The following is a 134,397-nucleotide window of genomic DNA, read 5'->3' as shown; positions in this document are numbered from 1 at the left end:
GGCATCTGGATTTAATAAATATATATGGCAAAGTATGAGGCCATCCTGAGAAGGACTGACTAGTGCTCAGTACTCATGTCAGGGGGAGAGGGGCTCTCTCCAGGCCCTCACAGCAGCCTAAGAATTATTAAAAACAAAACAAAACAAGAAAAGGCTTTTATCAGGGACTGGAGAGATGGCTCAGTAGTTAAGGGCTTGTACTGCTCTTCCAGAGGACCCTGACTTCATGCCAGGTCAAGAGGCTCACATGTAACTCCAGCTCCATGAGGAGCCAAGGCCTATACTTCCACAGGCCCCTGTACTCATCTGTGTCTATTCACAAACATACACATAAATTAAAAATAAATAATAAAAACTTTAAATCTTGGGGAAAAATTAAGTGAAGCCATGATTCTTCTCTCTTTTTAAAAAGTACTTCAGTTTACTTTGTTGAATGGAAGCTCTTCAGAATCTTAGAATTTATTTTTTAAATTTATTTTTTGTATTAGTGTGTGTGTGTGTGTGTGTGTGTGTGTGTGTGTGTCTCACAAGTTCTACTGTGCATGTGTGGAGGTCGGGGAATAAGTGTGAAGCTGGCTTGTTCCTTCCACTGTATGTGGACTTTGAGTTCGGGCATCAAGCTTGGCTTGTTAGGATGGTGCAGCATGTACTTTTAAACATGCTGAACCATCTCACTAGCCCAAGGCTGTGGTTCTTGGTGATGTTACAGAAAAGAATTTCAAACAAAGTCAGCAAGAAGCAAAGATGGTTTATTAAGAAAGGATCTCATTTACAGTGAGTGGGTCTTCCCACCTCAATTAATGAAATCAAGGCAATCCCCTAGTGGTATGTCAACAGGCCCATCTCCAGGCGATTCTGGAGCCTATCAAGTTGACAACACAGACCATCACAATACCCAGGTGTTACTATAGATTTAAAAACGACATTAAGAGAGAGGAAGACAGACACATACAAGGACAGTCATGCATGCCCTAGAATTGCAAGGGCCTCCCAAGGGAAAAAACGCTACCCTTTCTGTCATTGTGACTCTTTTGTATTTTGTAGCCAGACTAGCCTCAAGATGACGTTTCATTTTTTTTTTAATTTTTATTCTTTACATGTTATACTCCGACTGCAGTTTCTCCTCCCTCCACTCATCCCAGGCCCACCATCACCTCCCCTCTCCCTCAGGTCTACTCCTCCTCTATTTCTCTTCCAAAAAAAAAAAAAAAAAAAGAGCAGGCCTCCCAGGGACATAAGCCAAACACGGAATAAAAATTACAATAAGACTAGGCACAAACACTCATATCAAGGCTAGATGAGGCAATCCAATAGGAGGATAAGGGTCATAGGCACAGGCAAAAGCATCAGAGATAGCCCCTCCCCACTCCTGCTCTTAAGAGTTCCCACAAGAACACCAAGCTATATAACCACAACATACATGTAGAGGATCTAGCACAGACCCTTAAAGGCTGTGATTGTCACTTCAGTCTCTGTGAGCCTCTATGAGCTCTGTTTAGTTGATTCTGTGGACCGTGTTTTCATGGTGTTCTCAACTCCTCTGTCTCCTACAATCCTTCCCCTTCCTCTTCTGTGGGGTTCCCCTGGCTTTGCCTAGTGTTTTGGCTGTGGATCTCTGCATCTACTCCAGTCTTGCTGCTCGGAGCCTTTCCTAGTTATAGAAGATGGCAGGTTCCAACTCTGTATCTCTCCCTCCCATTACTAGGAGACTTTACTTGGGGTCACTCTCCTAGATTCCAAGGTGTTTCCACTGGATGTTTCAGTTCTTTTCTTTTCTTTTTTTTTTCTTTTTTTGTTTTTGTTTTTGTTTTTGTTTTTCGAGACAGGGTTTCTCTGTGTAGCTTTGCACCTTTCCTGGAACTCACTTGGTATCCCAGGCTGGCCTCGAACTCACAGAGATCCGCCTGGCTCTGCCTCCCGAGTGCTGGGATTAAAGGCGTGCGCCACCACCGCCCGGGATGTTTCAGTTCTTAACATCTATGCCCCAAACACAAGAGCACCCACATTTGTAAAGGAAACATTACTAAAGCTTAAATCACACAAGGAACCCCCACAATAATAGTGGGGAGACTTCAACACCCCACTCTCATCAATGAACAGGTCATCCAGACAAGGACTAAACAGAGAAACACTGGAGCTAACAGCAATTATAAAGCAAATGAACCTAACAGTTATCTGTAGAACATCTCATCCAAACACAAAAGAATAAACCTTCTTCTCAGCACCTCACAGAACTTTCTCCGAAATTGATCATATACTGGGTCACAAAGCAAGTCTCAGCAGATACAAGAAGATTAAAATACCCGCTGCATCCTATCAGACCACCACAGATTAAAGCTGCATATCAACAACAACAAAAATACCAGGAAGACTACAAACTCATGTAAACTGAACAACTCACCACTGAATGACTGCTGGGTCAAGGAAGAAATACAGAAAGAAATTAAAGACTTCCTAGGATTCGATGAAAATGAATGCACAACACCCCCAAACTTATGGGACACAATGAAAGTGGTGCTAAGAGGAAATTTCAGAGCACTAAGTGCCTTCATAAAGAAATTGCAGAGATCTCATACTAGCAACTTAACAGCACACCTAAAATCTCTAGAACAAAAAGAAGCAAGTGTACCCAAGAGGAGCAGACAGCAGTAAATAATCAAACTGAGGGCTGAAATCAATAAAACAGAAACAAAGAGAACACTACAAAGAATCAATGAAACAAAGAATTGGTTCTTTGAGAAAATCAACAAGATAGACAAACTCTTATCCAAACTAACTAAAAGTTAGAGAGAGACTATACAACTTAACAAAAATCAGAAATGAGAAGGGGGACATAACAGACACCAAGGAAATCCAAAGAATCATTAGGTCATACTTGAAAAACTAGTACTCCACAAAATTGGAAAAACCTACAAGAAATGGACAATAGTCTCAATAAATGCCACTTAAAAAGTTAAATTAAGATGATATAATATATATAGACCTATAACCCCTAAGAAAATAGAAGCAGTCATTAAAAGTCTCCCCCCTCCAAAAAAAAAAAAAGCTCAGAACCAGGTGGGTTTAACACAGAATTCTACCACTCTCGAAGAAGAGCTAACACCAACACTCTTCAAATTATTCCACAAAATAGAAACAGAAGGAACATTGTCAAATACATTTTGTGAGACCACAGTCACTCTGATACCCAAACCACACAAAGATTCAACAAAGAAAGATAATTACAGACCAATTTCCCTTATGAACATGGATGCAAAAAATACTCAGTAAAATACTTGAAAACCAAATCCAAGAACACATCAAAAAGACCATTCACTATGATCAAGTAGGCTTCATGTCAGAGATACAGAGAGGGTTCAACATATGAAAATCAGATGATCATCTCATTAGATGCTGAAAAAAAGGTGACAAAAATCCAATAACCCTTCATGATAAAAAATCTTGAAGGGACATACCTAAATCCAATAAAGGCAATTTACAGCAATTGAATTACCAACATCAAATGGAGAGAAACAAAAAAAAATTCCACTAAAATCAGGAACAAGACAAGGCTGTCCACCCTCTCCCTGTCTATTTAATATAGCACTTGAAGTTCTAGTTGGAACAATAAGACAACTGAAGGAGATCAAGGGGATACAAATTGGAAGGAAGAAGTCAAATTACTATTATTTGCAGATGATAAGATAGTATACATAAGCACCCCCCCCAAATTTCTAACAGGGAACTCCTATACCTGATAAACACTTTCAGCAAAATACCTGGATTAACTAAAAAAAAAAAAATCATTAACTCTCCTATATACAAATGAAATCAGGGAAACAATACTCTTCACAATAGCTACAAATAATATAAAATATTTTGGGGTAACTCTAACCAAGCAAGTGAAAGACTTGTATGACAAAAACTTCAAGTCTGTGAAGAAATAAACTGAAGAAGATATCAGAAGATGGAAAGATCTCCCATGCTCACGGATCAGTAGGATTAATACAGTGAAAATGACCATCCTGCCAAAAACAATCTACAGATTCAATGCAATCCCCATCAAAATCCCAACACAGTTCTTTAAGACCTTGAAAGAACAATACTCAACTTTATATGGACAAAATATCCCAGGATAGCTGAAATAATCCTGAACAATAATAGATGTTCCAGAGGTATCACCTTCCCTGATTTCAAGCTGTACTGAAGAGCTATAATAATAAAAACGGTGATATTGGCATTAAAAACAGACACATTGATCAATGGAATTGAATTGAAGACCCAGACGTAAATCCATACACCTATGGACACCTGATTTTTGATAAAGAAGCCAAAAAAAATAAATAAATAAGGGAAAAAAGAAAGCATCCTCCACAAATGGCGCTGATCTAACTGGACATCTATATGTAGAAGAATGCAAATAGATCCATATTTATCACTCTGCACAAAACTCAAGTCTAAGCAGATCAAAGACCTCAACATAAAGCCAGATACACTGGACTTGATAGAAGAGAAAATGGGAAATAGCCTTGAACTCATTGGCACAGGAGAAGACTTTCTGAACAAAACACCGTTAGCATAGACACTAAGATCAAAAATTAATAAATGGGACTTCATGGAACTGATAAGCTTCTGTAAGGCAAAGGACACCGTCATTTGAACAAAGTGGCAGCCTATAAAATGGGGAAAGATTTTGACCAACTCTACATCCAATTGAAGATTAATATCCAAAATAAATGAAGAACTCAAGAAACTAGATATCAGAAAATCAAATATTTCATTTAAAAATGGGGTACATATCAACAGGGGAATCTCAAATGGCTGAGAAACACTTAAATGTTCAACATCCTTATCCATCAGGGAAATGCATGGTGTATATCTGGTGTGGATGTAGGTTCACAGGGTCCATGGAAGGAAGTACAGAAGAGGATGAATCTAGCTTTTCCCAGCTGCAGTGAGGATTCCTCTCTACGGGCCCTTTTATTGTTATACAATTCACACCCTTAGCAAGTCAATTCCTATACCAAAGCTTCCTATCTAAGCCCCCCAGAGGGATAATGCCAAATGCAAATTCTCAGTAAAGAATACCACAGTGTCCTGGGTGGTTCTTAAACTAAGTTTGCCTAGGCTTTAATCCCCTAGAAAAACTCTCAGATAAGACTGCAAACAGAAGACACAGGAGGCAGCAACCACAAAAGGCAGAACAAAGCTAGGTGCTAACACCTCAGAGTCCAACCGATTGTAGCTCTGTGGGAATTCTCCCATCAAATGCAAATCTAAACTACTTTGAGATTCCATCCTCGCTCCTGTCTGAATGGCCAAGATCAAAAACACAAGTGACAGCTCATGCTGGAGAGGATGTGGAGCAAAGGGAACACTCCTCCATTGCTGGTGGGAGTGCAAATTTGTATAGTCACTCTGGAAATCAATATGGCCGCTCCTCAGAAAATTGGGAATTGATCTACTTGAAGATATATATCCAAGAGTTTCTCCATCCTCCCACAAGAGCACTTGCTCATTTATGTTCATAGCAGCTTTATCCATAATAGCCAGAAACTGGAAACAACCTAGATGTCCCTTAACTGAAGAATGGATAAAGAAAATGTGGTACATTTACACAACGGAGTATTACTCAGCTGTGAAAAAAATCATAAAATTTGCAGGTAAATGGATGAAATTAGAAAAAAATCACTCTGAGTGAGGTAACTCCGACCCAGAAAGACAAATATGGTATGCACTCACTTATAAGTGAATATTAGCTGTTAAGTAAATGATAATCATGCTACAATCCACAGACCCAGCGAAGCTAAGTAACAAGGACAGCTCACAAGGGGATGCATGGATCTCCCTGGGAAGGGAACATAGAATAGATTTTTTGGGTGGACTGGGGGTGGGTGGGGATGGGAACAGGAGGGATTAGGTGTGGGGGGGCGTGGAGGGAGACAGAACTGCAAGAGACAACTGGCATTGGAGGGGGAGTGCTTCAGGGGTGATGTGGAAACCTAGTGCAGTGAAAACTCCCTGGAATCTACAGATGTGACCCTAGTGAAGACTCCTAGTAATGGGGGGGGGGGCGGGAGATACAGAGCCTGAACCGGCCACCTTCTGTGACCAGGCAAGGCTTCCTGTGGTGCAACTGGGACATCCAGCCTGCCACAGAACCTTTAACCTATAATTTGTACTGCCTGCAAGATGTGCTGGGGCAATGGTGGCCAACGGAGCCGTCTAACTTGAGACCCATGCCACGAGAGGGAGCCCACTCCTGACACTGCCTAGATGGCCAGGAACCCGAAGCTGGATAGTTCAGAGATCTAGGCTAGAACCTGACACGACTGGCCAAAAGAAAAAAAAAGTCAAAGAAATGAATCCTAATGATATCCTGCTGTACCATAGATCAGAGCCTAGTCCCATCATCATCAGAGAGGTTTCATCCAGCAACTGATGGGAGCAGATGCAGAGACCTACAGCCAAACATTAGGTGGAGACAGAGAGGAAGGATTGCAGGAACCAGAGGGGTCGAGGACACCAGGGAAACATGATCCACAGAATCAATTAAGCAGGGCTCATAGGGACTCACAGAGACTGAAACAGCAATCATGGAGCCTGTATGGGTCTGAGCTAGGTCCTTTATATGTATGTTACGGTTGTGTAGCTTGGTGTTCTTGTGGGACTCCTAACAGTGGGAGCAGGAGTTTCAGACTCTTTTGTCTGCTCTTGGAATCCTTTTCCTCTATTAAATTGCCTCATCCATCCTTGAGATGAGTCTACCTTTTGGGCCACCAACCAGCTCCCAAATCATGACACAGAGACTTATTAGTTATGAATACTCAGCCTAGCTTAGACTCGTTTCTAGCTAGCTCTTTTAACTTAACCTATTTCTCTTTATCTGCATTTTGCCTCGAGGCTTTTTACCTTTTCTTTCTGTGTATCTTACTTTGCTGCTGTCTCTATGTCTGGCTGGTGGCTCTCTGGCTTCTGGTCCTGGGTGTCTCCCTCATTCTCTCCTCTCTTCTTCTTCCTCTCATTCTAGTCTAGCCTAGATTTCTCCTATTTATTCTCTCTGCCTGCCAGCCTCGCCTATCCTTTCTCTGCCTAGCTATTGGCCATTCAGCCTTTTATTACATCAATCAGGTGCCTTAGGCAGGCAAGGTGAAACAGTAATACATCTTTTCATAATTAAACAAATGCAGCAGAAACAAATGTAACACACCTTTACACAGTTAAAATAATAGTCCACAACATAAACAAACACAACACAGCTTTACATAATTAAATACTCTACAAGATATGAGGGTCTGTGCCTAGTCTTACTGTAACTTGTTATGCTGTGATTGGTTGATATCCCTGGGAGGCCTGCTCTTTTCTGGAGGGAAATGGAGGAGTGAATATTGGGGAGAAGGGAGGCGAGGAGGGGAATTGGGAGGAATAGAAGGTGGAGAAACTGCTGTCAGGATGTAATACATGAAAGAAGAATAAATTAACCCCTATCCTAAAAAAATAAGTTTGAGGTTGCAAAGAAAGAGACCACTATTCCAACAGAAGTGTCTGGACAAGGCAAACTTCACTCTGGATGAACAAACACACTGTGACAGGAAGTGCACTTGTTTTTTTATTCTAACTCAGGCACTCGGGTGGTGACTATGCTTTTCTCCATCGGCTGGGGTCTGACATCACTGTCTTAATTCAATTAGCCAGTCTGAAAAGAATTGGTGCACAGAAAATGAAGAAGGGGGAGGGATCACTGCTCTAGGCCATCAAATTCCTGGACTACAGCAGTGGACCTTTGTGTGAGGAAAGGTTTTACAGGGTATGGGGAGACTGAAATATTTGCATAAAAGTCTTAACAAGGTTGTGGGGGGGGGTGTTAAAAAGATTTGGATTCCTTACCCTGTACACAAGTTTTATAGTATTTGATGGAAAAGACGTGTGTTTGATATTCCATACACTGATTTCTGGGGTCTGACTAGCCCTTGCACATGAGCTAATGGCTTTCTCCATTTTTCACTTAACCTACTTTGAAGGAATATGTAAGTAGATTGTATAAGAATCAATTCTAAGACAGAGAAATTAAATAAACAACTATAAGACAAACTAGAAAGTAAAAATCATGTTAGACAAGTGAACCATGTGTAGAACACTCAAGCATATGTAACCAAAAAGAAAGTGTGAGTGTGAGCATGATTCAATGCTAGGTAGGCAGGTTAGAGGTTACCATGGTAAAAGTGATTGCTTTGAGTAACAGTCACCTGATAGTAACTACTGGTATCTATTTAGTACTGAGCACTTTATATACACATTTCAATCTATCCCAACAACTTACGTTGGAAAAAAACATCACTACTTGCAATACAAATAAAGAATTAGAAAATGGGACCAAATGGTTTAATCAATCCCCAACACTTAATTAACTCCCTGCCTGAGAGATTCAGCTCTACTTGACTGTAGTGCCTTAAAAAATGAGGTCATGGGCTGGGGAGATGAATCATCAGTTAAGAGTGTTTTCCTGTTCTTGCAGAGGACCTGAGTTCAGTTTCTAATACCCATGTCATGTACCTCACCACTACCACCTGAAACTCCATCTGCAGAGAATCCTGTGACTTTTGGCCTCCTCGGGCAGCACCTATGTACGTACACACACACACACACACACACACACACACACACACACACACACACTAAAATAAAGATATTATTTATTATAGGCTACACAGTAAGCTCCAGTCAGCCTGGCCTACGGTGTGAGACTCTGTGTTAGAGATAGCTCAGCAGTCAAGGGCATTTGCTGCCCATGCAGAGGAATGAAGTTCCTGTACCACAAACTGAGCAGCTACCTTGTCTTTTAAAACGCTTCTGCTTGTGGCTTTTGTTTGTTTGGTTTTCAGTCACTGGGATCCAGCCTAGGCTGTGTTCTTAGGCTACAGCCCTAGCACCACATTTTTTAAAAATCATTTTAGATCATTTTATGAATAAAATGTAGTCCCCTGAATATTTTAAAGACATCTGTAGAAAGATCCAGAAGTTTAAAGGGAATGTTCTTTCTACAGAATCTAACTTTTTTATAATTAAGAGGACAAGTATGACAGACTACATCAATACATACTGGATTAAATTTACTTCTGAGAATATATATTGACTACTAAGTACATTGTCATTGCCAAATGATACAGAAAGCAGACTAGACATAAAACACAGTTTCTACTATTAAAGGGCTTACAGTTTGTGAATGAGGCTCAACTATAGTTGAGTAACTAACTATAAAAGGTAACTGATTGGCTCAAGTAAAAGCACAATTTGTCGTTCATCAAAGCTCCCCAGCTTTGCAGAGTTGTTATTCAAAGGAGGAGGAAGCAGAATAAGTAAGTCAACTTTACTCTGATTGCAGATAACTGAACCCACATTTCCCCCACCACAGCAGCCGTGGTTATAACAGGGGCCCAATAGGGGGAGAACTGGAGAAGTATGGAGAGTAAGAGGACATTTTGGAAAGATGAGCCACGCTTATGATCCCGACACTCGAGAAGCAGGGTCAGGAGGATCACTGCAAGTTTGAAGGCAGCGTGTTGTACATGGAAAAGTTTCAGGCCAACCAGCACTACACAGTAAGATTCTACATCAAGAAGCAAAATGAAACAACAACAAGAAGTATGAGGCCTGGAGAGATGGCTCAGCAGCCAAGAGAGTAGGCTGCTCTTCCTGGGTTCGATTCCCAGCACCCACATTGCATTCACAGTTTCTTGTAACTCCAGTTCCAATGGTTCTGATGCCCTCTTCTGGCCACTGTAGGACACACAGACACACACAGAGACATACACAGACACACACACACACACAAACACACACACACGGCACACAGATATTTATGTAGGCAAAAATCCATAATGCAGAATAATAAAAGTAAAACAATAAAAGAAGTATGATAGAGGGTGCTTATTGGGGACGATCCTTGTTCAATATGCAGTAATGCCTCAAATGTCACCAATTAAAATATTATTGCAACTATATTGAAGAAAGTGTCTGTAGATTCATGAAAATCAACAAAATTCCATAAATTGATGTTCTAAAATAGGATGAGAGACCTGTGCATTTCTAAGTTTATTTCACCTCAAAACATTACTATTTTTTAAAACCCAGATGCTGCAACAGTACTACTTTATATTCCTGATGAGGTAAATGATGCACAGTGATTAGAATTTAGAACTGTAAGTCTTCAAGTGTCACTCCTAATAATAGAGCACGTGCACTAGGCAGGGGGTGTGGAGAAGAGAAGCGTGGGCAGAAAGGAAAAAAAATATTTCCTATATTTCTCTTTGCTTCTTTGGAGAAATGGTGCGCACCAATTCGAAGATACTCTATAGAGCTTGGTTTTGTTTTTTGTTTTTTGTTTTGTTTTATGATTACTTTCATTTTGGTTAAGAAGTTAGAACAATTAGTCTATGGCTTAGTTGATAGAGAGCTCGCCAAGTGTGCACAAAGCACTGGGTCTGATCATCATTCTGCACAAAGCAAGTGTAATGATGAAGAACTGTAAGGGGAGGAAAAAGAATAATTTTTCTGCCAGTGAGTTCGAGTCAAGCATTGGCTACAAAGTGAGACTATCTGAAAACACTACTTTTTTTCCTTTAAAATATCGTTACTCCTCATTTTCCATTTGGTTTTTCTTCATAAGGAAAAAGAAAAAATCCAGATAGATATTAATAAAGCATCTTCCCTCTGTTTCTCCCCAATGAAAAGAACCCGAGGACTGAAATTGATCCTTTTATATGTGAGCTTTGTGTTTCTGGCCCTTTGGCATTATCTCTGTAAGCGGACCGGTGCCTGGCTTAGGCTTTCAGCACTTTCATGTGATTCGGTTGCTTTGCCTCTCAGGGAAAATGTCTTCCCTGGAAGAGTGCGATGTGTTTTTAGCAGATGGGCCAGTGGTCTCGGCAATAGATCTCCAGACTGTCTTGGATCCACTCCAGACAGACGCCAATCCTCGCGTCCACAAGGCCGCCTGTCGGTCCGTCTGGGAATGCATCCCAGCTCTTCCGAGAAAGCAGTCCAAGTCCTCCACTGCACGCCGCCCGGTGTCCTCTGCGCACAGCCCGGAGCTGCCACTCCCGGTTCTGGAGGACGCGCCCCGCGGCCATCGTGCGTTTCCACCCGGAGCGCGGCGTGGAAAGCTGCACCAGCTCGAGTCGCCGAGCGCCAGCCCAGGCGCTGCGGGCTGCCAGGTGCAGACGGGGATGGCAGCGGCGTGGCTGCAGCCGGAGCCGGGTGACCTGCACCGCCTGCGTGTGACCGGCCCCAGACATTCCCCCTCCACTCCAAGAATTCCTGAAGAGTGTGCGTAAGATCTGGGGTGCAGACCGCAGAAGCCGGGGAGCTGGCGCGACCCGGAAGCACGACTGCTCCGCCCAAGGGCCGGAAGTGTAACTGGTGGCTGCGGTACTGCGCTAGGGGGTGAAGGCCCTTGTGATACCACGCCCGTAACAGCCTCGCTGTGGCAAAGGACTGCAGTACTTTCCCCGGAAACCTAGGGGCTGGTGGTCCAAGGGGCTTGTCGCTTGATGGGATGGGTCTCCAATTTCTCCTAGGACCCTGGACTGTGTGTGTGTGTGTGTGTGTGTGTGTGTGTGTGTGTGTGTGTGTGTGTGTGTGTGTGTGTGTGTGATGGTTCCTGTGAAATGACAGCAGTTTGGTACTTAGGGGCACAGTAAGTTGTGTGTGTTAGGTCTCAAAGAAACCCAAGACCAATGACTAACTGAGACGCCTATTTAACATGTCAAAGCGGTCGCAGGCCACCCGGTTCTCTAGGCATTGCCAGTACCTGTTGCAGAGTCTTGGCTCCTCTCAGCACTTCTCACACACCCTCCCCGCCTCTTACCCTAAGCATCTCCAGCCCTAGAGCTTTACTTTGCTTCCCCCAGCTTCTGATTTCTCCGTAGCTCAGCTATTTTGACTGCGTGCTCTCCTGGCTCCACGCTTGGCGCTCTTGGTTTCGGGTCTCCCTTGGTCCCCTCTCTTGGCCCCACCTCACCCCATGGCCGGATCTATTCTGTACTCTCTTCAAAGTGTCTCTGGCTGTTCCACCATACCCAGGAGCCGTCGTCGTGTCCTCATTTTTCATTCAGTGTGCTTGTTGATTCATCTTCTCCGTGGGTAACATTATTTCCTGCGCTCTCCAAGTTGTCAAGGGATACTTTGTGTCTTCTTGAGACAGAATTTTAGGAAGCAGAGGCTGGCCATGAATTACTGCTCCACCTGCCTCCAAGTGTTGTGATTACATTCTTGAGCCACCATGGATGGTTATTTCTCATTTAATTAAAAAAGAAAGCCTGCAATTGTGTAGTGATTTGTTGGACGTTGAGCCCAAGCACTTTCGTCAGACTAATTTGATGTTCTTAGTTGACTCAATATGCCTTCTCTTTTTCTTTTTAACATAATAATCTCCTATAACCCAGGCTGGCCTTGAACCTGCCATGTAACTGAGAGTGACTTTGCCCTCCAAATCTTTTTGCCTCAATCTCCTGAGGGGCAAGACTATTGATCTCTGCTACTGCACCCAGATTCTAGATGCATTTCATGAGAGCACTTGTTAGAGCACTGTTACGTTGTAGGTTTTGCAGTTATCAGTCACTCTTCCATGGAACTGTTCCTTCAAGACAGAGATTATTTTATCCTATTCTAATTTTCTCACACCAGCTACTGCCTGCTAAATATTGAATTCTATTGATATTACTCACCCCCAGACCTTATCCTTTCTGGAAATGACATATTTTTGCAGACATCTAATGAGGAAGGGATGTAGAAATATGGAGATAGAATTCACAGACACTAGATAAAAGTGAAAGGTACAGCTGCATTTATATGGCAGTACTAGTGCTCGGAATCAATTTAGTATTCCAGTTTCCTTAAAAAATTATTTTATATTTAATAATGTCCATGCACCAGCCAGAAGAGGGTGTCAGATACGGTAGAACTGAAGCTACAGGCAGTTGTGAGCAGCCATGTTGATGCTGAGAATCCAACTCTAGTCCTCTGGAAAAGCAGGCAATGCCCTTGACCCCTGAGCCCATCTCTCCAGTCCCTAATCCAGTTTCTTTAGCTGTAAGGGCATCATGGCCTGATGGTAGGAATGACATTTTTAGGTAACTCCTCTTCCCCTATTATCAGGGCCTCATGCATGTTCTCTACCATCAAGCTAAACCCATGGCCCTATGTAATCACTTAAAAACCATCATTCAAGCATATTCACTTTGGATGTTACTCTCTACACTCCCCCCCCCCACACACACTTTTTCCTTCCTGTAGATGAACTTCATTACAATTGAAGAAAAAAATTGAAGAAAAAATGAACTCTCATAATCTTTGATATCTTACCTTCCTTGGATTTACCAGTGTGTTGGCTAATCACTGGTAATTGGTTAATCTTTTTATATTTTTCACTGGAATCCAAAAATAGCATAAGTTAATGAAACTTCACTTCAATATCTGAATAATGTATGACTTGGAAAAGCAAACTGCAAAATTAAAAATCATTAGCAAGGAGGGTACAAGATGTAGCTCAGTGGTCGAGTTTCTACAGGCGCTGGGCGGAGACAAAAGAGCTGGCTTCATTGGCATCTTCTCAGTTGTTTCGAACTGTTAAATCCAGTAGGGGAAGTCCTTAGCCTTTCCAAGTGCTCTTCTGGTCTCTTGCATGAGCAAACATTAGAAGATTCTGTTCTGTTACTATGTGATACTGATGCTGTTTTTCATAAAAGGTTTGGTTGTGCTTGTTCATCTTATGTCATGATATTGAAACATGTATTACAAAAAAATTCACCGAGGCAACATAGTATTTAGAGAACATTTTCCATTTAATGTCCTCCTGCTTCCACCTCCCAAGCACTAAGAATTACAGGCTCGTGCCACATCTGATTTTATTGTATAACTTTCCGGACAAGACAACTGTCCACGACAGAAATTATTTTTTGAGACAGAGTATTACAATGTAGCCCATGTTGGAATGGACCAGGAGACCCAGGGCTTCAGCTTGCTGCATGCTGCTGTTCGGCTTGAGCCAAAAGCCAGGAAGAATTTTCACTTTAGGTAACTACAATTAGAAAAATATAGTTCAGTCAGAACATAACAGAAAATAGACTAGATATCTTATCTCTGTTATTATTATTATTATTATTTTTTTTGTGAAGGATTCAGTTGTAAGAAAGACATCTTGCCGGGCGGTGGTGGCGCAAGCCTTTAATCCCAGCACTCGGGAGGCAGAGCCAGGCGGATCTCTGTGAGTTCAAGGTCAGCCTGGGCTACCAAGTGAGTTCCAGGAAAGGTGCAAAGCTACACAGAGAAACCCTGTCTTGAAAAAACCAAAAAAAAAAAAAAAAAAAAAAAAAAAAAAGAAAAAAAAAAAAAGAAAAAAAAAGAAAAAAGAAAGACATCTTGCCTCACATTAGCATTAGGTTGTGGGGTTTTTTTTGTTCGTTTGTTTTTTTTACTGGCCTGAAACTGGCTATGTAGCTGAACTTCAGCTACTTCTGCTTCCATCTGGGGAGTGGTTAGATTAAACATGTAGCTGTGTGCCTTTGGCCTGGTTTATGTAGCGCGGTGGATTGAACCCGGTCCCTCCATGCTAGCCAAGTACCCTACCAACTGAGCCACGCCCCCAGCCCCCAAAGATCGGTTTTGCTCTTAGCTTGATTATGAAATTTATGGTTAAGCACTTTGATTTTTCAAGCACCTCTTATCCCCTTCACTTTTAAAATATTTTTTGTTTTAGGGTCTCATATAGTATGGCCTGGGATGAACTTCTGAACCTCCTGCCTCCATCAAGTGCTGTAATTACAAAGGTGCACACAACACACAGCCCTCTTCGGCAATTCTAATGCCAAGTGTTCATTGCTTTCGGCTTGCAAATAAAAAATATGCTTTAGAAGGTCGCCTGTTTGCAGCACCTAGGGGAAAAATGCTGGTGGTATTTATTTATTGACATCCTTGTTCTCTTACTTTAGCATCCTTAATAGTGCTCTTTTTCCTTGACCTACTTTCAAGAGCCTGCATTAGGTGTGGATTCTTGTAGCGTGTAAGCAGTCTTCCACAGTGGCGAAACAGATTTATTTTAGAAAAGCTCTTGTGCCTTAAAAACCGCCTGGTTACAACGTTAATCATTTCGGCCTGTTTGAATTCTCTCCAAACTATACTTTTCTTGTGCTCGCTGCTAGGTTTTCCAGAATGAGAATTAAACCTCATTCTGTTCCGATCTGATTGTTTTCTTTGTGGCCTCCAACACCTAGAGAGCGTGTTCCCAGGAGGCGTTCTTGGGTGGGCACAGACACCAGGGCAAGCGCCGGCTCCGCACTCCGCCCTGGCCTCCTCCAGCTCCTCTGCAGACCGTGCACTCGCCGGGGAACCGGGGCCGCAGAAGCCTCGGCTCGCTGCAGCCCCGCACCGGGCAGCCCGCCCCGCACCCCGGCCTTTGTACGTGCGCCCAGGCGTGCCAGCGCACCCGTGCACGTGACCCCGCCGAACGTGGCATTGTGTTATCACGTGACCCAGGTGCGTACGCGACGGAGCGGGCTGCGAAGATGGCGGACGACGAGGCCGAGCAGGAGCGCCTGAGCGGCGGCGGCTGCGCGGCGGAGCTGCGGCGCCTGGGCGAGCGGCTGCAGGAGCTGGAGCGGCGGCTGTGCGAGAGCCGGGAGCCCGCCGTGGAGGCAGCCGCCGCGTACTGCCGGCAGCTGTGCCAGGTGAGCCCCTCCCCCTCCGCGGGCCTTAGCGGCCGGAGCGCGGGCGGTCCGCGCCTTTGTGTTCGGCGGCCGGGCTGGGCCCGGGGGGCCTCCGGCTCCGTGCACGCTGCCGGGCTGGCGCCGCGGGCTCCCGGCTGGCCCTCGCGCGGCAGTCCCCGGCCCCCGGCCGGTGCGCGCAGTCGCCCGGCCTTTGTTGTGAGGTTAGGCTCCGACCGTAAGGTCTTTGTTGATGTTCTCGAGCCAATCCCGCCGGACCTGCAAGCTGGGAGTGGCGGCGGCGGCGGCGGCGGCGGGCGTCTGCGCTGCGGCCGTTGCCGCTGGCTGCTCTCCGCGGTGCAAAGGAGCTGTCACCGTTCCGTAGACGGTTGTCCCTTGGGGGCGGCTTTTCCAGTGTCGGTTTCTCCTTTACGTTCCGGAAGAGTAGGATTTCCGGCCCCCTGCATCCCCACCCCCACCCCACATTTCTTGGGTTCTTTCCTGTTGAGTGTCTTTAGTTGACAAGGGATTTGTGCTGGGGACAGTTTCAGACCTTGCCATTCTTTTCTTGCCCAAGGACATTGCTTTCCAGCAACGGGTGCTAACTGGGATTTAGAATGTTAGTAACAATTTGCTTATGACAGAAATCAGAGTTTGGGTCTGCATTTGGACTTAATCACGAGATAACGCATGAAATTCCAAGGAGCTGCTGCCTGCTGTGAAGAACATTGATTAAATTGCAGAGGAAATAGACCGTTTTCACATTACAAGTGAACCTAATGGATGTGTCATTGTTGAGATTTTGTTTTGGAAACACCGAGGTTTGAACAGTGGTGGAGCATCATAGGATGTCAGAGTTACGCTTTCACTTGCCAGCCTCCAGGTTCTGAAATCTTTCTTTGTAGGCTCAGGGTACCTGATCACATTTAGAAGAATCTCCATTGCTGTATGCACTTGATGCTCATACGTTATTTGATGGCTTTTAATTATTTTAAAAAGAACTTCATAGGCTTGAGGGTGACTTGTTTACAAATATATGCAGTCAGAAAGTTGGAGGCAGCATTAGAGAGTCATTGTTTTAATCTTAGTATTAAAGAATTTTTGAAATTTGCTGTTTTCTCTGCCCTCTAAGTGCCCACTTACTCTTACTTGGCCTTTATATGCGAAACTTACTTTAATATACTATGTATGTAATATTTATAATACAATATTATTTAATATTTTAGTATAATTTATGAATAAGAAGGCTTTCATTCATAACTGGAGTCCACTTTTTGGGGTTTTGCTTGTTCAGTGTACTCCACCTTTTGGGGGTTTGGTTGGTTTGTTTTGAGAAGGAATCTTATTGTGTAGTCCTGGCTGGTGTTGAATTTTGGGTAGTCGTCCCACTTCCCCATCCCAAAAGCTGGAATTGAAGATTTGTGCCACCAAAACCAGTCTGGAGTCAGTTTTTTAACCTGTGGGGAAAATATTAAAGTCTATTTTAGTTTGGCGTATTAATTCCTTTGTAGTGTCCACCAATGATGGTCTTAAGGATTAATAACACTGAGAAAATGAAGTCTCATGCAATAAAGACTATAGGGCTCTTTCTTCTTGGTGACTGATATAAAATATCACTGTGTGTGTGTGTGTGTGTGTGTGTGTGTGTGTGTGTGTGTGTGTGTAAAATAGTACTAGGGATTGAGCTGAGGGCCTCCAGCATGCTAGGTACACAGCAGCAGCTCTTAAATGTTACTTTTAATGAATGAAACAGTTTTTAAAAATAAAAGTAATTTTCTATATTGGGTTTATTAAGTGATAAGTCTTAATGTACTTAAATCATTTTTTATCTTGCCAACAAAAATCAAACAGTAATGAAATAATCAGTGGTGGTTTTCAAGAATTATGAATTATAATTCATATTGAGGGCAGAGTATTACACAGCACAGTCTGGCCTCAAACTCAGTTAGTGGAGGATGACCTTAAATCTTTGATTTTCCTGCTTCTATCTCCCCAGTGCTGGGATTGCAGGTGTGTTCCCCGATGCTGGGTTTTATTCCACGCTGAGGGTCAAACCCAGCGTCTCTCGGGTGCTAGGCATGCACTGTAAAGGCTGATTTATGCCCAAATTATGAATTATAAAGGTGATCTCTAGAGCTGGTGTACAACTCTAATCCTGCATCTGAGAGGCTGAGGCAGGCAGGTGGGATTTTGAGGCCACCTTGGGCTACATAGAGAGAGAATGGGGCGGGGCTCCAACTCGGACCTTTGTAAGAATGGTGTCAGGACACCAACCTCAGTTAACCTGGGATTTAATGTTAGAAGTAGGAGGAGCTAGAAATTAAGTCTTGTTTTCCACCCTTGGAATTATAATTCAACCTTTTCTGCATCTTTCTCCTGTAGAACTGGGCTGTTCACATGCTTCAGAAAAGCCAGAATGAATAAACTTTTGCCAGTCGCTGGGCTTCAGAGATAGTATTCTGTGAGCATTGAGCAGTGCTCAGTTTTTAAAACTCCTCACTTTTGTGTTTGTTTAAAGCTTGTTCTGGTGTGTGTGTGTGTGTGAGTGTGCATGTGCCACAGCATGGAGAGATGAGAGGAAGGTTTGCAGGAGTCAGTTCTTTTCTTCTATTTTGTGGGTCTCAGGGATCAAACTCAGAACTTGACTGGCTGAGTCATTTTGGTAGCCCTATTTTTATATATTATTAAAAATATTTTTTAAGATTTATTTTATCTAATATGTATGGGTATTTTGTCCGCATTTGTTTGTACATCTTGAATCAGAAGCCTGAAAAGGATGTCAGATTCTCTTGAACTGTTGGGGGTCTCTGCAACCACCATGGCCAGCAGGGCATGACGACGGACGGACGGACACGATCTGAGGGTGAATCAGGTTGGCTGCCACCGCACTTTATTGAGAAAAGATTACACCTTCCATTACTGTATAGTTGGACATAGGATTAAATGGGTGAAAAGGGGCATGTGAGGTGGGGTGTGGCTTGAGGTCAGGGCTTGAGGAATCCAGCATTGACCTTGACAATAGGCACTAGCCCTGTGTTACTGGAAGGGCCACAAGTTCCTCCTGCCAGAGATGAGAAGAATGCAGGAACTTTCCTCAAGCCCCTAAGGGAATAGAGACCCTTACCCAAATGCCTAATCTTGGGAAAAGGATTTCTGGGGAGCAGACACTATACTACCAATTTCTTGGTCTTACTCTGTGGGCCTGTTCCCCTCATAACGCTCCCAAAAGGGAAGGTCCTGGTGTCTTACTCTTTTTCCATTATATTGCACTATTCTGATTTCTCTACATTTATTAACTGAACTCTTGCCCTTATGGCTTGACAGGCTTTCATCATTTTATGGCTGAATAGTATTCCGTTGTATATGTGTCTCATGTTTTCTTTATCCATTTTTGATAAAGTTGATGGGCACTTAGTTAATTTCCTATCTTGGTTGTTGTGAATTGTCTCCACTGGACATAACATACTGATTTTATTTCCTTTGGATGTGGACCTAAGAGTGGGATGAACTTGTTGGTTTTTGCTCTTTTTGGGAGGCCCGCCACCCAGCTCCCAAATAAATCACACAGGGAGGCTTAGTCTTACTTTTGAGTGCCTGGCCTTAGCTTGGCTTAGTTTCTAGCCAGCTTTCCTTAACTTAAATTACCCCCACCCACTACCTTTGCCTCTGGGTTTTCCCATTTTCTTACTTCCTTAAATCTTACTCTTACTTCGTGGCTAGCTGGGTGGCTGACCCCAGACGTCCTCCTTCTCTGGCTGCCAGCGCTCTCTTCCCTGATTTCTCCCTCCATATAGTCTGTCTGCCAGCCCCGCCTATCCTTTCTCCTGCCTGGCTATTGGTCAGTTCTTTATTAGACCATCAGGTGTTTCAGACAGGCACAGTAACACAGCTTCACAGAGTTAAACAAATGCAACATAAGCAAAAGTAACACACCTTAAAATAATATTCTACAGCAGTGGGATTTTTGGCTTTCATGGGACTTTTGTGGGTTTCTGTTTGTTTTGTTTTTGTTTTTTGAGACAGGGTCCCTCTGTATAGTGATGGCCATCCTGGAATTCAATTTGTAGACCATACTGTCCTCCAACTCACAGAGATCCACCTGCCTCTGCTTCCCAAGTGCTGAGATTAAAGGCGTGCACCACCACTGCATGATGTTTGTTTTAATTTTGTCTTTGATAATAACCATTGACTGGGTGAGGTTGATTCTGTGGTGGTGTTTTTCTTCCTTGCAAATGCTAAGCTCATGCATTATCATCTAGCTGTATCCCTAGCCACCTTATTGTGGTTTCAAGTGGTATCTTCCTGATAATTAGTGAAGCTCAGGATTTTTTTTTTCATAATACATCCTTCTGAGAAGAGTCTATCAAAGTGTTTTTTGACCATTTATAAGTTAGTTTTTTTGTTTTTTGCCATTGAGTTGTTTGAATTGCTTATACATTCTGGATTTTTAACCTCTTGTTAGAGAAATAGTTTGTAAAAATGATGTTTTTCTTTTATTCAAAAGGTTCTCTTCATCTTGTTTCTTTTCCTGGACAGAAGTTCTGCAGGGACTTTTAGCTGGGTGTAATACCTGTCACCTAATTTTGTTTTAGGGCTATATCCAAAAAGTCCCTGCCCACTGTTTTTTCTTCTAGTAGTTTTATAGTTTATGAAGTCTTTAATCTGTTTTTTTTTTTTTTTTTTTTTTGGTTTTGTTTTGTTTTTTTTTCCGAGACAGAGTTTCTCTGTGTAGCTTTGGAGCCTGTCCTAGAACTCGCTCTGTAGACCAGGCTGGCCTTGAACTCACAGAGATCCGCCTGGCTCTGCCTCCTGAGTGCTGCACCACTGCTCAGCTCTTTAATCGGTGTTGAGTTGTTTTGTATATAGTGAGAGAAAGGAGTTCAGCTTAATTTTTCTCCTTATGGATGTTGGATTTTCCCAGTTCCACTTACTGACTACAGTATTCTTCCCCAGTGTATGTTCCTGGCACCTTGTGGAACACCAGTTAGCTGTTGATGGTGAGCTAAAAATGAATTTGTTTAAATTTCGAATTTGACTTCAGCAGGAATTGGGCTGGCGAAAACAGTGAACACACAAAAATAGAAATCACTTATGACCACTAGTTGACACAAAAGACCCTGGCCTCCATGTCATCCCTCTCCCCTGCTGTGCAAGTGAAGAGAAAAAGAAAAGCCTAATGTTCTACTCATTGGGAAGAGTGCAGAGCAGTAGAACATGGATGTATGAGAGAACTTGTTGTAGCTCTTTAATTTTCCTGTTTTTTGAAAGTTAGCTTAAAATTATTTTTATGTAACTGAATATTTTAATTATACTACATATTTGCTTAATATTGGCTCACAGTGAGATCGTAAGATCCCCAGGGATAATCTCTGACATTGTTTCAGAATATTTTCTCTAGTTCCTAATGTAAATCTGGCTGTCTAGCGGGAACCCTTTGAATGGTTACGTTGCTGAGCTAGTGCTGACAGTATTTTCATTGAGTATTTACTGCTATGGGTCAGGAACCACCGCCATGATTCCTGGTGTCAAGTAGCTTACAGTCTCCAGAAGAGAATAGTAATTTTTAATGTAATTTGTCTTTTTTGTTTCTAAGATGAATACAGTATAATGGAAAGTTATTTGCTTAGGAATTTAAATAGAAACATTCCAGCAGAGTTCTTAAAGGCACTTTAAGATAATTATTCCTTAAAAAAGAAGCCAGTTTAGTGGTTGATCAGTAGTTTGTTTGGGTATAATGTTTGTTTACAACATTGTATACTGGGATGCTTGTTGATTGTGACTGTTTCAAGTCTTTGTTTTATGGTGCCTGGCTCCTGTTTTTAAACATTTTACTTGTTTTGACTGCTGGGGATTGAACCCCAGGAGTTGGTGCTAGGCAAGTGGTTTACCACTGAGCATAGCTTAGCATCTGTTTTAAAGTTTGATATGGAGTTTTAGAATTGGCTCTCTCACTCTCTCTCAGCGTGCGCGTGCAGACACACATTCTAACGACTTGGTTTGTGATGGTGGCATTTAGTCCAGTAAACTTGCGTTCTGAATTACTGAAGTAGGATTGGGAGACCTGCTCGTGGATGTTCGTCCTCCTCCCTGATAGCCACTGTGGTGTTGAGAAGCAGTGAACAGGAGGGTTTCACATTTAGATAAGTGAGTTCCAGCAGTACAACCAGTTTAGAAATAGGGTCAGGTAAAAGAGCTTAGAATTTAAATTAATTATGCTGAACATAGGAGTTAACAAACCTTTACCTCCTTAGCACAGTTGCAAGCAATTACTTAAAACAGCTGTCTAAAGCAAGCTGCCACTGACTCCCAGCCTTTTGGCTAAACTAAGGGTCGAGGTCCAGCAGGGCTCAAATGTAAATGAAAGAGAATGAAGTGGAGCCTGGTATGATGGTTCCCACTGTGAGCCCTGCAGTGAGGAGCTCCGCTGTGGGAGGTTTGCTGTGGATTTGAGGCCAGCCTGGGCTACATGATGAGACACCCCCCACCTCCCCCATGTAACTGAAATTCTGAACTTTTCCTTTTTTTCCCCTTCTTTTTGAAAGAGTCTCACTCTGTAGCCCTGACTGGCCTGGAACTTGCTATGTAAACCAGATTTGCCTCAGGCTCACAAAGATCTACCTGCCTCTGCCTCCCAAGTACTAGGATTAAAGAAATTCTGAATTTTTAAGGAAGCATTTAAACCAGGCCTTGTGGCATTGTGGTTTTTGTACATAATCCCAGCATTCTAGAGACAGAAGCAGGAGGAATGAGCGTTCAAGGCCAGCCAGGTGGCTGGAGAGATGGCTCGGCCATTGAATACTTGCTGCTTTTCCAGAAGACGCTGCCGATTTACACTTCGTTAGGACTGGAGATGTCAGAAGGCCGTGTATCATTAAATAAAATCGTTTTGCTTTTGCATACTGAGAATTGAAACTGGGGCTTGGTGCCTACTAAGCAAGCATTCTACCACTGATCTATCTTCCTAGCCATTTCCTTTTGTCTTTTGTGAGAAGGTCTTGCTGAATTGGCCTAACAAGCCTTGAACTCAGTGTGTAGCCAGACAGGCCTTGAACTTTGCTTTCTTTGTTTTTAAACTTGCTTATTTAGGGTATGGGAGTGGGTGGAGAGTAAGCCGAGTGTGGAGCTCTGAGGATAACTTGTTTCTCCTGTCACCCTGTGCTTTCCAGTATTGAACTAAAGTCAGTCTCCTTGGGCTAGGCCTGAACTTTTTCAATCCTTCTGCTTCATCTCCCTCCCACCCCCAGTAACTGGAGTTACAAAGTGCCACCAGGCCTACCTAAGATGTGCTTTATTGTTAACGTTCTGCTTTTGATTGAAAATGTCTAGTATGTCATATGTCACAAAGGACTACATGTATGGTGTATATACCATATAGTCTAACATGTATGTAATAAGTTGTACTACCTAGACTTGTGTAATGTGAGCATACTCTTTAATATTAGAACAGTAACAAAATTGCCTAGTGATGCATTTGTCAGAATGTTCTCTGTATGTGTGTGTGTTAGATTTATTTATTTATTTTAATGTGCATTGGAGTTTTGCCTGCATGATGTCTTAGGATGCCAGGTCCCTTGGAACTGGAACTACAGACAGTTGTGAACTGCCATGTGGTTGCTAGGAATTGAACACAGGTCCTTTGGAAGAGCAGCCAGTGCTTTAACAGCTAAGCCATCGCTAGCCCCTGTATTCCTGTTATTAAGCAACACATGTGTATTGAAATGGGTAGTAAATATTCAGATCCAAAGAGGTACAGTGAAAACTTGACCTTTCCATTTTGAAACTTTGTCTCCTTTCTAGGTAGGTGTGTGTGTGTGTGTGTGTGTGTGTGTGTGTGTGTGTGTGTGTGTACACACGTACATATGGCTGTGGTGGGAACCTTAATAGTTGAAGGTAACATACTCTACCTTGTACCTCCCTGTTGTTTTCTAGTGCTTGACAGATGGAGTCCAGGCCTCCATGCTAGGCAAGTACTTGACATTGAGCTACATCCCCAGCCCCATTTTGTTTTTTATGTGTGTGACTCAAAATACATTGTCTAGATAATTTTGTAGCAAATCATATAACTCCTTGGCTTTGTTTTAAAATTGAACAACAGTCAGGCATAATGAAAACAAATGAACAGTCACTCATAATGAAAACAAACGAACCTGTGTAATCTCAGCACTCAGTGTAAATTACAATGTGAAATCTTGTCTAAACAATAACAAAATCCCAACAATAAACAACAAAATTCTGCCTGATAATTGTGGTTTGGGATTGTGTCTTACTAGGAAATTATTGGTAGATATTTAGGAGAGTAAGCCATTTATTTATTTATTTATTTATTTATTTATTTATTTATTTATTTATTTATTTATGGGTGTTTTGCTTGAATGTGTGTATGTGTACCATGTATATCCCTGGTGCCTGTAGAGGCCAGAAGAGGGCACGGGATCCCCTGGGATGTAACTCAGTGGTAAAGTACTTAACTGGCAGGACCAAAACTTTAATTTTTAAGTTTTAAAAATGTAAGGGCAAAGTGTTTGAAGCTGCATAGGCACATTCCTTAAGAAACTAGCCTGATTTTGATTAGGGGCTACCTCAATTGGTAGACATATTAAATTAGAATATAAGATGGCTTGCTTCTTAATTAGGGATAATTACTTTAGGTATTGAGGGAGTAATAATAGGCCATTTAAGTTTTAAAAACTTAAATAATGCTCATGGGAAATATTTTAAATCTTCATAATTAGTGTGGTTTTGCATAATGAAGACATTAAGTCCTACTTTCTAGAATGTGCTTATGTCAATTTTAGCAAAGGAGGAAACTTAACCAAACTTCTTTCTCCTGCTTTGTATGCTTTGGTCTGAAATTAAAATGGGGGATGAGAAGATGTGTTCTGTAGTTGCCCTTCATACCTTTGTTTCTTGGTTTGCTTATTGATTTTTCAGTGCTGGAGAAATGTAGTAGAATATTATTTTAACGTGTATTACTTTGGTTTATGTTGCATTTGTTTAACTCTGTGAAGCTGTGTTACTGTGCCTGTGTAAAACACCTGATGGTCTAATAAAGAACTGAACAGTCAATAACAAAACAGGACAAAGGAAAGGTGGGTGGGCCTGGCAGGCAGAGAGAATATATAGGAGAAATCTGGAAGGAAAAGAAAAGAGGGAAGTAGCCAGAGAAGGAGGAGGACTCCAGGGGCCAACTACCCAGCTACACAGCAAGCCACGGAGTAAGAGAAAGATTTACAGAAGTAAGAGAACAGGGGAAAGCCCAGAGGCAAAAGGTAGATGGAATAACTTAAGGAAAAAGCCAAGCTAACGCTGGCCATTTATAATTAAGTATAAGCATTCATGTGTGATTTAATTGGGAGCTGTGTAGTGGGCCCCCCCAAAAGAGTAAAAACAACCAACATTCAGCATATTGGATACTGAAATTACAACTATGAACTACTATACCCTTTTTTAAAACTAAAATATTTATCTATTATGTGTATGAGTATTTTTGTATCCATATTTGGATATGTACCATGTGTGTGCCTGATACCCACAGAAGACAGAAGAGGGAGTTGGATCCCCTAGAACTAGAATTACAAGTGTTAGTGAGCCACCATGTGGATTCGAGGAGCCAAACTTAGGTCTGTTCGAATCCACTGGGAGAAGCCAAAGACTTAGACTCAATTCAAATTTAGATTAAATAAATTTATTCTTATTGCTAGCAGAAGGATGGCAGCCTTAGACAAACAGCATGCCATGAGAAAGGGGTGGTGGATCAAGGTGGCCATCAGAAAGGTGTGTATTATTATAACTGTCATGGAATCCACAGCTGGGCAGGAGAATTGTTTGACTTCCCTCAGTTGTTTCTTACTTTCCCGCTATGTAGTAATCAAAGACCGTTTCATCCCTTTCCCATAGTGATAGGCAGCTTTTACAGAAGCAAAGGCAGCTGTTCATACGTCACGTCCATTATCCTATTCTATCTCACCTGCAGGACACTAGAATCTCCCAGCGCAAAAGGTCAGTGGCCCTTAAGGGATGCCTGGCTCCATATTAAGTTTCTTTAGTCACCCTGAGGGACCTGTGTAAATTATTACTCAGGTCTGAACACTCTTATGACTGAGATAGAGCAGTTCATTTCTGGGCAGTCAGAAACCCAGTGCCATCAGGTTAGGACTGACTGTCATGTCCCACAGGTCCTTTGCAAGAGCAACAAGCATTTTTAACCGAGTCATCCCTCCAGCCCCGTATATTTTTATTGACTCAATCAATCAGTTTGAGATAGGGTCTGAGGTTGTAGTTCAGGCTGGGTTCAAACTCAGTGCTTCTTCTACCTTAGTCTCCTGAGAGTTGAGGTTCTAGGCATGAGCTACCACACCTAGAACCTCTCTCTGCTCGCTAATCCCAGCCTTAAAAAAAAGCACTCTACCCCTTCACTATGACTTTGGAAATGTTGTAGAATGGCCTTTTCATTTTAACATGCTTCTTCACTGTGTGTTTAACTTGGTCTGAGTTCTGTGATTTGATTGTTTCTGTCTTATACAATCTAATAATAGCATCCTAATTCTTATCTTAATCTTAGATCTTTTTGCTTGTGAAGTCTTCCTTTTGTCTTTCTTCCTCATTGGTAGTCTAGTGCTTGAAATAATATTTCTAAAATTTAGATTTTTTAGGAACTTAAGAGAATCTGTAGATCCTGAAGTTTAGCTTGTGCCCATAAGATGTAACTTTTTCTTGCCACTCTGAAACAAAATTATTACACACAGTGCTTAATATGTAAACTCCTTCCTTCTCCTCCATGGAACTCAGGCCTTACACCTGTTGGAAAGCACTCAACCATAGCCTTACACTCTGAGTGCCTTTTTTGTTTTGCTTTGTTCTGTGGGGTCTCATTGTGTACAGGCTGCCCTCAAACCTGGTCTTTCTGACTACTGCGACTGCCGTGTGAGTTGTGCTATTCTGTTTTCACTTATTTAAAAAAAAAATAGTACTTTTGCTTTCATGGTCTACTAGTAGATCATAGTCAACAGTTGGAAAAAAACTTTTTTGGTAGGGGTGTTTTGCGTGCATGTATGTTTGTGTATCATGTGTATGAAGTACTTATTCCTCGAGACCAGAAAAGGGCATCATATCCCTTGGAACTGGAGTTGCAGACAGTTGTTAGTTGCCATGTGGGTGATGGGAATTGAACCCTGGTTAGGAAGAGCAGCCAGTGCTCCTAACTGTTGAACCGTCTCTCCAGCCCTAGAAAACATATTTTTAGGGGATCTTAGGGCCTTACCTGCCAGTAGCTGCTCCCAAGGTTACGCTGGCCTTTTAGTTGGCTTGACCAGATCATTCTTTTTTTTTTTTTCCTTGCAATGCTGTGACTTGTATATAGGGCATCTGAATGCTTTTAAGGGTTCTGTCCCTGAGCATATTCCCAAATTCCCTAAAACATTCAACTTGACTGGGAAAAACATCAAGTTTAAAGTAGTTGTTTTTTTGAGTCAGGGTCTAATATATCCCGGACCTGGAATTCACTATGTAGCTGAGGATGACCTTCAATTCTCAGGTCAAACTCCATTACTGAGGAAAATTAGAACAGGAACTCAAGGCAGGACCAGGTGTAAGAAACTAAAGCAGCAGAATGCTGCTTACTTGCATAACTCAGGACCCCCTCCCAGGGGTGATAACACCCACAGTGGACCCTGCCACATCAATCATTAACCAAGAAAATGCCCCACAGACTTAGCCATGGGTCACTCTGGTGGGGCCATGTTCTCTGTTGAAGTTCTCTCTCTTCAAATGACTCTGGCATGTGTCAGGTTGACAATTAACCGGGACAGTTGATAATTATATTTTCAAGTCATCTGTTGTTATTGCTTTGAAAATAGCACAATCACTGATTTTTACCTGTTTGTTTAAAGCCTGCATTTTAGAGAAGGTAAAAGACTTTTTGCAGTGGTACATGCAGGTGGTATGCTAGGTGGTTATTGTTATTAGAGATGTATTGATGTAACCAACCGTCTTATTAAATAAGAAACACAGAAACAATGTAAAAGAGAAAGCCGAGAGGTCAGAGCTCAGAGCTAAAATCTCACCCTTCCTCCTGCTGTCCCAGCTTCGCGAAAGAGACCTACTTCCTGTCTGTTCATTTTTTTTTTTTTTAGTATGTTGTTCTGCCTTCTCATTGGTTGTAAACCCAAACACATGACTGCCTCGTCACTGTCTGAATGTACAGCCCCCTAGGTCTTAAAGGCATATGTCTCCAATGCTGGCTATATTCCTGAACACACAGAGATCTATGAGATTAAAGGCGTGTGCCACCACCGCCACACTCTTGCTAAGGCTCAAATAGCTCTGACCCCCGGACAACTTTATTTATTAACATACAATCAAAATAATATTTCAGTACAATTAGATTACCACCACATTTCCCCTTTTCTATTTTAATAAAAAGAAAAAAAGCAAAAGGTTATAACTAACAAAGGAAAAACTATATACAAAAGTACAATAACTATATACAATATATACAAGTAATAAATACCTAAACAGGTATTTGACAAATCAGAGAAAATAATTCCATTGTCTATCCTATTTTGGTAATTCCAAGATGTATCTAATGTACTTTCTATCCTAATTAATTTTCAACTATAACTAACTAATCTTCAACTCCCTCAGAGACCCAAGAAGGGAATAATATTAGCTAACAAAAATAAAAACAGGAAGTGCATGCAAGCAACTTCCAAAAAATTTGTGAGTTGACAGAAACAGCCAGCTGCCTGGGCAGTCACCTGAGGTTTCTCCGCAGTGTTGGGGCATCATCTTCAGCCTATAGGCTTAGTGTATCTGACAGACTCATTTGTGAAGTAGGATGTACACAAAGTCAACAGTTCAACCTCACATTGGGTGAGAACAGTCCACGTACCAGAAACACCTGAATTCCACTAGTGTCCTGTCATGATTCAGGATTTTAAATTCTGGAAATTGTTGACAGTTTTTAAATTCAGCTGTCCATTCTTCTTGGCTGTGTATATATGGCTTCATCTCAGCATCCCCTTCTTCTCCACATCCCTCTATTAAATGCCAGTCTACTTTTGAGAGGCATGAGCTTTCAGCTGCTGTTCCATTGTACAACAGAAGCCATCGGCCCTCTGCTTGTTAAGCTGCCTTCGAAGAAAAGGGCACCGTACCTTTTCCGGATGCGAAGGCTGCTTCAGGGATGGGGCCATATTGTCCTGGCCTCAGAAGATGCCTTTTGATAAAGCCATAACCACGCTTGTTTTGGCAAGGATCAGTAGTCCCTTGTTTCGTGTTCTGTCTGTCCATTTTGTCCTGTTGATTCGAGGATACTTTGTTGTCTAGTAGCTAACTTTTGCCACAATGAAAGTTGACTCCATATGCAGTTTCTTCAATGCCCATATTTTCTCTGAAGTAGATTGGTACTGCCAGGAGCCGACATGTCTCAAAAAAGAAAAATTTTCTAAGTTATTAAAACATTTTAAATGCCATATTCTGTAGATCTCTGAAGGGTTTGAAGATGACCTGTCTACAGTCCCTTTTCAAATGTCCTTGCTTTCCACATCCAAAACATCTAACACTCCTCAAACCTTTTGAAATTACTTCTCCTACCCATGTATCATCATGCTCATCAGCTTCAACATTAATTGTTTCTCTAATCCAATCTTCCATAGGTGCAGATCTTGCCCTTAATGGCCTGATTATTCTTTTGCATGCTGCATTCGCATTCTCAAAGGCCAAAGATTCAATTATTGCCTTACCAACTTCTGAATCTGAGACCATTCTCTTTACTGCTGAAGCCAGTCTTTGTAAAAAATCTGTAAAAGACTCTTTTGGGCCTTGCATCACCTTTGTAAATGACTCAGATTTTTTTCCTGGTTCCTCAACTCTGTCCCATGCATTCAAGGCTGCCGTTCGACATAAAATTAGGGTTTGGACATCATATAAACATTGTGTTTGTGCTGAAGCATATTGGCCTTCGCCAATAAGCTGATCCTGGCAAACTTGTATTCCTTTATCCCTCCATTGTTTTTCTATGTTTTTAGCCTCCTCCTTAAACCAAGTCAGAAATTGAAGTCTCTGGCTGGGTTCCAGAACACCTTGTGCAAGGTCCCACCAGTCCTGTGGTACTATCCTATTATATGTTGACCAAGAGTTTAACATTTGCTTTACATATGGGGAATGCATGCCATAAGATACTATTGCCTCCTTAAACCTTTTTAAATCCAACATTTCAATTGGAGCCCAATTATTTTGTGTAGCCATTTGATCAGGCATCTGCTGTACGGTTACAGGATAAATTAAGGGTGACTGTGTGAAAACAGGCTTTCTTTCTGCAACCTTATGATCCCGACTTGAAACAACTTCACTGTTAATTTCTTCTGTCTGAATTTTTACAGGTTTAACAAGTTCTTCTAAAGCTGTTATCCTGGCACTTAAATTGACTATCTTTTTAAATATTAAAATGTGGATTAGTATAGTGATAAGGTGCATAATTCCACCAATACTAATATTATATAGTTATTCCATTATCAGACTGCCTAAAATTTCAAACAAAAACCAATTTTCTTCCAATGTACACATAAAACCCATTTGTTTTTTAATGTGGAAAAAAATTCTCTTTTAGATAGTTTCCTTTAAAATATCTGATATGTTATGACTTACCAAATCTGCGTAGAACAGTAGAAATCCGAGGGGATTTTCAAAGCAGCCACCTAGTGTCCCAGGTGTAAATCCAGAGAGAGAGAGAGAGAGAGAGAGAGAGAGAGAGAGAGAGAGAGAGAGAGAGAGAGAGGAAAGAGAGAGAGGGGAAAGAGAGAGAGAGGAAAGAGAGAGAGAGGAAAGAGAGAACGCACAAGAAAGCGTAGCCGGCTAAAGCTTAAATGCAGCCACGTGTTCCCTCTTGTGCCGAGTCAAGGCTTGGGTCTGGCTTCCTTAAGCTCCGACCACGTGCGTTGGCTTTACAGGCAGGGCCCTGTTCGGCAGGGCAGGTCTGAGTTGTTTGTAGCACCGGCTTTAGGCAAGCTGCTCACAGACCTAGGCCCGGGCTAGAAGCTGCTACCCGGACTAGGAAGCCGGCAGCTCGGACTAAGAAGCCAGCAGCTCGGACTAGGACGCCGGCCGCTTCCTGCCGCTTCCTCCGCCGCCTGCCACTGCCTGCCGCCCTTGCGGGAAAGCGGACCTGCCGTCAAGCCAAGCGGTTTTTAATGGATTCTTGTCACGTTGGGCGCCAGATATTGATGTAACCACCCGTCTTATTAAATAAGAAACACAGAAACAATGTAAAAGAGAAAGCCGAGAGGTCAGAGCTCAGAGCTAAAGTCTCACCCTTCCTCCTGCTGTCCCAGCTTCGCGAAGGAGACCTACTTCCTGTCTGTTCATTTTTTTTTAATAGTATGTTGTTCTGCCTTCTCATTGGTTGTAAACCCAAACACATGACTGCCTCGTCACTGTCTGAATGTACAGCCCCCTAGGTCTTAAAGGCATATGTCTCCAATGCTGGCTATATTACTGAACACACAGAGATCTATGAGATTAAAGGCGTGTGCCACCACCGCCACACTCTTGCTATGGCTCTAATAGCTCTGACCCCCGGACAACTTTATTTATTAACATACAATCAAAATAATATTTCAGTACAATTAGATTACCACCACAGAGATGAAACTCTTTCTTTGTTCATAAGAAAAGGAAATTGTTTTGAAGATTTCCTCAGCTTGCCCAAAACTTAAACTGGTGGTAGGTGGGGTGGGGTGGGGTGGTGTTAGAGAGAAGCTAGGAACTTAAAAGTTTAATTTTTGAACTCCGACTTGAATTTTATGTTCTTTCTTTCGTCCCTGTTCTCATATAGAGACCAAAAGCAGAATGCTTGCTGGAAGTAAAGGGTACACATTAGTTTATTACAATTAGGAGGTGTTGATACAGTCTCCCCATCATCCAAGAACATTAGTCTTAGCAGTGATAGACTACTGGGGACTCTGGGTTTGATTCAGTGGCAGAACACCTAGTTCTCATCCCTTATACACGTAAGGGGGTGGAAGAGGGAGCAACTTCAATTTCTTCTCTAGATAGTGATTCAAAAAAAAAAAAGATGTATTTATTTATTACATATGCATATATGCCTGCACACCAGAAGAGGGCACCAGATCTCATTACAGATGGTTGTGAGCCACCATGTGGTTGCTGGAAATTGAACTGGAGACCTCTGGAAGAGCAGCCAGTGCTCTTAACCACTGAGCCATCTCTCCAGCCCCCTAGCCAGTGATTTTTAAGTACAAAAGAAAACCAAACATCTCTCTTTTCTCTTCAGAGTTTTACTTCTTTTTTTTTTTTTTTTCTTTTTTCTTTTTTTTTTTTTTTTTTCTTTTTTTTTTTTCAGTTGAACAGACATTTATTAAGCACAGATGGTGTAGGAAGCTTAGTGGCCCCTGAGCTCCCCCCACGCACACGCTCTCGATGTCGATGAGGCTGCTGTGCCTTCGGCTCCCTTCTTGGTCTAGCAGGGCCTTCAGCTCTTTGATCTGCTCAGCCAGCTCTGGGTTCAAGTCAAACTCTGCAGGGAACGCTGAGATCCAGTACCTGGTGGAGGGGCAGGCAGAGTCAAGTCACCGAAGGCAGCCCTCCCTCCCTCCCTCCCTCTCTCCCCATCCCCAAGTGGGCAAGGCCAGAGTTTTACTTCTACTTTGATGTATAAAATAGAAAAATTAATCAGTGAGCATTCTACTTTGAAACGTGTTTGGTCTTGTCTAAAATAGAAAAATTAACTTCTGCAGAAAGTTGGGCAAAGATGAATCAGTGGTGAGATTCAGTTCATACATGATTTTAGTATTACTTTCTTCCTATATAGGTGAGGTTTTACTTTTCTCCTCATTCTGCCTCCTTTTGTGTACTTTGAAAGACAATTGACAGTCTTGTTTTAGAATGATAAAGACTTTCTTTTCCTTTTTGTTTTGTTATTAATATTTTAGCACACAGACTAGTGGGCTTTACTATGGCATTTTAACTTGTACCATTATACTCGGATTGCTCCCCATTACCTCTTGTCTCTCATACTGATTCCCTTTCTTCCCTCAGATAATTCCTCTTCTGACTTATGTGGTTGACTGACCAATTGATAGATTGATTTGATTGATCAGTCAGTCTAAACTGCATGAGGAAAAAAAAGGTTCAGTATTTTGTCTTTCTTCCCTTCTGGTAACCTCCCATTTTCTTTTTGGTGGTTGAGATGTGGTCTTCCTATTAGTTTATAGACTTGTAATCCTCATGCCTTTGCCTCTCAAGTTCTGGTATTTAGATGTTTGCCACCAGACCTGGCTATTTAAGACTTTAATGCCTTTAGCTTTTAAAGACTTCATTTTGGTGGGGTGTGATGTTGGCATTATCTTTAATCCTAGCACTCAGGAGACAGAGGCAAGTTGGTCTCTGAATTCAAGTCCAGGTTGGTCTGCATAACAAATTCCAGGCCAGCCAGGGCTACATAGCAAGACTTTGTCTCCAAAAAGAAAAAGAAAGGGGGAAAATAGTGTTGTTTAATTCTCATCTGACATAGTAAGGCACCTTCAATAAGCTTACTGTTTTAGTACCTAACACCTTATATTATATCTGGAAGCTTGGTGCTGGTATATATATGGAATGATACAGAAACAATACTTTATCGGAGGAACAGCAAATATTAGATAATAGTGAAATACATAAAGTAAGAGGACTGTTTTTTATTCTGAAACTTACTGAAAAGAACTAGACCATTCTTGGACATTTTTCCATCTCTTTTTCACCTCAGATTTTAATTTTGTCATTACTTTGTGTTGTGTGTGTTTGTGAGTATGGGTTGTGTACTACTGTGCTCATATGGAGGACAGAACACAACTTTCTAGAGTTGATTCTTTTTTTTTTTTTTTTTTTTCCTTCCCTCCTTTGGTATGAGTGTTCTGTCTGCATGTATGCCTACACGCCAGAAGAAGGCACTAGCTGCCATGTGGTTGTTGGGAATTGAACTCGGGACCTCTGGAAGAACAGTCAGTGTTCTAAGCCACTGAGCTACCTCTCCAGCCCTGAGTTGATTCCTTTCTAACACTGGGTTCCGGGGATTGAACTCGGGTCACCAGGCTTCCATGGGCAAGCACTGTAGCTCCCTGAGCCATTTCACCTTAGAGACTGTTTTTTTTCCCCCTTGGGTTTCTAAAGAAGTGGCTGCTGCTTTCCCCGCCTCCACCCTCCTTAACCTCCTTTTCCTCCCTTTCTCTAATTTTCTTTCTCTTTTCCTTTTGAGACCAGGTCTGATTTGAAGTTGGGATCCTCCTGCCTCAGCCTTGCAAGTACCTGGAATTCCAGCCCGTGTCACCAGACCGTTCATCTTCCGAATAGCTTTTAAAAACTCTGTACATTTTTGTTGTTGTTGTTTTTGTTTTTCAAGACAGGGTTTCTCTGTGTAGTTTTGGTGCCTTTCCTGGATCTTGCTCTGTAGACTAGGCTGGCCTCGAACTCACAGAGAGCCATCTGGCTCTGCCTTCCGAGTGCTGGGATTAAAGGCGTGCGCCACCACTGGCTGGCAACTCTGTACATTTAATTCGCATCTTCCAGCTTTGCCTGCATCTTCATCCCTTTTCTTTCCGTCATTGTTTTAGCCCTCCAGTCTGTAGACCTGCACATGTGTCTTTCTCATCTTCGTTGGCTTCATTGGACACCTGTCTCCATATAACACTCTCTCTCAGATGTTTTCCCATACTTTGCTTTGCTCCTCTTGATTTCTCTTATTTAGTATTGTGCTTAGTAAGGAGTAGCACCAAACTTACTGTCTTCATTTCTTGACCTTCCAGTGCAGCCTGAATTCCACTACCCATCGCCAATTTAAAAGTCACTTGCTTGGAACATCTATTAATTCTTCTTACCATAGATTTAAGTAGCAGTCTAACAGCCCAAAGGTTGTATAATCTTTTGTTTTTTAGAGAGCTATAATTGTTAATATTTTAAGATCACAATTTGTTTTTGTTAAAATGAGTTTTATTTTCCTTCTTGGAAAAGTCCTAACTTAATGTATGATTTCTGGGGTTGAAGTGGCTGCCTATTAAGCTCTTGTTGGTTCATACTTCAGAATGTCTCATGGTGCAAACCGGCCAGAGTAGTAGCAGTTCACCTGTCACCCCAGGAACAAGCTACCCAGGAGAAGCATGAGACAGCACTGGCTGGATTGATGGGTAGCAGGCAGAGAGGTACTAGGTTTGGGCAAGTTTGTATCATATGTGAGAATAAGTTGTTCTTGACTCAGGAAGCATTGCTGTGTTTCTTCTGACAGTACAGTTTACTCGGGAACTTCTGTTAAAGAATATAATCATACAGTAGAAGGTTCTTCATGAAAACCATTTGCAATAGATGTAGTACAGAGTATGTTAATCTTGGATACAGCAGTGAGGACTTTGCACATGTAAAATGGATAAGAATTTGTTTTATTCCACCATAGCATGGTATACATTTCAAGAGAATAGATTGTTCCAGACTTAGATGACCAGCCAATGGTTTTGGTGTACAGTAAGTGTAACTGGGAAGGTAAAAGAGTTGTAGGAGGAAAGGACCAGGGTCAAAATCTAGCAAGATAGGCTGCTTGAGACATGTCCAGCCAGCATAGGCACTCTGTAGACTGGCGTCTTCAGTGAAGAGCCTACAGAAGTTACATCACCAGTGATAATTTTTTACTATGAAGGTCTCATCTACAAGAATGCATGAAATAATACATCCCATGAGAGAAAAAGAAAAACAAAGAGCCGAGAAAGTCATGTCCAACACTGTTATGGAATATTATTTTAAAGTGTTTTACATTTTTTATGCTGTGAAACATTTGTTGAATGATGCATAGATGTGTTGCATTTGTTTAACTCTGTGAAGCTGTGTTACTTTGCCTGTCTAAAACACCTGATGGTCTAATAAAGAGCTGAACGGCCAATAGCAAGGCAGGAGAAAGGATAGGAGGGGCTGGTAGGCAGAGAGATAAATAGGAGTAATCTGGGAAGAGAGGAAAAAAAGATTAAGGAACGAGAGAGGAAGGAAAAGGACACTAGGGGCCAGCCACATAGCCGCACAGCCAGCCACAGAGTAAGAGTGAAAGTAAGATATACAGAAGAATAGGAAAAAGCCCAGAGACAAAAGGTAGATGGGACAATTTAAAGTTAAGGAAAGCTGGCTAGAAATAAGCCAAGCTAAGGCTGTGCATTCATAATTAAGAATAAGCCTCCGTGTGTGATTTATTTGGGAGCTTGGTGGTGGGCCCCCCAAAGAGCAAAAACAACTGAAAACATTTTGGCATTCCAACATGGGGGTAGAGTAAAAGAAAATCTAACACAACACAGCAAACCAACAAATCCCTTCTTTTGTCTGCATGGGGTACAGGAGGGTCAGTGGCCGCTACTAAAAACCTGAATATCCCAGCCCATGTCTATCTTCCTTGGGAACATACTGAATTGGTTGGACTCTCCCCTGAGCTGCCTTTCCCAAGCCTGTGCCAGGGATAAAATTCATTCGTAGCATTTGTTGTGTGACTGTAGAGTTTGGGCTATATAAGATTACTTGCATTTGTGAAAGTATGTCCCTTCCCCAAAGATTAACAGGCAGGCCCGGAACCATAAAAGGAGTAACAGTCCCCTGGTTTCCTTCCTCGTCCTCCCAGGAAAGTGTCCTTGAACTAATTAAAGGATTATTAGACTGACCAATTCCTTTTAAATCGGTGAGGGATGGAACCAGTGGCCAGGCAGATGGCCGGTGAGACTGGGAAATGACTGTGGTGTCTGCCCCTGTATCCAAGATACTCTGAAACTTCTTTCCCTCTATAGTAAGGGTAAGAGTAGGACGATCCTGAGTAACAGGCTGGACCCAGTAGGTGTCTGAGGAGCCCAATCCAGTTGACCCCCCGAGGGGTGTTTGTAATTGAGGGATTATCACAGACAGACGAGGGTAGAGGAACTAGCTGTGTCAGGCCCGTACCTTGAGGAATCGTGACCATGCCATTTACAGCAGTGGCCAGAATCTTAATTTCACCTGTGAAATCACTATCATGCCAGGGTAGACCTGGACCCCTCGGAGGGCTGCAGAAGCATGGCCAAGGACAAGCGTGCAAACATCAGGAGGTAAGGGCCCTGTCACCCCTGGTGGGATGACCTGAGCCCCTTCAAGGGAGTTTAATACTGTTTTCGGCAGTGGCACACAAGTACAATCCAGGCATTGCAGCCTCATGTTGGGTGCCAGTTGCCCCGGCCAGCAGGGCTACAACGTGGTTCTAGACTACCCTAAGGACGGAATGATAGAGACAGGAGATACAAGGAAATACACCAAGTCAAGATTCTGATCAAGGTGCAACTTTATTTTTCTCCAGGAGGGTTTATATAGTTCCATCAGGGTGGGAGGAGCAAGAAGCTGTCATCTGCATAAGGTGGGGCAAGCTAACAGGATGTTTGTATAGGATGTTTACAGGGTGAAAGGGTCAAGGGCTCTGACTCAATGTCCTGTTGCTAGGCAACCTGACTGTAAAATAATCTAGTTCCCTGTCTTATGGGGGTCTGTATTTTTCCACTAACTAGAGATTCTATCCTTGTCCCTGACACCCTTCCAACCCCCAACTAACAGAAAAAAAAAAATACCAGAAATACAATCAACTGGAATATTTCCCAAGAAAATTTGTAGAAAATAACTTCAAATGTAAACAGTGGCAATACATGATGTAGACTAACTGCCTGCGTTAAAAAACAATAACAAACTGGGTGTGGTGGCCCAAATCTTTAATTCTAGCACTTGGGAGGCAAAGGCAAGCCGATCTCTGAGTTAAAAGCCAATCTAGTTTATATAGCAAGTTCCAAGCCAAGCAGGGCTATACAGTGATATCTTATATCAAAATCAACAACAAAAAGCAATACAAAACAAACCTCCCAAACAAAAAAACATGAGAACCTGTAAAAATCTATCCAAAAACTGAGTAGATCTGTGGATAATAATCATCCTACCATGTACACAGATGCTGTGAACAAAAGAGGTGTAGCTGTTCTTACATCTGTTAAAGTAGGCTTCAAACCAGAACTATTCAAAAGAGATAAGACCAGTGCATTTTAATAATAATAATTGTAAACATTTATGTACCAAATGTTGTAGCTCTCACTCCAAACACCAAAGGCACGTATAGGTCCTGAACACAGTGAATAAGACACTTGAATACTCTAGTCATGTTTAGATAGATCTTCCAAACTTAAAACCAGCAAAGAGACTTTAGGCCTAAATTGTGCCATCAACCAGTGGATTTGACTAATTAGAAGGTTGTACCCAGCAGGTTAGAGGATACACACTCTACTCAGCCGTACATGGAATCCTCTCCAAAACAAATCACGTCATAGGTCACAAAGCAAGCCCTGACAGATAGAAAGCATCGAGATAATTCCGTGTGTCCTATCATACCACAGTAGAATAAAAGTAAAAATAAACAGCAGGAGATTGTTCAGAAACTACAGAATTACTTGGACACTGAGCAGACACTTTTGAATGGATAGTAGGTCATTGAAGAAATCAGAGAAGAAATGGAAACAAATGGAAAGGATAGCACAACCCCTGGGATACAGTCAAGGCAGCCCTTAGAGGGAGTTTATACCTGAAAGTGCTCACATTAAAGAACCAGAGGCATGCGCCCTTGGGCTCCAGAAAACCAAAATGAAGCTATTCCCAGATGAAACAGACAACAATAACAACAAAAAATATCAAAGAGTTAGTCTTTGAAAGGGAAACAAGATTAGCAGACTCCTAGCCAAACTTGAAAAGACCCACACTGATAAAATAGAGGCAAAGGGGAGTTGTTAGAACAGACTCCAGTGAAATACTGATTTGTAGAGAATACTTGAAAATTTATATTCCCTAAAGCTGAAACCCTAGACAAGAAAAACTTGTGAACGCATGTGACTAACCAAAACTACAGCCAGAATATATAAACAGGCAGATGATTATAAGCAATAAAATTGAATCTGTAACTAAAAGTCTACCTGCAGTGACAAGCCTAACACCAGATGGAATCACTAATCCTATCAACTTTTTCCCTTTAAAGAGAGCATCTCACTATGTAATCCTGGCTTGCCTGGAACTCACTATCTAGACCAGGCTAACCTTAAACTGACAAGGGCTCCACCTGCCTAGTTCTGGGATAAAGGGGTGCTCCACATGTTTGTCTCACTCTCATCAAGACTTTAGACTGCTCCATAAATAGAAAGGGAAGTGGCGCTGCCGAGTTCATCCTAAGAAGCCCTTGTTTGTATACCCAAGCCAGACAAAGACGACACAACAGAACCACAGGCCAGTTTCTCTTCCAAACACAGATGCTCAAGTACTCAATACTTGCAAATCAAATTTAAGAACATGTTAATGTCATACAGGGGCTGCAGAGATGGCTCAGTCAGTAAGGGCTTGCTGTGGAACTTGATGTGCTGGTTTGAAGTGCAGTCCCCATGGACTCATATATTTGAATACTTGGTCCACTGGTTGGTGGAGGTGTTTGGGAAGGTTTAGGAGGTGTGGCTTTGTTGGAGGAGGTGTGTCACTGGGGGTGGGCTTTGAGATTTCAAAAGTCCACACAAGGTCCAGTCTTTGCTTGCCTCTAACTTGCAGATTGGGATGTAAGCTCTTAGCTGCTGTTCCAGGGACATGTCTGCCTCAATGCTGCCATGCTTCCCACTGTGATGGCACTGTAAACATAGCCAAGAATCTACAACTAGAAAGATCATTGGCCCTAGAGAATTTACTACCATTTACTTAAGTTGATAAAATACTTAAGTACCTTCTAAGTACGAATCTTGATACCCATAGATAAGTGCAGATCTCACATATCAAGAAGCTTATTTTTTATAGCAGTTAGAGACTATTACAGAGAACTACAGCTGGTAAAAATGTAGAGAATAAGTCATTTTAGAGTGTCCATCCCCAAATAGCCCTTACACCAAAGGCCCAGGTGACATCAAGGGAGAGGGGACAAAAAGATTGTAAAAGCCAGAGAACTGGGAGGACTTCTGTAAGACAATGTCTTCTGGACATGACAGGGCTGTTGTACATAAAATCTGCATGTTGGTTGTCTGTGCAAAACCACACCAGTTGACATCCCTGCATGGATTGGGGAAGACCTCCCAAGGACTCAGCCCTAGTTGAAGAGGTCCAGTAGATGGCTGCTGAGGGAGGGAGGGTCAGTTTTCTCCAGGAGTGTGCACCTAATAGTTTGCCCATCCCAGAGTCAGTCCTATACCCATGTACATATAGGGAATACTAATTAAATTCAGTATACATACAAGTATAGAGAAGGAGGATATGAACTTGAGAGGGTGATGAGAGCCCACGAGTTGGCAGAGGAAAATGGGTGTGATAAAAATACGTTGTACATGTGGATTAAATCTTAAAGGAAAGTATAGTTTAGGGAAAAAGAATTTTAGAGTACAAGGATCCTTAAAGAAGCAAGCCCAGTGCCTTGGCTGTTGATTAGTCCTTTTCCCTCCCCAGCCCTTTTTACAAATAGTGTCTCACACTGTAGCTCAGGCCTCCTGCCTCAGCCATCCAAGTACTGGGTTGACTGCAGTGAGCCACCACACGTAGCATGATTATTTATAGCTGTTTGAGTAGACTCTGGCTCATCTGCTTCATTAAAAGCATGCACTCAGTTTCCTGCCCCTGCTCCCTAACTGTTCTCATTCAGTTACAGGCAAAAGTTCATGTGCTGATTAAAATTAGTTTCAAGCCTTTGACTTGTGTTACATTTTGTTAGTTCAGGATTCCAGGTGTTTATTATCACTCTAATCTCTTCTAGTTATTATGTGACTTTATAAGTTACCTTTTACCTTTTGATTAAGTGGCATTGTGTTTACTTTGTGATCTTGTCTTTTATGATTTATTCCAATATACATCTATAGTTTCTAGAATCAGGTCAAATGATAGTCATAGGACTATTCTACAGTTTAACCACAAAATACTGGTCTTAAACTTACTAGTCTCTCTTTCTTAGGATTTCATACATGAATATGCTGTATTTGCATCCTTTCCACACTCCTTCTCTTCCCCACTTCTGTGCCCCTCAACTACTTCAACTCATCACCTTCTCTTGTATATTACATATTTATAAAAGTATACATGTGTGTGTAGCCTACACAATAGTGAGCACAGTAGTGCTGCCTCAGTAGTGAGCACAGTAGTGCTGCCTTTATCTGCATGTGTTTAGGGCTAAGCTTCTAGGATTGGAGAAATTAAACCAACAAACAACAAAAACTGCCGGATTGTTTCCCCTTTATAGCCGTTTGCCTGTAGCTCTTCATGCAGGAGTGGAGCCTTGTGAAATCTTTTCCTTCATCTGTGTTGATGTGTCATAGGTTTTCTGCAGGCATCTATTGTTGTTGAGAGTTCATGGGAGCACCATCCTTGTCCAGAAAAAACTATCATGCAGCAGTTTCCCAGTCCTCCAGTTCTTAGAGTATTTCTGCCCTCTCTTCCATGATGTGCTCCCAGAGCCTTAGGTATAGTATACTGTTTGTGTTATAGATGCCCTAATTGAAGATGGCTACCTCACTGTTGCTTACTCTCTGAATTTAGGCCAGTTGAGGATTAAGTCTCCATCAGCTGCAGAAAGAAATTTCAACATGTGAGAGTTGCACTTATCTATGGGTGTAACAGTGAGTTCTTAGAAGTTATTTGGAAACTATATTATTTAGCAATGTGATAATAGTAGGCTCTCCTTTAGTGCCTATGACTCTTCCAGCTGTGGGCCCTTGTCTAGGTTTACAGTTCCAGGCATAGGTTCCCTCCAGTTGACTGGTCTTTAGGTCCAGTTAGATAGCTTTTGGTTGCCCCAAAGTGTTTGTATTGTGCCCGTGGGTATGTCTTGCCAGTGGCATCATTATTGTGGTTCTCATGGTTTCTTGGTAAGGTTTATCTCGGGCTTTGTTACTGGTTTTGGTAGGGTTTTGATTGTTGTCCTCCCCACACACCCCATACCCACTACTCTGAATAGGAGTAGAGAGTATTTCCTATTCTTTCTAAGTGTGTGTTTAGTGGTATATAGGAAAGTTTTGCAGATTGATTTTGTTTACTGTCAATTTGCTCAAAATGTTTATCATTTTTGGGAGTTTTCTGGTATAATATTTTAATTTAACTTCTTTTTCAATTTGCATCACTTTAATTTCCTTCTCTTGTTTCACTGCTCTAGCTAGGACTTCAGGTATTGAATACTATATTGAAGAGGAGTGGAGATAGTAGACCCCTCTGTCTTGTTCCTGATTTAGTGGCTATATTAGTAGGTTTTTCTGTTGCTGTGATAAATGCCATGGCAAACAGCAGTTTGGGGAGGGGTGGGTTTATTTGCTTTACAAGTCCCTATTCACAGTCAGTCATTGAGAAAAGTGAGGGCAGGAACTGAAATATAGATCATGGAGGAGCACTGCTTCCTGGTTTGTCCTGTCTACACACACACAAACAGCACAAAGAGATTGCTTTGATTTTTCTCCATTTAGGATGATGCTGATGGTGGGGTTATTGTATTTAGCCTTCACTATGTGGAGGAATGCTTCTAGTCCTATTCTCTCTAGAACCTTTTTTGCTTGCTTGTTTTGCTTTGTTGTTCGTTTGTTTTTTCAAGACAGGGTTTCATCTGTGTAGCAGATGTTTCTGCACCTCAATCCTATAGGGTGTAGATTTCATCTTTTACCCAACTACCCTCCCCCCTTGGTGGCTCAGTTTGTAATCATAGCATTCCAAAAGATGGAAGCAGAAGAATCAGGATTTCAAGGATTCAAAATTAACCTTGGCTACATGACACCCCCCCCCCCAAAAAAAAACAACAACAAACCAAAACAGAACGGAAGAGGCAACACATAAGTAAGAAATTTATGTTTTGCTCATAGTTTGTTGAAACAACTTTGGGGTGTTTGTTTATTTGTTTTTTTACGTATATGAGTCTGATGAGATGGCTCGGTGCTTAAGAGTGCTTGCTGTTCTTTCAGAGGACCTGAGTTTGAATCCTAGCACCCAAGTAGCTCACAGTTGCATATAATTCCAGTTCCAGGGGTGTGCCATTTACTTCTGCCCTCTGTGGTCACTTGCATACATGCACATGCTCATAAAATAAAATTAAAAATTAATTTTAAAATTTAGCAAAAATGACAGTATAAGTATCGCATATATACATATCTCTCAGCCAAAAGAAAGACACTTCAAAACTCAAATAGGATTGTAGAAGTTCTGTGCTAGAAACTGAAGGTAGAAACCAGGGATGGGGTTACTCCATAGCTGAACACCTCTGGTAGGCCCTTGAAAGACTGACAATTTAACATCCCTCTTACAGAATGCTTGTAGCATTGAATTCCCAGTTTTCTTGGCTTTTTGTTTCATGTTGGAACTAATGCCAGTTCATAATTGCTCCAGTCAGTCCCCATGTAGAGTTCTTTATAACTAATAAGAATTCTGCAAGAAAAGTGAATCAGATTGGAAACAGTGGCTGAGCCATCTAGGAACTAAGACAGCAGCCTCACCTCACTTTCTGTCCTGCCCAGTGAGAGCCCCCTTCTCAAAATTGCATTTATAAAGACCCGCACTCCCTTAGAGAATGCCTTGAGAGTAGCTTTGTGTAGAGACCCGAATCCCCCTCCCCTAGCATCTGTATTACCCCTTCATTACTAGGTAAGGAAGGGCTTGGTCTAGTGGTACCCATCTATAATCCCAGCTCCAGGTAAGCCAAGGCAGGGGCATTTTATGGATTTGAAGGTAACCTAGTTTATATAACAAAACCCTGTCTGTGGGGAAAAAAAAAACACAAATGTGCAATCACATTGCCCCACCCCCACCCCCCAACAATCAAACCAAGCAACCGTCTACATTTATATTTCTGCATATTTCCAATTTGGGTGGAGATCCAGAAGTTAGCTGATTGGTTCTATTCCCAAGGAACATGTTACACCATGAAGGTTTAAATTGAATGGGATAGTGAGATGAGGTGAGGTGTGGGTCTGAAAGCCAACCAGGAGTCTGTTGGGTCTTTCTCCTTCAGGATATCCTCTCTCTTGTTTGAGCAGAGGCTACCTGGATTGATTTGCATGTGTGCTTAAATGTGTATTCAACGTTTCAAGATTTCCTCTGTGGAAATCTTCTACATTAGAAAGACATTTAGAGTCCCATATTAGCATAACTAAAGACTTTGGGAGAGTTTTTAGTAACTGGTGATTTAACAGCTGGGCCTTAATGCTACCTGTGTACTTTCTGGTGCTGGTGTCTCCATCTCTTTATTCAGTGCTGAAGAGAAACATTTTTCTTCAATAATTCCAATGAGGTCCATTTGAAATACTTTCTTAACTGAATTATGAGTGATGAATTTTTTAATTCAAAAACTCCTCATTATTACAAATATTCTACCTTATAATCATTCTTTAATATCTTTAAATTGGTCTTGTTACTATCTTTAAATTGGTATTGTATGTGGGGTCTGCAGAAACGGTAACACTTATCAAAATAATTTTTACATACTTTTTTTTTGGTTTTTTTTTGGTTTTTCGGGACAGGGTTTCTCTGTGTAGCTTTGCGCCTTTCCTGGAACTCACTTGGTAGTCCAGGCTGGCCTCGAACTCACAGAGATCCGCCTGCCTCTGCCTCCTGAGTGCTGGGATTAAAGGCGTGCGCCACCACCGCCCTGCATTTACATACTATTTTAACATTAAAATAATATGTTTTCACTCTTCATATGTGAACATAAGTATTCTTTTAAATTCTTCATCCCATGCCTGTGAACTCTTGCTTGTTCAAGTGTCTTTGAGCAATTTCTATTTGAGAGGATGGTATTTTTGACTGGAGAAGAAAGGCTATTGCCCTATTTTACTTTATTTCCAGTATAAATAAAATGTTTATTATCATGCTTTCTAATATCATTTTGCTTATAAATTGTATTTCTTTAGAACTTAATTAAATGAAATCAGCGAAAATAGCTGCTCTTATTTATTTGTTTGTTTATTTATTTTTTGGTTTTTTGAGACAGGATTTCTCTGTGTAATTTTGGTGCCTCTCCTGGATCTCGCTATGTAGACCAGGCTGGCCTCAAACTCACAGAGATCTGCCTGGCTCTGCCTCCTGAGTGCTGGGATTAAAGGCATGCGCCACCGCCACCTGGCTTCTCATATTTTGTAAGGTTACTTTAATCACATGTATCAACCAGTGCACACAGATAGATATATGTCAAAATATTAAGCATTAGGATTTATAATATATTAACAAAATACAAAAATAATTTTCATTACAGGAAACTGTATAGAACTTAATCTACAAATTCATTTTTTATTGAAATGTATATTCCCTTTTCTCTAGAAGGTCCTCTGTTATTAAAATTTATAAAGTCAGTAAGGAAGTGAAGTAAAATAACATAAGACTGACTTTTCAAATTTTTTTAGGTACTGTGCCTATGTAAGCCAGGAAAAATGTTTTAACAGGTAAATAAAAATGGGGACGTTGAGGAATACAGAACCAGGTGAATAGCCACGTCTATTCTGTCCGGGAGTGAATGGATCCAGCTATCTGACCCCTCCCCCCCTCTCCTGTTAATTCTTTTAAGTGATCACATACTCAGATCAGAAGCCACACCTGTTGGAGTCCACAGAGGCTATCTAGTGAGACCTTACTTAGGGTCCAAGAATCTGAGCTTGCTTTACCCAGTGGGGCTGCATAATGGGATGATTTGACCCCGGCCGTGGTTACCAGGAGTTTGGAAATGTGTATACTTGGCTGTACAGTGTGCTTTCATCTTGCAAGGGGGAGGTCTTTTACCTTTCTCCTTGGCTTATAAAAAGTCCTTTGGAATAAAAAAAAAAAAAAACGAAGAGGCTGTTGGGTATTGACCCAGGTCCTCCTGATGCTATCCTGTGTTTCTGTCTTCTCTTTGGCTAGTTCTCTTTATCATTTCTCAATTCCTCTCACCTCCACCTAAGAACTTTTCAAAAGGTGGGAGCTGGACTCCCACACACACACCCTAAGGCTTATCCTCAAACTTGATTGGTGGAGTGAATTCCCACTACAAATTGCCTCATTCCTGATTGAATTGTGATAAACTGGTCTAATTCTGCTACTTATTTTATTCTTCTGCATGGACCACCCATGGAAGTTTGCTGTAGCCAGACTTGGATAAAAAGAAGCACTCAGAACAATTGCAGCTAATGGGACCTTAGAGAGGGTAATCAGGATTCCAGGCTGAACTTGAGCCATCCTTTTATATCTGACTAATTACCTGAAAGTGTTTCTCTGTGCATTGCAGCAACAATGGGAGAACAGCAGTGGCGCATGAGTAGAGGGTGGTGAATACACCTGTCTGTAGAGAAGGAAGGGGGCGGGGCATCTGAGGAGGCGGGGCAGTGGTAGTTAAGCTTGTTTTAGAATTTAACCCCTCCCCCCAATATAGCAATGTTTATTCCAGAAAATATACTTTAATAGTACAAAAATATAATCCAACTCTGTGTGTATCATCCCCACTCCCTTTTATGTTTGTCATTTATTATCTTGATTCTTTTTCAAGTTCTTTTGACTATCTTGGATATCAATTCTCAGATGTGCTTAGTTGATTGTTCTTTAGCTTTAGTTTAATGATGTCCCATTTGTCTTTGGTTGGCTTTAATTACTGGGCAGATGGAGTCCTGCTCAGCAAGTCTTTCCCTGCACCCAGATCTTTTTTCTTGTAGCTGTTTCAGAGTTTCAGGTACTGCATTGAATGAAGTCTTTGATTCTTTTTTTTTTTTTTTTTTTGGGTTTTTTCGAGACAGGGTTTCTCTGCGTAGTTTTGTGCCTTTCCTGGAGCTCACTTGGTAGCCCAGGCTGGCCTCGAACTCACAGCGATCCGCCTGGCTCTGCCTCCCGAGTGCTGGGATTAAAGGCGTGCGCCACTACCGCCCGGCGAAGTCTTTGATTCTTTTAGAGTTGACTCTTGTGCTGTTTGATAGACAGGGGTCTAATTTCATCTTTCTACATGTGGTCACCCAGTTTTCCCAGTAGCATTTGTTGGCAACGACTGTCTTTTCCAATGCATATATTGGACGTCTTTGTCAGATATCAGATGCCTATAGTTTTATGTGCCCATATTTGCTTCTTCTGTTTTTGTGCCAGTGCTGTGCAGTTTGTATTACTATTGCTCTGTAGCATATCTGGAATTGCAATTTCCCTAGCACTGTATTTGCTTGGTATTACTTTGGCCATCCTGGGTCTTCTGTTGTTACTTACAAATTTTAGGGATCCCCTCATTTCTGTGGAAAACGTCATGGGATTTTGATTGGAATCGCAGTCAATCTGTAAATTGCTTTTGGTAGAATGGCCATTTTCACAATGTTTTATTATATGAGCTGTCTTTCCATCTTTATCTTTTATCTTAAATCTCTTGATTTAAAGTTTTAATTGTAGAGGTCTTTCACCTCCTTAATTAGATTTATTCTCTCTTCCCCCCCTTTGAGGCTGTTATAAATGGGAGCGTGCCCATGATTCATTCATTCTCATATTCTCTCTCTCTCTTTTTCTCTATCTCTATCTATCTATCTATCTCTCTATCTCTCTATCTCTCTATCTCTATCTCTCTCTCCAGGATTTCTCTGTGTAATTTCCTGGCTGTCCTGGAACTTGCTTTGTAGACCAGCCTAGCCTCGAACTCACAGAGATTCACCTGTCTCTGTCTCCCAAGTGCTGGGATTAAAGGCGTGCACCACCACTGCCCGGCTTGAATTTTTCTTTCTTTATGATGTTGTTGGCTGTGGATTTGTCATATATAGCCTTTATTTTTTTATATGTTGAAGATTTCCTCAAGCTCTCTCTTTTCTGGGACTTTTACTCACATTATGAAATTGCTTTAATAGTGCTATCTGTATAAGTGATGTTAGGATAGGGCAGCAAATGCACATTGGACACGACTAGCGGACCAACTATGAGTGAATAAAGAGTTCACACTGCTCCCATGCTTTAGCTGCTAAGACAGCTCTGGGCTACTTCCTACTCCCCCTCCCCCTTCTTCTCTTCAGCCTGTAGTAAGGCACCAGGGCAGTCATGTTGCTCTCAGCCTTGGAGAACAACGTCTCACCTGTGCCTTCATCCACCAGTGCATGAAGCTTGTACCAGAACATGGCTGTGACCTGTTCTGAGATACATTAGAACAGTTCCTGAATGGTGGTGCAATTAGCATTGAAGGTGACAGACATTTAGTCCCTGAGGTGTAATGTCACAGACAGCTATTTTCACATTGTTGGGGATCTGCTGTACTAGGTCACTACTGTTCTTGTTTGGATGTTAAGCATCTGTTGCACCTCCTTCATGGACACGTGGCACCTATTGTCAATTAGAACCTGTGGCAGTAGAGGGCAATGGGAGTCACAGATGGTCATCATGTTCTTGCCATCAGACATCTGGGTGAGCTCAGGTACCGTCAGGATGGAGTCCTACTGGCTTCCCAACTGGTCAAAGAGACAAAGCCAGGCATGAAGAAGTGTATTGGAGAGAGGGCACCATATTTTCAGGCAAGTGGTTACTTTACTTGTGATGGCAAATGGAGTTTGTGTTACTTTAAGTGGCTATAATCAGCTTTAGCCTTTGAAGTAGATGTGTTAAGTCACACAGATTGTTTTCAAAGCAACAGGTCTCATCTGTGTTGTCAACAAGTTGATGGACTGAAAGGGTGGCATTGTAGGGCTCAACCACTGTGTCCAACAGTCTGGGGGAATGTACTACACTGATGTTGGTGATTTTGTCTAGATACTCCTCTCAGCTCTTGTTGATGAGGAGGATCCCAGACCCAGATCTCCCACCCAGGGACTGGGTCAGCTGAAAGCCCTGCAGGCAGTCACAGCTCTTAGCTTCCTCACAATGTCCAAGAGCAACTCGGGCAACTCTGTAACTTCTGTGGAGTGTCTTGACCCATTTATTCTCAGCTTTACTCTCACCTAAGAAGTTACCAAGCCTGATCTACCAGAAGGGCTCTGAGCTCACTGAATCCATGGTGTGGGCCTCTAGGTCCATGAGAACAGCATGGGCCACGTACTTGTTGCCTCATTGTACTGTTGATGCACTCAGCCGGAGGTTACTATCCCTTTAGTATGTGGAGGTAGGATCAGTGTTCATGCTCATCACTGATCACTTGACAGTAATCTGATTGGTGTATTGCCCAAGCCTGCAGGTGCATGACAGGTAACTAACTGCAGAGTAGCTCAAAGCAGGCACAGAGTACTTCTCTGGGGTTTTCATTATTGAAGGCATGTTGGGTTTTGTCAGAGGCCTTTTTTGCATCTTTTGAAATGCTCACATGATGTTTGTCCATTTGTATGACTTTATTTTAATGATTTACATATGCTAAATCATCTCTATCTCTAGGATAAAGCCATCTTGATCAAGGTAGCTAAGTATACTGTTTATAGTTCTTTGTAGAAAATCTGATAGAATTCTGTGAATTCATCTGGGCCTGGGCTTGTCTTAGTGAGAAGTCTTTTTTAAATATTTGTTTATTTTTATTCATATGTACATGGTTTCTGCTTATGTATATGTACATGTGTATTTGAGTACCCATAGAGACCAGAAGAGGGCATTGGATCCATTGGAGCTGGAATTACAGGGAGCTGTGAGCTCAGATTCAAACCTTGGTCCTCTTTGGAAGAGCAGCAGGTGTTCTTACCCACTGAGCCATTTCTCCAGCCCCAAGAAAGGGTTCTTAGTACTGTTTGATCTCCTATTTGCTGTGGTCTGTTGACGTTGAGCTCTTCTTGATTTTACTCTAGTGGTTTAGATTTTCTAAATTAAGTATATAGGTCTTAAAACTATATTTGAAATAGATGGCTCAGAGGTTAAGAGCACTGACTACTCTTCCAGAGGTCCTGAGTTCAATTCCCAGCAACCACATGGTGGCTCACAACCACTTGTAATGAGATCTGACGCCCTCTTCTGGCCTGCAGGGACACATGCAAACAGAACACTGTATACATAATAAATAAATAAATCTTATTTTTTTTAACTGACTAGCTTTTAGATTTCATTGATTCTTGTAATGTTTTCTTTGTGTTTATGACATTAATTTATACTCTGACTTTTATTATTTCTTTCTATATACTGAATTTTGGTGTGGTTTGTTCTTATTTTTCAATTCCTAAGTTACATCATTAAGTCATTTTTGTATGCTTTCTGAGTGTTTTTAATGTAGGAGCTGATAGCTGCAAATTTCCCTTTCAGGACAGTGTTCCAGAGATTTTGTTTCGTTGTGTCTTCATTTTCCTTTAATTCTGGTAATTTTTTTATTTGTTTTTTATTTCTTTGATCCATTTATCATTTAGTAATATGTTATTTAATCTCTGTGACTTTGTGTAGCTACTAGACATTCATTTGCTGTTGATTTTACACTATTTCATTTTGTAGTCAGATAGGACATACAGAATTATTTCAGTTTTTCTGAACTTGTTAAGATTTGTTTTGTGGCCGGGCGGTGGTGGCACACGTCTTTAATCCCAGCACTCAGGAGGCAGAGCCAGGTGGATCTCTGTGAGTTCGAGGCCAGCCTGGTCTACAAAGTGAGTTCCAGGAAAGGCACAAAGCTACACAGAGAAACCTTGTCTCGGGTAAAAAAAAAAAAAAAATTGTTTTGTGTCCCAGGCTATGTTCTGTTTTAGAAAAGCTTCCATGGGCTCCAGAGTGGAATGTGTATTCTTTGGAGTTTGGGAGAAATACTCTATAGACCTGTTAGATCTATTTGATCAGTATGATAAAATTTAATTCTTTTAATTTTTGTCCAGATGACCTACTTATAGGAGAAAGTGGGATATTGAAATCACCTCCTATACTGAATTGGAGTTAATCAGTGTCTTTAATTCCAGTAGTAATCATTTTATGACATTGGGTGTGTCAGAGTGTGATACATGTGTGTTTAGTGTTGGAATGTCTTCTCAGTTAACTGTCCATTGATTAGACTGAAATGCCCTTCCTTTTCTCTTCTGACTGGTTTGGTTTGAAGCCTGTTTTGTCAGAATTAGATAATGACAGCTGCTTTCTTCCTGGTTCCATTTGTTTGGGATATGTTTCTCTCTCTCTCTCTCTCTCTGATTTTTTGAGACAGGGTTTCTCTGTGTAACAGTCTTAGCTGTCCTGGAACTCGCTTTGTAGACCAGGCTGGCTTTGAACTCACAGAGCTCTGCCTGCCTCTGCCTCCCAAGTGCTGAGATTAAAGGTGTGGTACGCCACAGCCGCCCGGCCACCACCTCCCGACTCTATTCTTTCTCTTTAAGGTGGTGCTTATCTTTTTTTTTTTTTTTTTTTTTTTTGGTTTTTCGAGACAGGGTTTCTCTGTGTAGCTTTGCGCCTTTCCTGGGACTCACTTGGTAGTCCAGGCTGGCCTCGAACTCACAGAGATCCACCTGGCTCTGCCTCCCGAGTGCTGGGATTAAAGGCGTGCGCCACCACCGCCCGGCTGTGGTGCTTATCTTTAAAGTTTCTTGTAGACAGCAGAAAGATTTTTTTTTTTTTAATTTGTTTTGTTTGAGACAGTGTCTCTATGGAATGCACTGTGTAGCACATTCTGGCCTCAACTAATCCTCCTGCTTCTGCCTTCCCAGTGTTGGTTAAGATTAAAGGCCTTAACCAGCTTGGGTTTTGTTTCTTATTCCATTCATGTTTTTTGATTGGGGAATTGAGACCATTAACATTTAAAGTTACTGTCAATAGGTGTGTGTGTGTGTGTGTGTGTGTGTGTGTGTGTGTGTGTGTGTGTGTGTGTGTGTGTGTATACACACTCACGTGCACACATACTGTTTATATTGTCATATCTTGTGTTTTAGTCATTATAGCTTCCTTTGTTTTCTTTCTATAGTCTATTGGCTATGTTTATTCCTCTCTCCCGCATTAAGTATTGTTTACAGTATTCTCTGTAGGACTAGTTTGTTGGACATAAATTCCTTGTCTGTTTATATCATAGAAAGTTTTTTGTTTTTGTTTATTTATTTTTCTTCTTCAACTATGGCATGACTCCTTCATTTCTTCAACACCAGTAACACCTGGGAAACTAACACTTGACCAAGTTTGGCTGTAGATGTAACCAATCGTATTGTTAAAATAAGAAACACAGAGCCAATGTAAAAAAGAAAGCCGAGAGGTCAGAGCTCAGAGATAAAATCTTACCTCCTCCAGTGCTCCTAGCTTCCCCGAGAGAGAGGGAGGTACTTCCTGTGTCCCTGTTTAAATAATCTTTCTGTTCTGCCTTCTCATTGGTTGTAAACCCAACCACATGACTGCCTCATCACTGCCTGTAAGTACCGCCCTCCAGGTCTTAAAGGCGTATGTCTCCAATACTGGCTGTATCCCTGAACACACAGAAATCTACCTAGCTCTTCTAACCACCACGCTCTTACTATGGCTCTAATAGCTCTGACCCCAGGGCAACTTTATTTATTAACATAAAATTAAAATAACATTTCAGTACAAATAAAATATCACCACATTTCCCCTTTTCTATTTTAATAAAAAGAAAAAAGGCAAAAGGTTATAACTAACAAAAGAAAAACTATATACAAAAGTACAATAACTATATACAATATATACAAGTAACAAATACCTAAACGATGTCTAGTCCATTTGTATTTGACAAATCAGAGAAAATAATTCCCTTATCTATCCTATTTTAGTAAGTCCAAAATGTATCTAATTCACTTTCTATCCTAATTAATCTTCAACTATAACTAACTAATCTTCAACTCCCTCAGAGACCCAAGAAGGAAATAATATTAGCTAACAAAAATAAAAATAGGAAGTGCACAAAAGCAACTTCCAAAAATTTTGTGAGTTGACAGAAACAGCCAGCTGCCTGGACAGTCACCTGAGGTTTCTCCACAGTGTTGGGGCATCATCTTCAGCCTATAGGCTTATCGTATCTGACAGACTCATTTGTGAAGTAGGTTGTACACAAGGTCAACAGTTCAACCTCACATTGGGTGAGAGCAGTCCATGTACCAGAAACACCTGAATTCCACTAGTGTCATGTCATGATTCAGGATTTTAAATTATGGAAATTGTTGATGGTTTTTGAATTCAGCTGTCCATTCTTCTTGGCTGTGTATATATGGCTTCATCTAAGCATCCCCTTCTCCACATCCCTCTATTAAATGCCAGTCTACTATTGAGAGGCGAGAGCTTTCAGTTGCTGTTCCATTGCACAACAGAAGCCATCGGCCCACTGCCTGTTCAGCTGCCTTCAAAGAAAAGGGCACTGTACCTTTTCCAGATTGTGAAGGCCACTTCAGGGATGGTGCCATATTGTCCTGGCCTCAGAAGATGCCGTCTGATAAAGCCATAACCACACTTGTTTTGGCAGGAATTGGTAGTCCTTTGTTTCGTGTTCTGTCTGTCCATTTTTTCTGTTGATTTGAGGATACTTTGTTGTCCAGTGGCTAACTTTTGCCACAATGAAAATTAACTCCATATGTAGTTTCTTCAATGCCCATATTTTCTCTGAAGTAGATTGGTACTGCCAGGAGCCGACATGTCTCAAAAAAGAAAAATTTTTAAGTTATTAAAACATTTTAAATGCCATATTCTGTAGATCTCTGAAGGGTTTGAAGATGACCTGTCTAAAATACATCTGCTCAATTTTTAAAACATATCTAATATGACTACAATTTCTATTGTAATGTCTAATTACTAACTTTCATTTCTTTATATCCTAATAGTTGGTAATAATGTAAATTATTTAAAACTAGTAATTGTCTTTTTTTTTCTTTTCTTTCTTTCTTTCTTTTTTTTTTTTAAACAAGAACCTTAAATCTAATCTCCTTTGTTTAGCCTTTTTCCTAACCCTTGACAACTTGTAACCTACCCCCCTAAATAATGAAAATTATCCCAGACCCAAAACCCATTAAAAGAACCAAAAAACCACCCGCCCCACACCACTTCTTTGGCAATGTGGGTGTCATATTCTTAAAATTGCTTCCTGCTGGGTATGGGCGAAGTTATCTTTATCCTGAAAGAAAAATTTAGGTTAATTGTCAAATTCTAGGAAAGGTAACTATATCCTTCATTATTATCCAGTCTGTGTATAAAGCCAAAGTTCAGGGCTTATCTCAAGTCCTTATTTAAGTAGTCTTTGAGACTGGATCATCTCAGCTAGTCATCTCAAAATTGCTCTGAGCACCTTGTAGTTCAAAGCTGATCTGTAGATGATGTTTGTCAGTTTAGTGATATTATTATTGTCCACGTGGAATTGTTGTTGTTGTTGTTGTTGTTGTGGGGCCCCATCTTCTTTCCGGAGACTTCAGTTGATGTTAGGCCTGGCCGTGATTTCCTGCAGAAAACTGATAAGAGACTCGAACACAAAGACATATATATGCAGCTAATTGAAGCCTTTTTTCTAGAATTAGTTAGTACTCTATATGACCATTCCTATCTTAACAAAGTTTAAAATGTATATGTATCTATTAATCTTGTAAATTTTGATATAAAATTTATACTTTAAGAAAAGTTTAAAGAATCAGAATAGAATCAAAGAGTTGAGATTAGTAATAGAATAGTCCCTTAATTAATTTGGCTTTTGTCCTGTCCCATAGCAGAAAATGGCTCTTTTATTCTGTCATGATACAGGGAGTTTGTATTTTCATTTTAACAACATGCTTGAGTTTAAAGAAGGAGAGAGCCATTCTCCAACTCCAAAGTCAGCTTTAAATTTTAATTGAACTGGGACTATTAGAAAACCAATAGTGTTAAATCTTTAGAGAAAAGCAGAAACAAACATTTAAGAAGACATAAAATTTTTTAGATAATATATACCCATATGCCATATACTCCAATATACTCTGTTTCCTGGGATAGATGATTTGTCCCTTTTCTTCAGTTGTCTCATTTGTCTTGTGTCCTTCAGATTCCTTAACCTTCATTCTCCTAAAAGACAAAAACAAAAACCTTCCCCCAAGACTAATTTTGGGGATGTTCCTTTTTGGCAAGTTATTATCTGATTAAATGAAAAGACATGTGTTACAGGTACAAGTTAGTTTAAATTGGATGTTCATGCTGGTTGATGAACTATCACCTCCTCTAATTAAGAGGTTTCTCTTGTTCAAATCGAACCTTTATCAATTTTGATGGTACCCACAGCTTATCTTCTCCTATAGAAACAAAAGCAAAACCTCGTCCCCAACGTAATACATACCCTGGCTTCCATTCTGAGGTCAGCACATCCTTAAAGTATATAGGCTGATTTAATTCTGTAGTTTTTTTCTATTACCCAATGTCTCTCTGCAGCTGTTGTTCCTTTCTCATTGGCATTCAGAAAATTCAAAGTTAATAGAGCATTATGCAGTCTATTTTTGGGGGTTTTTGTTACTCCTTTTTGTTTATTTAGCATATCCTTTAGAGTTCTGTTTGATCTTTCTATAACTGCTTGACCTGTAGGATTATGTGGTATACCTGTAATATGCTTTATTTTGTAATAATCAAAAAACTGTTTCATTTTAACAGAGACATATGATGGAGCATTGTCAGTTTTAATTTGTGCAGGTATACCCATGATGGCCATAACTTCTAGCAAATGAGTGATTACAGAATCAGCTTTTTCAGAACTCAGAGCAGTTGCCCATTGAAATCCTGAATAAGTATCGATAGTGTGGTGTACATATTTCAGTTTTTCAAATTCTGTAAAGTGAAACACATCCATCTGCCAAATTTTATTTCTCTGAGTACCCTTTGGGTTACATCCTGCTGGTAATGGCGTTTGATTATAGAAGGAACAAGTAGGACATTTCTTTACTATTTCTTTGGCTTGTTGTCAGGTTATGGAAAAATCCTTTTTTAAACCTTTACTATTGACATGATGTTTTTTATGAAATTCTGAGGCCTCCAGCACATTTCCTACCAATAATTTATCAATCTCATCATTGCCTTGTGTTAAAGGGCCTGGCAGACCAGTATGAGATCGGATGTGAGTTATATATAAAGGATGACTCCTTTTCCTGATTGTATCTTGTAATTGAATAAATAGTGAAGTTAATTCTGAAGCATCAGGGATAAATTCTGCAGTCTCAATATGTAATACCACTCTTTCAGCATACTGAGAGTCAGTTACTATGTTGAGAGGTTCTGAAAAATCCATTAATACCAACAGAATAGCATACAATTTTGATTTTTGCATTGAATTATAAGGACTTTGTACCACTTTACTTAAATTTTCTGATTTGTAACCTGCCTTTCTTTGTTTGTTGGCATCTGTATAAAATGTACGAACTCCAGATATGGGTTTTTGCCGTACAATTCGAGGCAAGATCCAATCAGCTCTCTTTATAAAATCAATTTTGTTGCTTTTGGGATATTTGCTGTTAATTTTTCCCAAAAAATTACTGCAAGCTCTTTGCCAAGGTTCACTTTCTGTCCATAATTTTTCAATGTCCTCCTTAGTTAAAGGTACGACAATTTCTGTTGGGTCTATTTCTGTTAATTGACGAAGTCTCAATTTTCCTTTCCAAATCAAGTCAGAGATTTTTTCCCCATAAGTTTTTAATTTTTTATTTGGTTTATTTGGTAAAAATATCCATTTTAATATAATATCTTTCCTCTGTATTAATATTCCAGTAGGGGAATGCCTAGAAGGTAAAATAACCAAAATGCAATCCAGTTTTGGATCAATACGATCCACGTGCCCTTCATGTACTTTTTTTTCTACCAAGGCCAATTCTTTTTCAGCTTCAGGTGATAATTCTCTTGGACTATTTAAGTCCTTGTCACCTTCTAAGGTTTTGAACAAATTAGTCAGTTCATCATTTTTTACCCCAACAATAGTTCGTAGATGAGAAATATCTCCAAATAATCTTTGAAAGTCATTAAGAGTCTGTAGTCTATCTCTCCTAATTTGTACCTTTTGGGGTCTAATTTTTTGTAGCTCTATTTTATATCCTAAATAATTAATAGAATCTCCTCTTTGTATTTTTTTAGGAGCAATTTGTAATCCCCAGCAAGGCAAAATTTTCTTTACTTCTTTAAACATTCTTTCTAAAGTATCTGTATTTGAGTCAGCTAGTAAAATATCATCCATATAATGATAAATTATAGATTTAGGAAATTTTTTACGTATCACTTCCAATGGCTGTTGTACAAAATATTGGCACAGAGTTGGACTATTTAACATTCCCTGTGGGAGGACCCTCCATTGAAATCTTTTAACCGGTTGAGAATTATTATAAGTAGGCACTGTGAAAGCAAATCTTTCTTTGTCCTTTTCTTGTAAGGGTATTGAAAAGAAACAGTCTTTTAAATCAATAACTATGAGAGGCCATCCTTTTGGTAACAGAGTAGGCAAAGGAATTCCAGATTGTAGAGAGCCCATCGGCTGAATTACTTTGTTAATTGCTCTAAGGTCTGTTACCATTCTCCATTTACCAGATTTCTTTTTAATAACAAATACAGGAGAATTCCAAGGGCTAGTTGACTGTTCAATATGGTGAGCATTTAACTGTTCTTGTACCAGCTCTTGTAAAGCCTGGAGTTTCTCTGTTGTTAAAGGCCATTGTTGAACCCATACAGGCTTCAAAACCCAATTTTCTTCAAATGTACACAGGAAACCCATTTTTTTTAAATGTGGAAAAAAATTTGTCTTTTAAATAGTTTCCTTTATGACTTACCAAATCTGAATAGAACAGTAGAAATCCAAGCGAATTTCAAAAGAGCCACCTAGTGTCCTAGGTGTGAATCCAGAGAGAGAGAGAGAGAGAGAGAGAGAGAGAGAGAGAGAGAGAGAGAGAGAGAGAGACAGAAGCAGAGAGACAGAGAGAAAGCAAAAGCGAAAGCGAAAGTGAAAGTGAAAGCGAAGGGGTAGCCGGCTAAAGCTTAAAGCCAGCCACTTGTTCCCTCTTGAGCCGAGTCAAGGCTTGGCTTTACAGCCAGGGGCCCTGTTTAGCAGGGCAGGCCTGAGCTGTTTGTAGCACTGGCTTTAAGCAAGCAGCTCACAGTCCAGCCTGAGCCCAGACCTGGGCCGGGGCTAGGGAGCCGGCTGCTCCGGCTAGGGAGCCGGCCCCAAGCAGTTTTTAATGGATTCTTGTCACGTTGGGCGCCAGATGTAGATGTAACCAATCGTATTGTTAAAATAAGAAACACAGAGCCAATGTAAAAAAGAAAGCCGAGAGGTCAGAGCTCAGAGATAAAATCTTACCTCCTCCAGTGCTCCTAGCTTCCCCGAGAGAGAGGGAGGTACTTCCTGTGTCCCTGTTTAAATAATCTTTCTGTTCTGCCTTCTCATTGGTTGTAAACCCAACCACATGACTGCCTCATCACTGCCTGTAAGTACCGCCCTCCAGGTCTTAAAGGCGTATGTCTCCAATACTGGCTGTATCCCTGAACACACAGAAATCTACCTAGCTCTTCTAACCACCACGCTCTTACTATGGCTCTAATAGCTCTGACCCCAGGGCAACTTTATTTATTAACATAAAATTAAAATAACATTTCAGTACAAATAAAATATCACCACATTTGGCTGCCAGGAACAATACAGCATTGGCTGCCTCCGGACCACAGCTTCTGTGTACTGGACCTCAGGAAACTCTGCCCAGAAGATTTGACCCCAAGGATGCTGGTTTCTTCTTAATCATGGCTAATTCTTCAGTCCCAGCTGACCAGAACCACAGATTTGTGATTAAAATATTTAAGGACCCTGATGGTCTTTAAGGGACTTTCAGAATATCCCTCTGAAACTTTATGAGCCAAGCCTTGAATCAGATTCACTGCTTTTTTTTTTTTATTACCATCTTTTAAATTCTCACAATAGCTTATTAAGCTCTGAACACTTGATGGCTTTTCTAACTAACACACAGTTCCAGAGTCCTTCCATGGTCCTCCCCAAAACATGGTCAGGTCTGTCACAAGCAATGTTCCACAAACCTGCTCTCAGTTTTTGTCTTAGTTAGGTTTTCTATTGCTCTGATAAAATGCCGTGACCAAAAGCAATATACTCCATCACCTAGGGTACTCAAGGCAGGACCTCACACAGTGCTGCTGGAGGAGTGCTGCTTACTGGCTTACTCCTCATGGCCGCTCAGCCTGCTTTCTTTTTTTTTTTTTTTTTTTTTGGTTTTTCGAGACAGGGTTTCTCTGTGTAGCTTTGCGCCTTTCCTGGAACTCACTTGGTAGCCCAGGCTGGCCTCGAACTCACAGAGATCCACCTGGCTCTGCCTCCCGAGTGCTGGGATTAAAGGCGTGCGCCACCACCGCCCGGCTTCAGCCTGCTTTCTTATACTGAAGACCACCTGTCCAGGGCTGGCACTGTCCACAATTGACTGGGCCTTCCACATCAATCGGAAATCAAGAAGATGCCCCAGAGGTTTGCCCATAGGCAAATCTGACAGAGGCAATTTCCCAGTTTTGGTTTCCTGTGTCAAATTGACAACAAACAAAACCAGGACAAGGTTCATCTTAATTTCAACTCCCACTAGCCTTAGTCATTTTACTGAATTCACTTTTCAAATCCTAAATTCTCTTCATTCCATTCAGTGTGTATGTTGTATTTCTTGGCCATCACACAACTGACTGATAACCTCTTTAGGTTCATTGAGCTATGTAAGTCTTCTTTAAATACCTTGAAGTCTCTGATAAAGGTATAGTTTGTGACGGTTCATTTGCATTCTGTGTCCTGGACTTCATCCAGGTAGTTCTCACTGGAGAACGTGACTGCAAAACTAGTGGGCTTGGGGTCAGACGGTTGGCCTTTTTTGTTCTTGTTGTGTGATGTGGCTTTGGCATGTTAATCTGTTTTATTGGTTGTTTCTGATGTGATGTTCTAGCTTGCCTGAGGCGGGGCTGCTTCAGGTACTGAGTGTTGAGAGCTACTTTAGGGAGTGGCTTTGTAGGACAGGGTTCTGGGGAGTGGGTAGGATTCACCAAGAAAAGCCAGTGTAGGAGTTTCTGGACAGGAGCTAGGCCTGGGAGTTTATATGGCATGGTGGACTTGGTTCTGTATTGCCCAATTTTAAACCAGCTGTGATGAAATGGTGGTGGTGGTGGTGGTGCTGCTGCTGCTGCTGCTGCTGCTGCTGCTGCTGCTGCTGCTGCTGCTGCTGCTTAGTGAGTCACTTCATTTTTCATCTCTTTGAAACAAGACTAAATCTTTAATATTTAATACAAACTGCTTTTTTTTCCTGGTTTTTTTTTTGTTTGTTTGTTTGTTTGTTTGTTTTTTGAGACAGGGTTTCTCTGTAGTTTTGGTGCCTGTACTGGATCTCTGTAGGCCAGGCTGCCTTCAAACTCACAGAGATCTACCCGGCTCTGCCTCCCGAGTGCTGGGATTAAAGGCATGCGCCACTACTGCCCGGATCAAACCGCTTTTTGAAAGAGTTTGTTTATTTATTTTGGTTTTTTGAGACAGGGTTTCTCTGTATTAACAGCTCTGGCTATCCTAGAACTTGCTTTGTAGACTAGGCTGGTCTTGAACTCCCAGAGATGTACCTGCCTCCCATGTGTTGGGATTAAAGATGGGTGAGATCACTACCTGGCACAAACTGCTTTTTTTGTTGTCCTTCAAAATTTTTGGAAACATGTTTGTCCAAAATGGTTGGAAAAGAAAAAAAGTTGAATTAGTCAATGTGTAGTTTTTATTTACGTTTGAATATGTTTTATTATTCCTTCTAAAACAGACACTCCTTGAATATGCAGAGAAATGGAAAACCTCAGAAGACCCCTTACCTTTACTGGAGGTATACACAGTGGCCATCCAGAGTTATGTTAAAGCTCGACCATACCTCACCTCTGAATGTGAAAGTGTCGCCTTGGTTCTGGAACGCTTGGCATTGTAAGTAGCACTGTGAAAAATTAATCAAGGACCATAATTTTTTCTTAAACTTTGTTTTCTCAGGCTTTATGACTATTTAATTTAAAGTAGATTTTATTTAAAATAGTTAATGAAGACTCTACTGATACAAGAATTATTGGTTTTGTTTTACTTTTACTTTCAATAATCATTTGTATTCTTTTCTTTTTTAGAAGCTGTGTTGAACTTTTATTATGTCTACCTGTTGAGTTATCAGATAAACAGTGGGAACAGTTTCAGACATTGGTGCAGGTGAGCTTATTGACGTATTAAATATGGATATAGTTTAATGAGTTGAGCTGATTTGGTTAAACTTGAAAGCATCTAAATGATGTGTCTATTTAATATTTATAGGTAGCTCATGAGACGCTGATGGAGAGCGGCAGCGGTGAGCTGCATTTCTTAGCTACTCTAGCTCAGGAGACTGGGGTGTGGAAAAACGCGGTACTGTCCACTATTCTTTCCCAGGAACCATTGGATAAGGATAAAGGTAAATTTTCCAGAGAGAGAGAAGGAAAAACAAATGAATCATTAGCCTAGGAAAAACAAGTATAACTCATGTCAAGGTGTATCAAAGGAGACTCATTTAATTAAATTTTGTGTGAAGGCCCTTCAACTTTATTTGGGGGAAGATGTATTTATAGGAATTCAGAATAACCAAAACTGAAGTTTTTTCTCAACATCTTTTTATCAGAAGAGATCTTTTTATAGTACCTAGCAGGTAGCAGTGTAATTTGTGTGTAATGATAAACTCATTTGACAGATGAAGAAGCAGAAATAAGGCAGCACCTGATTTTTTTCCAGATAAGAGTGAACTGTCACTGCTGGAACTCTGAGGTCTTCTGTTTCTAAGGTTAATTCTGTCATATTTTTGCAAGTCTTACTGTGTTTGTTGTTTTATGAGCTCAGGCAGTAAAGATCCCTGTTAAACTCAAACTATCAGCTATCCCAGTAATGCCTGAAGTAGATAGCTAAGTCACAAGTATTAGACAACATTTAAAGCTATACCACAAAGAAAGCAGCACGACTGTCTCCTAGAAATTTTTTCTTTAAATTACTTAAAATTATTTTGGCAAGCAGAGGGACGATCTCTGTGTGAGGCCACCCTGTCCTAAATAGAGAGTTTCAGGCTACCCGGAGCTGCGTAGTGAGACCTTGTCTCCAAAACAAAACAACACAAAAACAAAAAAGACTATTTCTGAAAGTTAGTATAGATTTCACCCTAAACCTTAAAATAGTGAATAGATAGTTAACTAGAGTAATTAGAAATTAGCATGGCTAGTAGAAAAGGGCATATAGTTATCACTATCTACCTCTTTCATTATTGCTGCTTTTCTTCTTATCTGTTGCCAAAGTCTAGGTAATTTTGCTCTGTGACGGTAGGTTATAAGGTCATGAGATGGGGATTTAAGCCAGTGTTAATGAACGTTCCTTGTACTCTTCATCTATTCATCTCTAAGTATTCTTTCAGGCAAGAGGTTCCTTCCTTTCTTCTCTTCTGCCTTCTCCACCATACTTTACCCTTCTTCTAAGGACATCCAGGTCTATGTAGTATTAAGGCCATAGAGAAATGGAGAGTAGATCTGTCTTAGTTAGGGTTTCTGTTGCTCTGAAGAGACCCCATGACCACAGCAACTCTTATAATGGAAAACATAATTGGGGCTGGCTTACAGTTTCAGAGGTTTAGACCATCTGCCATCATGGTGTTAAACATAGTGGTGTATAGGCAGACATGGTGCTGGAGAAGGAATTAAGAGTTCTGCATCTTGATCTGCAGGCAACAGGAAGTGACTCTGTGCCACATCGGTGTAGCTTGAGCATAGGAGACCTCAAAGCCCACCCCCATAAGTGACACACTTTATCCAACAAGGCCACACCTACTCCAACAAAAGTGCACCTCCTAATAGTGCTACTCCTTGTGGGAGCCATTTTCTTTCAAACCAGTACAAGATTTTATTTATTTTACTTGTGGTGGTGATGGTGGCATGTTAGATAGGATCTCACTGTATAGTTGAGAATAGCCTGAAACGTCAGGCTTCCCAATGTTGGGATTATAGTTAGAAGTCACCCTTCTTGGCTGAACATTATTTAAAACAACAACAACAACAACAATTTTGGAGCAACAAATCTTAACTATTTGCATTTGACATACTAGATTGCTATCTAATAGGTTGATACCAACATGCTTTATTTCTAATATCAAATTACACTTTTAATCTTGGTTTTGGAAATATTAGATATACATGTTAATAGTAATGTCAAATTATTTTAAGTATAGCTCATAACAGCATTCAGTTGTGTTTCTATGTGTCCTTTTAACTTTTAAAATGGTCCTCTGATAAAGGTAGGATTTATTGTCCCTTGTTTTACAGATGAGTAAAAAGAGGCTTAAAAAGATTGGTCATCTTTCTGTATCACATTTCTAGTGATATGAGACAGAGCTAAGAATTAAAGTCCAGTCCTGAACTTCTCTAGTATTTATGTCCTATTACAAGTACCCTAATAAAAGTAAAATTATAGCCAACCTAAATAAAGGATTAGCCTCTCTTTCTATTTTCAGTTTCTCAGTAGCATTTTGCCAAACTCACACGTTTTGTTAAATCTGAGAAAAAGGAGTCTCCACCTTCTCAGAGGGTTGCTGCAGTTTCAGAGACAGTGTGCTCAGTTCCTCACTGCGTGTTTTTGACACGGTAGCTGTTAGCAAATGGCTCCGCCCGCCGTTCTCTTTGCTGTTTTAGTTCTTAATCATAACCCCGTGTAGCCACTGGAGTAATGTGGACTGTGCAGCCAGGAGGACTCGCTACCGAGGTGGATTGCAGGTGACCACATTTAGTACAACGTAGGAAGCAAACAGTTGTTGGCTTGAGAGACTCTGCAGCCATAATCTTGGGTGTTTACTTAGCCCTGTATTGTTTTGGAAGCAGCTTTAGTGAATAACCATGCAAACCACAAGTATATATTTATTTTCTCCCTTGAAAAAGTTGAAGGAATTAAATTTTGGCATCTCTGTGCTAGTTTACTTCAAATTTCAAATGTGGTGAAACAAGGATGGACGACTTTTATGTCTAAGAGTCTCTGTCCGGTCTTCTCATTTAGCCTGAGATAGCCTTTGGAGAGTGCACACAGGAGAGTCAGCACCCAGTGGCCAGGCCTCTAAGGGCCGCCCTTGTTAGTCTGTAGTAAGGCCCTGGTCATTTTGATGGAGTATTGAACAGTGGCACTCCACTTAACCCTGAGTTTCGTTCATTGCCCGATCTGCTAAATTCAGGCTAAACTATAACAACAGCAAACCATAGACAGAGCTCAGAAACTGCAGATATGGCTTCCCTTTGGGGTTTGAGCCTCCTAGAATGCGGAACTAGTCAATCAGCATAAGGCAAGTAGTGGTTTTAGTGTGTAAGCCCTGCTAGACTCAAACTTACGATGATCCTTCTGCCTTAAATTCCCAGTGAAGGTATGAGCCACCACCTGGCTTCAAGTGAATAGGTAGACTTTCTTATCATACTGCTTGTGCCCTTCTTTAGTTATAACTGAATAGGAAAGCTACTTAATGCTTATTTATTTGTTTTCCTATTTTAATGCCCCTCTGAAACATCACTGAAAAATGAAATCACTCTAAACGCCAAGAATGGTATCTATAATTCATTCCACTCTTAGCCTATTAAGAGAATCTTGATTGTGAGAATTACATTTGAGAAGTCTTTGTCTTTTAGATAGGGCACTGTTTCTAAGCTGGTCTTGAACTAAGTGGAGGATGACCTCCAACTTGTGGTTCCCCCATCCCCCATCTTGCATCACACCTCCTAAATGCTGAGGTTATAGTTAGGTACCACTATGCCCTGATTATGTAGTACTGGGAATCAAGCCAGGACCTTGCGCATGCTAGGCACTCTACCATTTGAGCTTCATCTACAGTCTGTAATTGAGGGTTAGGGGTGTGTGTGTGTGTGTGTGTGTGTGTGTGTGTGTGTGTGTGTGTGTGTGTGTGTATGCATATGTTTTCACAAGTCACATACATTGTATAGGTATCAGTGGACATGTGTCAGTACCAATAGAAGGAAGAGAATAGTGTTGGATGTCATACTTTAGGAGTAGGAGAATCTAATTTATTTTTTGAGACAGGTCCTCTTACTGGAACTTGTAGGTCATCATTCAACTAGACTGATTGATGGCCAGTGAGTTGCATAAATCTTGTCTCCTCTCCAGCCCTGTGATTACAAGCCCACACTACTATGTCCAGCTTTTTATGTAAGTGCTAAGGATCAAACTCAGGTTCTTCATGCTTGAACAGCAAGTATTTTGCATCTCCCTAGCCCCTACAACTGAGATTTTTAAAGACCACTGTCATAGCCATGCAAGTTGGTGTCACATGGACATCTGCTGTCATGATTCTTTTCCTTTAGATATATGTTCTTTGTGTTTTTGAATTGTGCTGTCAACATTTAGTCTGTATCCCAAATATGATAAGGTGAGCTTTAGGTCACCCCATTCATTATAATAATTTGTACTTAATATAGTGACAATTATGTTTTTGGTTAGCCATTTCTCACAAGTCATTGAAATCACTATAGTCACACAAGGTTAGTTTTCTTTTTAAATTTTATTTTAAATTATATGTATATGTATGTGTGCATATGGGTAGGTACACATGGGTGGGTGCCCCAGGAGGTCAGGAGTTTCAAATCCCCTAGAACTAGAGTTATAGACAGTTGCGCGCCACCCAGTGTGGGTGCTGGGAACTGAACGCAGGTACTCTGCAAGAACAGCAAGTACTCAAACTGCAGTCATTTCTTCAGCCCCACTCATTGTTGCTCTTGGGTTGTTATGTCCCCGGTCTCCTGTCTTATACTTTTATTTTTTAGTACATAAATGATGTTTTAAATATTAATTTTTATTTTTATTTTTGTTTATTTGCGTGTCTACCTGTGGAGGCCAGAAGAGGCCTATTGGATCCCCTGGAGCTGGAGTTAGAGCTGTTTATGAGCCTGATGTGGGAGCTGGGATACAAACCTGGGTCCTCTGGAAGAGCAGCAAGTGCTCTTAACTGCCGAGCCATTTCTTCAGACCCACATCAATGACTTTTTAAAGCTAACTTGACTACTACATTCATTCAGTCTTCCCAACTTATCAAGATTACTTGGGTACTGTATTATTCAAGGTGTTTTTCTTTCTCAGTTTCTATCATTAGCAGATCTACTAGCATACAGCTGTACAGCCAGGGTCCCTAATTATAACAATAAAAAGGACCACTTAAAGCCAACCACATTAGTATATGTCTCTAATTCTAGTAGTTTAGAGGTAGAAAGATCTTAAATTTGAAAACAGCATGGGCTACATAATGAATTGAAGACTGGTCTGAGCCATGCTCTGGGATCCTGCCTCAAACAACCCAAAGGCTAGTTAGTTGATAAGTACCTGCTTAGTATGCACGAGGCTCTATGTATGATCCTCTACTACTGGGGATGAGGTGGGGAAGAAATTGAGGCTCTTGTGTATTCTTAGCTTCTTATCTGCCTCCAGTCATTTTATCCATATTACTTAATCGTTGCTTTATCAGATATACCTATTTCTTCTTATATCTGGTCCACAGTTCTCTACTTTTCTCTTTAAGTATTTGGTGAAAGACCATACCATTGTTCAGAGTTATCTTAAGCAAGAATGTTCAGTATTGAAGTAAGTTTGACTTTATTTATTATTTTTTGTATTATCTTATTTCTCTGAGATATGCTGGCCTCCAGCTTGCTGCAATCCTTTGCCTCCTGGGTGCTGAGATTACAGTTGTGATCCTCAATGCTCAGCCTTATTTACTGTCTTTATACCTTTAGAGATGATTAATGAAGCAGTAATGTTTTATGTTAGTATGGTCCATTGCCCGGAATTAATAAACCAATGTAACTATGTATTATTAATGAAGTCCAGTGCTTCATTCAGAGTTCCATAGCCTTTACTTAACAGCTTTTGTTTATCCCAGGAACCAACTCAGGATAACACACTACATTAGTCATCTTTCGGTTCCTCTTGGTGTGATAGCTTTTCAGACCTTACCTTGATGATCTTGACACTTTTGATGAATACTGATGGGGATATTTTGTGCAGTGTTCCTTCCTTGAAACTTGATATTCGTATGATCACATCGGGGTTCAGGCCTTGGGGGAAAGGACCACAGAGGGAGAATGCCATTGTTCTCACATCATGTCAGCATGATTTCACCATTGTTGATGTGAACCTTGACAGCCTGCCTAGCCGAGTGTGTCAGTTTCCATTCTCTGAGGTGGATCTTCCTCCCATGTTATGATCTTTGGTTTTGTTTTTGTTTGTTTGTTTGTTTGTTTTTTTAATGAGGCTTGATTTTAGAAGTTGTTGGTGAGAGACAGTTCCTTTTTTTTTTTTTAATTTATTTATTATGTATACAGTGTTCTGCCTGCATGCATGCCTGCAGGCCATAAAAGGGCACCAGATCTCATTATGTATGGCTGTGAGCCACCATGTGGTTGATGGGAATTGAACTCAAGACCTCTGAAAGAGAAGCCAGTGCCCTTAACCGCTGAGCCATCTCTCCAGCCCCTACTATAGTGATCTTTGAAGGATATTTTTATGTACATCCCATACTTAAGAGGTAGGAAATTATCCTCAACCTCCTGGAGAGAGCAGAATCCATATATCCCTGTTCAAAACTCTACACATATTTATGTTTTCTCCATTTACTTACTTGCTCTTTTATTTAATATTAGTGTGAACTCATGGACATTTTTAAAAATACTTTAATTAGAGCCTAATACTACTGTTATTTTATAGCTCAAATTACTCTAGCTTTTGGGTAGGACTTGTTCATTTTTCCTGATTGCATTGATATAACCCTATCACCAATGGGTTTCCTTGTTTTCTCTTATTACAAGATGTTCTAGGCTTCTCCTGCGTATTTCCTTGGCTCCTGGGTCACTGGATGTGTTTCTTGTTATTGTGGTGTCACTTTCTCTGGGTACCCTAAGTGGACTCTGTGCGTATGCGTGTGTGTGTGTGTGTGTGTGTGTGTGTGTGTGTGTGTGTGTGTGTGTGTGTACATATATACTTAAATCTAATATCTGTATAGTAAATAAATGGATCTATTTTGTTCTTAGTTTATACTGATATGTCCAGTGCTAATGCATTACTACACTCTTAGTTATTCTTTTTCCATCTCTAGTGTATGCTCTTTACACATTTGTTGTCATATAGTTAGACTCCCTCCCAAACTTTTTTTTTTTTAAATTTTGTTTTTGTTTTTGTTTTTCGAGACAGGGTTTCTCTGTGAAACAGTTCTGGCTGTCCTAGAACTCACAGAGATCCACCTGCCTCTGCCTTCTGAGTGCTGGGAATAATGGCGTGTGCCACCGCCACCCGTCAATAAACTTTTTTTCCTTTTCATAGTAGAGCTCCAGCTGCAGCCTCACGTTAGGTAGATAAGCTGTCGCTAAGTTCCATCAATCGAGTCTTCATAGTCTACAATCTATCTTGGACTATTCTACTTCTCAATTTTTGGAATCCAAATACTTTAACAGTCTTTTTGATGTAAAGTTATTTTGATGTAAACTTTTGACAAAAACTGTGTTACATGTCCATCCATAATAGTTTTACTGTCCTAAACAATATCTATACATCACCTGTTCATCTTTCTCCAAAACCTGACAACTACTGTTCCATTTGTGTCTGTAGTTAGGCCTTTTCCGTGCCGTATAATTACAGCCTTCTGTTTGGTTTCTTGGACATAACTATACATTTAACATTTCTTTGTCTTGTGTGACTTCATAGTTAATCCTTTCATTATTGGTTCATATATCATTGTACAGATGTCCCATGATTTATTTACTTACTGACCACCATCATTTTTAGTGGTTTGTACAAAGCTACTCTAAATGTTTATATGTAGGTTTCTGTGTAGTTACAAGTTTCCACATGAGTTGGGAAAATGCTTAAGAGTTGATTAATGCATCTTGTAAAACTATGTTGAGCTTTCTAAGAGACTGCCAAACTGTCTTCTGAAATATTTTTATGGAATTTTGTATTTTTGTCAGGATTGGGTGATAATTTTTGTTACTCTAGAACTTTCACCAGCACTTGGCTACTTTCGGTGTTTTAGCCATCTGATAGGCTTCTGGAGATAGCACATTATTTTAGTTAGCATTTCTGCAGTGGTAGATGATATCCAGTATCCTTTCAGAGGTGCACATTTGCCGTCTGGACATCTTTGATACCGAACCTGTTCAGATAGATCATTGCCTATATTTTTTTAACTATATTGTTTTCTTTTGGAATTTAACTGTTGTGGAGTACAAATCCTTCATCATACTGTATGTTTTATAGGTGAGTTATTTTACTGTGTCTTAGCCTTCCCTCTAACAGTCACTGATAGAGCAGGTCTCCTCTTTAATAGGGCCAGATTTTCAATATTCCCTTTTAGGAATCACCAAATTGAACATCATACGGATTTTTCTTTTGTATTTTTCTCTAGATGTCATAGTTTCCCATTTTACTCAAGTGTTTTGTTTTGTTTTGTTTTTTTTTAATCTGTTTTGAGATAATTTACTTGAAAAGTATAGCCCATTTGGGTTGAATGAATTCTGTTTTGGTTCTCAGTAGTCACTTATGTTTCTGAAAGTCACAAGCCATTCTTAGACTCATATCTGGGAAATCATCTCTTCTCTGCTGTTTTGCAAATATACCACTGGCTTCATTTTGAACATTGCAGTGTTTATCAGTTTCAAATTATTCTGTTTTTTCTTCTTTTAAATCAGAGTCTTAATGTACAATTCATGAGATGATTTCTCCTTTTATCATAACTACTACCTAATTTTAAGCAATAGGCCCTACCCTAGAAACCACCTCCCTCAGCTTTAATGCTTTAACATTTTGATGAGTTACAGGCTGGTTTGGGGTTTTAATTTTACTAACATTTTACATGTTAGTACTTCTTCAGACTTGTTTTTCTTTTGTGTGTATCATTTGAAATATCAAATGAAACTTAGTCACCCTGAGTTCTTCAGCACTTCCCCCTGCTTTTCTGTTGAAATAGTTGAGTTGCCTTCTTGTCAGCTTGTCATCCTTTGATTGAGTCTTGGCCCAGTAATTACCTTTCTTCCTTCTTCAAAGGGAATTGTCAGAGCTTAAAGCTTTCCCAAATACTACCTGCACCTCTTAGCCCATGAGTAGTAACTGTGCCTCAGTGAGGTGATGAAGGAGGAAGGGTTTATTTCATCTCACAGCTTGTAGCCCATCATCCTGGGACATCACGCCAGGAACCAGAGGCAGGAGCTGATGCAGAGGCCTTGGAGGGGTTCTCCTTAATGGCTCCCTACTCCTGACTTGCTTAGCCTGTTTCTTACATCCCCAGCACCACAACCCCCAGGGAAGTCCACTGTGAGCTGGGACCTCCTGCATCAGTCAAGAAAATGTAACAGGGACAGTCTGGTGAAGGCGTCACCAGTTTTCCTTTTTCAAAATGACTCTAGCTTGATTCAAGGTGACATAAAACTAGACAGCACTTTCTGCTATAAGCCTGAGTACAATTATCTCTGAGGCATGCTTTTAGTTCTTCTGAGGTACTATCCATAAGTGGCATAGATGAATTATAGGATGGTTTTGTTATAAATTTTTGACAGACTGCTGTGCTGTTAACTCTAGAGGTTATGTGATTTTACAGTCTTGATAACAGTACATAGCTCCTGGTTTCTCCATATTATCACCACCACTTTTCTTCCCTTAGACTGTTCTAATGTCATGAAGTGGCACATTGCCATTTGGCTTCCATTTCTCTGATAGTTTGTAATGTTCTATGGGCACATTAGCTGTTTGTATATCATCTTTGGAGAAAGATCTACTTACTGCATAGCCATCTAAAATGTGAATTTGAGTTATAAGTGTTCTTAATATTCTATGTGTCTTAGAAATCCATTTTTCTCTACGTGTGCCATTGATTTCTCATCATTAAAACATAAGTATCTGTGATTTAAAAAAATTTAAGACTACTATTGATACTTAGTATTTCTTTAAAAATTGTTTCCTGTTTATTTAGTTATTTTATATGTATGTTTTGCTTGCATGTATATATGTGCTCTACATGTGTACCTATTGCCTGGGGAGGTTAGAAGAGGGTGTCAAACTCCCTGGGACTGGAGTTACAAAGATGGCTGTGAGCTACTCTGTGGTGCTGGGAGTAGAATATAGAGCTTCCCGAAGAGCAACAAGTGCTCTTGCTGCTGAACCCTAATACTTATTTTTTAATACACTGATTTAACATGTTATCAGCACAGGTTATCATTCTAATCTTTACATATTCTTGCTTCAAAAACTTATTAGGGAATATTTAAAATTGACTTTAGGAAATGCCATCAGTTTTATTAGATACTTGCTACTTTGAAATTCTTTACCACTATCTTCCAGATTCTATTGATTATGAGTTTCCACAGGAGAATTTGTAACAATTTCCAGATTTTGTATCTCTGGATTTCCTTTTGGAAGGGGGCGGGGGGGGGGGGGCAGGCCAAAGCTTTGTTTTTCTTAATGTCAGTTACTCATAAATAGTCAGAAAAACCTGATTTTAACTCTATTTTAGAGTTATTAAAAACCTTTAGAGTTTGCTTTGGTAGTGAACTTAACTGAAAATATACTGAAATATAAATGTCCTAACTGTGTCACGTAGAACTAAAAAAAGAAATGAATTACATTCATGTCAGGTACTGAGGCACTAGATACTTGTACATCTGATTTATTTATCCATGTTCAGTCTTTATAGTTTCTTTTTGATTCAGTGTAAAGATTGACTAGAGTGTACAGAGGTCTGGGCTGGAGTAAAGATTTAAATTTGGAAATCTGTGTTATTGTTTAAATATTTGTGACTTTAATACTGAGGAATCAGTAATGGTGATTTATAGACATGTCTTTTCCTAGTAAAGCAGAGAAAAACTAAAAATAAAGGTTTTGAAGGGAACATGGGATGCTGAAAATGAAGGACCATCTCACAAGCTACTTACTAGATAGATCTGTTGGGTATTCTGTGTTCTGGGGACCATTCGAAGGAGATTCATCCCAGAATGTCGTTTTAGGGTTTCTGGATGCGGGGAGGAACAGTTTCTCTGAACTGAATCTTGAACCTCTGTTCAGAAGCATATTTATTGATTATACACAAAGCTTGTGTTTGGGGTACAAGTTCCTCATAACCACAGCCCCTTTGATCTATTCTATGTCTCCTCTGAAGGAAATCACCACACCCTCAACCTTTAGTTCTTATTGTGTGTGCACTGTTTGCAGTACCCAATTATTCAAGACCTCTGAGTGCGCCTGGACAGTCTTGTGACCAAAGTCATGCAATGACTGGAGACCCCTTCAGAAAAACAAGTGTAAATCATAGAAAACAGTTGTCGATTAGGATTTCTTCAAGGTCTAGTACCTTCAGCAAACACTTAATGCATTCTACTGTTACCCTAGATACAGAGACAGCTGTTACATTCTAATGTATACCCCAGATTCTATGACTCTGCTAGATTCTCATTGCATACATCTTCCAGGAATTCATAGTTAGAGAAAATAGTGTTTCATCTACGGAACATTTCAGTTGTTTGTTCCTAGAAGTTTCCTAAAGGCTTCAAGCTAGCCTAGCCTTCAAGAAATAAATGTTTAAACATGATTTTTATTCAGGTACAGAAAACTTAGGAAAGTGTTTAAATTCATAGTTGTTGCCCAACTTTAATGCTTTAATCCCACCACTCAGGAGGCAGAGGCATGTGGATCTCTGTGAGTTCGTGGCCAGCCTGGTCTAAAAGTGAGTTCCAGGACAGCCAGTTCTACACAGAGAAACCCTGTCTTGAAAAAACAAACCAAAAAAAAAAAAAAACAACAAAAACAAAACCCGTACGTGTTAAAACATGCATTCTCCTTCACAGATACATTGACTTTGTGTTGTCGAGAACCCAAAGAGCACAGGATTGAACAGAATAGGAAAAATTGTACATAGTGTTTTAGCCATATACTAAAATAGATTAAATCACAAATGCATTGAAGGGATTTGTCCTTTGGCAGACTTTGTCCATTTCGTACTATTTTTTGTGCATATTTTTATTTATTTTAAAACATGTTAAAAAGACAAACTTCCCCTTTGTAAAAGAGTAAATACATTGTCAACGTTGAACCAAGTATTAGTTGAATTTCTTATTCAAAGAATGTCCGAGTACCCTTTATTATTACCCAGATAATTGTGTGGTGCTCTGGGTTGTTTAAGAATAAGTGCATTGGGAATAATAATTTATTGTAATTTTAAAAGATTTTGATGCAGAAATATTTGTGTAATCAAGTTTATTCAAGCTAGGTGTGGTGGTACACACCTTTAATCTAGAGACAGAAGCAGGAGGATTTCTTTGAGTTCAAGGCCAGCCTGGTTTACATAGTAAGTTCCAAACCTGCCAGGTCTATATAGTGAGATCCTGTCTCCCAGTGCCTCACTCCCCCTTCCCCTGAACCCTGAAAAAAAAAAAATCAACAACAAAATGGTGCTTTAAGAATAAAAACATTCGCTGTACCTCTAAAAGTTGGCAAGCCTGACGTGGTGGTGGTGCCCCACCCCACACCTTTTTTCCTAGTACTTGATTGTCGCTGGCAGGCGTGTCTCTGTGAATTTGAGGCCAGTCTGGTCTGTAGAACTAGTTCCCAGACAGCAAAGGTACACAAAGAAACCCTGCCTCAAAAACAAACAAAAAGTTGGCAAGCCTTAAATGGCATCACATGCCTGTAACCGTAACATTTGGGAGACAGAGACAGGCAGGTCACAAGTTTAAAGCCATCCTGGGCTACAGAGAGAGTTGAGGATAGCCTTGATATAGATCAAGACCCTATTTCAGGGGGTTGGGTGGGCAGTATGAGCTCCTCTTAGTCATAAAAAGTCAAGTATGGTGTGATATCCTTACTGACGGTAGTAGAAAATTGCCAAAAGGGAAAAGTTTTAGTTTCTGTGGGGTTTTTTAATTGCTTCTAAATATTTGTATTACAGATGAATTACCAAATGTTAATAATTTATTGTGTCTTGTTTTTTTAAGTGAATGAATTTTTAGCTTTTGAGGGTCCCATCTTGTTGGATATGAGAATTAAACATCTAATCAAAACAAATCAGTTAAGTCAAGCAACTGCTCTAGCAAAGCTGTGTTCTGAGCATCCAGAGATTGGTACAAAAGGGAGTTTTAAGCAAACTTACCTTGTCTGTCTTTGCACATCATCACCAAATGAAAAGCTAATCGAAGAGGTGAGTATATTTTTTGTTAGTAATTGTTAAGTGGATAAATTATTTTTTAACTAGATTTAGATTAGAATGTTTTGGACTTCCTGCTTGTAAATAATGGAGCACTTATGTCTGTCTTACAATATGGTATGCTTCTGGGTAAGGGCAATTGAATCTCAGCTGCTTTCATATTCATATGTGATAGATTGGACCTTCTGATTTAAATAATGTGGATAGTTTGTGTTGACTAAATTAAAGGAAATATGATGATGTCTTATTAGTGTCATGGCAAGTTTTTAGTAGTATTTATGCCATAACTTCATTTTTATTTGACATTAGGATAACTAAGAACATTTTTAGCTGACTTATTTAACAAGAAAAGCAATCCTAGGTAGAAGTTATATAAATTATCTCTGTAGATGTAGACTATATGTAAATATACATGCAATGTTGTATAATAAAATATACCACTCAAAAACTAAATGTTTAGTGTAAATGTGTATTTTTTTTATAAAATTCTATTTTAACTTCATTTGGTATGAAGTGCAGAATTTGCACAAAAATCAGGAAGTATAATTATTACTAAAAGGGAATTCTGCATTTTTGTTTACTTGATTTTATAATTAAAAGTTGAAATAGCATTTTGTGTTTAAAGAATTTAGATAGAGTAATAGTGTATTGAACTGTGTTTATTACTGTAGTACTGTATGATCACTGTTTTCAAGTGTCTTACATCTCTCCTGTATAAGAGCAGTAAAAGAAAAAGGAATTGCTGAGGTCAGGCCTGCCAAAATTCTGCATAGATGGGGGCAGATTATCTTCAGGCTCCTCCCCTTACTAAGGAGTTATTAGCAGTGTGTAGTTGCAGAAAGGGGGATGGGGTGGGAGGGCAGTGCTGATCAAATTCCCATGCACCAGAGAATGGCCTCACACTCATACACACATGGGCAGCAGTCACTGGATTTGTTTGTTTTTAAGATTGAGGAATTGGAGAAGGGAGATGAGGGTCATCATGATCATATTTCATTGTATACTGATAGGAAATTCTCAAGACTTAAGGAACTTTTTATGGACTTACATGTCAAAGGACTTAATATGTTAAAGGAAACGCTGAAATACAAGGTGAAGAGCACAATTATCAAACATATCCTATGTACAGTACCTAGAAGACAGAGAAGCCTGTAATTAGAGTTTAGAACATGATTACTTTAGAGGTGAATGCCTGTGTGAGGGTAGAGATTGTCTGATGTCTATGTGCTTTTTCTCGTGAATGAAAATTAAGATAGATGATGAATAAGGTTCATGGATATGGTGAAAATATTAGAAAAATGAGGAAGAGTGGTTCCAGCTAGTTTCTAAACTGAATGAAGTAAAACATAGGCTCCCAGTCTTGGACATTATTCTATTAGTTTAGACATTGTCTAATCTATAACTATTTCTCTTTACTGTTTTTTTTTTATTTTCCCAGACAGTTTGCATTTTTCAATTGCCATGTATGAGAGCAAATTTAAAACTGAAGCTTTCTTATTAGTTGAAAATGACAACTGACAAATATAAAAATTTCATATAATAGCCTTTGAAATGTGGGTGGCGTTAAATGTACCCTGTGTGTTCTATACAGTGGGTAGGAGGGGTGGCCAGCAAACGAGGTGTGTGGTCCTTGCACTAAAGAGGCCTGCTAATGGAGAGCTGTCTAAGGATGCAGTTATTCGATTACCGTGGAAGGTGAATACTGAGTTTGTTTCTAGATCTTTAAATAACCAGATCTTGAAATCCTCATCCTATTCTTTTTTGGTGTAATTATCTAGAGTTAAGTAGCAGCAGCCTCTTCTGGGACATACTCCAGAAGATCCCTGGGGATCTTAGGGATCTCTGATGTTAGGCAGTGATACTATTCTCCTTTTCATTTATTAAGCAGGTAGAATTAACTGTTTTGATTTTTTTTTTTCTTGTTCTTAAGCATGGTTCATTAAGATCTCTGTGTCCTCCACCCAAGGAAAAATGTCAGTCATAGTGATTAAGTTTCAGGGTCTCGGTATATAAAGATATTCTTGTTAAACACTGTTTTCTGAAAAATAGATTGCCTTTTTTTTTTTTTTTTTTTGATTTTTCGAGACAGGGTTTCTCTGTATAGCTTTGCGCCTTTCCTGGGACTCACTTGGTAGCCCAGGCTGGCCTCGAACTCACAGAGATCCGCCTGCCTCTGCCTCCCAAGTGCTGGGATTAAAGGTGTGCGCCACCACCACCCGGCAATAGGTTGCTTTTGTAATATTTATATTAGAAACATATTTGAAGTTTCAAATATTTGTCCATATGAGGAAAATGTTTTAAAATTGATTAGTCAGCCAGGCTCATTATTTCTGCTACAAGGAAAAAGTAATCAAGTCACCTGCACATTGAAACTTTACAAGAGATACTATCCCCACTTAGGGATTGTGTTCACAAATATATTCTATTCTCCACTTCACATACAGACTTTTCGTTCGTTTTCTTTTCTTTTGCTTGGCATAAGATTTGAATTTTAAAAGCATGCTCCTTAGAGATTATGGGGATAGAATTAATTAAGAGTCACTGGATTGATAGTCCTGAGGAAATTCTTGTCCATGTGCGTCTGTGAGGCACGCGATTAACTATTTCCTAATAGTAATAGCACTGTTCCTGGTGGATGTCAGACTTAATGGTGCTATAAGAAAGGGATGTTCATCTGACTTCTCTTGAACTAATGAGCTTTTCATGGATTCTTGGCATAGATAGTAGAAATAGTTGGCAGCGTTAGTTTACATCCAGTTTGTAGTTGATTTTATCGTTAGAATAAACACATAAGGTTTGTTTGTTTGCTTGTTTATGCCCATGCCCTCACCCTCTTGTTTTCTCTCTACTCACCATTTTCCACGTCACATTCTCCGGGTAGGAGAGTGTGGGTGAAGGTCAGTTGTATAAGATGTGAAAAGAAATTTTGTGTTCAGATTTGAATCCCAAATCCAATATCTCATTGTATATATGAAAATAATTTTAAAAATCTGAAAGGTAATGCATATCTGGTTCCAAGCAATTTTGGTTTAAGTGACACTTAACCCTTGGTAGTATCTCTTCAGCAAGCTCTTGTGTCGATTATCCATGCTAATTCTGAAGAAGCTGGCCCCAATAAAGAGTTTGCTCATGTTATTGTTATTAACATGTTATGAAAAGTTTTTAAAAAACCTTGCAGTTTATCTAACTGATATTTGTCATCATGAATGCATATTAAAATGCTCATTTAAAATTCCCAAAGCTCTTGTAAAAGATAATGAGATAAAATGACAAGAGGGGAGGTCTTTGATGGCAGTCAGACAGTTTGTTTTGATTTGTGGGTCTACTTCACAAATGACATCACTTCTTATCTATAAAATGTTACTCTTCCTGTCTAGTGCTAAAATTATAATTAGTATATATGAAATGTCAGACATTGTGTTTAACTTATTGTAGATATTTTAAAATATTGATTATATATATATATATATATATATATATATATATATATATCTTTTAGTCCCTTTTTTTCTTGGACTGTGTAAATAGGGTCACTTACAGATAAAGATTTGTTACAGTGTGTCTGATACAGGAGTAGTACATGAGCACTCAGTGTGCTGGGGTACCCAGAGGTGGTCCACAGACTCACAGTCCTGACTCATCATCCCTAGGGGATTCCATGGCTGACCATGAACAGTTTAGGCTTTAGTCAAACCCAGCTACTAATCCCATACTTCCTTAAAAGATTGCTCAGTGATTAAGAGCACTTAGTGCTTTTATAAAGGACCTGGGTTTGGTTCCCAGCCCATAGCATAGTTTACAACCATCTATAACTCCAGTTCCAAGGAATTGGCTTATCCCTCTTCTGGTCTCCTCTGACACCAGGCACACATATGGTACACGTAAGTACATGCAGGCACTCATACATACACAGAACAAAAATAAAACCTTCTTTAAGGTCTTTAAAAAATAAACTGTTACTAAATCACAAGAATGGAAATTATGTTTGTTCTATTTTTGATTTGTAACCCGGCCTGGCCTAGAACTTCTGATCTTCCTGCCCTCTGCCTCCTGGGACCTATCAGCAAGCCCCACTATGTTCAGCCTCTTATTTGTGTTTCTGTGCCCAATTTCATATAATGAAACCTCTCAAATGGATTGTCACACAGCCTTCATCCTGATCATTGATCAGCCTTAAAGTCACACATTATTGTCCTCCATTTAAACACAGCACATTACACATTACCTTTTGCTTACTTTGTATTTGATGACGTGTGAGAGAGATTATCAACAGGAGAGAGAAACACAGCTCTGTGGTATGAGGATGCTAATGATCTTCATTAGACTTCAGGTCTTTTTCCATCTCATTTATACTACAAGGAATTAAATCTTTCTGTCCTGTGAAACAGAGATGATAGATATGTTTGTTGTAGCAAATTGTAGACGTCATTGGTTAATTCTGTTTTTTATATATGTATATATATGTCATGTATATAAATATATAAAAACTAAGATGGTATATTTTTTAAGTAAGCTATAGGTTAAATGATTCAGGTTGCCTTTAGAGTATATGAATTTCTAGAAAAGCTTTGAAATGGAATAAGTTTATATGAAAAGCAGAATAGTAGATCTGTGAGCTTATTTTTAAAGTGATATAGATATATCCAATGTTCTGCATTATTTCTTCCCTTAAGATGAGTAGACATTTAGTTTGTTAATCAATAGCCAATACGTTCTCTATCTTCTCCGCCTGTCTTCTGGTTCTAAGAGTGGTTCAAATCAGTGAGTCAGAGGGGGGTAGTAAAAGGGAAGGGGTTTTCTTTTCTGGGTCATGAGTGGATCTAATTTAATGGATAAAGGATGTTTGTGATTAACACTAGTTATTTACTGAATAGTCATACTTTCCGGAACATAGTTGGTATCCTGTGTTTCTTAATATTCTTTCAGAATACTGTATTAACTTTTATTAGTTAAAAAGAAAGGGTATTTTTTTAAAAAACTAGCCAAGTCTTTATCTCAATTATAATTTGATAGTATAAAAGTTAATAACATTTTACTGATGAAAATTGGTGTTATCAAATAAAAAATTAACTATGTTCCTTTCTTTCTCGCTCTCTCTCTTTAGATAGATAGATAGATAGATAGATAGATAGATAGATAGATAGATAGATAGATAGATAGATAGATAGATAGATATCCTAAAGTCATTTCATGGCCTGTTTCTGTTTCCTTTGTCTGTAGATTTCGGAAGTTGATTGCAAAGATGCACTAGAAATGATCTGTAATTTAGAGTCTGAGGGTGATGAGAAGAGCGCCCTTGTTTTATGTACTGCTTTTCTTTCACGGCAGCTCCAGCAAGGAGACATGTACTGCGCTTGGTGAGTCGCTTGTCCTTTTTAACTACAAAAGCAAAGGTCAGGTGGGGTGGTGCACGCCTTGAATCCCATCACTCTTGAGGGCAGAGGCAACCTGATCTCTGAGTTCCAGGCCAGCCAAGGCCACATAGTGAGACCCTGTCTAAAAAAGAAACAAAAACAATTAAAAGAATACAAAGTAGGTTTTAAAAATTCATATAATCTAGAAGCTTTTAAAGACCTTTTTCTCTTACCCAGACAAAAAGTGTATTTTCAGGTATTACAGTCTGTGCAAACTGATTATCAAATAGTTCATACTTTAGTTTCAGAAACTCTTTGTGTTAAGGACAACACAATTAAAAAGGTTTACTTTATCAGAAACTACTAAATTCATTTTCAGCTTACTTTTACCAACCTGAGATTCTATTATATATTTTTTTCATCTGCATATTATCTATCTTGAGTCACTTAGCACTAAAATATGGAAATGTAGTTTACTTCATAGCTGGGGAGGTCATTCCTCTTTTCTATCTTGGTGTTCTCCTTTGGTGCATGCTTTCTGATCTGACACATTCCCAAAACTTGTTACAATATCTCTTTGGGAGGCTGCAGCTTACTTACATTAGCTCCTGTTAACTTAAAAAACTTGATTCCAGATTTAGATTAGTGTTCTCTGAGACTCACTATTGTTTATACTCAATAGCATTATTGGTCTTTAAAGAAAACTTGGCTAATAGCCTTCTGGCATTTAAGAGTATTTGCTAGGCACTTACATGGCCTGTGGATGAATAGACAATAGGCAGCTAAATAAATGGCTTCGTAATCAAATACATGCAAGTTCATAGCTACTAGGCTTTTCTAGGCAGTTGATTCTTGTTGTGAATAAAGTTAAATCTTTAATACAGAGGAGATTGCTCTAAAAGTCATGGATGACTACAGTGTGTTTATCAAGGATAAGCAGATTTTTGGGGGCATAAGATAATTCGAAAGTCAGTGATAAGTAGTGAATCATTGTGACATTTGTTTAAAAAGACATCAAATTGAATTTTATATGATACACAGATCTGAAGGGCAACATGAAAAACTTTGTTTAAAAAATTGTTTCAAATGCACAGTTGGCAGTTATTTAGAAAATGCATAGAGAGGACAACATAACATAGCAGGAAGAAGAATTGCAGAGCTTAGACAAGCATTAGAAAGCCAGTGAGTAATCCATCTAGGAAGCTGTACGGGCTTCCTTATGTATATGGCATGAAGTGATAGAAATGTAAAAGAAACATAGTTACCAATTTCAAGTATAGTAAAAAATTGGGGGTGGGGGGAGGACTTTGGGTCAGTGGTAAAGATGTATTCAATAGAAAGATGGTGAATGGGAATAATGGCAGACACCATTTTCATCCACAGTCCCCCATTGCGTAGAGATAGGATGCATCCTGGAATGGCTGGTTTGAAGTAACTTGTCATTGAAAAGGCTGCAGTGGTGCACCTCACTAAGATGATTAATGGATGGATCCAGTCAAACTGTATGTGGCTACTGTTGAAATACTGTTACTGGATTCATGACTCTACCAAGGTTCAGGCCTTAGAAGAATCAAAATAAATGAGGCTTAGAAAGAACTAGAAAGGTGAATGTGGCCAAATTTTACAGGCAGATCTTGAGGTCCTCAATAGATGTTAAAATCCAGCAAGTGAGCAGTTATGTGATCAGTGAAGAGGACAGAATTTTAAGGAGCTGGATACTGAAGAAAACAATAGCAAAAGCTAGTATTTAGGACAACAGTTGCTGAAAATGTTGATACAGGGCAAAGTAAATGAAGGGTGGAAGAGAAATTGATACAGAGAGCACATTTATCATTTTATTTCCTGTGAAAACGTTACTACATTTAGATAAGCTTAAATTTTAATAATAACAAATCTTATGGATAGATTTTAATTTAGAAGATACGTGCTTTATAGGGTTACAGTGTAAGTTTCTATCACTTCACTGAGGGTCACCTCTAATCCTAGATGAGTATGTTTTAGTCCTTATGCCTTGTTAGGTATTATGCATACACTTTGTATTTTTATATTACATAGTTAAAAGTCCAAATGTGACTCAAAGGTTCTCATTGTATAACTTTTTTAAGTGTTAGGTGTTTTTTTACTAAAAGAATTCTACTCTGAGATTGAAAAATACTATCAACAAAGTAAGAAACCCTATTTGATTTTTATTTGGTTTTCAGAAATTCAGGGTGTAGACTTATCTTGTATTTAGGCATAGTTCTACCCATAGAATTAAAATCTAAAGTCAGTTTTAATTTCACATGTAATGACTGGACTAGCATACTCCATGGTTATTCCATGGTTATTGTATTACTCCTTCTGCTTATCCTTCAAACTTTTCTTTTTTTTAAAGGGAACTCACTCTATTTTGGAGTAAACTACAACAAAGGGTAGAACCATCAATACAAGTGTACCTTGAGAGGTGTCGTCAACTTTCTTTATTAACGAAGACTGTATATCACATTTTCTTCCTGATTAAAGTTATTAATTCAGAGGTAAGAATAATCACGGTATCTTCCCTTATTTAAAGATATAAGTCATCTTTAGTAAGATCTCAGCTTTTGTTATTTTAACACTTCCTTTAGTGATTTTTTTTTTTCTTTTAACTGCATTGGGCCTTGATTTTTCTTATTAGTCCTTTGAACTATTTGATTCAGAGAAAACTTAAGTGCTTGGGTCCAGCCTCTGCTAGGGCTCAGGTCCTGAGGCGGGGAAGGGGCGTTGGTGCAAGGAAAAATTCTGACCACCAAGTGGATTGCACTCAAGTGGACCCCAGATAGCTCGAGCTGTCTTTGTTTATACTTAGAGTTTTTCTTACCACGGTTACATGAACATCTTTCTTATTGTCTCGTATTTTTGACTTCTAAGAAATACATCATATTTTAAAGAATACATCGTGATCATTATGAAAGCCCCCATTGTTCCCCTTTATGCTTCCCCAAATACACCTTCCCACCCACTGCATAACCTTATTCTAGACACAGAGTTCAGCATTTTGCAGGCTGAACTAAATACAGAGACAGACACACCCTGCTCTCACAGCCCTTATGTCATCTGGCTGTTACTTGCGGTTGCAAAGTTAAAAAGTAATAGACATGGGCACAATGCTTTAAGGACAACAATATTCAAACCCAGACAATTCTTTCATGTCTGCAAAATAGGCTTTTATACAGTTCCCCTCTCTGTAAGAGGGTCCCATGTCTCAATCTCTCTGTAAAAAGCAGACTTTGATAAGGCACTCTTTCCCATCTTACTATATCATACTTCTTCCACCAATATAAGCTCCTGTGTATGGCAAAGATGAATCTATCCATCTCATATTTTACATTGCATTTCCCCCCATCGGCTCATACTAGATCCTGTCATTGACTCTATATGCTTGGTGTCCAGAGAACTTACTCTGAACAGTTGGCACTATGTCTGTACCTGAGGCTTTTTCCCTATTCTGTGTTTGCATGCCTTACTCTCCTCTCCAGAACTGTGAGACAGGGTTAATGTTCCAAGTGTTGTTTTCTTGTATATACCTAACTGCCCCTGTTGAGTCAGAAAAGTTCCCAGAATTAGGAGTTGTACCTAGTAATTCCAGATAGGAGATTAGAGAAACATAAGTCCCCTGATGAAACTTAGGAGAAAATATTTGAGAAAAAAACAGAATTTCCTGGGGAAATTACAGCTATTACATATGTGACTGACAAAACTAAAAACTGCCCAAAGAATTACCAATAAAAGGAGAGAGAAAAGAGCCTGCAAGCTGCACCAATTTTGCCAATTCCTATGCTGTCCCATGGTCCTTGCCAAGTGAGAGTCATTTCCACAAGTGTCTTGCCCCGAGGAAACCCGTTGGACAGGTGCTGATCCAAGACCAGGCTGCACAGCTCCCCACACAAAAAGGTCATTGACAACAGAAGACCTCCTCCCATCTGTGTGTTATTTGCCATGTTCTTTAGTGTTCTACTTCTTTGGTAGTTTGGGTGTATGGAAGTTTAGAAAGTGTGAAAAGGATAGGAAATTATTCTGCTGCTGACAGTAGATCTAAAAACAACCTTCTACCATAAAACAGCCACCAATGCTTGATAAAATAAAACTACTCATCATTGAGTTTACACAAACATTAGGAAAATATCCCTCCCCTCCTAGAATTCAGCATAAAAACTATACCTACTAAATGTAGCAAAAAGCTTGAACTGGGGCTAGGCTATAGATGAGTCAGAAGAGTGTTTGCCCTAGCATTCAGTGAGCCCTGGGTTTGATCCCCAGCACCACATAGACCAGAAGTGGGAGTACACACATATAGTCCCAGTTCAAACTTATCCATGGCTCCATAGTTCAGTACCAGCTTAGGTCTGATATGTGAGATCCTGTGTCAGGGAGAAGGAGAGGGAGGAGTGGGTGAGAGCTGAAGAAAACAAACAAACGCTTGAACTGATTGGTATATGGTATAATGCTACTTGAAATAACCACGTAATTCAGATTTGCATATCCATCTAGAGACCAGAGATAGCTCTATGGAGATCAGATGAAGTGTTGAGCCCTCTCAGATTAGGGAGTTAGATCTGAATTCTTCCCTCCTGCGCCCACCACAACTCTGGAACCTGTGAAGTGCCATTATTTCATTGAGAAACAGACTAGAAAAATATAACACTGATGGATGATAGAGAGCTTCAGATAATGCTCAGCTGGATTCTGGGTCAAAAGAGGTGAGTCTTTCCCTAAGAAATTATAACCATAAGTCTATTTAACACATATTTGGTGCTATATAGTTTAGAAATCCCCATGCCAAGTAATGTTTAAGAGGTGAGAAACCTGAACTGTGCCATAGATACAGAACTGCTTTGAAGGGACATGTCAGTACAAGATTCTTATAAAAAGCTCTGGTTAGGGTGAGTTCATCACCAAGACTTACAAATTATGTGACTGCCTTTTGTGAGAACACGTTAGCAGGCAGAAGGATAGAATTAAACAAGCAAGCATAAAAACTATGAATTGCATATAAAGGCATGAATGAAAAAAATCTGAAATAATTTCATCATAGTAGGATTGGGGCTGGAGGAACAGCTCTGAGATTAAAAGCACGTACTGTTCTTGTGGATGACCTGAGTTGAGTTCCCAGCACCCATCTAAGGCAGCTCACAATCACCTAACTCTACTTCCAGCAATGCAGTGCCTCTAGTTTCTACTGGCACCTGCAACTCATGTACACAGACACACAATTTATAAAAATAGTAAAATTAACAGGGGCAGAGAGATGACTCAGTGGTTATAAGCACCAGCTGATCTTTGATATGATTCCCAGCACCCAACTGGCAGCTTACAACTATCTGTAAATCTAGGCTTAGGGGCACTGATGTCCTCTTCTGACAACCAAAACACCCGGAGTGTAATAGTGTGTGTGTGTGTGTGTGTGTGTGTGTGTGTGTGTGTGTGTGTGTGTGTGTGTACACATACGTATGTATGTATTTAAACACTATCAGAAAGAATGACAGAATTGATTTGTCTAGTATGAATAATGTGTGAATAAATCTATAAAAAACAAAAATACACAAAATAATAAAGCATGAATGACACTGTTTGTCTTAGTTTGAGGTTCTATTGCTGTGAAGAGACACCATGACCATGGCAACTCTTACAAAGGAAAACATTTAATTGTGTGGCTTACAGTTTCAGAGATTTAGTTCATTATCGTCATTGTAGGAAACATGGCAGCATGCAGGCAGACATGGTGCTAGAGAAGGGCTGAGAATCCTACATCTTAAAGCAACAGGAAGTGGTCTGAGACACTGCATATATGAGACTTTAAAGCCCACCTCCACGGTCACACATTTTCTCCAGCAAAGCCACACCTCCTAATAGTGCCACTCCCATTGAGCTTATGAGGGCCAATTCCATTCAAACTACCACACTCTGAAACAGTGATACTATTTAAATGACCAGATTTTAAACGAGTCAGAACATTTTGAAATGCAGGAACAGAGAAATTGAAAAATTTAAAACACCATAGGTAGAGCACAAGTTATATGCAGGTGAAGAGGCTGAAAGCACATTTGAGTCCACACATTTATCAAAGAGATGAGAATCTTGTCACGAGTGTACTAGCCTTGTGTTGCTGATTTTCTTTTGGTGACTTGGATAGGAATTCAGCTCATTTCTATTTAAATATATACAGAAGACATCTTCTAAAGATATTATCATTGCATAGAATCTAAAAATTCAGCATGATAATGGTTATTTTAATTATGTACAAATTCTTTTGAAAGGTGAAATAAAAAATAAACCTACTACTCCATCCTCCTTTAAAAGTACCTTTTATTGCCTGTATTTGATCAGTACGCCTTAAATAAATTTTATATTTATTTTGTCCAGAAATGATTTGTTTTATCTTTCTACTTTCCTGCTTTTCCTCTCTACTTCAGCCCTACTAACTCTTTTATGTTATATACTATGATGCCACAGTTAAAAATCAACTGAAACAGAGCAGTAGGTTTCCTAGGATGTTACTGTGTAGTTTTAATCATCAGCTTGTGTTACTACTAGACATCTCACTTGGTCAACAGCATGGCAGAGCAGAAGGGCACTTGAAACTAAAAGTCAGGTTAGCTGGGTACCAATCTTACCTCACTGCTGACTACCCTGATCAACTTAACCACTCTGGGGTTCATTTCTCGGTTCAATTGAGTCTAAGGAATGGGGTAAAAGTGACTGTCCACCTTCATCCTTACTCCTTCCTTCCTTCCTTGTAAGGAGGCCATGCTGCTAGGCCTCCTGTTGGGAAAACTTGGACTAGAGCCTCTCTCTCCATGATGACTGTCATCTTTATGTGCCCAGTGGTCCTTCATAGTTATGTAACATAGATGGTAGAATACTCTCATGTCATAAACATTTGTGTTGGTAGTGTGCTTTTACTCACTTAATAAATCAGATTTAAGTGATTTTTTAAGAATTAGTCTCTCATGTAATTTCACTGTATTATGGAAAATGGGTGTGAATTCAAACTATTTAAAAATGTACCTGCTATGTAATTAGTTTATGATTTAAGTGTTGCCTATTGCTTAATTTTCCAGTATACACAGTGAAAACTCTAAAGAATAAGATGTTTGATAAGATTCTTTGTGTGTGTGTGTGTGTGTGATCATTTGTTATGTTTTACATGTAATTACAACATACAAATATTTTTAAAACAAGCCATTTGCTTTGCTAGGTGTCATGGTGCACAAATGCAATCTCATCTCTTGTAAGTCTGATCCAGAATGATCATGAAGTTGGCCCAGCCTGGGCTACAAAGCATGCTTCTGTCTCAAAAAATCAAAGAAAACCGCTGGATGGTGGTGCATGCATTTAATCCCTGCACTCGGAGGAAGGGGCAGGTTGATATCTGTGAGTTTGAGGCCAGCCTGGTCTATGGTGTGAGTTCCAGGACAGCCAAGGCTACACAGAGAAACCCTGTCTCAAAAAATTAAAATAATTTAAAAAGTCAAAGCAAACCATTTGTGGTTATCGTGCTGGAACAAGTCCTTGCTCAGCAGTTGGCAGCTATCTGCAGTCTCTTTAGGATTCGTCTCTAGAATACCTGTAGTTGTACTTTGTGGTCTTGAATCAGCTTTTGCTGCTCTTTGGAGAAAGAGTTGACACATTAGAAAAGTTATTTTCCTCAAGATAAGTTTCCTTTATCCATACGTTCACTGACGTCTGGATCCTTCCTTAAATTCATTCCCTTCCCCTTCATTTTGTGAGTTTTCTAAATATCACAAGCCTTCTCTAGAATTCTCTCTCTCTCCAGCCCCTTGACCTCTGCTCTAGAAAAAGGATCTGAGAAGTAAGAAAGGTGAAATAACTTCCATGTTTGCCTGTATCAGATGATCTAGGTTTTTGTTGTTGCTGTTTTTGTTGTTCTTTGATACAGGTCTTTGCTTAGTTTTGCTACTTGTGTTTGTGATGATTTTCAGGTTACTTGTAAACCCATGTCCACACCAAGTTGATTTAGAAGGTGTGTCTTTTCCAATATTGTTATTTTAAGATTTGAAAGCAACACACGTCTCTTTTGAAAGCCCAATTATTTAAAAAAAAAAAATCTGCACTGGATAGTGTCAATTAACCTTTCCTGTTTTTTATTTATTTCACAGACTGAAGGGGCTGGACTTGCTACTTGCATAGAATTATGTGTAAAAGCTCTACGCTTGGAATCTACAGAAAACACTGAAGTGAAAATATCAGTTTGCAAGACCATTTCATGTTTGTTGCCCGATGATCTGGAAGTGAAACGTGCTTGTCAACTGAGTGAATTTCTTATTGAGCCTACAGTAGATGCATATTATGCTGTGGAAATGTTATATAACCAGCCAGATCAGAAATATGATGAAGAGAATCTCCCCATACCCAATTCTCTACGTTGTGAGCTCTTACTTGTTTTGAAAACTCAGTGGCCCTTTGATCCAGAATTTTGGGATTGGAAAACCTTGAAACGGCAGTGTCTTGCACTGATGGGAGAAGAGGCATCTATTGTGTCTTCAATTGATGAACTGAATGACTGTGAAGTGTATGAAAAAGTGGATTACCAAGACGGAAGCAGAGAAGCCTCTGTGAATGGTCTTTCTGGTGGACTTGGCACTAATTCTGGCCTGCTGATGGATATTGGTGATGAAAAACAAAAAAAGAAGGAGATAAAACAATTAAAAGATAGGGGGTTTATATCTGCTAGGTTTAGGAATTGGCAAGCCTACATGCAGTATTGTGTGCTATGTGACAAAGAATTCCTTGGACACAGAATAGTTCGGCATGCTCAAAAACATTATAAAGATGGGATTTACAGCTGTCCCATATGCGCAAAGAATTTTAATTCTAAAGAAACTTTTGTCCCTCATGTCACACTGCATGTTAAACAGTCTAGTAAAGAGAGACTAGCAGCTATGAAACCATTAAGAAGACTGGGAAGGCCTCCGAAAATCCCAGCCACCCATGAAAGTCAGAAGACCAATACTAATGCTGTGGGTAAACAGGAACAACGTCCCATAAAAAAGAACAGTCTCTATTCCACAGATTTCATAGTGTTTAATGACAATGATGGTTCCGATGACGAGAACGATGACAAAGATAAATCTTATGAGCCAGAGGTGATCCCTGTCCAGAAACCAGTACCTGTTAATGAATTTAATTGCCCTGTAACTTTTTGTAAAAAGGGCTTTAAGTACTTTAAAAATTTAATTGCTCATGTAAAAGGTCATAAGGATAATGAAGATGCCAAACGCTTTCTTGAAATGCAAAGCAAAAAGGTCATTTGCCAGTACTGTCGACGGCATTTTGTGAGTGTCACTCACCTCAACGATCATTTACAGATGCACTGTGGCAGCAAGCCGTATATATGTATACAGATGAAGTGTAAGGCTGGTTTCAACAGTTATGCGGAGCTGTTAGCCCACCGAAAGGAGCATCAAGTCTTTAGAGCAAAGTGCTTATTTCCAAAATGCGGCAGAATTTTTTCCCAAGCTTATTTACTGTATGATCATGAAGCACAACATTATAATACCTATACTTGTAAGTTCACAGGTTGTGGTAAAGTTTACCGTTCTCAGAGTGAGATGGAAAAGCATGTGGATGATCACAGTGCTCCTGAAAAAGAGCTGCCTCCTGAAGACCAGCTTAATTTATCTGGGAATGATGTGAATCAGAACACAGAAGGGAGTACTGGGGAAGAAAGAACAATGCTTTCTTCAGAAAGAAGCATTGAAAAGAGCTTAGGAGCAGATAGAAGTGATGATTGGGATAAAAGCCAAGCAGAACCAGCTGTGACTCAACAAGGCCAGCTCTCGGCCTCTGAACTCAGGCAAGCTAACATACCATTGTCAAATGGTCTGGGAAACCCTGATAATACTACTGTTCTTCAGACCAATGAAGTAGCTGTGTCCATCAAGGTGTCTCTCAACCATGGGACTGAGGATGACTTTGGCAAGCAAGAAAACCTAACCATGGAAGGCACTGGTGAGCCACTGGTGACAGAGTTGCATAAACCCAGTGACGGTGCTGCTGTTGGGTTGTGTCATCCACGTCTCCAAGAGCAGAAGCAGCATGAGCACCTAAATGAAGCCCAGATGGCTCAGAATTCTTTAGCAAATTCCGAATCGATGAAGATGGGTGACCTTAACCCACAAAACTTAGAAAGGCAGGTGAACACTCTGATGACCTTCTCTATACAAAGTCAGGCGGGACTTCAAGACAGCTCACAAACTCCCAAGTTTGAATGTGGAGGTGATGTTAAGACATCATCCAGCCTTTATGATTTACCTCTTAAGACACTAGAAAGTATTGCATTTGTTCCATCGCAGCTCAGCCTGAGCAGTTCACTGGGAGCTCCATCGGTACCTCCAAAAGCTCCAGTTCAGAAATTCAGCTGCCAGGTCGAGGGGTGTACTCGAACATATAACTCCTCACAGAGTATTGGAAAACACATGAAAACAGCACACCCTGACCAATACGCTGCTTTTAAAATGCAGCGCAAAACTAAAAAAGGTCAGAAACCTAACAACTTAAATACACCAAATCATGGAAAGTGTGTTTATTTTTTGCCATCCCAAGTGAGCAGCTCTAATCATGCTTTTTTTACACCACAGACCAAAGCCAGTGGGAATCCTGCTTGTTCAGCCCAGTTGCAGCATGTCTCGCCTTCCATTTTTCCAGCTCATTTAGCAAGTGTATCAACTCCATTGTTACCCTCAGTGGAAAGTGTCCTAAGTCCAAACATACCTTCTCAGGATAAGCATGGACAAGATGGTCTATTATGTTCACAGATGGAAAACTTGTCTAATACTGCCTTGCCCTCACAAATGGAAGATCTAACCAAAACAGCTTTGCCTTTGAATATTGACAGCGGCTCAGATCCTTTCCTTCCTTTACCCACAGAAAATAGCGCTCTCTTCCCTTCACCAGCAAACAGTGAGAATAATTCAGTATTTTCCCAGCTGGAGAACAGTACAAATCATTATCCCTCACAGATGGAAGGAAATCTGAGTTCCTCCTCCTTTCTTAAAGGAGGCAGTGGTGAAAATGGGGTTTTTCCTTCACAAGTCAGCATTGCAGATGACTTCAGTAGCACCAGTGCCCAACAGTCGGCAGCTAAAAAAGTGAAAAAAGACCGTGGTCGAGGCCCAAATGGGAAGGAAAGAAAACCCAAGCACAACAAAAGGGCTAAATGGCCTGCGATTATCAGAGATGGGAAATTTATCTGTAGCAGGTGTTACAGGGCTTTCACGAACCCCAGGTCCCTGGGTGGACACCTGTCTAAACGGTCTTACTGCAAACCACTGGATGGAGCGGAAATTGCACAGGAACTTTTACAGAGCAACAGGCAGCCTTCCCTTCTGGCCAACATGATTCTTTCCACGAGTGCAGTGAATATGCAACAGCCACACCAGTCTACCTTTAGTCCAGAAGCATGTTTTAAAGATCCATCATTCCTACAGCTTCTTTCTGTGGAAAATCGCTCATCATTTTTACCAAGTGCATTTCCTAGGTGTGATGTGAATAACTTTAATAACAGTGTTAGTCAGGAAGGCAGTGAAATTATTAAGCAGGCTTTAGAAACTGCTGGCATTCCTAGCACCTTTGAGAGTGCCGAAATCCTTTCTCAGGTTGTTCCTGTAGGCAGTGTCTCCGACGGAGTACAAGTAAACACAACAGGGCTGCCAGGTCCAACTGAGACACCCTTATTACAGACTGTCTGCCACCCGAACACCTCACCAACAAACCAGAATAAGACACCAAATTCCAAAACTTCCACCATCAAGGAATGTAACAATTTGCCCATCTTTACACCAAATGATTTACTGCTCAAGACTATTGAAAATGGTCTGTGCTCCAGTTCATTCACTAACTCTACTGAGCCGTCGCAAAATTTTACTGGTAATAGCACACATGTTTCTGTTATAAGTGGTCCTCAAAATACAAGATCTAGTGCTTTGAATAAAAAAGGAAATAGTGCGTCTAAGAGAAGAAAAAAAGTTGCTCCTCCAGTAATGATACCCAATGCTTCCCAAAATGTGGTACCAACTGACTTGACAATGGAGCTTACAGCCAAGAACCTTAAGGTCCCTGATAGCAACGTTCGTTCAGATGTAATTCCAAATTGTGAACCTCAGGTTTTGGTGGAAAATCTCACACAGAAATTAAATAACATTGACAATCATTTGTTTATAACTGATGTAAAAGAGAACTTTAAAGCCAATGTTGAACCACACCCAGTGTTAGCCCCTTTATCCTTAAAAACTGAAAATGGTGATTCCCGAATGATGGCTTTGAGTTCATGCACACCAGTGACTTCTGATTTGCAGGTTTCTGAAGACAATGTTATACAGAACTTTGAGAAGACTCTTGAAATTATTAAAACTGCTATGAATTCTCAAATACTTGAGGTAAAAAGTGGATCTCAGGGTACTGGTGAGACACCACAGAATGCTCAGATAAATTACAGCATGCAGCTTCCTTCAGTAAACTCTATCCAAGATAGTAAGTTACCTGATTCTCCTCAGTGTTCCTCTTTCCTAACTGTAATGCCAACAAAAAATAACATTCTTCAGTCTGAAGCATTACATGAGGAGGATCAAATACAGGACATTTTAGAAGGTTTGCAAAACTTAAAATTAGAAACTGACCTCTCCACTCCAGCTTCCCAGTGTATGCTAATAAACACACCAGTAACACTGCCCCCTACTCCTACTAAATCAGCTCCAAATACTGCAGTCCAGCCAGTTTCTGAAACAATACATATCCAGCTTAACGACAGAGTTAATAAGCCCTTTGTGTGTCAGAACCAAGGCTGTAACTACAGTGCCATGACAAAGGATGCCCTGTTCAAACACTACAGTAAAATCCACCAGTATACTCAAGAGATGATTCTTGAGATTAAGAAGAATCAGTTAAAATTTGCTCCATTTAAATGTGTGGTACCTACATGTACCAAAACATTTACAAGAAATTCTAATCTCCGGGCACACTGTCAGTTGGTGCATCATTTTACAACAGAAGAAATGGTAAAGTTAAAAATAAAAAGACCATATGGAAGAAAATCTCAGAGTGAAAATTTGTCAGCTCCACAAATTACTCAAGTGAAGAAACAGACACTCGTAGCAGAAGAAATGAAAACAGACTTACAGCCTGCCGTGGAGTTACCAGCAGTGACAGATGATGCCCTTGGCAGTGTAGCAGTAATCCCAGAAAAACAACTTACAGAAAAAAAAAGTCCTGAGCAACCAGAAAGTTCTTCACAACCTGTCCCAATCACTGTTGAACAATATAATACAAATCTTACAAACATGAAAACCAAAGGAAGGAAAATTAAGAGACATAGAAAAGAAAAGGAAGAAAAAAGAGAAAAGAATCCAGTCTCCCAGTCTGTTGAATTTCCAGCAAGATACAGTCCATATAGGCCTTACTGCTGTGTTCACCAGGGATGTTTTGCTGCATTTACAATACAGCAAAACTTGATTCTTCATTACCAGGCTGTACATAAATCAAATCTTCCTACGTTTTCTGCAGAGGTTGAAGAGGAAAGTGAGGTTGGCAGAGAAAGCGAAGAAGCTGAAACTAAACAATCAATGAAAGAATTTCGGTGTCAGGTGAGTGACTGTTCTAGGATTTTCCAAGCAATTACTGGCCTAATACAGCACTACATGAAACTTCATGAAATGACCCCTGAGGAAATTGAAACCATGACTGCTGCTGTGGATGTTGGCAAATTTCCTTGTGACCAGTTGGAGTGTAAATCTTCTTTTACAACATATCTGAGCTATGTTGTTCATCTTGAGGTAGACCATGGAATTGGAACAAGGACAAGTAAAACAGAAGAAGATGGCATATACAAGTGTGACTGTGAAGGCTGTGACCGGATATATGCAACTCGGTCTAATCTCCTCCGACACATTTTTAATAAGCATAATGACAAACATAAGGCTCATCTGATTCGGCCAAGAAAATTAACTGGCCAGGAAAATATATCAAGTAAGGCAAACCAAGAAAAATCAAAGTCTAAACATCGGGCAACAAAACACAGCAGATCTGGAAAAGAAGGAATAAAAATACCTAAAACCAAGCGAAAGAAAAAATGTAATTTCGAAAGCAATAGTGCAAAAGTTGTGCAGATTGAAGAAAATAAGCCTTATTCTCTAAAACGTGGAAAGCATGTATATTCCATAAAGGCTAGGAACGACGCCTTGTCAGAGTGTACAAGCAAATTTGTGACGCAGTATCCATGTATGATAAAGGGGTGTACTTCTGTTGTTACAAGTGAAAGCAATATAATTAGACATTATAAGTGTCATAAATTGTCCAAAGCATTTACATCACAACACCGCAATATTCTTATTGTCTTCAAGCGGTATGGCAACCCACAAGGAAAGGAGACTTCTCAGCAAGAGGATGGTAAAGATGATATAAAAGATTCTGACACGTTTGTGTTAGAGAAAAATGATAATACAAAAACAGCTACCGTCCCACAGGAAGAAGGTATAAAAGGTGAAAAAGATGAAATGGATGAGCTAACAGAATTATTTATTACAAAATTAATAAATGAAGATAGCACAAATGTAGAAACTCAAGTTAATACTGCTTTAAAGGTAAATAATGATTTTCAGGAAAATGATTCCAGCCTACCAGAAAAACAAAAGACAGGTAATTTGAAGAGAGTTTATAAGGAAAAAAGCACTGTGCAGAATAAGAAAAGAAAGGTTGAAAAAACTGAGCCCGAATTATCCTTGGAGGTCAAGACCTCACGTAAGGACGAAGAGACTGCTGTGGCAGTTCAGACCACGGAGGAGCATCCTGCGTCCTTTGACTGGAGCTCCTTCAAACCAATGGGATTTGAAGTGTCGTTTCTTAAGTTTCTGGAAGAGTCTGCAGTGAAGCAGAAGAAAAATACTGACAGAGACCATTCAAACGGTGGAACTAAGAGAGGATCCCATTCAAGTTCAAGAAGAAATGTTGATAAGACCACTGTGACTGGTGGGAATCACACGTGTTCTTGTAAAGAAAGTGAAATCTTTGTACAGTTTGCCAATCCCTCCAAGCTTCCGTGCAGTGAGAATGTAAAAATTGTTTTAGACAAGACTCTTAAAGATTGCACTGAGCTTGTCCTAAAACAGCTTCAGGAAATGAAACCTACTGTCAGCCTAAATAAACTTGAAGTACTGTCAAATGATCCAGATAGGACTGTTTTGAAAGAAGTCAGTATAGGTAAAGCCACAGGCAGAGGGCAGTACTGACAGGTAACTCATGTACTATAAATGCATATCATTTGTAGTTTTATTTTAAATAGAAAGCCATCAAGCATGCTGTAATTGTGAGCTTTTTAATTTGTTGACATGAATTAACCTAGCTTTAAAAAATGAGGAAAAAAAAAAAGCCATGACATTTGTCATGTAGAACTTTATTTTATCCCTATGGGACTTGAGCAAAATCAATACTTCAGTTATTGTAAATAATTGAGTTAAGCCTCAAATTTCTGTCACCTAGTTGTCCTTTCCATGAACTATACTGAATTATCTGTATGACTGGTATCTTTTCAGCAGATCACCACTCATGTATAGCAGTACTCTTTATTTGTAGATAGTTTTTTGTATATATTTATTATTGTAAATCATTTGCTGCCACCAGCAGTCTGTAAGTCTAAATAAGTAAATGATACATTTATATTTGCAATTTTAATTTTAACGAAGTGATCAAGTTTTTAAACTTTTATTGTTTTAAATTAAGAACTTTTTGAACTAAAACTAGAAACTGCCGTAGTTAATTTTTTTTTAACATAAAAGAATTTGCAAGATGCTGTCAAGGTGGTTGGCACGGTAGGCACATTACAGCGTTCTGCTTTGTGAGTTTGCCATCCTCCATTCTTGGATGGCATTCATGTGAATTAGAGCAGACTCCTCCGTAGTTTCATAGAGCTACAGATTTTTTTTCCTTTTTCCATTGCTTCTAATTGGATATAGTTACTATGAGTCCATGAAATGTAATGGAAATGTGAATAAAGACTTTGCTACATTGAAGATTTTCAACATTGGTCTTTTAAAATATCCTTTGTCAGTGTGATAGGGACTAGTAGTGGAGCCGTGTAAATACCCAAGGTGGTGGTTTGTGAAGTAGCCCAGTGTTGCCTTAAATAAAATCACATTTCAGTCCTCCTTTCGTATGTGATCTTCTAAAGATTTTTTTCTTCCCATTTTCTGAGATTTATGGATGGTGTATAGCTTTAAACTGTATAAACTTTTGTGGAAAGAATTTTTTAGACATTTTATAAATTTTAAAATTGGTATCATCAAAGTGAGCCCATCTTGTGTTTATAAAATGCAAGAATCCTTAACATTTATAGTTACATAGATGAAACACTTTCTATAAGGAAGTCATGTTTTGATTTTACTATTTATAGGCATTAGGTTATGCAGATTTGTCTGTATTTTTCACATTATCTAATGATACTGTTTTCATTAGATTAGTCTTCAAGAACAGTATTAGTCATGATTGATTATTTGATCATTCAGTATCTAATTCTAGCTTAGCTTTATTCACCAGACCTATGCTTCAAGGTAGGAGTTATTTCTGGAGCACTGACCACCTCGTGGAAAGCACAGATGAAGCCAGTACTGGAAACAAGGCATCCTCTGAATACTTACTTTTGTCTTTGTTTGCCATCATAGCATTATTGTTTTGTTTTCTTTTGTTTGACATATTATGAAGCAGTTGCATTCACAGTGTTAGCCTGAGCTGTGGTGTTGTGGTCACATGGATGTGTGTATCCTCTGTACAGCATCAGACTTGCAGGGGAAATGAATCACTTAACTGAAATTGCTGGGACTCTGAATAAATAAATAAGCATGGTGAAGGAATGAACTTAATCTCTTTTGGAAACTTTAAAGTTTTATTATTAAAACATTACAGTTTTATTTGGGGGACCTAGTGAGTTGTGTTGAGTAGTTGGTTTCACCTTAAGGTTTCTTTGCAGTATGCATAAAACTTGACACATTAAAATCCTTACCATTTGATAAGCCCACTGTTATTTATTAATGTTAAAATAAAGGTGGTTTTCATGGGTTATTTATATTTTTTAAACAACTGAATTATGTGTTGTTCATGGGATGTTTCCATACAGTTTTCTTAGGAGCGCTCCCACCTCTTAAAGATGGATACTTAGCAAAACTGTCTGAGAGAACGCAGTAGCAGAGAGTTTTGTTGTGAGTCATTGTAAGTTCGCCCCTGTAAAGTGAAAACTGCAGTGCACAGCCAGGCACTGTGGTCCCCACACCCAATTCTAGTACTCAGAATTGCCTCACAACCCAGGCCAGCCAGTGCTACAGAACAAGGGCCTGTCTGCAGAAACAAGAAAGGGTACGGACAATATGGAAGAGAAGACCAACAGAGTGTGCATTGTCTTTCCTTATTAGAATATTGGCCACTAGACATTTCTTCAGTTATTCTGCTGTATTACCAGAGAAAGAGCTTGCCAGCATTGAGTGGCATTTGTTTATTTATTTTATAGGTAGTGAATGCTAAAGTAATTTATGAGAGTGAGCTTTTTTTAGTGTGAAACATGAAAGTATAAAACAAGAATGAACTTACAGAGTAGCATGCTAGTAAAGCTGGTATGGAATATAAAGTCAATATTAAATAACTATTTTTTCTCAATCTGCTGTTTTATTTTTATTTTTTTATTCATGACAGGGTTTCTCTGTGTAGCCCTGGCTGTCCTGGAACTCAAAGAGATCCACCTGTCTCTGCCTCTGATCACTGGGATTAAAAGTGTATACCACCATGCCCAGCTTCAATCTGTTCTTAAAATATCTTCTTGCAACCTAAATTTACCCAAAGTTTCATCATTAAAGACTGGAGGTTTTTTCTCTTTTTAAATCCCAAAGATTTTAATAGTTCAATTTAGAATTTTATTATTCAAAGTATCCCATTACCCCATTTAAACTTAAACAGTTCTGGGAACTTGCAGGTGTGTTAAATTCAGTTATGTTTCAAAAGGCTAGACAGATCAAATTTTTAATGAAGAAAAAGGTGGTCATTGCGTGCATATAAGTTGAACAACTTAACAACAATCAAGTACTCATTTTAGGCAGTTGGGATTGTTCAGCGAAGAGACTGGGTAAATTGGAGATTAACAAGACATGTTTCTAGTTTAGAAAAAAATGATGCCAACAGAGTTAATACAACTTGATGAATTGGGGAGAAACTAGTGTTTATGAAGATCCTAGAAAGCATGGAGTCCAGACCTTCTTCGGGGTCAGGGATTGTGAGTTGTGGTCCAAGATTTCCTGTGTGTCACAGCCTCTCTCAAAGGACAGTGTATATTAGCATATTAGGTATTTTAAAGTCTTGTAGAAAACAAGGTTGTTGTTAAAGAGAGAATCTTCCAGGCTTGGCTGATAATGAAAACGTTTTTCCTTTTTGTTGTTAAAACAGTGTGTCCCACTATATTAATGTCTGAGGAACAAACTGAGAACTGTCTCGGCTCTGTTGGTATATTGTTTACTTGCTTGCATGAGACCCTGAGCTCCATCCCCAGCATGACCAAAAAGGAGTGGACACATTTGTTAGGCTCAGAATTGATAATCCGGTGTGCTCCATCTCAGCTGTATATAGATGGTAATTTTTCTGATGGACCTGCCATTCCAATTTTTTGGTCCTCATTTATTGGTTGTTAATGACTTGAATATAATTCTATATTCAATAATACTTATGAACATTGACTGTAGTGTTTTTACGCTCCACAATCCAGTCTTCCTGTCAAAGTTCCTGCTAAGCCTTACAATGCTGCAGTCCTGCTCATTTGCATGACTGGTTCCTTATCCTTCAGTTCTAAGCTTTCATCCCCCTCCACAGGTCACTCCACAGACAGGACTTTCGGCTGACTTTCCCAATATGTTTTCTTTTACTGGGTTCTTTTTAATAAAAAATTATAGGTGGGCTCTAGGAGCTGGTATTCATGCAAGTAAAGATGGGGAGAGAGACTTATCTAATTATAACTTCCTTGGGTCCACACAGCTCATTTGGTTGCACAGTCCATTTCCACACTTTGTATTTACTACAGTTTTAGGTTTACTCCCAACCGACCTAAAATTACTCTTTTCAGAACCACCTCCACCATCCGTGCGCACCACACCCCCTTTGTGTTTTCATACCTGTTGGTTCTTTCTCTGCCATTATTCACTCCCTTGAGAGCATTCAGTACCATTGATAACAACTTGAAATTCTCACTCACACATATACACAGACCCTTGAGACAGGGTTTCTTTGTGTAGCCCTTCCTGTCCTGGAACTTGTTTTGTAGTACAGGCTGTTTTCAGACTCACGAAGATCCATCCATCTGCTTCTGCCTCCTAGGTGGTGGGATTAATGGCGTGCACCACCACTACCTGGCTTTCGTGTCATTTTTGCATTACATTTTTGGCTGCTCCATCTCTGGCTTCCAGTACTTGGCCTCTGAGTCATGGGGTGTCTGTGTGTGTTTCTGTGTGTCTATTCTATGGCAGTCTATATTACCATCTCGGGCTTCCAGTAATTAACCTTTATCTGGGTCATTGGGAGGGGTGTGTGTGTTTTAGTCCGTTCTGTGGCGATCCATATTACCAGTGTACTCCGAGGAGCAACTTAACATCATTCTGGGTGTATACACAGGTATCTGTTTCAGAGCTAAGCATCATATACCCAGACTATCACCTCATCTTTGATCTGTTCTCCCAGTGTTCCTTATCTGAAAAGGGGAAGTCTGTGTCTGTAGTTTTCAAGCTTAAGCTCTTTGATGCATCATGGTAGTGGTCAGAGTTGCCATTTCTACCTCCTACATAGAAAGAAACCTTTCTACTTCTCTTCATGGAATAACCCAGAAGACAATCATGTCTTACCTGGAACATTGTTCCCTTGGTTTCTTCTTGAATATCTCCACCACTAATGGGCTAGATCTTTTGTAAATTGGAATATTTAGGGAGTAAAACCCTTACTTTCACAGTAAACTTTGGAATGTTTATTTGGGGTTTATACTGTATACCTCTAAGCGCATCTTGTTACCCTTTGCCTATTGTATTCTCGTTATATTCGTTTCATTTTAAATTCTCAAACCAACAAGCTTCCCACGACTCAAGGCCTTAGTTTTAACTGCTTCTTTTGCTTGGAGTGCTTTTTACTATACTACAACTTACTCATCAAGTATAGTTTTTTTAAACCCATAATTGTTTATTGCTAAAACACTGGGTTTCCTTCCTCTTGAGTTACTGCTTTTTCTTCTTTACTGAGATCAGAGTTGAGTTACAGAGTTAATAGTCTCAAAAGCATGATGCCAGTTATTGAGGACAAAATAATAAAATGAGATAATGATGCCCTGTAGTCTACATTGAGGGAAAGAAAGACTTCCCCAAAGAAGAAATTAGGGCAGAAAAAAATCAGAGCTAATTCTAGGCCAAAAGAAGAGAATACATTTTAAAAGGGTTAGGAGAAGCTTTTGAGGAAATGGTAGAAAGCTGGTAAAGATAAGGCGAAAACAAGGCGAGGTAAGCTAGGGCTAGATCATCTAGTGTCTCACAGCCACATGTATTGGACTTTATCATAACTGGTAAGTTGGCATTTGAGTTTGAAGCGAGGAATAAGATTCTCAGGGTTTTAAACTTTCAGTAGTGAGTAAACAATCTAGTAGGAAGCCAGGCAGTGGTGGTGCATGCCTTTAATCCCAGCCTTTAATCGGGAGGCAGCGGCAGGCAGATCTCTGTGAATTCGAAGCCAGCCTGGTCTACAGAGCAAGATCCAGGACAGGCACAAAAACTACACACACAAACCCTGTCTCGAGGGGAAAAAAATGGAAAAAGACAAAACGATCCAGTAGGTAATTCAAGAAGTCTCAGAAGAATGATTGTCCCAGTCATTCAGGAAAGAAAACACTGATTGGAATGGTACAAGGGGAGTGGTAGAACATTAGGTAGGCTTGAGTGATCTAGAATATTTGATGGCATTTGATTTTTGTGAATTATGAGAAAGGAGGGAGATACAGGCAGTAGGAAAAATACAAAGTGTGGGGGTTGCTTTGAAAAAAGGTTATGCCACTTAGCAGTAGGTAGGACTGGACCAAAAGCTTTAAGAATGGATAGTTGTGAAGGGAGAAGTGTATATAGATCCAGAGCTGGGTGGGTGCTAGGGAACTCCAAAGTTTAAAAGAAGAAATTACAGTTATTTAGTTTTAGGAGCCGGTTGGTATAGGTAACTGGAGGGTATCATGGATTCCTGTCCAAGTTCTTAAAGGTGATGGACCAAAAGGTGTTGAAGTGCCCATGAGGGATTTGGTAGAGAGGTTAAAATGTGAGAAACGGTAAGATTTTGACTTTGGTAATTTATGTCAATGTCAGTGTTATTCACCAAGATAATGTAGAAGTAAGGTTGAAGGATCAGTGTTGAAATTGAGGCTCCTGTAGGTTATCAGAGCAGAGACATACAGTGTTTCTAACTCAGACAGTTCTGGACTTCACATACCGCGAAGGAAACTTTGTCTTTCATCTCTTGGGCATTTAATGTATTTTATTGGAACTGAACAGCTACATGAAAAAGTTTGGGCATTTGCCATTTTAAACACTAGGTAGAGATAATTTTCCAATCTCTAGTATCCATCTCATGTATGGATGACATGCCATACAAGCATATAGAAAGTAGAAGGTGGTAAAGCTGCTAGACCTGAGGAACACCAACACTTCAACACTTTGTGGACAGAAGAAAGTGAACCAGCAAAGCCTTGGGAAGGAAGAGACAAGTGGGAACCAGGAACATCAGAGCAAGGTATGTGGCCATACCAGATGACAATGGGAGGTCCATTAGTAAGAACTGAACCTTACAATTAACTTTTGTTAGTCATTTTGATTTAGAAAATTTTAAGTGTTTTTCTAGTTAAGCATGGTGAATAATGATTGCTTGCCAACTAAAGGTAAAAGTTGGGGTAGTATATGGAACCTGTTCCCAAGAACAAAGTTTGGAATGCTAGAATTATAACAGAACACAATTTAGAGAAATTAAAAAAGTAGAATTGTTAAGCTCATTGTTGGAATAGAAAGAAACAAATTCTCAGCAAAAGAAAATGAAAATCAGAATGATTAAAAAATAGGACCTGCATCAAGATTACTGTCAGGTCATATATTCATGTTCTCATTTTGAAGGCAGTATGTGTAGCATTATCTGCTTGATCATGCCGTAGTCCTAGTGGCAGTCAGTGGTTTGGAAGGAGGTAGTTCCATACTCCTAGTGGTAATGCATCAGTGACTAATTATGGGTAGTAACAATGCCTAAAAATGGAAGTAAAGGGACTAGGGGGTCTGTCTTTGGTCAGAGAGAGGGCATAGGAATAAGGCTGAACAAGAGTCTGAATATGGCATTGAGCTGGTTGAGTTATTCAGCTAGCCATATCTGGAGATGACCATAGAGGTTGCCTTTTAAATTAGGGTGAAGATGAATGAAGGATAAGAAGTTTAACTCATGTTGGATAGGGTGTGTTTGCACTTCATAGGAATCTGTGAGAGGACTTGCTATCCTAAATTAGGGACAGTAGAACAGTGCTTGCAGGTGGTCCAGGGAAAGAGCCCAGAAAGCAGTAGCCTATGCACATCTATTGTGGGAGATCCAGATCAATTCAGTGAAGAGGACCTTGCAGTGCATAAATTTGTGAAGCAAAAAAGAATGCTTTCCACGGGAAACCCATTCTAGACGACATAATAACAGAGTAGAAGCAATTAAAATATTCTGAGTAAAAGAATAAGAACATTTTTTAGTGGCCATTGAGGGGGAGGGGGAGAAAGCTTTGTAATTGAATTCTTTTAAGTTCTACAGAAGTGTGCTATATTCAGCCTTCCCAATCCTATTTCCCATATATCAGATGAGCTAGTGACAATAAGACTTAGTTTTGGAGACTTAGAAGTCAGTCTGCCTTTGCCCCTCCCCACTCTACATCTACCCTGTACCATGAACTTTTATCAGCTGTTTGAGTGTGCCTCTTAGGAACTTACATTTTCTGCTACCTATTCTCACACCACCAACTCCTAGCACTATTTTTTAATTAAACTCTAACTACATCATTTCTCCCCTTTCCTCCCACTTCTTCCATGTTCCCTCATCCTCCCTCCCTCAAGTTCATGGCCAAATAACCATTATTATTACATACATATATACATAAATGCAATTGCTGTTTCTAGTGTTGCTTGTGTGTATGTGATTACAGCGCTAACCACTTGATATTTTATATCCAATTAGGGGGCTCATCTCTGGGAAAAACTAATTCTCCCATTGTCGGCTTTCCTTATTTGACTAATTCTTTGTCTAGAGCAGCAATTCTAAACCTCTGGGTTGCAACACCTTTGAGGGTTGCATATCCCATATCCTGCATATCAGATATTTGCATTATGATTCAGAACAGCAAAATTACGGTTATGAAGCAGCAACAAAATATTTTTATGGTTGGGGGTCACCACAGCATGAACCATATTAAAGGGTAGCAGCATTAGGAAGCTTGAGAACCACTGCTCTAGAGGCTAGGACCCAATGGGATTTTCCCCTTCCACTTTAGCAAGTCTTTTGTGTCCTTATTCCAGGCTTGTTTACGAGGTCATATTGTTGAGATATAATGGGTCAAGCCTCCCTCTTACTTTTAGGAGAGAGACTCTCACAGCATTCTCCCTGGCCTTCTGGCTCTTACAATCTGTTCCTTCTTCGATAATGTTCTCTGAGCCTTAGGTGCAGGACTTGTGTTGTGGATGTATCCATAGGGCCTGGGCACCCCACAGTCAATTGTTCTCTGCATTTTGATCCATTGTAGTTTTCTGTATGTGTCTTCATCTGCTGCAAAGGGAAGCTGCTTTAATCAGGAGTGGAAGTTCCACTAATCTGTGGACATAAGGGTAAGTATTAGAATGCAGTTAGGAATCATGCTGATTTCATAGTGACAAGAAGATGTTCTCATCTAAGATCCAGGACCTGACCAGCCCCAGGGAGTTGGCTCGGTTTCCAATACCAGGTGTGCTTTCTGGGAGTGAGCCTTCAGTCCAGTTAAGGGCCACCATTGCACTTGATTTTGTTCCAGGCATTGATCCATTGCACTCACAACTGGGTAGTCTAGTTCCCAACTTAATTTTTTTCATGTATATGTGAAAACGTGCACACACACCCTGAACATGCCATGTGTCATGATGCATGTGTAGAGGTCAGATGCTTACCTCCCATGTCAACCCTCATCTCTTGAGACAGGGTCTCTTGCCCACGCTGTGTTTGCCACACTGGATGGCCAGCAAGCTTCTCTCTGCCTCCCATCTCATCATAGGAACGTTGGGATTACAGACAGACTCTTCCATGCCTGACTTGGTATGCGTCTGAGGATTCAATTTCAGATTCTCATGCTTGCAAAGGAAGTACTTTTCCCACTGAGCCACCTTCCCATCCCCTCTAATCCCGTTTTAAAATGCAGAAATTGAATAAGATGGGAATCTTTCCCGTGTTTACACGGACAGTACACAACAGGGTTAAGTTTGCTGGGTTGAAGCCAGCAAACTTACTTCCAACCTGCTTTCTGTGGGTTGTGATTTGGAGAACACGCAGTTAAATACAAGGTGGTATTAAAATCATCCTGATCTGAAAAAACTTGGTGATTAGGAAGCAGCATTCATAGTTAATGGATGGTCTCTTAAAGGCCATGTTTGCCTTTGTTTTTTGTTTGTTAATTTGTGTTTAAGTCAAACTAGAACCCACCCAGGAGTTGATGGGAAGTAGGGAATGAGGAAGAGAAAGGACTGTTTCCAGGCTGTCTACTGCAGCTGTGAACCATTAAGTGCAAGGTGCCAGAAAATTAGAAGAGACGCTGTGGTGCAGAAGCTGAGCAGACCGATGAGCACTGCCTCTGGGTATAAACGGACCGGCTATAATCCAGGGTTGAAGCTGCAAGTTGTTTGCCGCCCTTGAAACTAGCAAGTTCTTTTTGTTCCCCCAAGTAACTTTGTTTGTTTGTTTGTTTGTTTGTTTGTTTGTTTGTTTTTTCGAGACAGGGTTTCTCTGTGTAGCTTTGTGCCTTTCCTGGAACTCACTTGGTAGTCCAGGCTGGCCTCGAACTCACAGAGATCCTGGCTCTGCCTCCCAAGTGCTAGGATTAAAGGTGTGCGCCACCACATACCCGGCCCCCCAAGTACCTTTGAACTTGGCAAAAGAATGTTCACTTTGTATGTTGCATATATGCAGATTAGCTACCTGAGAGTGGGTACGTTGGATAAAAGGGACAGGCTGTGGTAGAGGTGGCCTTGTGCCACGTTCCCACCGAAACAGTGACATGTTCAAGAAGTCACTGCTTTTGAGGATATATGATGTGTCTCAAACTGTTCAGCAGATTTTGCCAGAAAATTCTTCACTGGAAGAGCTGTAGGGAGGGCTCATTTTTTTACCAAGTCAGATTGGTCCCTTTTATATGGAGGGTTTAAAGTACTAACCGGTACTTAGGGCACTTAAGGTTTGCAGAGGGTGCTGTGTATAGAGACTCTTGACAGGATGGTACTATCCCAAAGCTTAGCAGTTTGTCTCAGCAGTCCTTGTTTGCCGCCCCCAAACCTAAAAGCTTGTAAACTTACTGGATTTATGTCCTGGAAGAGGCTTGCCTAACATTGGAAGACTTGAGTTTGATCTCGATCTCGAGCATTTTCAAAACGAAAACTATGTTCATTAACCTGCTTTGAAACAAAACCATCTCAACAGTATCACTCTTCTACAGTCTCAGACTTCCTAGTCTGATTGTTTTCTAATCTGGCAATTGGGTGGTGGTTTAAACTACAATCTTCACAAAAAAAGAGAAAAATCCCTGGCTGTGAGAACTGAAGTGAGAAGTTGGCATTCTGACATAAGAAAAGGAGAGAAGCTGAGCCTAAACTCTCCTCCTGCTGAGCCAGGACTCAGTGTTTGTGAGGCTACGCTCTATACTTCCAGGTCAGAGTGGAGGCTCATGTCTCAGCTTGACAGCACTGGTTTTCCTAGGGGTCTGCAAGTGTTTGGAACTTTTCTGTCCAAGGCCACATGTACCTTAAATTAGGAAGCTGAGAGTTTTATTGCTCTTGTCTGGATTACCAGTCCTGTGTTGAGTGTTGACTTCAGAAGACAGGACATCACAGTGGGTTCCCTGTAGAGACTATATACAGAAAACTGCAAGCTGTTTCCCTTTTTGTGATTAATCCTTGTTAATGGTAAAATACTAAATTAAAATGTGCAACTTAAAAAACCAGTGGCATGAGCAGTATTACTGATTTGTAACAACAAATCTACAAAGCCAGCTTCCTGGCATCCAGCTCAGACTGTACTTGGCCACAGGCCCATGGGGCAGGTTTTCAGATTTCATTCTGAATATGGAGGGCAGACAATGAAGCATTCTTATTTTGATAAAATTAGAAGTTATATCACACATAATGTGTACTGTTCTCTTAAATTTAAAAGGACTTATTTCTATATGTTACCCTCATAAAAGAAGACAGAATTAATTTTTTTCCAGCAAAATCTTGATTCCATATTAGTTCCCACTCCCAGTAATTGAGCCAGTGATATAAAAGGCAAACACTGCTCTCCCAATCTGACAAACTCCTTTCCTGACACCAAAGAGATTTTCCTGACAAAAAATTTAATCTTTGGACTTTAGGTCTATTCCTGGGCTCTCCTCTTCCCTACCATTCCCCAAATCTGATATTCCTGGTAATGAAGAGAATAATCTGAAATTTAAGTTTTAAACAATAGACTGGGAGTTAGGGGTGCTCAGTGATAGAAAAGCTTAAGGCCCTAAGATAATAGCCACACAGTGCTTTAAATATGGAAAGGGGGACTTAAAGCCTGCATTCCTGTGGCCTACTTACCTTTTTTTTTCCCACTTTTACTAACCAAGTAAACATTTGTAGGTAGCTTTTCTCAGAGTCAGTGCATTGGAGATTTCAAATCTTTTGTGCCCAGCAGCTAAAGAATGCCAATTTCAAATCCTAAGAGGCATGGAAAACCAAGGCAAAGCCTGGCTCTGGAGGAAGTGAAAACATTCAGTAATAATTAATACTCATGTGCCAGGTACTATTCTGTTGTCCTTACACAACACCTCGTTTAATCAGAAATGCCAGGAGAGCTAACATAGGAGATAACTGCGTTTATTAGTGCAACACTTACTCAACCTTTCTAAGAGACCTGGACTGCCTGATGGGAGGTTTATGTAGTAACCAAGACTATACACAAAGTACACACAAAACTATAATCCTGTTAGAGTGGAAACAAACACTGTTCCTGTTGACAAAATCTACAAATGCTGTTATTACCTCATTTTCACAAGTGATGTTCACATCAGCCTGATCAAAACAGTCACATTCTCATGTTTTGTTTCATTGACAGTCTTGTTATGTAGCCCAGGCTGACCTCAAACTCAGATCCCCCATATTTCAGTGCCCCAAGTGTTTGGATTACAGGTATGTGTGCCACAACATCCACCAGGACATTCATTTTTAGTTAATGTTTATGCATAATTTATTCAATAAATATTCAGATGCTTTTAAGTGTTTATCTTAGAGAATTTTTGTGAGGGTTTATTTGGACACAGAATTTTGCTATATATCTCAGGCTGGCCTTGAAATCACAACATTCCTACCTCGGCCTCCTGAGTACTGGTGTAGGTGTAGGCCATCATCTATTTTTATATGACTTGCTTCCGTTGTAGCAGCCAGCGTTGATCCATCTAAGGTTTGCCAGAATCTTCTGGAATGAAGTTTGTCTGGGTCTGAAACTACATAGAAAATCAGTTTGGGGAAGGGCATTAGGGGTAACTTGCTGCCAAGCCTCACGTGACCCGAGTTCAACCACCAGAGCTCATGTGGCGGAAGGAATGTTTGTCCTCTTGCCTCCACATGCGCCCACACATCTACACATGCAACCCATGCTCCCACACATCTACACATGCAACCCATGCTCCCACATACATCTACACATGCAACCCATGCTCCCACATATCTACACATGCAACCCATGCTCCCACACATCTACACATGCAACCCGTGCTCCCACATACATCTACACATGCAACCCGTGCTCCCACATATCTACACATGCAACCCATGCTCCCACATACATCTACACATGCAACCCATGCTCCCACACATCTACACATGCAACCCATGCTCCCACACACATCTACACATGCAACCCATGCTCCCACACACATCTACACATGCAACCCATGCTCCCACACACATCTACACATGCAACCCGTGCTCCCACACATCTACACATGCAACCCATGCTCCCACACACATCTACACATGCAACCCGTGCTCCCACACACATCTACACATGCAACCCATGCTCCCACACATCTACACATGCAACCCATGCTCCCACACACATCTACACATGCAACCCGTGCTCCCACACACATCTACACATGCAACCCATGCGCCCACACATCTACACATGCAACCCATGCGCCCACACATCATCTACATATGCAACCCATGTGTCCACACATCTACACATGCAACCCATGCTCCCACATACATCTACACATGCAACCCATGCTCCCACACACATCTACACATGCAACCCATGCGCCCACACATCTACACATGCAACCCGTGCTCCCACATACATCTACACATGCAACCCGTGCTCCCACACACATCTACACATGCAACCCATGCTCCCACACACATCTACACATGCAACCCATGCTCCCACACATCTACACATGCAACCCATGCTCCCACACATCTACACATGCAACCCATGCTCCCACACACACATCTACACATGCAACCCATGCTCCCACACAGGACTTAATAGTAGACGATGACTGAGTGCTAAGTTGATAAGCTGGTTAAATTGAATGAGAGTACAGGGCAACAAGATGGCAGGCTGATACTGGAAATGTGGAGTTAGCATCTGGAAATTAAGCCAGAATTACTTTTGCATTTTTAAATTTACCTAATCAAGGAACATAGCCTGATATGAGGCAGCCACATATTTTTGAGTGCTTATAATAGAGTTGAATAATTAACTCTTTTTAAAAATAGGAAGATGACTATGGCCCACTAGCTGCTGGCCTAATTGGAGGATAAGTGAACTACCCTTAGTACCAGAAAGAGAGAAACCATTTACACTGGGCTAAATAAAAGCAGCAGCAACAGTCACTACGTGATGCCACTTTAGAAAGGTCGAAACAGTTATGGGTGGGAAACCTGAAATACTGGATTTCAAAATCAAAAACTGGGTTCTTGTCACTTCATGTCACATTAGGCAATCACTGTCAGTCTGGTTTCCATGGTCTCATTTGTGTTGTTTTTAGTATGTGCCTGTGTGGGGGTATGTGCACACGAGTCCAGGTCCCTGCAGAGGCCAGTGGCGTTGGATCCCTGAGCTGGAGTTACAGACTTCTGTGAACAGCCCGATGTGGTTCTGGGAATGGCACTCAGGTCCTACACAAGAGCAACAGATGCTCTTAACCACAGAGCTCATTTGTATTTTTAAATTTTCTTGGTGCTGAAGAGATGGCTCCTTGGTTAGGAGCACTGGCTGCTCTTCAAGAGGATCCAGGTTAGACACCCCCCCCCCATACCCACATTGTGGCTCCAGTTTCAGGGAATCTGAAGCCCTCTTCTAGCCTCCAGCATGCATGTGATACACAGACATACTTGAAGGCAAAACACCCATACACAAAGAATAAAAAAAAAATTCATCCAATAACAGAGTATTTTTAATTTTTTAGTTCATCCAATGAAGTTCAGGAATATGTACTGTGTTGCTATTCAAGTACTGTGGGTTCGTTCGTGAAGATAAAATACTAGAAGATGTCATTCTTACCTACATTCCAGATTCTGAAAATTTAGAGGGAGATAGAAATGTGTAAGCAGATGATACAGGGAGATGTGATGTAGAAAACGTCCACCACCTAACATCTGAGAGATGCTGACACTGTTGGTGCTTTGCCTGGATGCCCCTGTTTGGTCTGCACAGTAGGTCCAGCAAGTAGGTGTTTCTGTGTCTCCCCACCTCTTGCTTTCCTGAAGAAATAGTTAATCCCAGCCTTGAAACAGTTTCTCCAGACGAAGAAAAGAAGAATAAAGTCATAGGAAATTGAGTAAGACCTTCACATGCCACTGCAATGCCGTGATTTCAAAAAATGTGTAGAAATCATCATAACTAGTTCTGCACGGCTGCCCCACGTGTGCCTCTGTGTGGTTTTGTTGCACATGGTCTTCCTGTGTAGCCCAGGCTGACCCAAATGTGCAGGTATCTTCCTGCCTCTGCACCCCAAATGCTGAGACTACAAAATCTGTTCTTTAAAGGTAATTTTTCTAAAAGATATTGCTATGGACTTAGGTTAATATAGCAAAAGGCTTATTTTACCATTGCCAAATGTATATACTATGTTCTAGAACCACGGACAAAGGGGATTTGGAGATTGTGCCTCTATAACACACATTATGTTAGTAAGTAGTCATGTACTGTTTAAGCTGACAGAGAAGCGGGATGTGGAGGTGAGGTTAGCCCCCTCACTTCCGACCCATGTGTGTTTTAAGTATTGTCCAGGGTTGGGCTGTTTCCCCTGGACCTACAGTAAAGAACAGCCTGAATGTAAATGCCATGGCTTTGAGAATGGGAGTAAATCACCTGGAAATACTGTGTCCATGAACACTGTTGGGAGGTAAATCAAAGCAGCTTCTCAAAGCTAAAGACTAGGCTTCTGTTTGGCGCATGATATTAAAATGTGTTGGGAATGTCTAGTTGGAAATCTCACCCAGGGTGGAGACATCATGCCTGGCTTTCTCTGGTTGATCAGGGCCTTCAGCTGACTGTTACCTCTGTTAGGGGGTCCTCCCCAGTAGTTCCTGCTGAATGATGGGTCTGATATTTTACTACCTGTCTGCTGCTTGCTGATTTGTTTCTTCCTGGTTGTTATCTAATAAACTCATGTAACACCAAACATGTGGCTGTCATAGATCATTCTCCAGATAGTACACAAAGTTCCTATCAATTCAGAAATATTCCTAACATCACTCATTTTCAGAGCTAGAAAACCTACTATTTTATCCAGTGACCATTGAAGTACAGATTAGCAATGGTTTCTAATATCAAGTTTTAAAAATTACTTCATCTCTTCGCTGGCACCCATATTGAGTGACTCACAACTGTGTGTAACAGCAACTCCAAGGAATCTGATACCCTTTTCTGGACTCCGTGGGCACCTGCATGCTCATGACATACATGTGTCCTGACACACAGACACACAGACACACACACACACACACACACACACACACACACACACACGAAAAAAAACCCCGAAAAACAAGCGAGTTATCAGACACTTTCCCAGACATACATATAATTTCCTATGTACGAATAAATATCTGGAGAAAATCAGTACATTTATAACTTCCATTAAGATTCTTCAGATCATACATTATTTGCTTTTGAGACTTGAGAAGCTAATTTCTCGTACAAGCATCCTTTAATACAAATTTGAATTGAACTCGTTTTATGAGACAAGGCCTCCCTGTGTAGCCCAGCTGGCCACTTCCTGATCCTTCTGCTTTGGCCTCCTGAAGTGTCGGAATTACAGACATGAGTCAACACACCAGGCTATCCTCTTTCTTGTGTTGTTTTGTTATCTGAGATGGTATCACTGTAGCCCAGGCTGCCCTGGAATTCACTTAGTCCTCCTTACTTACTGCATGTGCTAGATAAATTTACAGGTATGAGGCACACAATCGCATACTACACTTTGTTCTTCTTAAAGTGGTGTATACAGTTAAAATTCCAAGGACACTGTGTTGTGAAATATCTGTTCTGGCCTCATAATTAACAAACGCATTTATTTCCCACACTACTGAAATGTTTCAAAATCACATTTCAATTGTGCCTTGCAGCACACCAGCAGTTCTTGTGTCTTCAGTGCATACAAGATGCCTTCTCCATTTTTACTCACAATGTCAATGTAATGAACTGGTGAAAAAGGAAAAAGGTAGAAAAGAAAAAAGAAATGAACAGACAGAGGCCTGTCGGAGAAGAGATTTCTTTCATCCAGCCGCCATGAAAACAGGAGTTCAACGCTGAGCCTGTAACTGGATGTTTTCAGTATCCTGAGAGCCTCTTTCTGCTCCTTCCTAGTCTTGCTTCCACCCAGAAGTTGTGATAGAAGCCCATTGCCCGGGTCTGTAGCTGTGCGCTGTGTTCACAGCTGCACCTAGATAGACAGGAAAGGGTGTGCAGTGAGAAGACACCTAAAGCTAAGTCCCACATTTTAGCTCCCCAGCCCTGGCACCACCACCACCCCCAAAAACAGTCTTGATAAAGTTGTCCTACAGTTAGCTCTACATTCAGACAAACAAAAAAACTTGGAAATGCAATTTTTCTCCAGGGCAAATTGCCATGCTCAGCAAAATCAGGATTTTTTCCTGTGAACAGGAATAAATACTAGAGAGATGGAAGAGGCAAAATGAACAAGTGTTTTTATAAGAAATATTGGTCTCTAAAGCACTAGGTCCCTGACTTGAGGAACAGAGGGATGTTAGGGGTGAATATGACTGAGTCTTTGATCTCAGGCACAGGTGGTGGTTTTTAATATTACCATCAAATTAATTAGGAACAGTCTGCTCTAGGAAGATTAGTTTACCAGGCAGGCAGGCTTATCTCCACCAAAAGTCAAATCTCGAGTTACTGTGCCCCTTTAAGATAAATACAAGTGAAAGCTCTCAGCTATCTCAGTGATTAATATTTGTTAGAAAGTAAGATCAAAAGCATCAGTTCAGTTAATTACAGTTTATAGAAAACATGGAACACTTGAATGGCTTACTGTTTGTCCCCTGCAGCCTTGTCTGCATCATGCTTTAATGATGAGCATTTCCTAAAAAGTAGGGATCTGGAGTCTGGAGCATCAGTTTATTATTCTGTAGAATAATAAATTGCTTTATTATCCAGCTTCACACCAATTACCTCCATCTTTAAAAGGAGATATATCTGAAAAATAATTGAAGAATATTAATGGAAGTTATAAATGTACTGATTTTCTCCAGGTCTTTATATGGAAATAGAAACATATATCTCTCTGGGGAAGTGTCTGATAACTCATCTTTCTGTTTGGTTTGGTTTTGTTTTTGGTATGTGTGTGTCAGAATATATGTATGTCATGTGCATGCAGGTGCCCAGGGAGTCCAGAAAAGGGTATCAGATTCCCTGGAGCTGCTGTTACACATAGTTGTGAGTCACTCAATATGGGTGCCAGGAAAATAACTTATGTCCCCTGAAAAAGCAGCAAACGTTCTAACCATTCACTGAGCCACCTCTCCATCCCCAGACCCCTCACCTTTAAGTAGATGGGAATAGTAACCTATATAACCAATGTCCAGAATTCATTTCAATTTATTGCCAAAATATATAGGGACACACTATTGTTTTACAATAGGGATGTTTGTTGGACATACTGGAAACAAGGAAGGTGGTGTATGATATTTTGTTTATGATCTGACAAATAAAGCCTGCCTTGAGATCAGAGCAACCTTGTTAACAATAGCCACTAGTTAACAATAGAAGCCAGGTAGTGGTGGCTCACACCTTTATTCCCAGCACTTGGAAGGCTCACACCTTTAATCCCAGCGCTATCAGGAAGTGGAGACAGGAATATAAGGTGGATGGAAAATGGACCTTGGGCCCTTTAGGTCTCAGGATCCGGGCAGGCAAGAAGTCACTAGTGGCTGCTGCTTTGCTTTTCTGATCTTTCAGGTTGTTTCCCTGATATCTGACTCCTGGTTTTTATTGATAAGACTAAATAGGTTCACACTTCAGGTAGGTTTTAGGAAAATTCCTAGAGCTCCCCACATCTCCAGTATCTTTTACAACTGAAGGAAGATTTGGTTTGTGAGAAATGACCCAACATTATATTTTAGAGAAGGAACTTCTGGTAGGCCTATTCCAATGAATACCTACCTTTGGTTTTGGTCAGAAAAAAAGAAGTCTCTGTGGTGGCATTTTTCCCCTACATGCTCTGCCAACTTTTATTTTTCATCACTTTTTTTTTTCATTTTTCATTTTTTTTTCTTTTTTTCATTACTTTCTTTTAAGCATGGAAATGCCCCTGTCTTTTTAATTTCAGGCAAAATTAGTGTAAACTAGGAGTAAGTCTGCATCAATAAATAAGGAACATGCTACATGAATGATGGGATGTTGGCTAGAATCAGGAGATACAGCAGGAGGGGTGTGGTGGTTGGAGTGAGAATGTCCCCCAAAGCCTAATATGTTTGAATGCTTAGTCACCAGGGAGTCAAACTATTTGAAAGAATTAGGAGCTGTGACCTTGTTGGAGTGGGTGTGGCCTTGTTGGAGAAAGTGTTTCACTTGGGTGGGCTTTGAGGTTTCAAAAGCCCAAGTCAGGCCCAGTGGCTGACTCCCTCTTCCTGCTGCCTGTGGACCAGGATGGAGAACTCTCAACTGCTTCTCCAGCACGGGGTCTGCCTGTGTGCTGCCATGTTCCCCACCATGATGAAAATGGACTAAACTCAGAACTGTGAGCCAGCCCCAGTTAAATGCTTCTTTTTATAAGCATTTATGATGTCCCCTCACAGCAACAGAAGAGTGATGAAGACAATGGGTTTTCTAGTTGTTTGTTAAAGCTTTAAGATTGCCAGGCAAAATAGCACAATCCCAGCACTTGGGAGGTAGCAGCTGCTGATCTCTGTGAGTTCCAGGTCAGACAAAGCTCTATAAGAAAATCTCTAAGCAAAAGAGAAGCAAGGGAGAGAGGTAGAAATAGGAAAGGAAGAAGGATATACAAAGAAGTCAAGAAAGTAAGCATCAAGAAAACAACCCAATTTATTTTTAAAAAATGGGCTTAGAACTAGATGCAAAGTTTTCAAAAGAACAAATAACCAGCTGATAAATAAATTTCAAAGTGCTCAACATCATTAGCATTCAGGGAAATGCCAATTAAAGCTACTTTCAGATTCAGTCTGTCTCCAGTTAGAATGGTCATAATAAAGAAAAATAGCAAATAAGAAAAATAACAAATGCTGGAGAGGATGTGGGAAAGGAAAACCCTTTTCTATCATTAAAGTATAAATTGATGCAGCCACTATGGAAATCAGTCTGAATGTTTCTCAAAAAGCTAAAAATAGAATTGCCATATGACCCAACTATACCACTCCTGGGCATGTACCCCAGTGCCCCAATGGGCTCTCTATTTCAACACAGAGATACCTGCACATCCTTGCTAATGGCTAATTTATTCACAATAGCTAGTGCAGCTAAAGTTTTCCTGTGTCCTACCTGGTCCATGGTTAGAACAAATCTCTCTCACCCACCAGTCCTTGGACCCAAGTAAACACACAGAGGCTTATATTAATTAAAACTGTTCAGCCATTAACTCAAGCCTACCATTGGCTAGCTCTTACACTTAAACTAACCCATAATTCTTATCTACGTTTAGCCACTTGGCTTTGTACCTTTTCCCAGTTCTGCCTTCACATCTTGCTTCCTCCATGCCTGGCTGGCAACTCCTGACTCAGCCTTCTTCTTCCCAGAATTCTCCTCTGCTTATCCTGCCTATACTTCCTGCCTGGCTACTGACCACCTCTCCTGCTTCCCTCAGTTATCTACAGTTCTTGAAGTAGGGCTGGGACCTCATGGGCCTTTCTACAGCCAGCTTGGCCTGTCCACTGGGGTCATCTTTGTTCAGCCCACATTTGTACAGTCACGTTGATGAGACTTTATGGGTGTAACTTCTGATATTGTTGTGAAGTATCCACCAGAGAAGACTACTCGGACATAGGTTTAAGCCAGCTTCCTCTTGCTTTAATTTTGGTGGTTTAGCTGAATTTAGAAAATTATCCATTTCTTTTATATGGAGTACCCAAGGTCTAGGGACTCAACTAAGTCCGGTGTGGGACCTGAGGGGAAGAAAATCTACGTACACTATGTTCTTAGTCTGTTAACTTTATTCTCTAAGACAAAATTCTATCATTTCAGCTATAGCTCCACCTGGCATTCAAGGCAGGAGTAACTCTAGACATACCAAGCTCTTTATCCGTCTACTTTATTTCTCTGGGATGAAATCCTGTCTCCATAACTACAGTTCCGTCCAGTTCCCCAGCTCATAGTGCTGCTAACAGCTAACTCCTATGCTTTCAGCTTCACCTTCATCCTCTGTATCCTCTTTCTTCATCTCTGCTGCTCTCTACTCCTGGCACTCAGAAAACTCTACTTGAGATCTGCTTACCCTCTAAGGAACCTCGGCCATCCTCTCTTCACTCTTGCTACACTGTTCTGTTCTTATCTACAGAAAATGCCTGCCCTTTCTTTCCCTGGGCACAGGGTTCCCTGTCTCCTCAGGAATGTCGTTTTATCTCTCACCTTGATATGTAAAAACCCCTTTTATTCTCAGTCAAATGCTCTGGAGAACCACTAGGCCTCTTCAAGTCGAGGTCTGAGCTTCATTAGCACAAGAGACAAAGCTCAGCTCTCCAGCCAGCTTGTTTCCTAAGCTCAGCAGGTCTGGGGAGCTGAACTGTTTACCAATAGGTCTGGGCACACAAGGATTTCATAGCAGAAGACAGCTGGAATATTAAAGGCTGGGTAACACCAAATATTCATAATAAATGGCTTTGCCTTTTGACAGACCTTTGGCCGGTCAAAGTTCAGCTTTAATACACAGCTGAATCTCTATGATATATTCTTGTGGCCTGCAAGACTTTTTTAGCTTTTCCAGCTTAACAGGATACAGGTTTTTTAAATATTCTATTTATGACATTCTCAATTTATTTGGTTGTCTGTTGACATTTTTCCCTTTTCATTGCTGATTCTGTTAATGTGGGTCCTCACTTTATTTCCTTTGGTTAGTTGGGCCAAAGGTCTGTCAATTTTATCTTCTCAAAGAACCAGCTCTTAGATTTGTTGATTTTTGTATCCTTTTCTTTGTTTCTATTTCATTGATTTTTGCTCTGATATTTATATTTCTTCCAATCAGCTGGCCTTGGATTTGGCTTGTTCTTGTTTTCTCAACTTTTTGAGTTACATCATTAAGTCATTTATTTGTGCTCCTGATTTTTTTTAATGTAGGCACTTAGAGCTATAAATTTCCCTTTGAGACAATTCTTAGTATGTCCCAGAGGTTTTATTGCATTATGTTTTTATTTTTGTTTAACTCCTGGAGGACTTTTATTTCTTTCTTGATTTCTTCTATGATACCTGCATCATTCAGTAACGAGTTGTTTAATTGCCATGAGTTTGTGTATTTACTAGAGGTCTTTTGCCGTCAACTTAAAATTTTTTTCATTGTGTTCAGATAGGATGCATGAGGTAAATTCAAACTTTTTGAACTTGTAAATATTTGTTTTGTGTCCCAGGATGTGGTCTATTTTAGAAAAATTCCAATGTATTGCTGAGTAGAATTTTTATTTTTTCTTGTTTGAGTAGAATATTCTGAGATATTTGTTCAGTTCATTTGATGTATGATGTCAATTAATTCTGATGCTCTGGGGTTTGTTTTGTTTTGTTTTATCCAGATGATCTGTCTATTGGAGAAAGTGAGTTGTTGAAATCATGTACTATTAATAAATTGATGTTCATCTGTTTCTTTAAATCCAGTGGATTTTGGAGGAAGCACAGTTTAGTGCATTTATGTTTAGGATAATAATGTCTTCTTGATTCACTGTCCCCTTGATTAGAATGCAGTGTCTCTTTACCTCTTCTGATTAAGCCTGTTTCATCAGATATTAGAATAGCCATGCTTGATTCCTGGCCCATTGAATTGGAGTGCTTTTGTCCATCCTTTTAGTCGAAGGCAGTGTCTATCTTTAAGACAAAGATGTCTTTGTTGGATCCGTCTGCAGCAGATAGATATATTTTGTTTCTTGATCCATTCAGTCAATTTGTGTCTTTTGATTGGGGAATTGAGACCATTGATATTTAAAGTTATTATTAAAAGTGTGTGTTAATTGTGGTCATTGTGTTATTGATCTTTATGCTATCCCTGTTTTCAGCCTGAAATAATGCTTTCTGTATTTTCCTTAGGTCTTTAGGACATACTTTTTTTTTTCTTCTCATTTTTTACTTTATTGGTTTTTCTTTTTTTATATATATTTTATTTTACAATACCATTCAGTTCTACATATCAGCCATGGGTTCCCCTATCCTCCCCTATTCTCCACCCTAGGACATACTTTTTTTAAAGGATGTTTATGTCATGGAAATTTTCTCTTTCTCCTTCAATTATGGCAGATAGTTTTGCTGGTACATTTCTCTAGGTTGGTCATTATAATCTTTTAGGACATGAAATGTATTGTTCCCAGGTTCTTCTGGCTTTCAGTTTCCATTGCAGAATTGGCTGTTATTATGAGTTTTCTTTTATATGTGACTTGCATTTCTTCTCTTGCAGCTTTCAATGTGTTTTCTTTGTTGGGAATACTTGGTGTTTTTATTATGATATGCTCTGTGATTTTCTTTTCTGGCATTGTATATTTGGTATTCTGTGAACTTCTTATATTTGTATGGGTGTGTCTATCCTTGGTTTGGGGAAGTTTTCTTCTATGATCTTGTTGAAGAGCTGGTCAGTGCCATTCACTTGGGATTTTTCTCTCTTATCTATGAATATAATTCAAAGGTTTGTTTTTTTCATGATATCCCACATTTCTTGTGGGTTTTTGTTTTTGCTTGCTTGTTTCATGTTCGTTGCTTAATTGATCCATTTTTTTTCCTTAGAAACCTAACATTCTGTCTTCTACTTGACTCATTCTATTTTTAAGGCTTTCCTTTGACTTTTCTAGTTGGACTTGAAAAGAGAGCCACCTCCCTCATGAATACACTGAAATAGACATTAATACTCCCTATTTTTGTCAAATGCCGGATGAAAAGCCATTATACATGCTACATATATCAGCTGTTTCAAAAGGCCAAAGATGCTAACTGGTCACTATGATTCAGGTTGTGGATAAGAAATGCTAATTCTGGGTGCTATCCTTACAGGCTGGGTGCACAGTTGACTGTTTTCATCATTTTACAAGGAAAACTGTAAGCATCCTTGGGTACCAAAATTTAAAAGAACATTAGAACTTGATGATAAGATACTATTGCTGAAGATACCATATATTTGAGCCATGGGGCTTAGAGAAATTAAGCTGGACCTGACCTAGAAGATTCCCCACTACTGACTAGCTTCCATGATGCCCAAAGTTTCTAGGAACACTTATATAGGGAGAAAAGTACTCAATAGTCTTACCCAGATGCAAAATTTTATGAGCTGCATTCATAACCAGCCTGGCAAGATAAGTCCATAGGTGAATAATTGTTTTTGGAGTAACAAACCACTTTCTGATTAGATATAACACACACTTCATAAGCCAGAAGTCATGTCTGATATTGTTAATTGGGCAAAGAACATTTTGCTGGGTAGGTCATAGGCCCTAGGAAAGAACTTACTATTATTCTGCTAAGTGGACACAATATTAAACTGCACTGCACCCAAATATTTATCATTATATTCATAGATTAGTGATGCGCTCAGCCCTCATTATACCGCCCCCCCCCCCCAAGGGATCAGGAATCACCACAGAAGAGAGAATAGGAAGACTGTAAGATCTAGGGGTGGTAGAGAACAGCTGTAAAACAGTGATTTCCAGACATATCAGGACTATCACCTACATGAACCCTCAGTGGCTGTGACTGCATGCATGAGACCTACACAAGATAAAACCAGATAAAATTCTAGTGTATATGGGAGACACTGAAAAGTGTCAACTGAAGAGGTGTTGGCAGCTGACAGCTGCTGAGGGAGAGAGAGCACATCTCAGGATGCAGCCGGTGGATGGTCCTACACCCATGCACTTACTGGCAACATTGCATGGACTTGAGTTTTAAAAAGCACATGAAGTTGGGTGGGAAGAGTGGTGGAGAGAGATACAAGAAGTGGGGGCGGGGGAGGCCGTGATCAAAGCATTGTACTCATGAATGTAATTATTCGATAATTTTTTAAAATAATTAAAAGACTGGATAGCTATTTCATGCCCAATTTTACTGAACAGAACACCATCTCCTTAGCTATAATAATAACATCCAGACTATTGTAATTCACAGGCCTTAACATCTGAACAGAATTTGAAACATATGCTTTAATTAGAAGGTACCTTATTTGCTAAAGTGTATGATACATGTATACGCTGTATCTTGATCATCATATTTGTGCCCTTTCCCTCCTCCAGTTCTCCCAGGTCCTCAGATAGCCCCTTCCCACCTGAAGGTCGTTGTCATTGTTTTCTTCTTCTCCTTCTCCTTCTCCTTCTCCTTCTCCTTCTCCTTCTCCTTCTCCTTCTCCTCTTTCTTCTTCTTCTTTTCTTCTTCTTCTTAACACAACAAATCCATTTTAAGGTACTTTGAAATTAGTTTTTCAACTTTATGAGGAGGTACACAAAGGTTTCCTAGTGAGATCTGAGCTTGCTTTAACCAGAAGGGCTGCATTAGAGGATTGCTTGGCCATGTGTGTGGTTACCAGGGAATTGGAAAGGTCTACACTTGGCTGAGCTGGGGGAGGTCTCCCCCCCCCCCCCCCCCGCATTCTTATAAATAGCCCATTAGAAGAGACAGAGGGGCTGGTGGATATTGATCCAGGCCCTCCCAAGGCTATCCTGTGTTTCTATCTGTTTCTCTCCCCTCTATCCTTCTATCTAAACATTTCTCACTTCTTCTCCTCAAGAGTACCCTGAGGGGAAAAGTGGGAGCTGGTCTTCCACAGATGATGACAGGAACTTGGTGAAAGGAGGGTCGAGGCCCTGCAGGAAGTCTGGGCATGTCTGATTATGTAGTAAAATTAAGGTGGGGGTTTTCTGTTTCCAGGAGTGAAAGTAAAGAGACTGAAAGATGCCCAAGTGAAAAGTGAGGCTGCAGTGAATCTCTCTCTTTCTAGGTTTCTTTCTTTTTCTCTTTCTCTCTTAATTTTTTTCTAAAAAAATTAAGGAAAAAATATAAGGTAAAATGTAGGAATATAGTGTAGAAAAAAACTTAGAATAAGATAAGCCACAAGAGAGAGTAACTATGTCCTTGGTTTTCTATCTGTGGGGCTATGAACACAAACTCCTGAGAAGAATCAGTCATGAAAAAATTACTATGAGAAAAATGGGCAGAAAAAGATTCCTGTGGAAGCTTTTGGCCTGTGAACAGCTTAAATCTTAAGTCCTGAGAAACAGGGGAATAATTTTCCCTGAGGCAGTTACAGGTGAAATAAATCTCTTCACTCCACTGAAATTGTTACTATATGAAAACATCATACCATCAGAATTAGTTTCCTCTTGGCCATGAAGCCAAAGTTTAGGGAACAGAAGTCTTGGGAAGAATTTAGTAATCTTTCAAAAACTGAAAACTTTCTTGAGAAAAACTTAGTAATCTCTCTCTTTAAAAACTGGAAGCTTTTCAGATCTTTCCTTAGATTTTTTTTTTTTTATCTTTCTGTAAAGGCAAAAATTTACCCATCATTTGTGGGTTTTTTTTAGTTTAAAACAATAGTAGGTCTATCTTTATTGGGTTCAGCTAGATATTCAAGTGTTGAATTGATCCAGTGTCTGAAGTATTATATCTAGACACAATTTTATTATCAAGAATAAACATATCATTTTAAATTCATATGAGATGTAATTTATATCTCTTATTTGGGGAGTGTGATCCTTTGACTGTTAAAAAATGCTAGTTATTTTAGTTTGATGTTATACAATGGGGAAATAGACCAGCCCAAGACTTCCTCAGAGACTCTGATGAAAGGACAAAGAACTTTAGTTCTGTGTCCTTGTCCATGGGTGGACTTGGGCAAGGCCAGTCAGTCTAGGGCTAGAACCAGTGCCTCAAGAGTCAAGGCTGAGGCTTCTGAGGACCTGACTCTTCCCCCTGGGCTGTGCTTATCAGTCCTTAGGCAGCTGTTTGAGGTATTCTGTATTCTCTTTGCTAACATTATTTGTTTTACTCTCCATAATCTTGGCCATTCCCCCTTGCAAATATTATATAAGATGCTGCATTTTTTAAAAAAATAAACTTCTTGGGATAAGTCATTAACTTATGTAAGATCCCCTGGTCCCAGCTTTTGCTTTTGTCTTCTTTATCTTCTTTGTTTCTAATCACCAGTCCTCTCACACAACATTTCAATGTTTGGGATCCTTATTCCTCCTGGTTCTGGTCTAGTAGTGCCCATGTGGGGCACAAGTATTGGTAAAATCATCAAGACTGAGTACAGCTGTGATGACTATGTAGCTTAAAAGAGTCAGACTAGGGGACCACCTGAAAATAATAATTAAGAAAAATTTTAAAGGAAAATAAGTAAGTAAGTAGAATAAAGGGAAAAAAGGGAAGAGGCAGAATAGTCGAGAGTAAAACTTGGCATAGCTAGTTCTAAAGACCAGTTTTTCCCTTTAGATGCTTGGCTTGCTTCTACATTCTAGTTCTTGTAATATATTCCTAATGCTCTTAGAGAAGTTCTTTCATTCAAAAAAATCTGCCCTTAGTTCCCTAAAGAAGGTTCTGTAAACTTAAAACATGGGCATGTGCAGGTGAAAGTTTTATGATAGACTGTCACGTACAAGGGTCAAATGAACTTCCAAATGATGATTTTGCACTGTGGAATTTGGTAGGAGACTGCCTAGTTCAGAGCATAAAGTTGAATCAATTATAGTTAAACACCCCTATAGATCTGGACGGTCTACTCCAAAACAGAGACAAAAAGTAAAATGAAGAGTCAAAAAATAAAGATAAGAGGTCCTGAAGACAAGAAAGTGGCTTTACTTGTTAAATTAATTTTGCTTCATGATGCCTCAGAGGACTAGGAGGAAGTTCATTCATTCATTTGTTTATTCCTTCCTTTCCCCTCTTCCCCCTCTTTCTTTTTCTTTTTGTGATACAGTTTAAAGTCATCTGAAATTGCTCTGACTCTTTTAGCCAAGCCAAGTGCCTTTCATATATATCATACACAGGGTTATTTGATCCCTCATTAAAGTCTTCTGCCCTTCATTTTCAGAAGCCAAAGGAGCCTGAACCTCCTGATAAAGTATTTTTGACAAAAAAGTCTGCTTGTTTTTACTTTTTTTTTTTCCTGGATTTCCTCCCACTACAGCAGGGGATTTTACAGTAGAGAAAAAGAGGAACCAGTCAAAACATGGTGGTACCGACTGTGTAGTCGAAACAGTAAGCAGATGGAACTAGCAAAGATTATATCGAGTAAGGTAACCGAGACCTCAAAAGACAAATGTCAAATGGATGCTTCATCTGTGGTTTCTAGCTCCAAGTCTTTAGATATAACCATATTTCTCATTTCTTATTAAAGAAGCTTCTTTTTGCCACATATGAGGCAACAGGAAGTGAACTGAGGCACTGCATGTGACTTGAGAATAGGTGACCTCAAAGCCCGCCTCCACAGTGTCACACTTCCTTCAGCAAGACCACACCTCCAACAAAGCCACACCTCCTTATAGTGCCATTCCCTATGAGCTTATGGGGGCCAGTTACATTCAAACTACCACAGACCACAATGGAAAGTTTATCATGCAAGTTGAGTCTGGAAAACATGAAAAGGAAAATGGAAACAAGAAACACTCCATGACTGGTTAAGAATTATTTAAACTTAGTGAAAGAACCACACAGATTCAAGGAGCTTCTAAGTGCCAAAAAGCTTTTTTTTAAGTACCAAGAAGGATGATTACCAAGATAAGGAAGTAGAAAAAAAAGGTAGGCATACTTAAAATCCCAGTACTCAGGAAACTAAGGCAGGAGGACCGCCCTGAGTAGGAGGCCAGCAAGTATTAGACCAACCAGGGGCTCCAGAGCAAGACCCTGTCTCAAACAAAGCAAAGCCGAAAAGGTAGTTCAATAATTGGACCTGACTGAAGATGTGGCAAGATATATGATGGTTATTGGCACAAAGTGACACTGTGAAGATGAATTTTATGGAGATCAAACTGTCCTGAAAGTTAGTTGCTTATTCAGGTAGTAATTGTTCACTTCTAGGGATTAGTTGGCAAAGTTTCCTGATGCAAGCAGTAAAGTGCTTTACTGATCGGCAGTAGCATTCTCCTAGAATTTTCTGGGGAATTGAAAAGCAAAAACCAAAACCAGTAATATTGGATGAGCCGGTATCTCTTGTAGTAAAGATGTAGAGCCCTTTGCTGGATTTTTTTTTTTTTCAGCTTAGGAACCACCACACTGATTTCTATAATGGCTGTACTAGTTGGCAGTTCCACCAGCAATGAATGAACAAGTGGTCCCCTTTCCCTGAATCCTCACCAGCATGTGCCATTTGATCTTGGCACTCTAACTGTGGTAAGAGAAAAATCTCAAAGTAGTTTTAACTTGCATTTCTCTGATACCTAAGGATGTTGAACATTTGTAGATGAAATTCTAAACAGTCTTATTAAATAAGAAACACAGAGCCAAATACAGAGTTTAAAGCCCAAGAGGTCAGAGCAGTAGTGAACAGCCTTTAGCTTACCACTTGCTGCCTTCGCTTCCCCAGAGAGAGAGAGACCTTCTCCTGTGTGACCTGTCTTTTTATTGCCTTTCTGTTCTGCCTTTTCATTGGCTCTAAACCCAACCACATGATTCCTCATCACTGCCTGTCTATACAGCCCTCCAGGTCTCTATGGTTCGTACTGGGATTAAAAGTTTGTGTCACCACTTGGTTGTGTCCTTGACCACACAGAGACTCTGCCTGCCATGTGATCAGATTAAGGGCATGTGCCACCATCACCAGACTTCTGCTAAATGGCTCGCTTTTAGCTCTGATCCCCAGGCAACTTTACTTATTAACATATAAATAAAATCACATTTCAGCACAAACAAAATATCACCATAAACATTTTTAAGTGCTTCCTAGCCATTAGAATTTCATCTTTAAAGAACTCTCTGTTTAGTTATATATCCCAGTTTTTACTGGGTTATATTTTTCTTGATGTTCAGGTTTTTTTTTTTAAGTTCTTTATATAGTTTATATACTAACCCTTTATCAGATTTATAACTTGTAAATATTCTCCCCATTCTTTGGGATGCCACTTTACTTGACTGATGGTGTCCTTTGCTGTAAGAAGCTTTATTTTTAGCTCTATGTGGAGCTAATTCATTAATTGTTGGTCTTAGTGCCTGTGCTACAAATGTCTTTTCCAGAAAGTCATTTCCTGTGCCAATTATTCAAGCTTATACTCTTCTTTCTCTACTATCAGGTTCAGGGTATCTGCTCATCCATGTTCATGACTGCTCTATTCATAATAGACAGAGATTGGAAATAGTGTAGATGTCCATCAACTGATAAGTGGATAATGAAAATGTACATTTACACAGTGGAATATTATAAAGCTGGTAAGAAAAAAAATGAAATTTGCAGATAAAGCTAGAAACAATCATTCTGAGCGAGGTAATCCACACCTCAGAAGAAAAGCATCCACGTGTAAGAGAAAACAATTTAAACTTTAGATATAGGTATTTCATTTAGAATATCCATAGATGTTAGGTAGATAGAGGACCAAGGGGCAGGAAGGGATCTGCCAAGGAAGGGGAATTAGAGAACAGTGTCAAAAGAGAGACTAGAACAGGAAGACTGAATTAGGAGGGTTAGGAGGGTAGGGAAAAGGGGGAACACAGAGAAGGACAATTAATACCAAGAGCCTTTTGAAAAGCCATATAGAAAATTACCACTGCAGAAGCTTTCAAAAATATATACACACATGAAAGGAATTTAAGTGGGGTCACCATCTAATGGGGGATACAAGGCTCCAGTTAGACCTCTGATGCCACCAAATAAACCTCCAATGCCAGGAGTGGGTTACATCTTGTTGAGTCACTGGCTAAAGGTCTCCTATGGGCTTCCCTCCCAGAACATCACAGGCTATTATTGTAAAGGATATTTGCTACTGTCCATAACCAGATGGCAATTCTCTGTTGCTGAAGGCACAACTTACTTATGTCATTTAAAATAGAAACTCTACCAAGAAGGTGATATTATAATCCCAGACATTTCTGCACCAAACATAACGGCGTCCTGTTTCATAAAAGAGACACTGTGATGTCTGAAATCACACACCAACCATAATACAATTATAGTGGAGGACTTTAATACCTCATGCTCACCAATAGACAGGTCATCCTGACATAAATAATAAATAATAGAGAAATAATATCATAAATCATATGGACCAAACAGGTATCTATGGGACATTCCACCCAAACACTGAAGAAGACATATTCTCAGCAATCCATGGAGCTTTCCTCCAAACTGATCCATATTACAATACGAAGCAAGTCTCACTAAATCTAGGAAAATTAAAATAACATCTTGCACCCTGTCTGATAACTATGAATTAAATCTGGAAATTGACAATGGAAATGAAGAAAACACACAAATTCATGGAAGCTAAAGAGCACACCAGGGAATGAACATTGGGTCAAGGGACAAATCAAGGGAGAAATTTTAAAATTGCCTGGAAATGATGATAGGAATTCCAACCATGCCCCCATGGTCGTGCATGCCCAGCGGGACACTTAGTCATCTCCTAGTCATTTCCGGGTCATACGTCCTGGGTGACCCATGCCCCATGGTTACACAGTCACGTAGTCGCAAGGACATGACAGCATGATCTCTATGCATGGGCCTGTGTGCGCAGGTGTGTCCTGGTCTTTATAAGGCAGCGCCACATTTCCCTGCGCTCTCTCTCTCTCTCTCTCTCTCTCTCTCTCTCTCTCTCTCTCTCTCTCTCTCTCCCTCCCTCCCTCCCCCCCCCTCCTCCCTCCCTCCCTCCCTCCCTCCTTCCTTCCCTCCCTCCCTCCCTCCCTCTCTCTCTCTCTCTCTCTCTCTCTCTCTCTCTCTCTCTCTCTCTCCTTCTCCTGATAAAACTCTAAAAGGTACCACTGGGTTCTGTCATGATCATGACCTTTCTACTCGGTAACCAACATCGGCAGCCAGTGCCGTTTTCCTTTCAATTGAATGAAAATGAAAAAGCACATCATGCCAAAATCTATGGGCTCCAATGAGGACAGTCCTAAGAGCCTACATGAAAAAAACTGGAGAGATCACACATTAATAACTTAATGATACATTTGAAAGCTTTAGAAAAAAGAACAAATAGCACCCCAAAAGATATGAAGAAATAATCAAACTCAGGGTAAGCTAAAGGCTAATTAATTTTAATTAATGAAATAGAAATAAAAAACAACAAAAAGAATTAATAAACAAAGTGTTGATATTTTGAGAAAATTAGCAAGATTGACAAACATTTAGCTAAATCAACCAAAAGAAAGAGAATCCAAATTAATAAAGTTAGCAATGAAAGGAGAGACATTACAACAGACACTGTGGAGATTCAAAAACTCATAAGCTCATACTTTTACATTTTGAATGCTACAAAGCTGGAAAACCTAAAAGAAATGGATGCATTTCTAGATATATGTAACCTGCCAAAGTTATACCAAGATGGAGTAAATGAATTAAATAGATCCACAGCATCTAATGAGATAGAAGCAGTAATCAAAACTCTACCAATTAAAAGAGCCCAGGGTCAAATGTATTCAGTGTAGAATTTTATCAGACCTTCAGAGAACCAACACCAGCACTCTTCAAGTTATTTCCTAAAATAGAAACTTAAGGAACCTTTCCAATTTCTCTTTATTAAGCCAGTTACTACCCTGATACCAAAACCAAACAATGAAATTTAAAAAAAGAAAAATATAGACCAAAGTCTCTTATGAACATAGATGTGAAATTTCTCAATAAAAGACTTGGAAACCAAGTTCAACAACACATCAAAAAAGATTACCCACATCCCAGAGATTCTGGGATGATTCATTATATGTAAATCAATAAATAGCATCCACCATATGAACAGACCTAAGGACAGAAACCACATAATCATCTTATTTGATACAGAAAAGACCTCTGACAAAACCCAACATCCTTTCATGATAAAAGTCCTGGAGATACTAGAGATATGAGGGACATAACTCAACACAATGAAGTTAATTTACAATAAGCCCACAGCCAACATCATTCTAAATATAGAGAAAATTAAAACATTTCCATTAAAACTGGTAACAAAACAGTTACCTCCCTCTCTGCCTGTTCAAATATAGTTCTTGAAGTCTTACCTAAATAAGACAATTGAAAGAGATCAAGGGGGGTACAAATAGGAAGTGAAGAAATCAAAGTATCATTATTTACAGATGATAAGATTTTGTCCATAAAAGACCCTAAAGATTCCACCAGGAAATTCTACAGCTAATAACATGCAAGAAAGTATAAAGATACATAGCTAGCTAGCCTCCCTATATACAAATGACAAACATGTGTGACAGTATTCCTGGGGAATATGTGATCAAATCTCAGAAAACTGAGGACAAACCAAAGTACAGATAGCACTAATGCACAACTTGGTGAACTAATGAGCTAATTGGGGTTTCTTACAGGAGCTGCAAAGACAGTTGTGTTACCAAAGCCTACCCCAGCATGGAATAGGTAGACTAGCTAGAAATACAATAGCTGGAAACCTGGAGCACACAGTTCAAGTCAGCTTAACAGGTTGAAGAGTTTTGGTTCCAGGTGGTTCCAGTTTCAGCTGGTCTTTGTTTCTTCTAGACAGTTTGAATGTTCTGCTTCTTCCTGGTGACCAGACTTGTCTGAGTCTCCTCTCAGCCGTCTTTACTATTTGTATGCTCTTGCAGAGGAAGGGTTCTAGTGAGCCTGGTAGTTTTGGGAACTTTTTGAAGGCATGTTGAGTTATTTCCTATCTTAATGAGATTCCTTGCAGTATTTCACCTCCCCTAGAACATCCTGTTATTTCACTCCCTGTAAACATCCTGTCTTGAGAAGTTTCCCTCCAAGATGAAAATTTTTATCTCAGAGAGAACTACTACCACCAATATACCAGGAAAGACATAGGGAAATAATACCTTCCACAATAGCTCAAAAAATATCTTGGAATAATTCTAACTGAAGTGAGAAGTGAGACATGTGTATAATATATTTTTTTTAATTAAAGAAGACATCAGAAGGTTGGAAGTCTTCCCATGCTCATGAATTGGTAGGATCTATATTGTGAAAATGGCCATCTTACCAAAATCATTCTACAGATTCAATGCAATCCCCATTAAAATTCTGATACAATTCTTTATAGAAATTGAAAGAATAATCTTAAAAATTCATATGAAAATACACATACAAACAGGATAGTTAAAACAATCCTGAACAATTAATAACTACTGGAAGTATCACTATTCCTGATTTTAAGTTGTACTACAAAGAAACAGTAATTAAAAAAAAAACAGCATAGTATTCTCATAAAGACAAACATGTTGATTAATATAATAAAGTTGAAAACCCAAAGATAGGCCCACACACTTGTGGACACCTTGTTGTGGAATATTATATTAAGATGTGTTACATGTGTTTATGCTGTGGAACATTTGGATTATTATTTATTTATTTTTTAATGTACACTCATGATAGTCATTACTTACACTCATGATATTAATCACATTTGTGGTATTCATAGATTACATTTGCAGTATTCATTCAATTTTTTATACACACACACATACACACATATATATGTGTATATATATATATATATATATATATATATATATATATATATATTTAATTTTAAATGTTGAATGTCATTTCTTGAAGGGGGTAGGAGGTCTTAAATACAGGCTTACAGCACAATGGGAGGACCCTGGAGGGCAGAAGTTTGCTACTGATGTTTTACAATCTTGCATCTAAGCTGTTAACGCCCATTATTCAGGATACACAGACAAGGATCTTCCCTTAAGCATTCAGGAGGGTGGAACCTGGCAGGGAATTAGCATAAGGAGGATATCAAGGTCAAGGTCTGCAAGCAAGGCAACAGTTACCCAAAACGGGGGCCAGGGACCTGCAGGTCCACCTTTAATTAAAAAATGAGCTTCTGACTTAGGTTGCGTGGGATGTCAGCAGGTCACCTTACCCATCATGGAGACGCCTGCTCAGGCCACACAGGTGCTCTCTGTCTTAGGTTGGTGAGTGCCCCCAGGCATTACTTGTCTCTGAATACTCATTATCATACTGGCTCAATCATGTGTGAGCTGCAGAGTTAACTGCTGCCAAAGATCTCAAAGCAGCACTGGGCTTGCAATCTGTGTGTTCGATACAGAAAAGACCAACAGAGGTCCTATCTCACCCATAGCCAGTAGGCTAAAGGCAACTCAGCCATTCCCTTCCTTAATGAGCCATACTGTACGTTGGAGTCCTTGTAAGATAGTATCCCAAAAGCAACTGGCACTTGAGTTTATAAATTTATAATTTTCAAAGCCAATCAAGATGAATTAAATTTATCATGCCCAATAGAATGAAAGATTAACTAACTGTGGTAGTTACTTTTGTTGCCAGGGTCTCCATTGTGCTAGCTGTAGTAAGCAATTATGAAATGGTAATCCCAGAAACAGTAGCAGCGGTGTGTGCCTTTGCTGTAACAGCAACAGCGGCAGCAGCAATGTCAAATTCACTTCTGTATTGTGTGGACATCCACTGGCATGGATACAACTCCAGGAACACAAACCGCCAAGGCCTGTTTTTCTTGATCCCAGCACAACTTTAGCTGGCAGCTCTTCTGGAGAATCCAATCTCTTGGCTACGGTTCCTAGGCTTACATTAATGCTTGCCAAAGCTGCCCATATTGGGCTCTCAATCTCCATTGGCATCAGAAGGGTAGATTTTTTTCATGAAGACCCATTAGGTCTCTGTCATGTTGGGCTTCAGCAGCAGCCACAGGGCGCAGAACATTTGTTTTAATGGTGCAAAGATGTGTTGCATTCTTTTATATTGCATTTATTTAACTCTGTGAATCTGTCTAAAACACCTGACTGGTCTAATAAAGAGCTGAACAGCCAATAGTGAGGCAGGAAAGAGAAATAGGTGGGGCTGGCAGGCAGAGAGAATAAATAGAAGGAGAAGTACATTAGAGGGATCAGAAGGAGGATATCAGGGGCCAGGCACCCAGCCATACAGCCACAAAGCCATACAGCATGGAGTAAGAGTGAAAATAAGATATACAGAAGAAAAGGAAAAAGCCAAGAGGCAAAAGGTAAGTGGGATAATTTAAGTTAAGAAAAGCTGACCATAAGCAAGACAAGCTAAGGCCAGGCATTTATTAAATATATATACATATACATGTATATATGGAGGCATATATATATGCTTCCATGTGTGGTTATTTGGGAGCTGGGTGGCAGGCCCCCAAAAAAGTCAAAAACGTAAAACAACAATAACCAATTACAGACACCTGATTTTTTCGACAAAGAAACCAAAATTATACACTGGAAAAAGGACAGCATCTTCAACAAATGGTGCTGGTCAAATTGTATAACTACCTGTAGAAGAATTAAACTACATCCATATCTATCACCCTGCACATAATTCAACTCCAAATGCATCAAGTACCCCAACATAAGACCTGATACCCCAACTCTGACAGAAAGTAAAGAATACAGTTGAATTCATTGGCACAGGAAAGAACTTTCTGAACAGGACCCCAATAGAAAGGAATTAAAACCAGCAATTGATAAACAAAATCTCATAAAACCTTTAAAAGCTTGTATACAGCAAGGACACCACCATTTGAGTGAAAAAGCAGCCTGTAAAATGGTTGAAAATTTTACCATTAAATATCTGACAGAGGAGTAGTATGTAGACTATAAAGATTACTAAACAAAACAAAACCTCAATGTGGTATGGCCCCCATGGGCTCATATGTTTGAATGCTTGGTCTGCAATGGTTGAACTCTTTGGGAAGGATTAGGAGGTGTGGCTTTCTTGGAGGAAGTGTGGCTTTGTTGGAGGAGGTGTTGCATTGGGGATGGGTTTTGAGATTTCAAAAGCCCACACATCCCCAGTTAATTTTCTGTCTCTTTGTGTCTCTGTCTCTTTCTCTTGCTATTGTTTTCTCAACATGTAAACTCTCAACTACTGCTCCAGCACCATGCCTGCCTGCCTGCTGCCATGTTGTCTGCCATGATGGTCATGGACTCACCCTCTAAAACTGAAAGCAAGCCCCTCCTCCAAGTGCTTTCTTCTATAAGTTGCCTTTGTCATGGTGTCTCTTCACAGCAATAGAAAAGTAACTAAGACACAAATAGCAGAAAAACAATTTTAAAATGCCCAACATCCTTGGGCATCAGGGAAATTAAAACTACTTTGAGATTTCATCTTACCCTAGTCAGAATGATCAGTTTCAATAAAAAAAATATAACAGATGGCAAAGATGTGAGTAAAGGGGAATACTTATTTACTGCTGGTGGGAGTGCAAACTGGTACAGCTCCTATAGAAACCAGGCTATAGTTTCCTTAAAAAGCTGATAATAGATATACTACAAGATCCAGCTGTACTATTCTCGGGCATATCTTCAAAGGACTCTACACTGTATTACAGGAGTACTTTCTTACCCATGTTTATTGCTGCTCTAGTCATAATACCCAGAAATTTGAAACAGATTAGATGTCTATCAACTGATGGTGATTTAATGAAAATGTGGTACATTTACACAATGGAATATTTTTCAGCTGTTATGATTATTCCTGATTTTGTGAAATTTGCAGGTAAATGGATGGAACTAGAAACAATCATTTTGAGTGAGATACCTCAGACCCAGAAAGACTTGCTTCTTTTCATTTGTGGATATTAGCTTTTAGGCTTTAGATATAACCATAGAGATTGGGTAACCAGTTAGGGACCATAGGGGCCAAGGGGGATCTTCCAAGGAAAGGAAAATAGCATAAAGTGTTCTAAAGGGATAAAGGGGGAATTGGAAAAGGAAAGATTAAATAGGGTGGAGGATGGGAGGTCAGTGTAAAGAAAGGAATATGGGGAGGCATAACTAACACTAGAGGCTGTCTAAAAAGCCATATGGAAACTTACTACTATAGAACTTTCTAAAATATGTGCAAATGCATAAAAGGAGTTTAAATGAAATTAACAATAATGGGGGGAGGGGGAAATACTGCCCCAACTAGATATCATATGCTATCAAGTAAATCCTCCAGTACCAGAAATGGGTGTCATTTTTTTTTTTAGTTGTTTGCCAATGGGGTCGCAGAGACCATTAAATGTTATAGGTCAATATATTAGTTATTCTCCAGAATTTGATGATAAGACCCCATTGTTGAATGCACCACAAACTTATGTCATAGAACATGGAGAAATCTAGATGGTGCTCAAATTGAAGCTCCCTAACTATTGACCAGTGTTCATAGTGTCGGCTCACCCAGCTAGGAACTCTTTAAGCTACAATAATGACCTACCTAACAAGATATGCCCACTCATGTAATAGTGGCATGAATGGAAGTAACCAACCATTTGTTATTGGATTTAAGGCCCACTGCACAATATAGAACCCAAACCTGGCACTGTCAATGAGGCCAAACCCAAGGCTATATAAGTTGTGATCCCTAGAGAAAAACCTATTACTCTTATTCTGTTAAACAAAGAGCTCCTAATGACCTATTGCTATATATAGATCAGTGCATCACTCTACCTTCATCAGAGAAGTTTCTTCTTGCAACAGATGGAAATTAAAACAGAAACTCACAACTGGTCAACATATAGAGAATAAGAGACATTGATCTATGTGAAAGAGGGGGGCAAAAAGATTGTAAGAGCCAAATGTGGTGGATGATTTTAAGGAAACGGTGTTTTCCTGACACAACAAGGCAGATGCCCATACAATTTCACAGAGACTGTGACATCATGGGCAAACCTTCACAAGCTTAAGCCAGACAAAATCCCAGCATGGGACGGGTGGGGTAGACATGAAGTCCTATCCCAAGCTTAGGAGTTGTTGACAATTGACAACCCTAGGAAAAGGAAAGTAAGTTTTATTCAGTGGACTGACACTGGGCATATTAACCACACTCCAGGGCAGGCCCCACATCCAGGAGCAGTCAGCCAACACAAACTGCATGCCATGTTTGTTTTTTTTTTTTTTTATTGTTTTGCTGTTTAAGAAAGAGAAAGATAGGGGAAGCTCTAGGAGGAGCTAGAGGAGGGCAATGAATATGGTCAAAATATGTCTCATGAAATTCGCCAAGAATTAACAAAACATGGTATGCTGTGGCTGGCTGATATGCATAGAGGTCCTGCCTTTTTCTGAAGAGAAAGAAGGAGGAATGGATGAGAGGGGGAAGAAGGGGAGTTGGTGGGAAGGGACTGGGGGGAGAGGAGAGAATTTAACACAGATGTGAGATGGGGTATTTGTAAAGGATGTACACATTAAGTTAATTGGGATGGGAAGACTCACCCTAAATGTGGGCAACACTGTTTCATGGGCTGGGGTCTCCTGACTTTGTAAAAAGGAGAAAGTAAAATGAGTACCAACGTTCATTTTCTATAAAATATGACCAGCTCCTTCAAGCTCCTGCCACCACAATTTCCCTGTCATTATTGACTGCACTCTGAAATTGTGAAGCAAAGCAAATCCTTACTTTCTCAAAATGATTTTGTAATGTATTTTGTCATAGAAACAAGACAAGCAGCTAATACAGAAAATCAAAGACAAGTAATAATACAGCAAGATAGAGGCTGAAATTGCAATTCCATATTTTTCCTTAAAATAAATGGAAAATAAATCCAATATATATGTAAATGTAATGGAGAGAGTTATTACTTTGTATAATAAATATATACTAGAAAGAAAGATGTCAAGAATATTAAAAGAAAACTTAAATGTAAGAAAACAATCCCTCAGAACTACATAATCCTACTATCCTTCTCATCGTGATGAATTTAAATTTTATCGGCATATCCCTGTGTTCCTTTCCTTTATTTCATCAGATGTTTGAGTAATGATAGTAAAGCATCCTTTATCTTCCTGTTTATCAATGCTCTCCTTCCTTCTGGAAGAAATATGAAAAATACTATTTCCATGGGTGAGATATAGAGAATTCCTCATTTCTTGGGGGGGACTGGTGTGGGGGACCAGCCACCCACTTTTTAAAAGGTTTCCTATGAGGAGGATAGTGGAATAAGAAATATTAGGTAGAATGATAGGCATAGCCAAGAGGAAAGACAAAAACACAGGATAGCTTCAGGAGGACTTAGGTCAATACCTAATGGTCCAGAACTTTATTCAAAAGGGCTTTTTATAACAATGCCTGACTGGAGAGATGGCTCAGTGGTTAAGAGCACTGACTACTCTTCCAGAGGTTCTGAGTTCAATTCCCAGCAGCCACATGGTAGCTCACAACCACCTGCAATTAGATCTGGTGCCCTTTTCTGGCCTACAAGGACACATGCA

At 39.9% G+C, this 134,397-nt stretch overlaps 1 protein-coding gene, 2 long non-coding RNA genes and 1 pseudogene across 5 annotated transcripts; 1 reads left to right on the top strand and 3 right to left on the bottom strand.

The window, feature by feature from the left end:
- Positions 1-13,866: 13,866 nt before the first annotated feature.
- On the bottom strand, positions 13,867-15,588 carry LOC121827201 (uncharacterized). 2 transcript variants are annotated; one of them, XR_013049050.1, is made up of 2 exons: positions 15,461-15,588; positions 13,867-14,056 (listed from the first exon to the last, which is right to left on the bottom strand). It is a non-coding gene; the product is annotated as an uncharacterized LOC121827201 (long non-coding RNA). The 2 variants fall into 2 exon arrangements; XR_013049049.1 differs by having other exon boundaries at positions 15,000-15,530.
- Positions 15,540-96,180, top strand: Znf292 (zinc finger protein 292). Of its 2 annotated transcripts, none has more exons than XM_006975317.4 (8): positions 15,540-15,701; positions 60,281-60,435; positions 60,627-60,705; positions 60,808-60,943; positions 73,515-73,717; positions 78,944-79,080; positions 81,452-81,593; positions 87,216-96,180. In XM_006975317.4, the coding sequence occupies exons 1-8, from the start codon at positions 15,540-15,542 to the stop codon at positions 94,335-94,337; spliced, it is 8,136 nt and encodes a 2,711-aa protein (XP_006975379.2). In that variant the 3' UTR covers positions 94,338-96,180. The 2 variants fall into 2 exon arrangements, with proteins under 2 accessions (XP_006975379.2, XP_076420155.1); XM_076564040.1 differs by lacking the exon at positions 15,540-15,701 and adding an exon at positions 49,772-49,918.
- On the bottom strand, positions 47,639-48,659 carry LOC121827200 (tubulin beta-4B chain pseudogene; annotated as a pseudogene).
- A 2,363-nt stretch (positions 96,181-98,543) lies between the features above and the next one.
- Positions 98,544-112,202, bottom strand: LOC143271827 (uncharacterized). The gene is made up of 2 exons (XR_013049051.1): positions 111,932-112,202; positions 98,544-111,322 (listed from the first exon to the last, which is right to left on the bottom strand). It is a non-coding gene; the product is annotated as an uncharacterized LOC143271827 (long non-coding RNA).
- Positions 112,203-134,397: the final 22,195 nt, after the last annotated feature.

This window comes from Peromyscus maniculatus, chromosome 2 (assembly GCF_049852395.1).
Source record: "Peromyscus maniculatus bairdii isolate BWxNUB_F1_BW_parent chromosome 2, HU_Pman_BW_mat_3.1, whole genome shotgun sequence".
Classification (NCBI taxonomy): domain Eukaryota; kingdom Metazoa; phylum Chordata; class Mammalia; order Rodentia; family Cricetidae; genus Peromyscus; species Peromyscus maniculatus.
The sequence above is the reverse complement of the archived record's forward strand: the minus strand, read 5'-3'. Positions and strand labels throughout refer to the sequence as shown.

Coding starts and splice junctions, on each gene's coding strand:
- Znf292 (XM_006975317.4), top strand. CDS start 15,540: ATGGCGGACGACGAGGCCGAGCAGGAGCGCCTGAGCGGCGGCGGCTGC. Junction 60,436..60,626: donor GTTCTGGAACGCTTGGCATT/GTAAGTAGCACT, acceptor TTTCTTTTTTAG/AAGCTGTGTTGAACTTTTAT. Junction 79,081..81,451: donor GGAGACATGTACTGCGCTTG/GTGAGTCGCTTG, acceptor TTTTTTTTAAAG/GGAACTCACTCTATTTTGGA.